The sequence below is a fragment of the Mirounga angustirostris genome, unplaced genomic scaffold, assembly GCF_029215605.1.
Source record: "Mirounga angustirostris isolate CCGP_5_RB_7025 unplaced genomic scaffold, mMirAng1.0.hap1 SCAF_5, whole genome shotgun sequence".
Taxonomy (NCBI): domain Eukaryota; kingdom Metazoa; phylum Chordata; class Mammalia; order Carnivora; family Phocidae; genus Mirounga; species Mirounga angustirostris.
This window is the reverse complement of record NW_026991713.1, coordinates 56730407-56839105: the sequence shown is the minus strand read 5'-3', so window position 1 is coordinate 56839105 and position 108699 is coordinate 56730407. Positions and strand designations below refer to the sequence as shown.

Below are 108699 nucleotides of genomic sequence, written 5' to 3'. Positions count from 1 at the left end.
CTTCAAGAACAAACCAGCAGCTCACCCCCTAGACAAAATCACTTCCTCTTTAATTGCTGTTGAAGAAGATTCACACCATCTGCCTCAGAGGAGATGGGGGCATTTCCCTCTGCCCCAGTCCCTCTCCCCTCCCCAATTACCTGGTCCTTTGCAAAATATTTTAGCTGAGAAAAAAAAAAAAAAAAAGAAAAAAAAAAAGACCGGAAACCACTGACACAGACGGTCCAAGGGCTGGATTGAATAAAGGAGGCAGGGCTGGGCCAGGTAAATCCACCCCACCACCCCCTTCCTGGGGATGGGGAAGGAGGCCTGGAAACCCTCCCAGCCACCTCTCATCCTCTTAGCCCTGGCTGGGAGGGATCATGGGGTTGAAGGACGGGTCTGGAGCTGCTCCAGTGGGAGGGAGGGGCTTGACAGGAAGAATAGTGGGGGAGGGGTCCCATTGCAGGGGTGCCCCCTACCCCAGATCACCATGGGCGCTGCACAGTCACAGGTACGCAGTCACGGTCACAGACACTCACAACCCGAGAGCACCCCCACCCCACCCCACCCTCTGCCCACCCCTGGCTTCCCCTACCCTGAAACGCCCTCCCCAAGTCCCTGCCCGCCCCCGCCCCCTTGTTGGAGAAAAAGCAATAAATTACAAGGTCCCTCTCCAGTCCCCTTAGCCCGCTCTGCTCCATCTCTTCTCCCTCCCAAGATAGTAGTGAGGAGGGACCCAGGCTCTTGGTTCCCCCGGCCCTTTAGCTTCCATCCATGGGTGGGTGTGGGGGGACGTCCTGATTTCCACTCCTCATGGTCCCTTTCACGGAAAGGGTTGGGGACCCCCCTACCCCCTTGGGCAGCAGGGGTCCTGCCCCTCGCTGCCCTTCCCCCTTCACTGGGCAGTGAGATTAGCATGGAAGGGGTGGGGGTCCCGGTATTGGCCCCAAGTCCCAGGGCTAGCTCTCCCACGTACTAACCCCTCCCTCTGGCGTGGCGTCGCCCCAGGAGCCAGCCTGGGTATGTGCTCCCGCCTGGGGATTGTCGAGCACAAGCAGGACTGGGTCTCCCCCCGGCCCCTCCTAGGGGGCGCGAGCGGGCAAATCCAAGCTCCCAGGAGCAGGTCCCGCGACAGGGGGTCCGCTTCCGCAGACCCCCAGCGGGTAGACCCAGAGCAATCCGAGCGTGGAAACGGTGGAGAGGGGGCGTGTTGAGCTGGGGTCTCCATGCCTCGTTGGGGAGAGGGAGGTGAGTTTGTGTCTTCTGGGAGGCGTGGGGGCGGTGCCCTCGTGGGGGAAAGAAGTGCTCCCGTGGGGCGGGGTGCGGATTGGAGAGGTGAGTGGGTGCATCTGTCCAGCGGTCCACCCGATGTGGTCGTGCCCGGCCCGTGTGGGAGTGGGGGTGTCTCTCCCGCTGGGCAACTATACCAGCGCGACGGGGGCGTCGGCGCGGCCCATGCTGGCGGCGCTGCTCCGGCGGCGGGGGCTGGGCGTGGCGGTGATGCTGGGGGTGGTGGCTGCGCTGGGGGTGGTGGCGGTGCTGCCGCCCTCACCCGGGCAGCCGTGCTGGAGAAGGATGTCGGCGCACAGCTGGCTTCCAGCCTGGCGGGCGTAGAACAGCGCCGTGTGGCCCTGTGCGTCGCGGGCGGCCACGTCGGCGCCGTACTAGAAGGACAGAGACGGCCCGCGTCACCAAGCGGCCCCGTAGGGCCGACACCCGCACGCCGCCTCCCCAGAATTTCCAGGCCCGCTTCCAGGGTCCTTTCGGGGATAGCAGGCTCCCCCGTGCCTGGCGGGAGCCCTCCAAGGCCCCCCTTTCCCCACGCCCCACGCACGTACCCACAACAGCAGCTGCGTGATGACAACGTGGGCGAGCTCGGCTGCCAGGTGAAGGGGGGAGCGAAGCTGCGGGTCCTCTACGCTGGTGTCGAGCGGCCCGTGTCGCGCATGGGCCAGAAGCAGGAGAACGGCGGCCACGTCCTGGGCCTGCACCGCGGCCCACAGCTGGCGGCCCAGCGGTTCCTCGGGAGTGCCCAGCGGCGCCAGGAACAGCAGCTGCTCGTACTTGGCGCGAATCCATGATTCACGCTCCTCCCTACAAGACCAGGGATGAACAGGAAGGGCTCGAGGGACCCTCGCCCAGGACCTCTGCCCCTCACTCAGGGAAACCTCTCGGGAGCCGCACGTCCTAAGCGCCCCGCTTCCCTCACACGTACCGCGAAGAGTCCCGCGTGGGTTTGGTGCGGCCCCGCGTGTCGCTCTCCCACACGCGGTTGGCCATGTCGTTGCCAATGGCCGTCAGCACCAGGGTCAGCTCCCGAGGCCAGTCGTCCAAGTCCAGCGAGCGAACGCGGGACAGGTGTGTGCCCAGGTTCCGGTGAATGCCAGAACACTCGATGCAGATGAGTGCGCCCAGGTTCAAACTGGCCCACGTGGGGTCTGGGGAGGGAGTGCAGAGGTCGGCGCCCCGCGGGCAGGCAGCATGGGCACCCCAGCGTTCGCCCAACCCCAGCGAACCACCCTCCCTCCCAGACCCCTCCGCTTCCCCCTTGCGCTCACTGGGGGCCCCGCAGTCCACGCAGGTAGAGTTCCCCTTGGCGTTCCGGATCGCCTGGATGGCCACGGCTTCACTTTGGCTGTCTGTGCGCAGCTGCAGAAAGGGTTGGGGTTTGTATTGACTCTGCCTTGTATTGAGCCCTTCTCCAGACTCTTAAGACACTCACCTCTGCTCACCCCCAACCCTCACCCCCGACCCATTACCTTGACCTTGCTGCTCTCACAGCACTGCAGACTGGCTAGGATCTGACTTTCGATGGCCTGGACCCAGGCATCCCGCTCCTCAAAACTGGCTGCTTCAAAGTGCCACGTCTGACCAGTGCTGGACACGATCAGGAATTCGAAGTTTTCCTCTGAGTGGGGGGATGGGATGGGGTCATGAGGGATGGAGTTCAAACAGGGCTGCCTTGCCCAAACCCTTCCCCCCCTGATGTCCATTCCAAGCCCCTGGGAGTGGGGCAGAAGGGTTGGGGAAGCAGAAGGTGGGGGAGAGCAGGAAGCCCGAGCACATGCAGGGGAAGGCAGGGGCACCCCCACCCCTCTGCACCCCAGCTGAGCGCCCCTCCCAGCTCCCCACTTGTTACCTGCTTTATAAATATTTCTTAAACTACCAAAGGATTTTAGTTTCCACATTTTGCGCTTGGCTGGTTTCCCGAAGCGAAGGAGATAGAGATAGAATGGAGAGCAGAACAGAGAAAGAGACCAAGAAAGGAGAAAGAGAGAGGCAGATGGAGAGATGGAGAGAAATAGTGACAGAGTGCCAGAGACAAAGCAGGACAGACAGATGGGGAGAGAAAGCAGAACTAAAGTCAGTGGCCCCGGAGCAGAGTAGAGCAGAAGCCAAGAGCCATGAGAGTAGGCAGATCTGGAACCTGGGTCTGAGCACCCAGCAGAGAGCAGGGCGTGGGAACCAGTTATCATGACCAATGAGGAGCCAGGTCTCTGGGAAGGGAAGGGATGGTCAGGATCCGAGTGAACACAGGGAAAGGGGACAGAAGCTGAGTCACGGGCCTGGGACAAGGCGGTTGTGGGGTTCCAGAGGAGTTTCAGTGGCCTGGGGAGGTCACTGAGGGCAGGAATGGGGATCACTGTGGTCAAGGGCTGTTGGGGGAGCTTGGTGATCACAAGAAGCTATTGGGAACAGGGGCTGGGTGGTCACAGAGTCCGGGAGCTGAGGACTCAATGGGTGACACTGAAGTCAGGTGCTGAGTCACTGGGGGCCACAGGGGGTTCTGGGTGCAGGGTCTGGGATGATAAATGGGGTTGAGGGCAGGAACAGAAACTAGAGGGTCATTAAGAGAGGAAGCAGGAGCTACAGGCAATGGGAGTCACTGGGTATGGGAGCGGCAGGACTGGGAACTACTGGGGTACAAGGCATTGTCTGGGGAATGGGAGGAAGGACGGGGCTGAGGGGTCTTCGTCCATTTTTCACTAGGTCACGTGCACAGTGATAATGATAGTCAGGCACTCAGCTCAGGCACTTTTCCTCCTCCTGCAGGAGCTGGGCCAGGGATCTGGAGTTGGGGGTGAGGGTCCAGGGTGGGATGGAACTGCCCACCAGGGCCTCACCTTCAGCCTGCCCAGCCGAGCCTTCGGTCTTGGATGGTGTTGTCAATTTTTTCCTCCTCTGCTTCTTCACCATGGGAGAAGGAGGGGGTTCCCGACTCAGGGGGCTCAGGTCTCCAGATGGGGTACAGTCTTAGGGAGGGGGACACAGCTGCCTCAGTTGCCCCCTCCACAGATTTCCTGATTTCTCCATAGCCTGTCTCCTCCCCTGAACTAGCTTTGGTGCCCCTTCTCTCCAGGAGGTCCCCCTTGATCATGCCTGGGAATGTGGGCAGATGAGTGGTCAGATGAGTCAGACCTGCACTCAGCTCCTGGCTCTGCCACTTACTGGCCTTGAGACCTTGAAGCAAGTCACTTAATCTTCTGAGCCTCAGCTTCTTCATCCCTAGAATGGGGATAATAATCTCGACCTGACAAGTTTGCTGTGAGGATTGCCATTACAATTTATTTGTGTGTGGGCGCCTGGGTGGCTCAGTCGTTAAGTGTCTGCCTTCAGCTCAGGTCATGATCCCAGGGTTGTGGGATCGAGCCCCACATCGGGCTCCCTACCCGGCTGGAAGCCTGCTTCTCCCTCTCCCACTCTCTCCTGCTTGTGCTCCTGCTCTCGCTCTCTCTCTCTCTGTCAAATAAATAAAATCTTAAAACAACAACAACAACAACAAAAACCACAATTTACTTGTGTGTGTGTGTATATATACAGTAAGTAAATTGTAAATTGTAAATGTGTATATATGTTGTACATACACAGTAAGTTATAAATTGTAATTGCATATATGTAGATTGTGTGTGTATATATATATATACTCAAACACTCCAAATACTGATGGCTGACTATGTGCTAGACAGTGTTCTCAGTTTGTTTAAGCCTCAAAGCAACCTCTGAGGTAGAATCTATTACCTCCACTTTACAGATGAGGAAACTGAGGCACAGAGAGGTCAAGTGACTTGCCCAGTGGCAAGCCAGGGTTTAAGTTCAGGGGACTTAGCTCTAGAACCCACTCGTGTTAACCATTACGATAATCACAGTATGACTGAGCTTGGTGCCTGGCGCCCAGTAGATGCTCAGTGTGTCCACTCACACACCGATTCCAGCCTCCAAGCTTCTACCCCAAGTTCCTTTCCCACCCACATCCCATTCACAACTGGAAGAGAGTGGATGGAGGGTGGGTCCTCACTGACCAGTGCTGAGGGCTCGGGCCAGATTCCGGTCTGGCTTTAGCAGGTGCTTGGATGTCTGGTCTGGTGGTGGCTGCAGGGAACTGGGGCTGGGGCTGGGGCTGGGGGTGGGAGTGGTGGCCTCTGTTGGAAGGGAAAGAAGATAAAGCTTCAGTGAGCCCCTTGGTCTTTGGGACCCACTCCTGGTGTAGTTCCTCGTTATCACCCACCTTCCCACTTATCCAGTCCCAGCCTCCACTTCCTTACTATCCCTCCCCATCCCCCAGCTCTGGTCCCTTTTCTGCCTCTCTGTCAAGAGCCCCACTCACCAGGACCTTCACCCATCTGCACAGTGCTCATGTCCTTGACCAACCCATTGATACTGGCTGAGGGGCCAAAAGCAGAGATGGCTCTCGGAGGCCTCTTGCCAGGGACTTTGACTGTTGTTCGTAGCAAGTCCATCTCCTTGCCGTGGGTACTGTGGATGTAATCCTGGAGGGGCACAGGGGTTGCGAGTGTGGGAAGCCTGAGGTCCCTGGTGGTGCTGAGAAGCAGCCAATAGTGTGGGCTAGAGAGGATCTGGAGAGGGAGCCCTGGGGGCTGACTGCGTTGGGATGAGCTTCTAGGGGATGGGCTCCCCAGATTTGGCCCAATACTATCTCCTCCAGAAAGCATTCCCTGAATGGCAGACCAGGTGGAGGTCCTTCCTCCATCCTCTCCCACTAGACTGCAAGTTCCCCAGGGGGATGTCTTTACTTTCCCCTCTCCAGCATGGGTACGTGGTGGGTGCCTAACATGTGTTTGCTGAACCTAAGAGAACGGGACTAGGGCTTCCCGGAAACGATGTTGATGTTTGTCAGAGGCTCAGACTGGTAGGGCGGAGGGGTGTTCAAAGCCAGCCAGGGTGGCCCAGCCAAGCTCTGCCACTCACATTAATGCTGGGGTGGTAGAGTAGGAAGCCATTACTGGACAGGGTCACATATTTCTTCTTCCATTCTTTGTTCAAGGAGTTGCCACTTCGCTTCAGTAGGAAGCTCTGGAGGATGGAAAGAGACATGTGGGAGAAGAGCCAGTCAAGACCAGCTACCCCCAGCCTGCCCCCAGCCCCTGGACCACTCACCTGTTTGATGGGGATGGCTCGCCCACTCCCTGTTGTCTCTCCCCGACTGTCCAAACTCCGCTTCTCAGAATCACTGCCCCGACGATTCTGGAATGGTTATTGGCATCAGTTAGAGAACTAATAGAGGGATCCACTGATGGAAGGACAGGGAAGGCAATGGAAAGGGGCCCAACAGTGGGGTCTAGGGACCAGGGAAGATGGACAGGTAACAGAGAACCGGAGGATGGGGGAGTCATCATGTCCAATACCGCGAAGAGGCTGGTCCTGCGCTTGGCGGCCCGGTGCAGGGACCCTGGGGTGCTCAATCCAGCCACGGCAGCTGCCTCAGCTCGGAGCTCCCGGTGACCAACATTGGGTGAGGATGGTAGGGAAGAAGAGTAGTCGCTAGTGTGGCCCCCATTGCTAGCCTGGGGATGGATGAAGGAGTCAGCAGAAGAGTTAAGATTGCCCCCACCCCACCAAGCTATAGTTACATTTAGTTATGAGGAATTCCAGACATTCCTTGATCTCATCACCCTTTGTTTGCATTATTGTTCATAATAAAACTCCTCACTGGTCATATGCTTTCCATTTTGCAAGTATTAGGTCATACAATTTTCCTGAAACCTTGGGAGGTTTAGGTGACTTGCTCGAGGACATTCCAAACAGCGTTTCAAACAAGCTTGATGTCCAGTCCAATGAGCTTTCTACAAATGGTGTCACTGCCATTTCCATTTGCCCCCCACCCCCAACCGCCTTGGTATGCGGTACCTGTTCTTGGATCACTAGTCCCTCCTCTGCATCCTACCAGCCCCTCTGTGGACCCTGAAACCCCAACTCACCTGCCCAGCTACAGGAGTGGAAGCAGCCGAGTGGCTCGGGGAGCTGGGCAGGGACTTACAGGCAGCCAGAAGCTGTTGCTGTTTCCGTAAGGTCACCACCTTCTGGGCCACTGAAGGAAAGGAGAGAGGAAGGGCACATGAACAGGGCAGATAGCCAAGACCACCCTTTGTCGCCCAATTTTGAGAAATCCCCCAGAGATAACATAGGCCCAACTTCCTTGTCACCGTAGGCTTCGTGCCACCTGGAATCTTGGCAGCTCATCCGGGCCAGAAAGACCACGTGGTCATTAAGCAAACCTTCTCCAAACCTCCCTGATGCCGCCTCTCTCCCATGCAGGCTAGGCTGCTGTCACTCCCAGAGAGAGGCCTGGATGCCCTAAGAACTTCGCAGGCCCCTCGCTCCCTGCTTCCCACATGTGCGGTGAGTCACGGTACTCACCCTCCTGGAAGACGCGGTCCACATTGAGCCCGTAGGTTGCACATGTCTCGTAGTAGCTGCAGCGCTTCATGTCTGCGCACAGAGCCCTGGCACGAGCATCGCCCACCACTCGAGGGGAGGAGGCACTAATCCTGTCTGAGGGGACAGGAAAGGGGCAGGATTGGATGAGGGCGCCGCTTCCCCACTCTTCCTACTTTCTTTTTCCTTTGGCTCCAGTCCCAGGCTGGGCACACTAAGGACAGGCAGTGAGAGAATATCCCCTTCTTGTTTGAAGGCTGGGCCCAAGCTCACAAGCCCCGAGGCAGGAGGAGCAGGTGGGTGAGCTCTGTGTATGTGTCTTCAGGGAATACTCGAGAGCTGAGCAGAACTTCTTAACAAGGTCTCAAATGGCTGAGACTCCCAGGTGTCCCGTCACCCTGCCCTGCAAATCCAAAGAACCCTGAGCAGAGTGGGAGTTCACCTCGGAAAAGGTTGAAAGTCCACAGGGAACAGGTGGACTGTTCACTCGGCAGCAAGGAGCCAGGAGGCGAGTGGCGAGGGGAAGCAGGCTCCTGCAGGATAGGCATCCAGACAGAAAGCTGAGCCAGCTCAATACAAGGTGGGTACTGGGAAAGCTTTTCCTGGGCCTGCTGGCATCTGAGAGCCTCTGAATCACTTCTTTGAGAACTCAGACTTTTCTGCCCTCTGTATTTTCTCTATCATTTCGTTTGTGTTTTCTCTTTTTTAGATACGTCCCTTTGAAACATGTTAGCCTGACCCAGCTGTAGCGAGGGAAAGATAGAAGGCTTTCTATCCACACTAGAGCCTGAGATTTTCTGTGTTTGCCATGGTGGTGACAGGAAATGGCAGGGTGAGAACACAAAGTAGGTGACATCTCAGAGGAGTGGAGACTGCTCCTATAGCTGTCCCTTCCTTCCTGGAGGGTCCTCTTTTCTCCGCTCAGACCCTGGGACGTTTTTTCTGGTTTAATGACTCCTTTATTTGGAGACAAGGCTCCTTCCAGAGGGTTCCTGCAATCCAAGTGGCCATTGCCACACCTCACCAAGCTCTCACCTGTGTTGGGCAATACTTCAGCGGCCATCTCAAGGACTCCCTTGAAAGCAGTGCTTGCCCAGGCCCTCCTTACCTTGTGTCCCCACCAGTGCCAGTGCCAGGCCTCCTCGTCCTTCCCCCCGAAGGGAGCTCAGCTGCCCATGGAGACGGCTCACGGCCTGGAAACTGTTTTCATCCTCCAGGCTGAAGACCAAGATGACAGCATCTGCCCAGCCTGAGAACTTGCGGGGGGTGAGGAAGCAAAAGGGGGGTCAGACAAATCTACTCCTCTGGACACTATGTCCAGGGAGGTCTGGGGAACTAGAGCTTTCTCCCTTGGCCAGTGCTGACCCCAGCCAGCCTGCCTATCCCAACATCTCACCCCTCACCTTGGCATCAGGTGCCCCAGCTTCCTCTCGGATCAACACCAGATGAGTCTGTCCATCCACCAACATCTCTTTCTTGTGCTGCTCACCTGCCCGGAAGGGTGGAAGTGGTAGTAGGTCAGAGGTCACAGGTCACCAAGTTTCCCCACGCTCCCTGTACTTCAGCTGTTGTGGCCTCATCCTTTCCTCTGGTCTCCACAGCTGCCTAGTCATTGATCCTGGATTCCTGACCCAAAACCTTAGCTTACTATGGCTCCTGAGAACTCACTTTCTGTCTTCTCCAGCACTTGGTAGGAACCGGTCAAGAATCGGTGGATGAGCGATGACTTCCCACTCCTGGTGTCACCCAGCACACCCTGAGAACACGGTTGTGGAGCAGAGATGGTGAGAATTAAGAGGAGGTCAAATGTTTGGGTCTGAACACTCCCGAGAACTCAAAGAGATTGGCAGTGTTAAATCATCCAAGCAGGATCCTGCAGGGACTGGGGATGATGACTGGTCAGGAGAGAGCATTCGGGAAGATCAGCTGAGTGGGATAAGAAATGATCCCAAGCTCAACGTGGACCGCAGGCTGAAGATTCTCAGCAACCCAGTACCGTGTGTGTGTGTGTGTGTGTGTGTGTTTGGGGGGGGGTGATGTCACAGCGCTAGACCCTGGTTGGAAAGTTTTACCCAATTCGAAGCAATAGAGCATGAAGGGCTAAAGGGGAGATGCCAGAAACGAGGAGAAGCTTGGACAAAGACCATGAACAAACAGGAAAAAAGAAGCTAGAGGAGAAAAAATTGTAAGGATATATCAAGCCCCAGGAAGGTGGTAGACTCTCAGGAGTACTAGGAAACTATCCCCCATTCCCACAGAGAGAGGGAAGGGAGGAGGTGAAGGGGAGAGAGTTGGGAGTGCGGTGGGTGGGAAGTCAGCCTTCATACAGACTAGGGGACTGGGTTACCTACCAGGCGCAGTTCAGGAATGGAGCGGCTCAAAGTCCATTCCTGGCTATTGACCACAGCCTCTGTAATAAGAAAGGAGCCATTAAGAGAGGATGCTCCAGGCCCAGGAGCACCCCCGCCCCTCAGCCACCCCTCCTCATTTTGCAGCTTCCCTTAACCCCCAGGACTCTGCCTGGGCTGGAGAACTGTGTGGAAGGGCTAAGTTCGAGAGTGGTCCCCAGTCCTCCCATCCTAGCCGCTCTCCCCACAGCTGTTGCTGCCACTCAGTGGTTGCTTAGCAACGGAACCAGCCAGACAAAAATACTTCAGCTGGCATCTCCTTTAAAGCACATCCCCAAACGTAAGTCTGCCCCAGACCAGGGACCAGAGTTCTGACAGTAGCCGGTTTTTCCCTCTGGAAAAATGGGAGAGGGTCTCCTTCCTACCGGCCTGACTGGGATTCCAGGGCAGATCCCGGGAGGAGGGGCTGGGACATGGGAGGCAATGGGTCTTCCTCAATCTCCATTTCACAAGAGAGAAACTGAGGTGAGGGTTATCCCTCCCCCTTTTCAAGGTCAACAGCATGGTGGCCCTGACCCCTTCCCACAGTCCAGGCAACGGAGCTTGGACTTGCCTAAGCTTCCCTCTCCCATAGCTTCCTCACAAGCACCCTCTGAAACAAGTGTGGGGAAGGGCTCCATTCCTTGGCCGAGAGAAGCCTCAGGCCTGGGGGCGGGGGGTAGGATGCTCCATCCGCCCGCCCGTGTCCAGCCCCCGCGCCTGACACTGGCCGGACATTCCCGGGGCGCCGCAGCTGAGGCGGGAACTCTGGGATCCGGAGCCATCTGCTCCCACCCGCTCCAGAGCCAAACCCCCGGGGCCGCCCCCGCTCCCGAACCCGCCTCCCCTCCGGGGAGTGTGAACCGCACCAAGAGTCCCTAGTCTCTTTCTTCCAGAAAAAAAGAAAGACCCCCCCCCCCGAAAAAACCAGTACCTTCTCAGCACCCCCTCCCAAGTCTCCGGGGGTAAGAATTGCCTTTGCAGCAGTTCGTCCCCCTGAGTCACTCCTGGGCAGCCCCCTGGGGGTTTCAACGCCGCTGTGGGGCCGGGGTGGGCAGTGGGGGAAGTGAAGCCTCCTATCCGCCCCCTCTCACTTCACATTCAAGTATTCATCACGTTCCAGCCCCCACGCACTCCCGTACAGCCCACTCCACCTTCACTGCATGGAAAGAAACAAGAGTCCCTCCCTGCTGCCTCACCAGCCGGGGCTCAGCCCAGGGAAGCCCTATCCCTGGCGAGGAGCTGCCTGCAAGGTCACTCTCATGCCACCTGCCCCAAGTGCTCAGGAGACACTGAGGCTTCCTCATCTCCTTCACCTTCAATATTCGTTTAGGCAAGGCAAAGCTATGTTCCCCTGCTCCCAGAGTCCAGCTGAGGCTAGAAGTGGGGTCCGGGGCTTCTCTGGGAGCAATTTCCGACAGTCACTCTGACCAAGGGCATTATTTTCCCAGAAAGCTCTGAGGCTTTCTGGGTCCCTCTGAAATCAAGTCATCTCTCGTGTGGCACAATGTAGCTACCCACCCCCTTTCAGGACCTCTTAGGCTTTGCCCCAGTCCTTGGCAGAGGAGTGAATTTGGTTCATCCACCCACCCAAGAGAGAAGCTTCCCTAGTTCAATCCTGCACACCTCTCCTCCACCCCAAACTGAGCATTCCACGTGCCCTCCCCTCCCTGTTCTCAGGCCCTGGTCCTACTCACTAGGGGAGGCGCGAAGCTCTGCGCCCAGCAGCTCCCTGGACCCGCTGCCAGAAGATAGGCCCGGGGGTCCGGGAGGGGGCCCGGAGCCAGGAGGCCCCCCTGTGCTCTTGGTGAAGATGCCGCTGATAAACTTGAGCATCTTGCGATCTCGAGTGGATGCTCGGCCCCCCTCCCGGCCCCGTTTCAGCCCTGGAGCTGGAGGCTCCAGAGTGATTGGAGGTGCAGGCCCAGTGGGCTGCGCGGAGGCGGCGGTGACAGCAGCGGCTGGAGCCGGGGTTGCTGGGAGGGTTAGCGGAGGAGGAGAGCCAGCAGGCGGTCCCGGGTGCAAGTCACTGTTGTCCAAGGTCTTACTCTTGCCTTTCCGAGGGGACAGCTTCCCTCGGGCTCCCGACCCAGCCCCGACCCCACCAGAGGTCGTGGCTGCCGCTCCTCCTCCCCCGGCGGCGGCGGCGGCGGCGGCAGAAGCTCCAGTCCCGGCGCTGCTCTTTGACCCCTTGACCCTGGGCTTGCCTTCGCTCTCGGGCCAGGACAGGCGGCTACCCGCGCCCTTGCCCCCGCCGGCTTTGGAGCCACTCGTGGTTACGGTCTTGCAAGGCTTGGGGGCCGGCGGAGGAGGCGCCACCTTGAGCCTCCGACTGCCGGTGCCGGGGTGCGGGGAGGACGAGCCTGGGACGCCGCCGCCCGGCCGGCCTTCAGGTTCCGGGCCCCCCCAGCTCGGGCTGCTGAGCAAGGGGCGCCGGGAGGTGGGGGCGCCCCCGGGCTTGGGGTCAGGGCTCAGCCCCCCGGAGAGTGGGGGCCCCGGAGGGGCGGCCCAAAGGGAGAGGCGGCGGCCGGGAGCAGGGGAGACGGGGCGGGCCGGACTGGCCGGAGCCGGGGACAGGGCGGGGGGCTCGGCGCCCCCGGCGCCCGCGCTGCTCGTGCTGATCCACAGCGCATCCTGCCGGTGGAAGAGACGCTCGTGCCGCTTCTTGCCGGGCTCCTCCGCGCCTCGGGGGCTGCCAGGATCCCCGGTCTCGGCACCTCTGGTCCCGGGGGCGCCGGCTGCGGCCGCAGACGGAGAAGGCGGCGGCGGAGGCACCGACTCGAGCTTGACCAGGGTCAGCGAGATGAGGTAGGTCGTTGTCCGGCGCTGAAGCGCGCCCGCGCCCCGGCTCATGGGGCCCCGAGACCCCCGAGCTGGGGAGGGGAGGGGACTCCCCCGGACTGCCTCAGGGGGGCCCGGCCATGGGGCCGCCCTGCTCGCTGCCCCCAGCCCCCGGACCCCGCTGAGCCCCCAGCCCGGCTCCGCTGTCGCCGCCGCCTCCGCCGCCTCCGCTTGCGCCCCCCTCCCATCACACGGGGCGCCCCCTCCCCATGCTCCCCGCCCTGCGCCCCCACCCCGTTGGAGCCCCGGGACCTTGGTGCTGCTCCAGGGAGGCGCGCCGGACCTTGCGCCCCTGCCTGGGTGGGGGCGCCGAGATGGGCGGAGGAGGGCGGGGAGGACAGTAGTGGGGGCAAATAGGGGAGAGGGAGAAAAAGGGGGCAGAAAAGAGGGACCCGAGGCTGGGGGAGAGGAAGAACCGGTGCGGGGGAGGCAGGGGCGGGGAATGGGGACTCAGGGGACAGGGGCCGTGGATGGGGGTCGGAGAGGGGATCTGTAGGAAGGTGGGAAGCTAATGGGCTGGTCGTGCGGGGGATTCGCAGGGGCGCGGGGGGGATGCTGGGGATGGAGATACAGGCGCCGGCGGGGGAGGAAGGAGGGAAGCCTTAGGGGGTGGGAACCCACGGGTCTGGGGTCTGGGAAGGAAGGGGCGTGAGATCCGGGCGAAGCGTCCGGGGGGCTCGCCGGGGCTCGGCTCGGTCCGGATGCGCTCTGTGTCCGGGCGCTCCCCTCACATTGAGGAGGAGGCGGCCCCCCGCCCCCCCTACCCCATCTCCCCCCCCACCTTCTCTCCACCAGCTCGGCTGTCTGAGAAGGCGGTGCAAAATCCAGGACTGGATTTCCCTCCCAAATCCTGGGCTGGATTTCCTAGAACTTGGACTCACCTACTCCAACAATCTAGCCCCCTCCCCTAGCACACCACGGTTAGGGAGCGCGACTGTTGGGTGTGGCATTTAGGGACAGGGGTAAAAATCAGTACACGGGTGGACAGTCCGCAGGGAAAACGGAGCGAATTTAGGGGTCACTGCCAATTCTGGAGAAGTTGAAGTGGGGAAATGGGAAGTCCTGAAATCCCTTTCCCAAGACCCCTTGTCTCCCCCAGGTAATTGCACGCATTCTTTTTCCCATCACCCAGCCGCCTGGCCCACCCCACCCCACCCCCACACGCAATAAATTGATGGGGCCACGACTTAAGCCCAACTGTCCCAAAGTGAACTTGGAAAGTGTTCCCTGGGGATGGGGACAAACATGGAACTTAGCAGGGTAGGAAGGAGGGGGGTGCCTTAGGAGGGGAGAGATCCGAGGGCTCCAGGAGCCCAGGCCAAAAAGTGAGTCAAAGGCTCCAGCTTGAGGTGGAAGGAGAAGGAATATGTCTACAGATTGACACCCCCCATACCAAAATGCCTCCAGTCTCCATAGCAACCGTAGCTCCAAGAGTGCCTCAGAATCAGCAGGGATAAGCAGAGAAGAATCGGTGTGTATGGTGGGTGGGGGACCTGCCAGGGGACTGGGGGTTAAGGAAGACACCATCCTCGAATCCGGTTACCCACATGTGGGGTATTTAGTATCTCTGAATATAAGGACCCCTTCGGTTGAGGCGGGAGCCGGCCTCTTTTCGGTTCCCATTCAGTCTCCTGAGGTTTTCAGGGTGGAGGCCTTTTAGAAGGTTAAAGAGGAGATAGAGAGAATGGAAAACGTCTGTCTGCTCTATGTCCACCACCCTTCTAGGGACCCTGGAGTTCAAGACTCACTGTCCTCTACCCTGGGGAGAAGGTTGAAGGGGGTAGGCCATTGGGGAATGGAGGCTGAGACCTGTCAGGGATAGGCCAGAGTGACAGCAGGCCTTCATGCAGGCTTGGAGACCCCTCCCTGGACTCAGGGAGTCTCAGCATTCCCCTAATTTGGTGTCCCACCCTCCTGACGCAGCTGAGACTATAATAAGTGCTGTCGTGGGCGGCTCTTGGAGGCAGGAGCCAGCCAGGAGCAGGCAGCGTGCTTGGCCTGGTAGGGGGTGAAGGGGGGGGGTGGTACCAGGATGCTGGATGCCCTTTGTTTTCCCTGAGACCTGTACCCAATCCCTCTTGAGTTCTGTCCTGAGGTCAGCAGCCCCCTCTCCACCCCACCCCAGGAGGACACCATTCCCAGGACAGGGGACCCTTCAGTAGCCTTTTCTGAATGTTCTGAAAGAGAGGGTAAAGGAGATTTGCTATTTCTGCCTTGATTTTCCTTCCTTCCTTTGGTGGCCTCAGTCTTCCTTTATCCTCAGTGGGAAGAGAATCCTGACTCTCAGGGAAGGAGTGGGACAAGTCACTTGTGAAGAGTGGAGTCTTCTGGGCGATTTCAGCTTCCACCCCTCCTCACTCCCTCCTCCAGAGCTAAGGGGAGCTCCTCCACCCTGACTAAACCCTTTTCCTCCCCCTCTTTTTTTTTTTTTCTACAGGGGTGGGGCTTGGAGTTCCTTCCTAGGAGGCCCCATGGGGCCACTCCCCCTGGGTCTGCCTTTCCACCCACTGAGGCTGTAGGAAAGGTGTCAGCCATCGTTCTTGGCAAAGGGTGGGGACAGGAGGTGAGAGGGGCACTAGCCTCAGAAAGGCAATGGGAAGGGGACCAGACTGTCCCCTTAGGAACCCGAACCAAATGTTCCCTCCCCAAGTTACGGTCTGGTGGCCTCTACCACCGGAGAGGTCTGGCAGCAGGTGTCCCTGATGGAAAGAATGGTCTCTTGAGCCCCCCCCCCCCACCCCAGGTAGGCAGCTGAGGCTGGAGCGGCTGGGAGACCAGGCTATGATGAAGGATGTACTTCTCCCAGACACCTTTCAGGAACAACATGGCTGGCTTTTGTCAGCTCTTTGCCACCTCAGAGGTAAATGAGAGGAGGCTAGGCTGGAGACGACTTTCAGTTCCACCAGCTCCTTAGCGGTGGGGCCCTGTGGATAGAGAGAAGCTGTTCCTGCCAGCCCCCCCCCCAACCAGACTGAAGGCTGGGGTGGGCAGGAGGATGTGGCGGATGGTGTTGCCATGGCAGCACTTCCTCCCTGTGTTGTCATCACTTGCTCTAATGGCACTAAGGAGGTAGAGCGGAAGGTGTGTGTTGGGGGTGGGGGGAAGGACAGGAACAGGGGCATGGGGAAGAGAGGGGACCGAAAAGAGTCCTGGGGACTTTGTTACACTTTGGTTACAGTATGAGTAGTAGTGTGTGCCTGGGAGGCTGAGATTCTCTGCGTGGTGTATTTCAACGTGTGTGTGTTTCTCTCTACAGCTGGAGAACAAGAGGTCACTGATCCTTTGTGGGTCCTGGGAATGAGCACATTATCCAGTCCCAGAACCTCCTGCCCCACACTGCTTCCTGCCCTGGACTCCCCAGGCAGGGTCCAAGGCTACCCTGGGTCTGTCACGGCCTCCCTTCCCCATGCTCACCCACTTCTCCATTGCCAAGAAGGTCAGCTCAGCAGTGACTTGTATTTTGATCCCCTGGGAGAAGGATCAGAGTTGGGGAAAGAGGAAGAACGACACCTCCCATATCCTTTTTCCATCCTGTCCAAATATTCTTCCCCCGAGTCCCAGCTCCATCTAGAGGACTAGGAAGTGGCTGATTGGGAAGTGATGTATGGCACAGCAAGCCCTTCTATGCCTCCGCTGGTCCCCGATACACCCAAGTTGGGAGCTAACCCTTCTCTTACCTCGCACACTGTCCAGTGAGGCCTGGATGCTGTTCCGAAGTTCAGGATCGCCCACCCTCTCTGCCAGCTTCCTTAGGCGGCTTAGAGACTGCTTGGCCACCTCGTGTCGCCTGACTTCTGCTCTCACTGCAGCGACAGCCAACTGCCTCTGGGCATGCATGTTGCCCAGACCTGTCTTGCCAGGCTAACAGCAACCTCTGGCCTTGAAGCCCATGGCCCCGCAGTCCTCAAAAAACAGAAGGTCCCTTCTGCTGTGCCCCAGAACTCTGCGCTCCTGCCCGCCCTTCCGTCTGTCGGCCTCACTTCCTGACTGGTGAGTTTCAAACCCACAGCCTGGGACAGCACTACCTGCTGAACCTCCCACCCCCTCTAGCGTTGGCCCATGAGCTCTGCCAGCCAGCCCCTGCTGTACGTCCTCAGCCAGGTGGATGGAGAGACCTCAACGAACGTCCTAGGGCCTCCTGTGGGAGGTGGCTAATTAAGATGGGTGTTGGTGCTAGGAAAATGTGCCAAGCCAGGCCCCAGGTGCAATCCCAAACTCTTGGTGACCTACAGATTCATGCTCAGTCTCAAACTCTGACAGGAATGTATACACACTTGGTCTCTCACCCTAACAGCCCTGCATTCCAGCTCGCAATAGTACTCACCACCCACTCTGTACCCACCACATCCAAAGAGCTCGTATACCTACATCTTGCTCCAGAACCCTTCTTCAGTCAGCTGCCCCACTGTAACCACCTCCTGCTTATAAAGTTCAGGTAGTTATGGGGAGAACAGGTTATGGAGGAGAACAGCAACTATAACCAGACAAAACCACCATGCTCTCTCAATTACTTTCATAATAATTGTCTGTAACAACAGTTTACGACACACTTTCAAATGTATGGTCTTTATGACAGGCCCAAGGGGTGCAAGAAAGGAAGCCAAAGTTCAGAGAGGCCAGTAAGAGGTGAAAAAAAAAAAATCTATGGAAATCTATGGGTCTAGGTCTTTTTTTTTTTTAGATTTTATTTTTAAGTAATCTCTACACCCATCGTGGGGCTGCAACTCACCACCCTGAGATCAAGTGTTGCACGCTCCCCTGACTGAGCCAGCCAGGCACCCCTGTGAGCCTAGGTCTTCTGATTTCAACTCTGATACTCTTTTTCACTATACCACCCAAACAAGATGCCTGCCAACCAGTTCCCCTTATCTCTAATACCATTGTCTTGCCCTTGATTTCGGACCTGAAAGAGAAGAGGGTAGACGAGGAATTAAAGGACAGAATGAAGATGCAGGGGGTATGCGGGGGTGGGGGTGGGGTGGGGTGGGGGGGTGGTGGTGGCTAATTTGATCTAATTACTTTGTTTCAGGACTCAAACCCTTCTGGCCCTGCCAAATGTCTTTTCTCCTGCATATGTTCTTGATACTAATTTATGAAGGATAGGGGATTATAACTATGTGACTATTTGTATAGTTGGAGATAAGGGAATTGGGGGCTGGGATTACCCACTGGAACTTATAGCCTGACGAAAATAACTAACACTGAGCGTTGACTGTGTGCCGGGTACTGTCCTAAGCATTCTGCATATATTAACTCATTCGATTCTCACAACAACCCAAGAGGCAGGTGTATTGTTATTTATCTCTATTTACAGATGAGGAAACAGCCACAGAGAGCCAAAGGTTACACAGCCAGTAAGTGGCAAAGTTGGAACCCATGCAGTCTGGCAGTTAGACTACTGCTTCGGCAGTCATAGAATCTAAGTACATACAAACTGAAGTCATCCTGTGGGGTTGAAGGGAGGTTTTTTGTTTGTGTTCCCATTACCACTGTTTCTCTTGGGGGAAAGAGGAATTATGCCTTTTCCCATATCCATGAAAAACATGTATTCAATACTAAGCATATTGATCAACCTCTATGCCCACCCCCGTGAAAATGTGGAGACTCCTCCTTCCCCTAATATTTTTTCATATTCCTTCACATTCCAGACCTCTCCCTTGGACTTTTTTTTTGTAAGCCCTGGATCAGGCACGTGCTCTGAAGATACCGAGCACACGCATGTCTGCGCTTGTGGCTTTGTCATGCACAGGAATGCCCTGGCTCGAAGAAGCTGTTCTTCACACTGAATTTCTAGCATATTCACACCCAGTTAGGAGGGGATATGGAAGAAGAAATGTGTACTAGCGGACACACCTGCAAATGTGTGACGGCTTGTTGGATGTTACTGTGCCCAACCCGGGCGAAATAGCTCGATGTTGTGCTCCTCTGGGTGTTCCCGAGTGTGATGCAATAACAACAAACAACGGCGTCATCATGAGATCACTGCGGGACAAGGGGAAAGGGGCGGGGAAGAGCGCTCCCTCGAGGGGAGGAGCCCTTTCACCCTGCCCTCGAAGCCGCACCTCTCCCTCTTCCCCTGGGTTTCTCCTGAGCCTCCTCCCTCGGATTAGCTCTCTTCCAGCGGCGGCCACAGAAAGCTCCGCTTTCAATCCGGGGAAGTTTAGGCTTTGCTCCTTATGAGAATCTATGGAAGCCCTACCCCCAGTTTAAGTTTCAGCCAATAAAGAACCTAAAGGAGGGGCCGGCAGGCGGGTCAGTGACGCAATGCAGACTGATTGGCATTCAGGCCACCGACGTCCTGGATTAGCCCCGAGTTTCGCCAATCCAGAGGCAGGGGTGGGACGGTGCAGGCGCAGAGGACTGGGTTTGGCTGGACTCGATTTAAAGAGACAGAAGCTGTCGGGGTCCAAGAAGACGGTCCCCAAGAACCTCCCCCCAAGTCCTTGGGACCACTTGGGTCCCCAAAGCTGGGGAGATGGTTTGCGGTGGCTTTGCCTGCTCCAAGAATGCGCTGTGCGCTCTCAACGTGGTCTACATGGTGAGGTTTTGGAGGTGGTTCGGGAAGCTTCAGGGCGGAGAGAGGAGTGGGGAGAATCTCTAGGGGACTTCCGGTGGGAAGAGGGGTGTACTGGGGGTTCCGGGAAGATTCCCGAGAACTTCCGGCGAAGAGGGAATTCCAGGGGACTTCCGTGGGAAGAGGGGAGACTTCCGGTGACCAGAGGGTTTGTCTGGGGGTGGGGGCGGATGAACCGAGGGCTGTGGGCATAAAGGCCCATTCCGCCCTCCTGGGAATTTGTTTCTCCCAAAATAGAAGTAATGGATGAAGCTAAAGTTTCCTTTTTTATATTCATAGACTACTATCCCTGCTGCTCCCACTCCCATCCCAGCCATCCTGACCTCTGGTGGGTGCATACACCTGCTGTCCTTAGTTCACACAAACTCAGATCTCCTTTTTTGTCCCAAGACTCCCTGTAGGGTTTTTGGCTGTGCTAGAGTTCTTTTGAGATATAACCTGCTCTATTTCCTGTAGCTGGTAGGCTTGTTGCTCATTGGAGTGGCTGCTTGGGGTAAGGGTCTGGGTCTGGTGTCCAGCATCCACATCATCGGAGGAGTCATTGCTGTGGGAGTCTTCCTTCTTCTCATCGCGGTGGCTGGACTGGTGGGTGCTGTCAACCACCACCAAGTACTGCTATTCTTCGTATCCTGACCTTAAGTGGGGTTCTTGGGAGGGCTGAATTGGCTAAGAATGTTTGAGAGGGGTAGACTTGAGGGATCTTGGGGACAGGTCTCCTGGCCCTGCCCTATACCATACTTCATGAAACGAGCTGATGACTTTGTTTTCAACACAGCTATGTAAGTTCTATGAACAGATGACAACAGATGGTTATTATAGGTGCAACATAAAGGAATCTAGGACTTTTTTTTTTCCCCATAACTCTTCCTCTCAGTACATGATCATCCTTGGGTTGGTCTTCATCTTCCAGTTTGGAATCTCTTGCTCATGTCTGGCTATTAACCGGAGCAAACAGGTAAGTGCATGTCCTCTCAGCTATTTGCTTTTTTCCCCTCTACCCTCTAACTCCCTCCCCTCAGTCTGGACCTCTTAGTAACCCCACTACCAGACTCTTCAGCTATTTGCTTCCTCTGGGAAGTCTGGGTAATTTTCCATGAGTATTTTCCAGAAGAACCCAGAGGTGGATTTTTATCATTTTCTGTATAATCCACCTTTGTTTCTGAGGGATGTTGACTGACTTTGCTGGAATAGGGAAATTGAGGCACTTGAACTAAGATCATGATATAAGAGCATTCTTAAGGTTAGCAGCATCCAATAATTTTCCTCTTGCCTATATTCTCCAGACAGATGTCATTAATGCTTCTTGGTGGGTCATGAGCAACAAGACCCGGGATGAACTGGAAAGAAGTTTTGATTGTTGTGGCTTGTTCAACCTCACAACCCTGTATCAACAGGATTACGCTTTCTGCACTGCAGTGAGTTGGTGCAGAGGTGGGGCCGGGGGCCGGAGGGTAGGAAAGCTGGTTAAGGACACTGCCCAGACTGGCAGATTTAAGAGTTTGAATGACTGTCTCTCTTTAGCAGCTCTCTTGCACTGGGGCCATGTGCTGAGAGGGCGGGAGGTATGGATACAAAGGTTAGAGAATTAGTCAAATGAGATTTCATTCTGTAGGATACGGATTAGAAACTAGTAAATAATTTCTGGGGCCCTTCACCACAGGTGTCAGGATAGGGCAGCCTAGCAACTCTGCATCCTCTAAACACACACATACGTGTTTTATTCTCAGATCTGTAAGAGCCGGAGCTCCACGTGCCAGATGTGTGGAGAAAAGTTTCTTAAGCATTCAGACAAAGCCCTGAAAATCCTGGGGGGTGTTGGACTCTTCTTTAGCTTTACAGAGGTAACATTCTTCAGTTCTCTCATACATACACCCTTTCTGTCTTAGCTCCAGAGATTCAGAATTGCTGATAATCTCTTTCCCTTTGCTTTTTACAGATTCTTGGTGTTTGGCTAGCAATGAGATTTCGGAATCAGAAGGATCCTCGAGCTAACCCCAGTGCCTTTCTATAAGACTCTAGATCCTTCTGACTTCTCTCCTGCTCTCTATCCTCCCTAAGCTTTTTTTCCTCCCTTAGGGAAAACCTAGGGTCTGTAGCCCTTTTTGTTTGAGAAAAAGGAAAGGCCCTTTGCCACATCCCCCAAAGATGACTGAACAGCCAGGCTGTATGCCTTGACATGTTTAGTGGGAGCAAGATCATAAGGAATAAAGAACAACTTCCTCCCTCTCTCCCTAAGTGGATATGGGAAGCTCCTGGGAGTGCACGAGATGGGATGGGGGTTGGAGTCATTCCTGGCTCTGTTTCCCCGCTTTTCCCTTCCACATGCCAGACCACCTCAACACATCCTGGCCTGGCTCCAAGGGTGAATCAGGGATGGAACCAGGGAAAAAACCACCAAGAACTCTTTCTTACACTAAGCAGGACCCGGTGTGGGGAAGTTCAGTGAATATAAAAATAAAAGCCACTTAAACTCCACATTCAAAGAAACAATGTAAGTGCCTTTTCTTTTGCCAGTTGAGGGGCTCCGCTTGCCTACATAGACCCTGTGACCTAGGGAGAATCTTTTAAGATTCTATAGGAAAGTGCCATCTTCCAAATGGCTTTTCCCAATCCCCAAATGGCAAAGCCCATGAAAGGAAGAAACATTTAAAAAAAAAAAAAAAAAAAAAAAAAAAGACCGTATTTCTTTGTTTTCTTTTGTTTTTCCTGTATAAAAAAGATCCCAATATCAAGATAGGAAAGGGGAGAACAAGGGACATACCCCTTGGTGTACGAAAATAAGGGGGCAGGAGAAGGATAAGCCTCAAAAGGGGGTGGGGGGATGTCATTAAGGCAGCAAAATATTCTCATAAAAAGTGGGAGGAAGAGTTTCCATAGCCTCAGAGATGAAGGCTGAGATGGCCTTACTCAACTGGGGGGCTCTCCACTCAAGTGTTCAAAGGAAGGGAAATGACAGCTTCTCTTCTCTCAGTATTGCTGCGGCCACTCCACTGCTCACTCTGGGTTACCTTCTGCCTTTTGTAGATAAGAGTGCTGCAGGGCTCGGAAGGCAGAGATTCGCTTGTGTGGGTTAAAAGTCAGCATCTCCTAAGATGGGGAGGCAAAGATCAAAAGACCATGAAGACAAAAAAAAAAGAAAAAGACTTGCTCACCCCCAACAATACCCAGGATGGGCTCTTTTTCTACATCCCTCTTTGTGGATGGCCTATTCACAGCAACAGTAAAAACTAGTCCATCCACCATCCAACTCTTAGTAACCGTGACGATTTGGGTCCTTTTTATACTGCTTTTATTCCCACCCCAACCTCACCCTGTGCCCATGCCCAAGCCCAGTACCAGCAGCAGCTGTGCTCCAGATTCCTCCATCTCAGGTACCACTGACTGCACTGGACGGGGCCCTCGGGGGGAAAAGGCTCCTCGGGGGAGAGACACATCTCGGGGCCAGTCATCCTCTGGGGGCAGCCCGATCAGGCTATGGGGAACAGGAGAGCTCTGGTCAAGAGGGTCCTTCTCCAGTCTCCACCTCCAGAGGCAGAGCCAATTGCCATCCGGGGCTCAGCAGAAAGAAGATTCAGAATGGAAAGTTCTTTTCCCCATGCTGGTCACTTACTCAAAGATTTTGCCTAACTGGTCAGCTTCAGAGTTTCCACAGAAGAGAGGCCTAAAGTGAGAAAAACACAGGTAGCAGTCATTCTCAAAGATATGGTAGTGGAATAATTATTGTTACTGGCTCCAAACAGAGGGTGCGGAGAATATAGGGATGTGAAGTTCCTAATTTCAGGACATTTCAGAGTTTCTGGTTAGGAACAAAATGGTCAGTAATATTTAAGTGAAAGAATACGCAGGGAATGGATGTGGCTTATGACTAAGAGATTTGAGAAACTCAAGAGTTCAGGAGATTTGGGTCCCATACTTGCGACGAAACATCTCTGCGAAGATACAGCCAACGCTCCACATGTCCACGGGTGTTGCGTATGTAGACTGCAGAAGAACTTCTGGAGCACGGTACCAGAGTGTAACAACCTGACCGGAATAAGAAAAGTAGATGAGAACCCTACGGGTTATCATGAACTACGACTGCTTGACTAAAGTCACGAAGCCCATGACTTCTCAACTGCTATGGTCAACCACTCTCCTACCCTCATCTTTCTACTGACCACAGGTGTAAGTGCCATCTGGTAGCTGTAGATTCTGGCCAGGCCAAAGTCAGCCAGCTTGACTGTCCCACCACTAGTCACCAGAATGTTCTCTGGCTTCAGGTCTCGGTGAACGATGCAGTTGGCATGAAGGAAATCTAGGCCTCTTAGAAACTGGCGCATCAGATCCTGGTTTGGAAGGGGGAGGAACAGAGGAACTGGAAACTAGGTACCATACCTGAAATCACAACAGGTTCTACTACAAAGGTCTCAATGTACCTTCTCAAGTGTCTACCCACCCTACTCACCTTGATGGTCTCCACTGGCAAACCTGGTGGGGGTGCCTTGTCCAGATAGGTCCTCAGGTCTTGGTCCACGTGCTCAAACACCAGGGTCACTTTGGTCTCCCGGTCAGTTCGGGCGGTGGCACAGACGTCCATCAGCCTGGCCAGAGCAAATGGTCACTCACTGATCAATCCCTTTGTTCCCAACATGGCCTCCCCTATTTCCTCAGGATCCCCACTTCTCTCCTGACCACCACTCCCCACCTGTAAGTTGTCTTTTCCCCTTTACTGCCCACTCCTAACCCTCCACCGTCTCACCGGACAACGTTGGGATGCTCAAAAGCCTCCAGCCGCCTCAGTAAGGCCACCTCACGAACTGTGCTGATGGGAAGGCCCCCTCCAGCACCTCCTCCATTAGGGACTCTCACACTCTTGAGGGCCACGAAGTGGCCACTGTGGGGATCACGGGCCTTGTATACTGTTCCATAGGCACCAACACCAATCTCAGCCACTGGCTCATATCGAGGAGTAGCCATTCTCAGATCAGAGGTGACCCTACAATCACAAAGACTCCTGCCACCGAAAATCCCTTCCAGAGTTCAGATGGTATGAGCCTGCAGCAATAAAGTGACTCCCACAGAAGACATCACAAAGACACCACCACCACCATCCCGTCCCTTCCCCAATCTTCCTTGAGGCTGGCCCCTCAGGTAACACAATGACTCTAACCCCAACCCCTCCAGCCACGTGAAGCCCTAAAATAAAAAATTCCTTTTCCTTTGGGCCCGACCATCGCGCCCCGCACAAAGTTCTATCTCACACGACACACCCCTTGCATCGAAGACCCGACATCCAGGCCCTAAAATTACACCTCCCTATGGCCACAAAGGAACAAATTACACCCTGCCCCACTTCCCGCCCTCGAGCAACCCTTCCATAACTTGTCCGCGTAGGCAGCCGTGGAGAGCGAAAACGGTCCCCATTCCTGGGAAGGGGCTATGCTTACCTCACTCCGTGCCGGGAGCTGCGGGGGCGGCCCGTTATCGGGGCCCCGGAGCCAGATCCTGCGGCGCCATACACTCGAGCTCTGTCCCGGGAAGCTGGACGTTACGGGCCCGACTATAGACACAGGCCGCAAGCTAGAGCGGCCCCCTTACCCCCACCCTCACCATGTGACCAGCTGCCAAAGAGGCGCGCGGAAACTGGCGGGGCGGGGCGAAAGCCGGACGTTCGGAGCACGTGACGAGCCACTCATGCGCAGAGGGGTACCCAGGAGAGGCTTTGACTGGGAAGGGGGTGGGTAGGGGAAAGGGGCGGGGGGGGGAAAGATGGCAGCCACGTGATCTGTTGCTATCACACGTGACCGCTCGACTGCGCTCTGAGGAGCAGAGGTGTGGTTACGCGGCGGGGCACGTGACTGACTGCCAGACCCTGGCGGCGTTGAGGGGGCGGGGGAGACGAGAGAGGGTGGAGTCCAATGCGGTGCCATGGCAACCTGGGCCACCCAGATCCCAACTCAGGGCTGCAGGCCGAGCCTGAACGCTTCTCCAGTCTCACTACACACTGCACGTCTCTCGCTCTCCATATGGTGGTCAGGGATCGGGAGGATGGGACGGGGGTCGAGAGGTGGTGCTGTAGCCTTTCCGCTTCCCTGCCATGGGAAAACATATTCTCATTTGTGTCTTTGTTTCATTCATTCACTCATTCAACAAATTTTTACTGAGTGCTTGCTTCCTGTGTGTATGAGGAGTTTTTTGGGTGTCTCCGTCACTAGCCCTTTAAAGTTTTGATGAGGCTGTCTGTAAAGATGTAGCCAACAGTGTGGTCGTATAAAATAGTAGACCATACCCATTTGAGGGCAAAACTAGGATTAAAGGATTGATGGAGGGTAGATTAATGCAGTAATCCGACAGGAAGAGTGTCAAGGTAATGCCCTCCCCTCTTCTAAATTCCACCCCTTCCTGGTAGTGTTAAAATAACGCTTTCTGGCAGAGAAGTTATCAATGAGCAAGAGACAGGAATACTTAACCTTTAAGCTTCTTTCCAACACTTAGATGCTATGATATATATGTGTGTCTGTATATGTGTATATAAGTGTGTATATTTTACACGTTATATATAGATGGATAGATACAAGAGTGAGCATGTGCAGGGAAGTTACCTCCACCACCACCTCGGACCATGGCATTGCATGAGAATGATTTGTGCTCTTCTACAAATCCTGTGACTCCTTGTTTGGGGTCATTCTGCTTCCCTCTTTTCCCCAGTGCAAGCTTTCTTAGCCCTTGCTCCTGGCCAGAACACAGACTTTTCAAAATAGCCTCTGCTCACAGACACTTAGGTAGACAACAGACAGGTTTCTCTGACTTTCCTTGTCTTTTTTTTTTTTTTTTTTTTTACTTTCCTTGTCTTACTGGTTACTGGCTCCAACTTCTTTTTTAATCTCCTAAGCCTGTAGGGGAATGGGACTAAGGAGGGAAGGGATCAGTATCTCATTTGCAAGAAATTGTCTAAAATCTGAAACCATTTTATAACTCTATCTGCCACTCCTTCCACTTTTTTTAAAAAAGATTTTATTTATTTGAGAGAGAAAAAGAGAGAGAGAACAAGGGGGGAGGGGCAGAGGGAGAAGCAGACTCCCTGCAGAGCAGGGAGCCTGTCACAGGACTCTATCCCAGGACCCTGGGATCATGACCTGACCTGAAGGCAGATGCTTAACCGACTGTGCTACCCAGGCACTGCCCGCCACTCCTTCCACCTTAACTTCTATTCTCCTTAACCATCTAGTGGAGGATGTAAGAGCTCAGGCTTGAGATGACTATAAACCACACTCCAGGGCAAAATGGAATACAGGTAGGTACAGATTCCCCCTCTTGCATTCTGATAGTTGTAGCTCTGGGCCCTTGCTGGCAAGGGCAGCTGGGACACTGGAAAGAAAAACCTCAAGATCTAAACTGGCTCAGGGGCTTCTGAGGTGAATGTTTTATTGGCTCTCTTGCTGGGACTGGTTGGTTTATAAACCTTCTGGCAGGCAAAGTGAGTTTGTCAAATTTCTTTCCTACACCAACAAGGTCCACTTCAGCTTCACCTTCCACAGCTTACTGTCTTTAGAATAAAAGTCATCCTCTATGTTGCCTTGGGTTCCAGCCCCCTTTGTGATTCATCCATCCATCCATCCAAAACATTTGAATACTTTATAAAAGCATTACTCTCCTTAATCTCTTTTCTTGAGGAGACTTCGTTTGGCAGTCTGTCCCTGGTTCCATACCCTCCCTTCTCCTGTTAATTACTCTTTTACTAATTAATTTTTTTCCAGTGTGTTTGACCCAGAGGGCTCCTCTGCAATCCCTTTTCCCTCAGCGTTGGAGAGGGAGGACATAAGTGTAAGGCAGAGATATGTGATGAGGGGGAAGAGCTGGTTCTTAGGTCAAGGCCTCTGTAAAAGCAAAACCAAAGAGCTGCGTATGTGTAGGTGTGTGTGTGGTATTCACTTCACTGTAGTGTGGTGGGGCAGGAGAGTACCAGGAAAGACGCTCTCATCCCTTTAGCACTCTTGTCTCCCTTGCTCACTCACCTTCCTCACGCATTACAATTACACACTCTGTTTTTCATACAATCCGATTGCATCCCTTACACACTCATCTGTTTTCCACTGTCCCACACCGTGCACACTTTTCGGTCTTTTGTGTAAAAGTGTTTATTGCTTGAGTCCATCTCTTGCTCACCTTCCTCACACCTCAGACCCTTGCATAGCTCTTTCTTTGCACACTCCCATCTTGCACAAGCTTCTCCCTCCCTGGTGCACCTGTGTCTTTGACCACTCACCTTCCATCCTCACTCGCTCACCACCCCTCCCCCAGACCCCCATTAACACACCTATTCTCCTACCCGTGTGTACACCCCCCTTCCTTGGCCACTCCCCTCCCTCCACCCTCCCCCGGGCTCGCACACTCGCCCCCGCCTCTGGGGACACCTGCTCGTGCGGGGCAGGGCGGGGATGCGCAGCCGCGGCCACTTCTCTTCTCCCGCTCCCCGCCCCGCCCCGCCCCTCCCTCCATCCCTCACCGGCTCCCCGGCTCCCGCCCCGCCCGCCCCGCCCGCCCGCCGCTCCGGGGGGGTCTCCGCCGCCGCCGCCGCCGGAAGGAGCCGCCATTTGCCACCGCCGAGCGCACGGGCCGAGCCGAGCCGGAGCCGGGAACCTGAGCGGGACTGGGGCCAGCAGGACGGCGATGGGGGGCGGCCCCGCCGCAGGAGGACTGGGGCGCGTAACCCCGGGGGCCCGGCCCGCTCCAGACCCGGACCCGTGGGGCGCGGCACCTTGAGGTCCCCCTCCCCGCCCCCTGCCCCGGCCATGGCTGCCCGCCCCGCCGCCCCCGGGCCACCAGCCCTCTCGGCCCCGCAAGCCCCGGAACCCCGGCTGTGGCAGCAGTAAACGGCGCTCTCAGGCCCCGAAGACCCCGGCCGGGCTCGGCTCTCCAGCGCGCGCCCCCTTCCCGGCCTTGTCCTCTCCCTTCCCCCCCGCCGCCCTAGAGCCCCCCTTGCACGCCGCCTCCCGCCCCCCCGGCGCCCGGACGATGCTCAAGTCTCGGCTCCGCATGTTTCTGAACGAGCTGAAGCTGCTGGTGCTGACGGGCGGGGGGCGGCCCCGGGCCGAGCCGCAGCCCCGGGGGGGCGGGGGAGGCGGCTGCGGCTGGGCGCCCTTCGCCGGCTGCTCGACCCGGGACGGCGACGGCGACGAAGAGGAGTACTACGGGTCGGAGCCGCGGGCCCGGGGCCTGGCCGGCGACAAGGAGCCGCGGGCCGGACCCCCGCCGCCGCCCGCGCCGCCGCCGCCGCCTCCGGGCGCGCTGGACGCCCTGTCGCTCAGCAGCAGCCTGGACAGCGGGCTCCGAACCCCCCAGTGCCGAATCTGCTTCCAGGGTCCGGAGCAGGTCAGGCCTGGGCACCGGGCGGGGCGGGAGGGGTGGGGGCGCGCGCACCTGGGGCGCCCTTGCCCACCACGAACAGGGGGCGGGGCCTGAGGAGGCAGGGCGGGACCCAGGACCCAGGACCCAGAGTGGGTACCGGGTGCGGCTGGGGGGGCTTGGCTGGAGAGTCCGGGAGCGCACGTTTGGGGTGGAGGAGGTCAGGAGTTTCCAGGGAAAGGGTGGGGCTTTCTCCTGGGAGGGCTCCAAATCCCTCTCGTCCACTAACGGGGACAGCCTTTCTGCCCCACTTCTCTCACCCCGGGGTCTCTGTAGGCTCAGGGGCCTATTCACTCGGAGGTGGGCAGAGTGCTTCTGTTCCCCCTTTGAAGGGAGGGGCCCTGCTGGCGCCCTTGCCTCACTCAGTATTTCTCTCCATGGGGCACTTTTCTTCACTTCCCATTCCGTAACTTTCCATCTCATTCCAAAGAGTACTCTTTGTTTAAATGTTATGGACAAAGTTGTCCCGGGATAGTGCTGGGGGGTGGGGGATGTCATGAGAAATTATTCCTTGATTAAAGGGGGACACCCTCCGTTCCCACACCCAGGATCTCTCCCCGCTTTTTGATACTTGGAACTGAGGACAATAACCCATCCCAGTTTGCACCACACGTGTGAAATACTTTACAGCGATGGGAAGGAGGAGGAAGGCATGGCTCAGAAGCTCTGACCCTCCCGTCCCTCCAGATCCTAAGGGGTAGCTTTCCATTTGGGAAGCCTTAAAGAGCACCCTCCCCAATTTTTAGGAAAGGAGGAGACCCAGTCATTCTTCCCCACCCCCACCCCATTTCTTTTTATCCTTCGTCTATTTGGTCAGGGAAGTTTACCTTCAGCTCTTTTTTCTTTTTTGCTGTGGCTTTAGCCTCTTGCCCTATTTTGGGTGAAAGGCTTGAGGTGTTTTGTTTTGTTTTTTTTTAACGTTGGGGAATGACTGATATGGAGGGGTTTCCCTCTCGGGTTGGAGAGGAGTGGGGTCGGGTGGTGACAGCTGACGGGGACCCTCCTCACTCTTCCTCCAGGGGGAGCTCCTGAGCCCCTGCCGCTGCGACGGCTCAGTGCGCTGCACACACCAGCCCTGCCTCATCCGCTGGATTAGTGAGAGGGGCTCCTGGAGCTGTGAGCTCTGCTACTTCAAATACCAGGTCCTGGCGATCAGCACCAAGAACCCGCTGCAGGTGAGGTGCAAGGAGAGAACTTCCAGACGGGGGCAAAGGCCTTTCAGCAGTCAGAATCAGGGACTCTCCAGGGAGCCTATTTATCTGTTTCATCTTTCCTCAAAGTTACCCCTACCCACTGTTATCACAATCTCCTGTCTGCCTGTAAATCCTCCCTTCATTTATTCACATTTATTGGGTGCCACCTGTATTCCAGGCACTGTTCTAGGCACTGAGACAGAAAAAAAAAAAAGCAGCAGCAGAAGATGATGATGATAGCAAACATGGTGTGTTTTCTGTGTGTTACACTCTTGGTGTATAGTAACTCATTTATTTTTTATTTTTTATTTTTTTTAAAGATTTTATTTATTTATTTGAGACAGAGAGAATGAGAGAGAGAGGGCACATGAGAGGGGGGAGGGTCAGAGGCAGAAGCAGGCTCCCTGCTGAGCAGGGAGCCCGATGCGGGACTCGATCCCGGGACTCCAGGATCATGACCTGAGCCGAAGGCAGTCGCTTAACCAACTGAGCCACCCAGGCGCCCTATAGTAACTCATTTAATCTTCATAATAATCCTATTAGTTATGTGCCATTATTATCTCCATTTTAAAGATGAGGATATTGATGCTCAAAGAGATATAAAAACCTTCCCAAAGTTACTCAGCAAGTAAGTGATGGAGTTAGGATTTGGAATTCAAACCTAGATGGTCTGGTCAGAGCACTTGCCTGATCCTGCCTTCCTAAAATAAGACAAATGGTCTCAAACAATGTGAAAAGGGCTCCATACTATGTTTGATCAGGGCACAGAGGAGACAGATTGCTAATCCTGCCTGAAGGGTTTCAGGAAGGCTCTGGAGCATCTTCCTCTTCAGGGCCACTCATCACCTGACCCTCCTTCTCTTTCTGTAACTTTTTGGAGCCCTTTCTCCCACACAGTGGCAGGCCATCTCCCTGACGGTCATCGAGAAGGTCCAGATCGCAGCCATAGTCCTGGGCTCGCTCTTCCTCGTCGCCAGCATCTCCTGGCTCGTCTGGTCCTCACTCAGCCCTTCAGCCAAGTGGCAACGGCAGGATCTGCTCTTTCAGATCTGCTACGGCATGTACGGCTTCATGGATGTCGTCTGCATAGGTGAGGGCCCCTCTCTCCCCCTTACCTGCTCAGTGTCTTCCTGCAGCTCACACACTTAACTTTCCTTGCCCGTCCCCTCAGCTCCACAGCCACATCTTCTACTATTGGGAGCCTCTAAGGCTATCTTGGTGCCTCTCCCTTCCCTGCTTCCTCAGGCCTTTTACAGACTCCATCTCCTCACTCTGGAGAAATACTTGCTTAAGTACCTTTGGCCTAGGTCTGGGCAGCAGGTGACCCTGGATTTCTTCTCCCTTTTGCTCAGGCCTCATCGTCCACGAAGGCTCCTCCGTCTACCGCATCTTCAAGCGCTGGCAGGCAGTGAACCAGCAGTGGAAGGTCCTGAATTATGACAAGACCAAGGACATAGGAGGAGATGCAGGGGGAGGGACGGCAGGGAAGCCGGGCCCCAGGACCTCACGGACGGGCCCCCTCTCTGGGGCTACCAGCCGCCCCCCGGCTGCCCAGCGCATGCGGACGCTCTTGCCTCAGCGCTGTGGTTACACAATCCTGCACCTCCTTGGACAGCTGCGGCCACCAGATGCCCGTTCCAGTTCCCATTCTGGCCGAGAGGTTGTCATGAGGGTCACCACGGTGTGAAACTGAACTCCAGGAGCAGGGATCTTGAGTCGATGCATCGGCCAGAGATAACCTTTCATGGCTGCTGGAGGTACCACCTGGACAAGGTGTTTGGGGCACCCTGCCCCCACCACTGAGGATCTCTGTGGGCAACCTCAAGCTGGAGACATTGTCTGGCCTCTACTACCCACTGGGTAGAGACACCTGGATGACATTCCAGTCCCCACCGATAGCTCCTCACACTCATCCTGGGGCAGCCAGTGGGCAGGTGGGGAGAGCACCTTTTCTTCCCTAGAGAACCGTCCTTACCTCAGCTCCTAGGGCCTCCAGCCCCCCAGCTCCACCATGGTGACTTGGTGAAGGGGGACCAATGCCAGAAGAAAGGGGTTGTAGACCCCCCATTCCCCACCCCATGGCCACAGGGCAGCTGGCAATAAGACTAGTATACATTGACCTCCCGTTCCCTGCATGAGGGCGGGGGGACCTCCCCCTGCTCCACCCCCCATTGCATGGGGGGAGGGCATAAAGAATCATTTATATGCACGTGGAGACTCCTTTCTCATCTGGGGCTTTTCTGGAGGGTTGGGAGGTGTGGGGAGGTTTCTCTGCAGGGGTTGCAAATCCCAAATGCAGCAGTGGGTTCTGAGCTGGAGGTGTGACTCCCACTTGCTGGCGAATAATTCACAGTGGCTGCTAGGTGGCAGTGCTCAGAGGTATCTAAGGGGTGGACCTGCCACCTGCAAGTTGTATGATTTAGAAGAAAAAAAAAAATCTCTCCGCCGTGGTTTTCCTGTCTACCTCATAGGGTTGGAATGAGGATAAATGAGGGACAGGTTGAATGCCATTGCAAAGAAAATTAGTGATGGCGTAAAAAGATTTCTAGACTAGTTGATGGTCCATTTATTTCAAATAGTAGCTGGTTAACAAATTCCAGAATGTGTTTTTTCATCTGGAGTTGCACAGAGCCTTAGAAATTTGTGTTGAGTATCATAATAGAAATGGAAATATGAGGGGAAATGGATATTGCAAATGTGAAGGATGGTGGTTATTTGCAAAAGTGAGAGCTCCTCCAACCCCCTAAACACGGGGCTGGGGAAGGATGGAGCTATCCTTCTTGCTCTGGGGATCTTGTGGGTTCTATTAGTCCTTCCCAGGTAATGTGCGCACCCAGGGAAGTGGTGTGAAATGAATTTGGACTCATTTGGAGTGAGACAGACAGAATGTCCCCATGTTATGAATCTCCAACCCCGGCTTAAGCTACTCCTATGGCAGTTCAGGGTCACAGGTCTGATCCTGTGCCCCAGCTAGTGGTATTAACTAGGAAGTATTGTGCCTGGAGGCAGCTGTGTAGAGGGCTGTTGTTTATAGGAAAGGGTTTGGGAAGGACTGGTTAAAATGTGGGTCAACCTGAGGCCTTCACCCTTTCTCCTGAGGCCTTGGGGCTGTGTATTATATGAATGATGGTGTCTTTTAAGTGAACTATTCATCAGCAATTAAAATAATTACTTCATACATTGTTAAGTCAGATCCAGACGCCTTTCCTATTATTGGTCCTTTTCTCAGGAAGGTTCTGCTCTGCCTCCTCCCTGGGGATGTTTTGGGGGAAATGCTTCTCTACTAAAGGTCACACATACTTGCCCTGGAAATGGTCTTCCTTTGTCCTTCTCTGAAAGGGGGAGTCTTGGCTGCTGTCCATGGTGCTGGCACTCAGACTTGCCTGGGAATGTTCACATTGAAGCCAGACTCAGGTTTGAGTCCCTGGAAGTATTGAGGTGTATCACTTCTAACCTCTGAGGAGATCAAAAAGAGGGGACAGAGGCCAAGTGCTCCATTTTTTTTTCCAGTGGGATATCGTTTCCCTAGAGAGACAACCCTCTATATTCTCCACCTGGGAAGACAGAAGGGCCAGACTTTCCTGATTTGCTATTCACAAAATAGCTGGTGGGGGCCAGAAGGGAGATAGCAAATCAGAGTGACTACTATTACCTATCCTGGCAAATATGACCGGTGGGTATGCCACAGGTGGGGTTTCTTGTGCCAAGCCCAGATTGTCCCTCATGATGGCCCTCCATGGAAGCTTAGACATGCCAAAGGACATACACACACAAACACACCCTCTCTGATTCCACTCTGGGTCCTAAAACTGGGCCAGGCGAGACAGTATGTTTCCCTCCCTTTCAGTACCATGGGAGGTCTTGCTTGATATAGGGGTTAGGACCAGCAATCAGTATGGTCCCTTCTCCTTCCCTTTTTCCAACTTAAAAAGATTCTTGTCACAAAAGGGTGATGAGAACTGCTGCCCTCCTCAAGTAGATCAGTCGTACTTGCCCAGTGAGGAATGTGGGTGTACAGAATTTTCATCACTGATTCCAGGGGAAAGAATGTGAGAGGAAGCTGGGCTTTATTCTCCTTCAAAGTTCGGATCTGCTAAAAATCAGGTCAGTTTGGTTCAGGTTAAGCTTAGTGATAGGGGAGTGGGGGTGGACACAGAATACGGTAGAGGAGTTGAGAGGTGGGGCAGTAAGGGCACACAAACCTTGGTCTCTGCACAAGGCCTCAGGCATACTGTGCCCCTCTGTACATCTTACAAAGATAGATGCCCTCGGAAGGCCCAGAGGCAGACAGCCTCTGTGGTCAGGGAGCCCTGCCTAGGGTAGGGGGCCAGGCTTGTGGAAGAGGAGGAGGCAGGGGGCAAGTCCTGACATGGGGAGGGCAATCTAGGCTAGGGAGGGGCTGCGGGAAGTGTGCTGAGAGATTGATTTGTATGGAAGATGAGTTAATCCGTATACATCACAAGGGGAGAACTGTGCCCAGACTCTGGGGGGCCAGAGAATGCTGACTCAGGGAAACAGGCTTCTTCTGCCCTCCCCACTTCTGCCTCAGTGCCCCAGGGCTTCCGGCCACCCCCACACTCGGCTTTCATCCCGTCTGTCTGACTTCACTTCTGTGCATGTATCTGTCTTTCTCTCAAGGAAATTACCTCGGAGCAACTTTTCCAGAGAGGGCAGATATCCTTTGGTCCTGGCAGTCCAGGTTCCAAAAGCACTTCCACCAAAGAGTCTGTTGCCTCGGCCATCTCTGCAAATCCCTAGCTCCCCAACCCATTTTTAAAGGCTAACCCTTGGTGTTACTTCTCACTGGCTCTTCCCAGTACAGACGGAACAGTGTTGGGTTTGTGATGCAAACCACTCTCCCAGGTGTCTAGACCTCCCATTGTTATGGAGGTCACTCCCAGGATCAGATAAATCAAAGTAGGGGATTTGGTGAGGGTCTTGCCTCCAGGACTTGTGGAAGAGAAGTAAGTCAAAAACCAAGGATGGAACATTTCATTCTTTTATTTCAAAACTATGAATATTAAAAAATTCCAATATATAAAAGGAAGGCTTAAGCAGGTATAAGGCCAAAAGATGTCTGCCCAGGAACTAAATGGTGGGACAAACGAACCTCTAATAGTGACCAGAGAGTCAAGGAGAGTTTTAAAACATCATAAACCAGGTGAGGGCAGACTCACCTTGCCAGGGGCAAGATGAGGAAGAAGAAGAGTAGACAGAGTCTGGTAAGCTGCTTATCCCTTCTGCCACATGGTCCAGATTCAATCTGAGAACCCGTATGGCATCACCCAATTAGGGGATATAAAGACTGAATAAGGTCTCATTCTTCCTCTCAAAGAGCTCACATGCAAGAAGGGAAGACCAAGCAGGTGCAGACCAGATGCATAATTACTGAGCTCACGTGGTGCTAAGTGCTTACCCAGCAGCTCCTGAACACTGTGGAAGCCCCCAAAGGGCAGTGGTTGAACCCTTCCTCAGGCCACCCAACATTATTAAGATCTAAGCTGGCCCTTGAAGGATGCATATGATAAGGCCAGGAGAAAAGCTGAGTAGGCAGAGGGACTATGGTTTTCACAGGGCCTGATGGGTCGGGCCAAGGCACATTTCACACCTTGGTCAGGGCTGCTTCAAGCAGTTTGCTAGCGTCCTTCTAACCCGTCTGGTCAAATAGGCAGGTCTCAGGGGGAATACGTATCTCTTGCTCTTGTGCCTAATAAATCCCTACAATGAGAGAAAGGGTGATGATGACAGCCTCCTCCCATGGGACTATCTGTCCACAAACTGTAGGTTGATGCTCCTCTCGGGTACCAGGACAGTCCGGGTCATGGGTCGGATTGGGGCAGCACCTGGCTCAGGCTTCACCTCAAAGTGGGTCAAGATCTGGAAAGGCAGGAAGAAGGCTATCACTTTGGGAGGGGTCTACGATGGTGGGTTTGATTGGTAAAGGGTATTATTATGTTAGGTCGATACTGAAATGATACCTGTGGTCAGTAGGGAATTTCTTAAGGGATGATGGCAGGGGGAAAACAATAGTCCAAATACCCTTGCTCACTCTGTAGCTTAAAACAGGATTGCTGTATTCAGAGGATTAGGTTTACCAAGTCATATATTTTGCTATGCTTGTCAGAAGAGCTCATGGCTTTAGAGGGTTAGGGTCTCTCATGTCTGGGGAAGGTATGTCGAGATCACTCACCTGAGCCAAAGCCATCTGCAGCTCAAGCTCTGCCAGGCGTCTCCCCATGCAGCTGCGCTTGCCGAAGCCAAAGGGAAGAGATGCAAATGGGTGGGGGGCTGGGCCTTCCCCCAGCCATCGAGCTGGACGAAAAGAATTTGGCTCTGGGAACTGGGCAGGGTCCCTTGAAGTGGCATAATGACACAGTGTGACCAGCGTCTGATGGGGAAAGAACATAAACTTGTCAGTTTGGGCCCATGAATGCAGGGAGGGACATGGAAAAGAGGATATATGGATTGGAGCAAAGGCGGGCTCTGGTTGGTGAGGGGGTAAGTTTTCTGGGGCTACTTTTGGAATGATTTCTCCACTGCCCCGTTACATCCCGGAGAGAGGCATTCAGGCCAAAGGGAAGGTGAAGGGCTTATATGGAGTGTTTGAGAACAGGATGGGGCCCAAGATGGTGAGGGATGGCTTAACAAAAGGGGCCCATAGGCTCTACTCACATTTTTGGGGATAACATAGTCACCCACACGAACGTCTTTGTCTGGCACACGGGAATTTCCAGGTACCACAGGGTACAGTCTGGATTGCAGAACAAGAGGGAAACAGCAAGGTGAGGCTGGGGGCTGTAGCCTCCCTCTTGTCCGCAAGCCTCCTACGTCCAAACCCAATCTTGGCCAGGAGTAGGTACCATTTTCCTCTGCTGGCTCTCCCCGCTCCCATTTACCATCTGCTTCCCCAGCCCTTCCCAACATTTTCTTTAGCTTCTCCTCTCCCATCCCCTCACCTTAGCACTTCCTTGACCACTGCCTTCAGCAGGGGCAGCTGGGATAGAGCAGCAGCTGAGGGGTGGGCATTGGAGCCAGGGCCCAGGGCAGCTGTGATCTCAGAGTGGAGTGCCTTCTGGACTTCGGGGTGCCGAGAGAGTTCATACAGAGCCCAGGAGAGTGTGTTGGATACCTGAGAGGACAGTTGAGAGCCTCAGAGGTGTTGAGAGTGGACACCCAGTAGAGGGGGGCAGAATATGAGGCAGTCTGGAGCTCAGGAGGTGTTAAGTCAAGCTGGCCGAAAGGGTCATAGTGGATCCCCTGCAGCAGCAAAGTGGCCCCTGAAACTGGAGAGGCTAAGCTCTGGAAGTGGGGCTCCCAACATGGAGAAGAACCTCACTGTGTCCACTCCAGCCAGTAGCAGCTCCGTCACATTGCCCAGGATGGACGGAGCAGGCAACTCTTCCCGGAACAGGAAGTAGGTCAGGTGTGCCCCAGATCCCATGTCCTCCTCAGGCTTTCCCTTGCTCCTCAAGGCTACCTCAGCCTCTCGCCTCTCCACGTGCTGCTGGGCTGTGTGGGGGAGAAGGTACAGGGGTGCCTCACCATCCCTGAACAGCTTTATGTTCCCCTATCCCGACTTCATTTCCGTGCCTTACCAAAGGCAAACATTTGGTCCCAGTCTCGGCAGAGGCGGCCCCAGGGTCCGGGCACCAGGCGGTGAAGCCAAGCGGGCATCGCCATGGTCAACAGCGTGGACACAAACACCGATCCCACCGCGCGGATGAAGGTCTCTGTGTCTGGGGGCATTTCGGCCTCCAGGCAGCCCAGGCGGGAACCCAGGAGCACCGCGGCTATGCCTGGGCGGGAGGGGGCGCTGTCAGGGCACCGGGAGACCAGGCGGGGGCCTCCCACGCTTGCCCCTGTCTTGGGACTCACCTTCTAGTCCAAACTTGTAAAACTCTCCTGCCACGTCCCGAACCAGGGCGGGCGGCCCAGCCCCACGTCCCCGTTGGTGCCGCAGTCGCCGCACAAGGTCATGGACCACGTCGTCCAGGGTCCCGGCATAGCGGGCGGCCGCTTGAGGCGGGAGGAGCAGCGGGGCCAGGAGGCTGCGGAGCCTCTGCCATTCTTCTCCTTCCCTGCGGGTGTGCAGAGAGGGGGCGCGTCAGGGCGGATGAGGGTGTGTGGAGGCGGCCCGACGGGGCTGGCGGCAGTGAAGATGAGGCGAGTTCGCCTGGGGTGGCCAGGAAAAGGATTGCGGCTGCTCCCTTGGGGTACAAAAACCTGCTCCTGCCTGCGCCGGCTTTCCGTCCCCCTTCCTCGTTGCTCATTTCCTGGCCCCGGGGCGGGGGGGAGGGGGGGGCTGGGTTCCTGGGTAACTTGAGTCACGGAATCTCACATTCCATCTAGGTCCTGGTACCTTCGCCCCTTCCGCGGATTTCCAGGATTGCGGACTCCAAAGACAGGGAGATGGGTGGGGGACAAAGGCGGGGTTCTACCTGAGCCTAAACGAAACAGGCTGGGGTGGGAAGCCCAATTTATCAGACGGTTGGCGGAAAAGGCCAACCCCCCTCCACACCCTGAGACAGACTGTTTCCAGACCAGCCACAGGAGAGGGACGCAGCTGGGCGTTTGGGTGTTGGGGCCAGAGAGGACTCACGCGGTGAGCAGCCCGCAAGCCTGCTGGCGGTGGCGACGGTGCTCTGCCCAGGGTGAGAAGCTGCAGCGCTCGGGCCGGGGCCCCTCCTGTCGCAAGAGCTGCTCGACGAGTGTAGGGGCCGCCAGGTACACAGTGCGCACCCTCCCGAAGCTGGCCAACCACACAGGTCCGAAGCGCGAAACGCCCTGCACCTGGGAGAATGGGCACAGTGGACACTGGAGACCCCGGGCCCAGGACTTCCAGCTTGGTCCGTCAAGGGTGTTGGCTGGGCTTTGCAAGAGGGAGCTTGTTTCTTCACTGGCTCCCAGCTAGTTTATAGCCCTGATGCTGCAAACCCTTCCTCCTTTTCTTTCCCCCACTTCCCATCCCTAGGAAGTTTGAGTGATGGGCAAAGTGGAGGAACTCCGCACAAAGCAGACATTCAGGACCGCTCTTGGGTCACCTGGGCTGAGCCGACGCGAAGAAATCCCTGAAGGCTCCTCACGTGGACTATCTCAGAACGAACCCCCAGTTAACTGAAGAGGAGCGCCTGTAGCTTTAAGTCGGACGCGAGGGGAAGGTACTGTGCGTTTCTGCCTCCCGCGCACTTCTTCTGGACCTACCTGGCCCCGACTTCCGCACAGCGAGAAGGCGCTTTTTGAGGGCACTCTTCTGCTGGGTGTGGGGATGGACTCCCGCGCAGGTCGAACCACCGCCCGCAGTCCCAACTTTTCTAATTCATGGGCATCTGTTCTCACTGGCCCTCCTCCTACTTTCTGCACTAGTCTGTCCTTTCTGGTGTTGTCAAAGCCACCTTCCCCAGCATTCCATTCCCAGGAACGTCCCCCTCTACCTGCAGCTCGTGTAGCCGTGACAGACCCCCCTTGCAGAAAAGTTCAGCAAGGAAGCCTGGCGTGGAGGGGCCTGGGATGTCCGCCAAGCTCCGGGGCGCTGAGTCGGAGCCTCTGGAGCCCAGTGAGGCACCTAGCTTGGGAGCACAGTGGATGCGATGGAACACTCTGGAGGCGAGCTTGAGGGTCTGGGTCATGGTCTGGGTCAGGGAACCGGCAAAGGAGAGCACTTCTCTCAGGCATCTCGCTTGCTTGCCTGAACCCCTATTTAACCTTTGGGTGAGATAGTGGCAACGCCCCCTCTGCAAGCTCCTCAGCCAATCCCCTCTCCTGAGTGGTCCAGCTGGGGATTAGCACCCAGGCACAGTAGGCGGGGCTGGGGTTCCCTGGCAGCTCTCTTGGGTCTCATGTTGCAATGACCCTCTTGGGACGGGAGGTCTGCCTTGGTTTCCCCCTTCTGGGCTGGTGCCCTAGTCCAGCCGCCTAAAGATCTCTTCCTGGAAAGTCTCTCTGGTGAGGTTTAGGATACGGAGGTACAGTCAGTCCCTAGTATTCCCACTTCCTCAGGGAGCCAGGCCCTCTTGGGACCATCCTCAGGAATTCCCCATCCTCAGCTCCTTCAGGAAGGGAAGAGGCACAGCTGTAGCTGTATATTCTTGGCTTATGGGGCTGCGCCTTTGCCGTAGGTAAGCAGAACTTTCTGGCACTACCACAGCTTCCCCCCCTTCCTGTACCTGACACTGGGCAGATGGTGGGTGAGTTAATGGGTTAAAATGGCTCCAGGAGCCTTCATCTTTGTTCCTTGGGAAGAAGAGAGTGGTCTCTTAGGTCAACACACCCTGTCCTTCCAGCCATGGGAACCTAGGGCTTCAGGAGCAGAAACAAAGGAACCTTTTGCAAATCAGAAAAGTTCAGAGATTTCTCTGGGCTCTTGGATGGTTGTAAGGGCTACGTGAGTACTCTGAATCTCCAGCTGACTCAGTCCTCTTTGGGGGGGGGGGGATTTCTAGTCAGCAGCCCATTTTTGCTTTTAGCCTCAGAATCTTGCACAGTTTAGTTCTCTGCTCCTCACTCCCCCACCCTGCCCCCACTGGGCTCTGTGCCAGTCAGTTAGCTCTGAAGTTCTGGAATCGAAGGTCAACATGAAAAAGGAGAGGGTCTCCACCACCCCGACCCAGGACTCTCCAGAGACAGTAACAATAAAGACAGCAGATTCCTCAGGTCAAGTCTCAGGCAGGGAGAGGATGGGGGATGGGAGAAGGCACGTGATACATGCTCTAGCCGTTCCTGAGAAAGAGCAGCACAGGCATGTGCACACGTATACATGTTATCCCCAGGACTGCAAAGTAAACACAAGTGGACAGGCGATTTGAGTCTAGCAAGCAGTTTAGATGGAGAGTGGAGAATTGTATTCCTCACTCCAGCTGAGAAGGAGATCCCAGAAGGAGAAGGAAGTGCTAAGGAAGAGCAAGACCCCACACCCTTCCAAACATCCCTTCTGGTCCAAGATCTTTTGACCTTCCCAGTTAGCTTCTTTTGCTTTCTGCTGGTGGTAGACGGGCAAGAAGATGAGAGGTCAGTTGTGAATCCCAGGCTTCTGGCCTGGGCAGTTCCCCAACTTCTTTGAAAGACTGTCGCCTCTCGGCCCTAGCAGTCTCAGCTGGGAAGGTCCTGGGGTCAAGCTAAGGCAAGGCAGGCCGTCAGTGGCCCAGGGGGGTGGGATTGGGGGCCACTGCCTGGAGGGTGGGATCCTGTATTCTTCGGAAGATGGCTGGGAAATTCTTGCCTCCGTTGCGTAAGACTTTCTTGCCCTCCTCGGTTGAGGTGCCCAGATGTCCCACAATGGGGTCTTCACTCTGAGAAAAGGAAGGGTCTGATAAGTCCTTGCCCACCTTTCAGATGGCCCCTGGCCCTGAGACTCCCATCCCATCCTCCTGGCACTGAGCTGGGTTCAAAGAATACAGAACCACTCTGGAAAAGGCCTCCATCTTCACAACTCCCCTCAGGCCCCCTACTTACCAGTTCCTCCAGGGGCACACGCTCAAACAGGGGGTGCCTTTCAAAATGGGTGCACATCCAGTCATGTAGCTCCAGCACATCAGTTATGGTGTATACCAGCCCCTGCAGAGGCAAAATCACCCGAGACGGGGGGCTGCATGCAGTTGAGCAGGGGGATGATGGGAGTGGTGGTGTGAGTCCTAAATGCACCCCCACTGAATTCTTAGTGGAAGGCCTCCGAATGGGCCACTCACCTCTCCCTCTCACTCCCGACTCACCCCAACTCTAAGCACGTAGGCATATTCTGCCAGCAGCGTGGGACTGATGATTCGCCACTTGTGCTTCGTCCGCTTGAAATGTGGGTCAGGGAAGAGGAAGAACATCTTTGTCAGCTGTGAGACAGACATGCATCGACAGGGTTGAGAGCCCGGCTTCAGTGCCCCACGTGCCTACCAGCCTAACCCACCGGGGCCCCTCCCCACCTGGCCCTTGCGGAAGAAGTTAGGAAGGTGTTTCATGGCATTGCTACGGAGACAGGCGATGTTCTGGAAGCCACCTCCAGGAGCTGCTCGAAGGGCCCGAATCCGGTCTTGTACATAGTCTGAGACTTTCACCCGGATCTCCAGACCCAGAATCAGTGTGTCTGGGAACAACGGTGACAGTTCCACTGGACACAGAAACAGGAATGGAATCGTCAACCTCATACTTGCAGGAAGTGCAAAGGGGTCAAGAAAGGAAAGGAAGTGTCACTGTGCAACTCCCAAAATCAGGAATGGCAAATGTGGACGGAGAGATACCTAGATGGCTGGTTCTATGCTGGAGAAGGGGGTTAAGCTTAGGGTTAGGCTTAGATCCAAAGACTGTCACCTGGACTGGAAGTGGGAGGGCCTGCAGATACACGTATATTTGTAAGTGCTTCCGAGTTTTCAGTGTTTTCACACATCGTCTCAGTTAATCCTCCTAACGCTCTGTGGTAAATCGAGAAGATGAGGATACTGAGGTCAGAAACGGCCAAGGTCACAGAGCTAAGAAGAGGCAGAACTGGAACTTGAACCAAGCTTTTCTACCCCCAACTACCATGTTTTTCCTCTCTCTGTCATGCTGTTACCTCTAAGGGAAGATCTAAAAATAGAGAAGTGGCCTGGCACGCAGGATTGGGACAATACAGACAATACAAGAGGAATTTGAAAACATGAGAGTAGAGCAGAAACAATGAGTTTTGGTGAAGGAGGGGGGAGGAGAGGGAGAGTGGTGGAATCCCTCAGAAAGACAGTTCAGGATCACTGGCTACAGTGACTAATCTCTGACGCTCGTGCTGACCAGCTCACTGACCCGGTACCTTGCAGGTGAAATGCCTCAAGTAGAGACTGAGGCCAGGCGTGGGGCCAGACAAGACAACCCAAGTTCTAAGAGGCATTTGAGACAACACCCTCCCTTCTCCAGGACAAAGGCCACAGACTCAGAGTACAGAGAAAGTGGAGGCTCTCCACACTGATGTCACAGCACTGGTGTCTGGTCCGAAGGGGAAAGGCCAACAATGGCCCCCAGCAAACCTGCTGAGGTAGCAGAACCTAGGCATTGCCTCTCTGTGCCCTAGAGGAAAGGCCAGAGTGTTACCTAACAGGCCACCATAGCCACAGCCTATGTCTGCAAACTCCACTTGGGCCTGAGCTCTCTTTTCTTTCTTATCCTTTGGGTCATCGTGGCTCTTATTTTGAGTCAGTGGAGCGAAGAACTCTGGGTATAGCTCAGACCAGTCCATCTCTTCAGGCTTCACAGGGCTATTGGAGAGAAGACATGAGGGACATGAGAAGGTTGGTCAAGCCATTGTGGAAGTGGTACTGCGTGTGAGTGGGCGGATGGGTAAGGGTGGGAGGTAAATGGGAAGAGCGATTCTCAAAAATTCTGTAACAGTGGGCCCTGTGGTCTCTAGGAGACACAGTGGAAACCACCCTTAACCGCAAGTGTGAATCACAGGCCCATCATGAGGCTCATGATTGCTGACCTGCCCATCTCCACTTCTAGGAGTCGATGTGACTCTGGTCAGGCAGCTCTCCTTTCTGGGTCACAAGTTCCCTTCCCCCAGAGATTGGCTGCCTCTGTTTATGTGCTCTGTGCGAAGAGGATGGACTAAGGCGTGGGCGGGATTTGTGTGTATGTTTGTCTTTTTATTAAACCCGATCAACGAAACCGAAAGGTGGAAAGGACATACTGCCCGCAACACCAGTCTAAGTTACTCTCCCTTCCCGGACTTGCGCCGCTACCGAGACTTCGGGCAGAACGCCACGCCCCCTCCCAACCCTCCAACTGCGCCCTCCCCTAAATCTCCCCGACCCACCTCTAAAGCTGACGTCACCCAGCCGATCCTCCCCGGTCCGTCTGAGACCCTGCAGACCGTCCAGAACAACAGCCCTTTCGGACTGCTGCGAACGTTCTGCCCTCCTTTGCCTCCCCCTGCTCCCGTCCCCCCCTGCCCTGCTCACTCACTAGCGCAGCGTGTGGTCAGCCATGGGGTTGGAGTGAGCACGTTGCCGATAGTAGCGCTTCTGGGGCTGCGGGGCCTCAGCTCCTGCCGCGTCCCCAGTCTCGGCTCCCGCCATGATCCCCAGTCCCCGGTTTCTCTACTGAACCCACGTGGAGACCAAGGCCCAGGCGCACGATAATGACGCAATCAGGAGCGTTGAGAGCAGATCCCGCCTCTTAAAGACCCAAGAGTGTACTCCGCGGATCTGGGCGGGGAGGGTGGGCGGCAGCCGGAGCGGTAGGGGGCCTTCGCGACGCGGGTCTCCAGCTGGACTGGCAAGGCCAGACCCGGCACCCTGCCTCTTTCGTTAGCCCGCTTCTCCTTGGTCTGGGATACTACCCTAGTTGCAGGTACCTCTGCATCCCGCAGGTGAGAGGAGTCCCAGGACCGCGCTTCCTACAGAAAAATCCTCACTCCTCTCCCCTCTCCCCCGGTCTCAGACCTGTCGGCCCTGTCTGCCCCGCGTGGTCCGACGTGAGCGCCGTCGGTGTGCGCTGGGGACCGGAGCGGGAGGGGCGGCTCCTCATCCCACCTCCAGGAAGTCAAACTGAAGGGAGGAGGGCAAACTCGGAGAGGCGGGGCTCGCTGCCACGGAGAAGCCGGGACGACCCGCGGCCCCCCACCCCCACCGGTCCCAGATCCGGGATACCAGCGCTAGCCGCGGGGTCCGCGCGCGCTCTCAGCCAGATGGCGGACCCCTGCCCAGATCGTGAATCAGAGCTCGAATCCGTGTTCCCGCGGGAAGTCGGGCTCTTCGCGGACTCTTACTCGGAGAAGAGCCGGTTCTGTTTCTGTGGGCACGTGCTGAGCATCACACAGAACTTCGGGTCCCGCCTTGGGGTGGCGGCGCGCGTGTGGGACGCGGTGAGGAGTGGGCGGCTCTGGGCGAGCGTCCCCGGGAGGTCCGGACCCCGGACTCTCCCTCTTCCATATGGAAACATCCCCGCGACAGTCTTTTTCTCTCTCTTCTCTCTTTTTCCCCCGTAGGCTCTGAGCCTGTGCAACTATTTTGAAAGTCAAAATGTGGATTTCCGAGACAAGAAAGTGATCGAACTAGGCGCAGGGACGGGCATCGTGGGGATCTTGGCCGCGCTGCAGGGTGCGTGAGCTTTGTGGCGGGAGTGGGGGGGGGGTGGCGCTGGGTGGTGGAGAAATTGTCACTCCCTGGATTCTTGGGAGAGGGGAGTGATTTGCGACCAGACCAGTCTCTTTTTAACAAAGTGTGTGTGTGTGCGCGCGCCTCTTTCTGTGTGCCAGAGAAAACACCCAGGGTGGTTGATTTGGGGGCAGGAAATAAAAACCGGGCAGGCCTTAGTAGGAGTTTTTTTCTACCCTTTTGCTCTTTGTGATTTCATGAATAATGCTGTCACTTAAAACCACCTTTGCTTTCGACATGGTATTTTGTCAAAATGCATCCCCTTTGGGGGCATTCTGTAGGGGGAGCAATCTGCATGTGTTAAACCTGAGGAATGCTTTATAACTTTATTATGAATAGATATTAGATTTTTAAGGTTTTGACTGCTTGGGAGAAATAAGGGTGAATTCTTGAGGGTTGTTTTTTGTGGGGCAAGTGGGGTAGGAATTAGGCACCACAGACTTGGGAAAGGAAAAAGTAAGGAAAATTTTGCTTCACTTTTGTCAAGGATCCAAAACTACAAAGGAAACAGTTCCTCAATTTATAATCTAATGGGCAGGCACAACCTCACATCCAAAACATTCATTTAAAACACTTATGATGTCATCTCCCTAGTAATGCCAATGTCTTTGTTCTTGGGAACACAACTAGGTCACATTCAGGGAAGTCTTCCCAGAGGCAGGCATTCATTCTTGTATTCATTCAGTCAATATCTATTTGGAGTCGTCTGTCATGCCAGGTATTGGGATACAACAGTGAGTGAGACAGCTCTCCTGTTCCCGAGGAGCTTATGGTCTAGTGGGGAAGGTGGGGGAATTATGCCTGTGTATGCACAGGGCAAGTGGACATGCTCTGGCTATGTCTCCCTTGACTCCCTGGGACTTCAAAGAGAAGCACTGTCAGATGAGAAGGTGAACAGTGCAAACATAGCAGGCTCACAAAGAACCAAGGGAGTGTTAAAAGAAATTTTCCACGAAGGAAGAGCAGAGGAGAGGTGGGCAGTTATGCTAAAATGGGAGAAAAGTGTGTAATATGGATGGGAACACGTATGTCCATTTGCTCAAAGACTGGCTTCTCCTCCTTTGCCCCCTATCCAGCTGCCAAGTAAGAAATCTGGCTGTCATCTTGTCCCTTGCCCTCTCCCGCTCACATCCCGGCAGTCAGTCAGATCTGTGGGTCATAGGTCCTTAATATTTTCCCAATTGTCTGCTCCTCTTCCTACCATCTCCAGTTCAGGCCACTGTTGTTTCTTCCTTGGGTTTTCACAAGTCTTCAAGCTTTCCCATGGGAAGGTGAGCATGCTAGAACTAGATCTTGTGTTCTTCCTGCATGCAGGCTGTTTCTCCTTCAGGCTTCCCCATCTCAGTGAATCAAACCATCATCCATCCAGTGGGAAACCTAGATATCACCTTTGACATGCCGCTTTTTCTCACCCCCATAGCCATTACTTGAGTCCTACTGATTTTATCTTCTAAAAATCTCTCGACTCTCACGTTTCTCCATCAACACTGATGGCTCCCCAGTCCATGCCACCACAGTCACTTGCCTGCACTGCTGCATTTAGGCCAACTTGTCTTCTGCTTTACTCCTTGCCCCCACCTAGACCTCTGTCCACTCTACCCAGCAGAGTGATCTTTTCAAGATGCAGCTATAATCACCTCTCACTCCCATCTTTCAATGACTTCTTGTTCTTTCAAGACCAAACCAATACCTTTAGCATGGCCTCCAAGGTCCTACCTCTCTCTCTGGCTTCTTTCTGTGCCTCTCCCTCCTTTCTTGTGCTCCTCATGCTGTCTGTTACCCGTCTCTCAGGGCCTCAAGTCTGTCTTGATGTTCCCATCCATGGAGCCTTCATACAGACTGTACTCTATGCCTGGAATCCTTGGACCACCTGGTTAATTCATATGCATCCTTCAGTGCTCAGCTCAAGCATCACTTCCAAGGGAAGGCCTCTTTGATATCCCCACCTCCAGATTAGTTTAGGCCCTCCTAGTATATATACAACCGTGCTGACTGGTTTCATTTTGAATTTGTCTTTACTAACCTTAGGCAAGTCCTTAACTGCTGCCCAGCTAGTCTATTACACTTCCCTTGTCCACGTATTCTTCCGCTCTCCCAAACATCTGTTTCTTATCTTCTTGCCCTTCGAACCTCTACATGCCTCCTCCCCTGTCTTCACCCTCAGCTGATGACTTTGTTGCCCATCTCTTCTGATTGCTTCTGTTTTCTTATAGAACATGTTCACATGTTCCTATCACAATGTCTACTCACCTAACTGCCTGTGTCTATTTTAAGTGTTGCCTTCTCTCCTGTTACCATGGATAAACACTCTGTGCTCATAGCTAAGGTCAAGCCCTCCATTTGTCACAAGACCCTGAACCTTCTCATCTACTCAAAGACATTGTTCCAGCAAACCTCCCCCCCATCCCCAGTCCCTCCTGCGTTAACAGTTTTTTCTTTTCTCTGGAACATTCTGAATAGATACACATACCCCTATATACATCTATAAATATGCTATATTTTCTCTTAGAAAAAACTATTGTCCTACATATTCTTTCAGTTACCACCCCATTTCTCTGTTCTGCTTTACACCAAAACTCAAAAGAGTTAATCCTCTTCGTCTGTAGTACCTGTCTTACTCTTCTTTCCTCAGTCCATTCCACATTCCCGCCCCCAGTCGCAGCAGTCAAGGTGGTGAGCTTCATTTCCAACTCCATGTTGGTAAGTACAGGAGTTGGTGATGAGCCCACTTGACTTGACTTTGCAGCATTTGACTCTCCCTCCTCCTTGACGTGCTTCCTTTCATTTCCAGGGTACCACACTTCTGCTTTCTGCCCACCTCACTGGCACTCTTTTCCAGTCTCCTTTGTTGGTTCCTTTTCCTCTTGACAACTGTAAGTTTGAGTGCCCCAGAGCTCAGGAGTAGTCCTTTGACCCTTCCCTTTTCTGTCTACACTCCCCAGCAATTCCATCACCTCATGGCTTTAAATGCCCTTTCTGTGCTCATGACCCTATAACTCCCATTTCCATCTCCAGATTTATTTGTGGAACGTCCTACCTACCTGATATCTTCATGTGATTATCTGGTGGGCATTTCACTTAGACAGAAACTCATGATCTTCCTGTCCAGTCCTGCTCCTCCTACAGCCTTCTCCGCCGAGTAAATAGCATTTCGGTCTTCTAGTTAGTCGGGTCAAACATCCTCTCTCTCTTGTATTGTGTGTCCAATCTCTCAGCAAATCCTGTTGACTGTACCTTCAGAATCATTAAGGATCTGAGCACTTCTTAGATGTGGCTAATGCCCTGGTTCAAATGAGCATCACGTCTCACCTGGATTACTGTAGCTGCCTCCTAACTGATCTCTTTGCTTTTGACCTTGCCCCTCTGCTGTCCTTTCTCATCACAGCAGTCAGAGTGATCCTTTTATTCATTTGTTTATTTCAAAGATTTTTATTTGTTTATTTATTTTAGAGAGTGGGGGGAGGGGCAGAGGGAGAGGGAGAGAGAGCATCTCCAGCAGCCTCTGCTCCAGCCACTGGTCTTCCTGCTTTTTCTCAGACCTGCTGACACTCTCCTGCCTCAAGGTCTTTGCCCTTGTTAGTCCCTTATTTGGTACATTTAGCCTGAGAGGTCCACATGGTTTGCTCCATCATTTCCTTCAGGTCTTTGCCCAAACATAATCTGTTGAGTGAGGCTTTTCCTAACCACTCAGTTTAAAATTACATTCCCTGCCCCATCTCTGAAGCAAAATTCTTACCCCCTTCTCTGCTTAATGCTTCACCGTAGCATCTGATGTACAGTGTATTTTCTTTGATTTGTTTTGTTTGTTGCCCATTTTTTGCCACTAGACTGTAATCCCTATGAGGGGAGGAATTCTTATCTGAGTGGTTCACTGCTATATTCTCAGCACCTGGCATAGAGACACATAATAAATATTAATGAATGAATGAATTCTTAATACTTCCTGTGTCTGTAACAGTCGTCATGAACATGATTAGTTTTGCAGTACCTAGTGTGTCTCTACCTTTCTAATAAAACTCAAGGAAGGCTGAGGTTTTATCTTGCTCACCACTGTGCTGCCCGAATTTAGTAGGGGCTCAATACATATATTTCTTGCATGAATGGAGCTTTCTGAGGTGCTAATCTGATTATCTTCACTCTCTGCTTCTACCTATAAAACATACCACCCTCGGGATCAATCCTGAGTCTCTTCAGCATGTCATCATTATCCTCAGGTCTTGATACTTTTCTCCTTCCTTCCACATCCCCTAAGGTTCAGCCTTCCTTGAATATGCATTGCTCTCGCCCCCAGGCCTTTGTACTTTTTGTTATCTGCTTGGAAAGCTCCACCTAACTAACTCCTACTTGTCCTTTAAGGCTCGCTGAGGCCATATCTTCTGGGAAGCTTTCCAGACCCATGAAGTTGGGTTTGGGTAAGTAGGGGCTGGATACATACATTGCCTCCAGCTTAGTCCTGCCCAGGCTTCTGCTGACATCTGACAGTTGTGTGTTGGGCAGAGAGGTTGAAGATTAGCTCCGAGACAACGTTGATGGTGTAGAACGTAGAGTAACGAGTAATGAGCATGGCAGGGGGTGAGATGGAGGTTAGGGTAACTAAAAGCCAAAGTGCACACTCCCGCGCTGTCAAAACACCGTCCTCTAGGCCCTGTGGTCTCTGGACCTTCTGGGTAGGAGCCGAGACTCCTTGGTTGGTCGGTCTGACTTGCATTTCTCCTCCTTCCTCTCTCTCAGGGGGGGATGTTACCATCACTGACCTGCCCCTGGCCCTAGAGCAGATCCAGGGCAACGTCCAGGCCAATGTGCCAGCTGGAGGCCAGGCCCAGGTCCGCGCCTTGTCCTGGGGGATTGACCAGCATGTCTTCCCTGGAGACTATGACCTGGTGCTGGGGGCTGATATCGTGTACCTGGAGCCCACCTTCCCACTGCTGCTGGGCACTCTCCAACACCTATGCGGGCCCCATGGCACCATCTATCTGGCCTCCAAGATGAGAGAGGAGCACGGGACAGAGAGCTTCTTTCAGCACCTCCTGCCCCAGCATTTCCAACTGGAGCTGGCCCAGCGGGATGAGGATGAGAATGTCAACATCTATAGGGCCAGGCACAGGGAACCAAGACCTGCTTGACATCACCCTTCTGCTCCTCTGAACCCCTTGTCCTAAGAAAGGAACTGCTGTATCTCCAAAGCCATAAACAAGGGGAAGAAAAGTCTGGGTTTCCCTTGCTTCTCTCTTTCCTCCTTCCCTCTTTGTTGCCCCAGATACTCTTAGGCTGATGCAGGGAGGTGCCTGCTTGCTAGGAATCTTAGAGCCCTAAATAGCACTGGGTTAGAGCACAAAGGAAGTTCCCAGTTCCCATTCTCAGAGGACGAAACGAGGAAGGTGTCCAGGATTTTTAGGGGTGGGGGAGGCAAATGGGAGGTGAGATCAGTGGCTGCAGAGAGACTGTTCCTGAACCCTTCCAGTCCTGCTGTTGTTTTTTTTTATACAGAATGGACTTTTTTTTTTCCTGCCAGATTCGAATGGAATTTTTTTTTAAAGGGAAAGAAGATCATCTCTGCATCCAATGAACTCATGCTTTTGCTGGGGGGCTAGGAAGGAAGAAACCTCAGACTACACACTTCTTGCTTCTGAAGACAGTCTGGTGGGACCATGGCTCTAACTGGGTCAAGTCCTGCCTGCCCTGATGCTGGGGATGGGCAGCAGAGCTGTCCTTTGGACTACAGCTTCTTCATCCTTTTTGGAGCTGGAACCGTGATCACTAAGTACTAGGTTCTTCTCATCTTTGAGTTTTCCTTAGGTTTCCAAGCTCTGTCCTTCCTTGCTAATGTGTTTTGTCTTCACCTCTTTTCTCTTCCCACTGCGCTACCTCTGCTTGGGGCTCTCTTTTACTCCTTGGGCCACATATCACCTCCTCTGGACTCCTGGCCTCCATTCTCTCCCTTTCAAGCCACTTATCAAACTCTTTTTGATCTTCCCAAATCAGCTCTGATGAGCTTCTGATGCCTACAGCAAGAGTAAGCTCCTTGGCTTGGTACTCAGTCTATCCTGTGTGATCCCAAATTACCCTTCTATTTCATTTTCAACTGGTTTCCTACATGTATTGCAACCTCTGGACAAATTCCAAATGTCTACTCTTTGTTCCCTATTTCCACACCCAAATTCCTTGTTTTCTTCATTCTTTTTGGTGATTCCCTGCCTGGAAGGGCTCTTTCTACCTGTCAAAATCTTTATTACTTTTCGCCTCTTTCCTGAAAAAAGCTTTTACGGAGCCTCCTGTTTGGTTGTGATTTCTTTCTCCCTGGAGACCCTTTCACTATTTGTTCATCTTATGGGACTTACCTTGTCTTGCGTGGTCACTTGTCTGTTCCCTATTTTCTCACCATTAGATTACCTTGGACGGTAGGCTGTGGTTTACTCTTCTCTAATTCCCTGGAGCCTAGCAGTTCTGGCATACAGTAGATGTTCAGTAAATACTTTGCTCATTCAACAAATATTTACAGGGTTTGTTGAAAGGACTCCACCCCTACTTCCTCAGGTGCCCTTGGCCAATTTTCTGAACCGCCCCCCACCTCACAAGTTTGTCATGAGTCCTAAATGGATGACTATGAAAGATGAACGGAAATAAAGAAACATAAAATGTTTGCACATGTCTCGAACTGTTATTTTGCGACAACTCTGTCTCATGGTTTCTGTTATTTTACCTACGGCGGGGGGTGGGGTGGGGTGGGGTGGGGTGTGGGGGGGTAATTCCCTTGTGAAATAGTCTCCGAAAGCGAAGTAGAAGCGGCGAGTGTGCCCACCCCGGCCAGCAGGTGGCGCCGTCCTCTCTTGGCGCGTTGCGGTGGAGAGGTTTGGCCCTGCCGCCGCGCCGTAGGCCTGTGGCCTCACTGGTGCGCCGGTCGGCTGCGGTGTACTCTGGGGCCAGAGAGATGTCGCTGCTGCGGTCGTTTCGCTTCTCCCTGGCCGCGCGGGCCGGGAGCTGCCCGGTGGGGGTTCTGGGTCTTCCCCCCGCCGTCCCGCCTTCCTTGCAGTTCTGTGCACTCGGAACGCAGCCTTCCCTTCCTCCGTCCCCCGTTCGACGCCATCCCACCCTTCCCCCCATTTTCTCTGCGCGGTCCACCCCCCCCCCCCCCCCCGCCGTTGGCTGCCTTCTCCCACCCCCGGAGCCCCAGTGTCTCCTAGTGGCCTCCCTGCCGGCGTGCTCTCCACCCGCCGGAGCTCCTGGCTGCTTCCTGCTTCTCATCCCTTTCTTCTTACCTCTGCAGGCGGGACCCCTTCTGCTTCAGGCGCCTCAGCCGTGGCACACGTTGCGCCCTGGGCCCCGGCTCTCTTCCTCGGCCTGCAGCAAGGAGCTTCTCATGAAGCTACGGCGAAAAACAGGCTATTCCTTTGTAAACTGCAAGAAAGCCCTGGAGACTTGTGGCGGGGATCTCAAACAGGTGTGGGGGAGGAGGACGAGGGGAGCAGGGCGGGGTACTAGGGCTCGACCTCCGTCTCTCAGGGAGGTGCTGCCGGGGCGCAGTAAATTAGACGTGCTGCGCAGAACTGCAGATAGGATTCTGACAGGTGACAACCTCACCTTTTGACTGTGTTTTGACTCCGGAAGCCGTTAACTCAGGATACCATGGTTAACAAACTTTATTCCAAGCACGACTGCTATGCTGTTTCCTGCTGCTTGGAGCCCAAAGGGCTTGTGTGGGCTTTGGGAGTCAGACGGACCAGGACTCAGACTGTGGTGTCCTCACTCTAACCCTGCGATCTTGGATACCTTAATTTTTCAGAGTTGCATTGTTCTGGTCCGTATAATAAAAATGCTACTGTCTCCTCCATAGGGTGGTTGTGAAGATTACATTTATCCAAAGCACCAGGCACAATGCCTGATATTTGGCATTCAGTGGTAGGCTGCCAGTAAACGATAGATTGCTTTAGTTTCCATTATAGGACTGAAGAGCAGAAAGAATTAGGGAACCTGAACATATTTTAGAGCTCCGTTCAGTTCTAAATTCTATGACTTTGTCATCTGCCCTATTTTTAATTTATAGGCAGAGAGCTGGCTCCACAAACAGGCCCAGAAGGAAGGCTGGAGCAGAGCTGCCAAACTCCATGGCAGGAAGACTAAAGAAGGTCTGATTGGGCTGCTTCAGGATGGAAACACAACTGTGTTAGTAGAGGTGAGTTGTCGGAATTCTAGATAACCGGGAACAGCAGCCCCTTGGGCCGAAAGCTTTGTGGTAGACCCTTTGCATCCTTCAAGAAGAGGTGTTTGAGAACCACAAAAGGTTGTTAGAATTGAACCGGTGAGACCACAGTTATTGTAAATTCACTTATGTATAGAAATGCACAGGTGTGTTGACGATTAAATGTCTAGAAGTCAAAAAGATTACAGATATCCCCCACTTTTTGAAAGTTTGAGTTACACACTTTGCTTTTACAAAAGACCTACGTTTGTACCTGTTTTTGTTTTTTGTTAACCGAAAGAAATTCAGAGAGTACTTTCACTTTTATGAAAAAAGGCAAAAAGTGAAAATAGCATTCAGTGTTGGTTTTGCACTGAGTTGTTACAGAGGCAGGGGGCACCCCAGCAGCAAGAGTTGCCCTGCCAAACTACCCCCCCCCCCAAACTACACTCAGCATCAAGCCGCCATAGCTTTGAATTTTGTGAGCATCTGTGCTCTAGGTCGATTTATTTTGTGCATCCATGTCTATATGAATTAATGGTAATTGATTTTTCGCTTTATGCCATTTTGGCTTACAAAAGGTTTCATAGGAACACTCTACGTGGGGATAGTGGGGCAAACCTGTACTTCTAAATGTGAGTCCTATAGCCTTATACCTTGCCACTGATTGTTTCCTGGAACAGTTAGATTTAAAAGCTAGGAGTTACATTAATTAGTTGATGGATAGCATGTAGCTGTTTTAGAGGAGGTTTAGGGGCCTCAACTGGTGAAGAATCAGGTGTGGATTAGTTTAGAGTGAGAAAAGGAGATAAGCATACTGACAGCAAAAGTGGTTTGGTGTTGGAGGAGGCTGGAGAATGAGGTGTTGATGGCCTGCAGCCACCTGCAAGTGGTGAACGTGTAGTGAGTCCTTTGGGGACATTATGGAACCATCTTTTGAACATGCGGGTCATTGCTAACTCATTGGCAGAGCAGGAATCACGGCATTCAGTTTCTGGCCTCAAGCTAGGAGAGGGACTGAAGCCTTAAAATTCTAGGGTCCTTTATTTCTGTTTTGTTGAGTCTGCAGCTTGTTCTGCAGTACCTTGGTTTACTCTCCAATTTTAAGGCACTTTTGCAAACTGTCCGTAAACAGCTTATACAACAACATCAATTTGTTCCCACCAGGTAAACTGTGAGACAGATTTTGTTTCCAGAAATTTAAAATTTCAACAGTTGGTCCAGCAAGTCGCCCTGGGGACCCTGTTGCATTGTCAGAACCTAAAGGATCAACTCTCCACATACAGTAAAGTGAGTTTTGGGATTGTCTGTCAATATGCTGGATTTACACACACACCCCTTTCTTAGGGTCTTTGCTGTTCCCTTTTTTTCAGACATTCTCATGTCTCACTCCTTTACTTCATGTCCCTGCGTAAATGTTATCTCTTTGTAGAGGAGTATCCTTCCTGTTGCTCTATCCCCTTATTTTGCTTCATTGAAAAATTTTTGTTATAATACTATATACTTATGTTTTTACTTATTTATATGTTGTTTGTCTTCCCCAATAGAATGTGAGTTTCATGAGGCAGAGAATTTGTCTTTTCACTACTGTGTCTCTGGTGAAAGAGGAGTGGGCCCAGCATTTGGTTGGGGCTCATAAAATCTGTTGAATGAATGAATGAATGAATGCCAGTGGGGTAGAGTCTATCAAATCAGGTAAAGCTTTTCTTTCTTTTTTTTTTAAGTTTTTTTTTTTTTTTAATTTATTCATTTGATACAGAGGATACAGAGAGCATGAGCAGGGAGAGAGGCAGAGGGAGAGGGAGAAGCAGACTCCCTGCTGAGCTGGGAGCCTGATGGGGGACTCGATTCCAGGACCCTGGGATCATGACCTGAGTTGAAGGCAGACGCTTAGCTATCTGAGCCACCCAGGTGCCCCGTTTTTTTTTTTTTTTAAAGACCTGTCCATTCTAGAAAGAGCGAGAGTGTGCGCCTGAGTTGGGGGGAGGGGCGAGGGCGAGGGAGAGAATCCCAAGCAGACTCCCTGCCAAGGGCGGAGCCCCATGCAGGGCTCCAGACTCCCCGGGGTGGGGGCCTCAATCCCTTGAAAAGACCTGAGCTGAAATCAAGAGCTGGAAACTTAACCGACTGGGCCACCTGGGCACCCCAATCAGGTGAAGCTTTGTATTCAGAAATCTAGAATGGCCTGAGGGAAGGATTTCTTTCTTTTCTTTTTTTTTTTTTTTAAGAAAAGGATTTGTAAATACAGATATTGGAGAAGGCACAGTTGAGGAGAATAAGCATATTCTTGTCCATAGGAGGACCAGGATGGAATTAATATCAGTGTGCCTTTGATTCATCCTTATTATCAAGGCAAAAACGAAACAACTACTCACAGTAGTTTTGTGTGTGTGTGTGTGTGTGTGTTTAGTACTACTTTTTTCTCCTATTTATCCTTCTTTGAGATCTTGTGGTAAATGTTAATTATTACTGGCGTTAAATAGTCATTATATGGAAAACCATGTGGAGACTATTTTTTAGAACTGTATTGAGTAGATGAACAACTTGAACTAGAAGTTCTAATCTTTTTCCTTCCTTCCTTGCTTCCTTTTTCTTTCCTCCCAACATGGGGCTCAAACTCACAACCCCAAGATTAAGAGTCGCATGCTCTACCAACTGAGCCTGCCAGGCACACCGAGAAGTTCTTTTTTTTTTTTTTAATTTTAAATTTTAATTTAATTTAATTTTTTTTATTATGTTCAATTAGGCAACATATAGACACCTAGAAGTTCTAATCTTGACTTTGCCAGTAACTCTATTTGTAACCCTGAGCCATTCACATACTTTACTCTGTCTATCTTTCATTATCTGTAACAAGAAATTTTGGTTCATTTTAGCTTCGTTTATTTTTTTTCCTCTTTTGGTCTTTAATTTTTTTTAACTTTTATTTTGAAAAATATTCAAACTTAAAGAAAAGTTGCCAGTGTTCTGCAGTAAGCTACATTGTACTTTCATCTAGATTCACCATTTGTTAACATTTTGACACACTTGCTTTATTACTTTTTATACATGTATTGTTATCATCACTATTTTATTTTATTTTACTTTATTTTTAAGTAATCTCTACACCCAACGTGGGGCTGGAACTCACAACCCCAAGATCAAGAGTTGCATGCTCAACCAACTGAGCCAGCTAGGTGTCCCATCACTATTTAAAAAAAATTTTTGCAAGTATGTTGCAGACATCAGGACCCTTATTCCCTTGAATAGGTTATCTCCTAAAAATTACATTCTTCTATGTAACCAAAGTATAGTAATCACAATCAAGAATTTTAACACTGATACAATATTTTTATTTTTATAATATATGATATATATTCATATTTTACCAGCTAGTACTTTTTCTTCTGATCTAGGATCCAGTCCAGTATCACGTGTTGCAATTAGTTGTCATGTTTGTTTAGTGTCCTTTCTTTCTCAGCCTTTCTATCTTTCATTACATTGACCTTTTTTTTTAAAGATTTTATTTTTATTTATTTATTTATTTTTAAAAGATTTTATTTATTTATTTGACAGAGAGAGGGAGAGAGCAAGAGAGCACAAGCAGGGGGAGCTGCACAGGGAGAGGGAGAAGCAGACTCCCCGCTGAGCAGGAAGTCTGATGTGGGGCTCGATCCCAGGACCCCGAGATCATGACCTGAGCCGAAGGCAGACGTTCAACCGACTGAGCCACCCAGGCGCCCCAAGATTTTATTTTTAAATAATCTCCATACCCAAGGTGGGGCTTGAAACTACAGCCCGAGATCAAGAGTTACATGCTCTTCTGACATCATAAAATGTTAAGGCTAAAAAACTGGTTGAATAAACCAACTTTGAAGAGTAGAGGACAGTATTGTAGAATGTCCTTTAATTCGGGTTTGTCTGATGTTTCTTCATATCTAGAGTATGGGTTTTTAGCATGAATATTAAATTATCTTGTATTTTTCTCAGGATATCACATCAGGAGGCATGTAATGACCGTTGGTCCCATTATTGATGATGTTAATTTTTATTTTTTTATTATTAAGATTTTATTTATTTGAGAGAGGAAGCATGAGAGAGAGCACACAAGCAGGGAGAGGGGCAGAGGAAGAGGGAGAAGCAGACTCCCCACTGAGCAGGGAGCCCAACTTGGGGCTCAATCCCAGGACCCCGGGATCATGACCTGAGCCATGGGCAGACACTTAACCGACTGAGCCACCCATGCGCCCCGATGATGTTAATTTTTGAAGACTTTATTTTTTTTAATTTTTATTTATTTATTTATTTGAGAGAGAGAGAACACATGAGAGGGGATAGGGTCAGAGGGAGAAGCAGACTCCCTGCCGAGCAGGGAGCCCGATGCAGGACTCGATCCTGGGACTCCAGGATCATGACCCGAGCCGAAGGCAGTCGCTTAACCAACTGAGCCACCCAGGCGCCCCTGAAGACTTTATTTTTTTATTTTAGAGAGAGGGAGAGTGAGAATGAGCTTGTGCCTGAGGGGAGGGGCAGAGGGAGAAGGAGAGAGAGAATCTCAAGCAGACTCTGCACTGAGCGTGGAGCCCAACCTGGGGCTCGATCCCACAACCCTGAGATCATGACCTGAGCTGGAATCGAGTCGGATGCTCAACCAACGAGTCACCCCCTCATCCCTGATGATGTTAATTTTGGTCTCTTCTTGGTCAGGGTAGTATCTTTCAGGTTTCTCCACTGTAAAGTTATTCTGTTCCTCTTTGTAATTAACACGTAATCTGTATGGGAGATTCTTTGAGACTGTGTAAGTGTCCAGTTCCCCAACAGACTTTTACCTGAAAGCATTAGCATCCATTGATGGCTCTTGTCAGGATCACTTATTACTATGAGAGTTGCATAATGGTTACTTTTCTAACTCTTATGATTTCTTTTACATGTGTTTTATTAGTTGGCATTCTACTGTAAGAGACTTCTCTTTTCCCTGTGTTTACTACTTTACTTAGTACTGACATTGACTCATGGATTCTTATTTTATACAGTAAGTTATAACTCATTTTATAATCCATTATTCAGTTTGATGTTCAAATTATTCCTGGATTTGACCAGAGTAAGCTGGCTTTGTTGACCTTTTGCAGTGTATTGATTATTTTTGAGTATTTCCTTACTTTTTGGCATAACAAGATATTCTGGGCCTATGTCATACTTTCCTTGCCCCACCATGGAATCAGCCACTTCTCCAAGGAGTCCTGATCATTTTTAATGGGGGAATAGTTTTTAGAAACCAAGATGTGGACATTAGGTATGCTTTTTTCTACTAAGATGTCATTGGTGCTCTGCTCTTTCAGCAGACAGATGCAGCAAGTGTGTGTGTGTGTTTCAGTTCTAATCCTGCATCCCAGGGTTCTTCCTTTCCTCTCCCAGTTCTATATTTGTATCTTCCTTCTCCCATGGTTAGTACACTGGCTCTTAGCAACTTCAGTGTTTACTTATTTTGTCATTGTTCTAATACACACTAAATTGTTTTAATGACTATACCTGGCAACTGCAAATAACAAACCTATTAAGGAGTTCAAGATTTCTTTGACGTTCTTTTGTCTTTATATTGAAGTTATATGGCCAAAGGACTATTGAAAGTTACTGGATTAGTTTTTTCCCACCTTCTGTGAAGTTACATTATTCATTTGAAATACAGTTAGTGTCTTATGTTTCTGTGTAATTTTGGTTTTACCCCCAAATTCTTGTTCATCTAATTTTGTTTTTGAATATGTAAAACATTAATAAGATTCTGAAAGTTAAAGCTGTAATACACACACACACACACAGAAATCTCACTCCTTCTCTCCCTTCTACCTTATTCTTGTCTACTCCTGTAGATAACCAGTTTCATTGGTTTTGGGTATCCTTTAAGTCTTTTTTGCAAAAATAGCATACTTATATAAATGCTTCTTTCTTACACAAATGATAGTATAATATACATGTACTCTTTTTTTTTTTTTAAAGATTTATTATTTGAGAAAGAGTGTGCGTGTACGGGGGAAGGGGCAAAGGGAGAAGGAGAGAGAGAATCCCCAGCAGACTCCCCTCTGAGTGTGGAGCCCAGTGCAGTCGCTCCTATATATGTACTCTTTTAATTTGTTTTTTTTTTTCCACTTAATAATATAACCTGGAAATACTCTGTAGCAGCTCATACAGATCTTTCTTTTGTGTTCTTTCTTTTTCCCAGCAGCATAGTTTTCCGTTATGTGGCTATGCTATGGTTTATTCAACCAGTTTTTTAGCCTTAACATTTTATGATTGTTTGAAAATACCGCTCCTGATTTCTTGGAAACTACAGTTTAAGAAGTTAGGCCATACAGGAGTGGAGGGGGATGAGAGGGATGGGGTGGCTGGGTGATGGACATTGGTGTGTATTTTGTAAGACTGCTGAATCACAGACCTGTACCCCTGAAACCAATAATACATTATATGTTAATAATTAAAAAAAAAAAAGGCCAGAGGATGGGATTGAGATGGAATTGGGTGTGGTGCAGTGATAGAATAAAATACTTATAAAAATGGAACTGTTATCAATTTATAATATCTTTGGCTTAATGAAAATACTCATTTAAGGGAGCCTTGGTGGCTCAGTGGGTTAAGTGTCTGACTCTTGGTTTCAGCTCAGGTCATGGTGTCAGGGTCCTGGGATCGAGCCCCGCATTGGGTTCTGCGTTCAGCGGGGAGTCTGCTTGAAAGTCTCTTCCTCTCCCTTTGCCCCTCCCTTGTGCAGGCGCACTCGCTCTTGCGCTCTGTCTCTCAAATAAATAAATAAATCTTTTAAAAAACCCAAAAACATTCATTTATACTTGGTTGTCTTAAATCATTTTTTGAGAAACAACTGTTTTTGCCTAGTCTCTTGGTAATTTAAGTAGGACAGAACTGATTTGTTCGTTTTTTTGTGCACTTAGGGCTTCTTGAATTCCTCTGAGCTCTCTGAACTTCCGGTTGGGCCCGAGAGAGAGGGCTGTCTCAAGGATCAGCTAGCCTTAGCAATTGGTGAGTATTTGTAAGGATTGTGGGAACTGGAAATTATGAACTGGACCTCCTGGTATCTTTGATATTCTTCCACACCTAGATCAGGAATCGGAAGCTCATGTGCCCACAAGGGTCAGATAATATGAATGTGAGAAGTGGGTTATGTTGTGTGTTAGACATTAGTGAGCTGTAGGCTCCCTGAGAAGCCCACACTCTGCTGAAGGAAACTGTTACCAAGCTCTAGCCAGTTGTTACCTTGGGGTCCCAGCGTTGTCAGAATTTTTAAATTCCTTCAAAAGTATTTAGCTTTGTGTGTAAAAATTTCAGTTTTTAGATGTTTGCAGCTAATTAAAATCATTTTCTGCACTCTGCAGGCTGACCAAACAAAGCATGTCTTTAGGCAGGGATGGCCTTTGACTTCTTCCGGTTGACTACCTCTCTATACACTGTGGGAGACATACTACATCCAGAGTCATCTCATCGCATTTATAAAGGGATCCAGGAATAATTGGGGGCATCATGTGTAGGAATTTGATCTCTTTTTTAGAAAAATCTGATCCTGAATTTGTGAAGGTTTATTCTTGCAGAACCACTGGCCGCAGGAACCACATCTGGATCATTGTGCCAGAACTAGTGGGGGTTTTGCTTTCTTCCTACATGTCTTTGATGGAAGGAGGGGAGTAGGGCTGGGTTGGAGCTTGCTGGGAATTTACTGCTCATCTGACGTTTCCAGTCAAGGCATCAATTCTGCTTTTAACAGGTTATCTTGAAATATGTATGATGTTTTAGTGAGTCATGGCTGAGAAACCAGGCAGACAGCTGTAAATGGGACTTATTAAGAAATTCTGGAAGAACTGGGTGTTTCAGCCTTGTCAATTTCTGAGAATCAACTATTGTTCAGATGCTTTGAGTTGTTTTAAGATTTCTTTTGATTTCTCCCCCATTAAGACTTTTAGATATAACTATGGCTAATGCAGGGATATTTACCTAGATAGATCCCTTTTGGGGTCTCCTAACCCCTTTCCAACCTTTTGGCTTATTTGGACTTATGTTAGAGAGGATAGCATCCTGAGGAGACAGGGAAACCTGGAATTATTTTTGATTATTAAAAACAACTCTGGGGGCAACTGGGTGGCTCAGTGGGTTAAGTGTCTGCCTTCGGCTCAGGTCATGATCCTGGGGTGCTGGGATCGAGCCCTGGGTCAGGCTCCCTGCTCAGTGGGGAGCCTGCTTCTCCCTCTACCCCTCCCCCTCCTCTTGCTCCCACTCCCTCTCACTCTTCAATAAGTAAATCTTCAAAAAAAAAAAAAACTGAAAATTTTTATTTTTGGTGAGAGGAAGTTGAAACTATCCGATGGTCTGGGGTTTTGGGTTTTCTGGGGCTTTTAGTTGTGGACTTTTCCCTGCTACAATGGATGAGGAAGAGTTGTCTTTGTCAGTTATGGTGATTTTCGGGAGGGATGGTAATTTCAGGGGAAGAAAACACTTAATTGCTTTGGAGATGTGGGTTTTACTTCCAGCTCTGGCATGTATTAGCTGTGTGAGCTTGGGGGAGGGTAGCTTGAGCTTTCTAAGCCTAAATTTAACACAGTAACGATAGCCAGCATTTGAGTGCTGCTTTGTGCTAGATAATGTAATTAAGTGCATTTACATGTTATTTTATTTACATCTCCTTAGAACCCTGCTTTCAGGTTATTGTAAGTGGCATCATCTCCATGTTGAGGAGGAAACTAAGGCTTGATAAATTCGTAAATGGGCTTATGTCACTTGCCTAAGGTCATATAGCCGGTAAAGGGCAGGACTGAGACCTGACTCCAGGGTCTTTGTGACACACCATGGCCTGTGTTTTTAAATACCAGTGTGGCACATTGTTGGTGTTCCATAAAGGTATTCTTTATTTCTCCCACCCCTACCCTCTCCTCCCACATACGTTTTCCTCTTTAAACGGCAAATGGTATCTCTCCATCTTATAGCATATTCACAGTGTAAATGCAGAGGACTGTCTTCGACTCAGCCACTTCTATGTGTATCTTGGTACTGCCACAGGCATCATATTCTGGAAGCATGTTACTTGTTTTTGCTTTTTTATAGGGAAACTGGGAGAAAACATGACTCTTAAACGAGCTGCATGGGTAAAGGTGCCGGCTGGGTTCTACGTTGGCTCTTACGTCCATGGAGCGATGCACAGCCCATCGCTCCACAACCTGGTGCTGGGGAAGTACGGGGCCCTGGTCATCTGCGAGACATCTGAGCGCAAAGCAGGCCTGGAGGACCTGGGTCGCCGCCTTGGGCAGCATGTGGTGGGCATGGCCCCTCTCTCTGTTGGCTCTTTGGATGATGAGCCTGGTGGGGAGGCGGAAACCAAGATGCTGTCCCAGCCATACTTGCTGGACCCCTCCATCACGTTGGGACAGTACGTGCAGCCTCAAGGAGTGTCTGTCGTAGACTTTGTGCGGTTTGAATGTGGGGAGGGCGAAGAGGCAGCAGAAGCTGAATAGGTGCCAGAGACTTGGCCCCGGAGGAAATGTTTCTTCTCAGCTCTGGACATCATTACGAAAAGAAGTTATTTCCTGAGCCTCTTCAAACCCAGAAGTTGTTTTTCGTTGGCGTTTATAAAGAAATGATAGACTTGGTGGGTAAAGTTATGAAATACAATTGCTGTATAATAAAGAAGAGTAGAATCTTTTCCTTGTTTGCGTAATGCTGGGTTTAGCTTTTTTGTGCCTGACTTGTGCCAAGTTGTCGAAAACAGCAGGCGGGCCTTCTTGAAGGGGCCGAGGATTCGGGAGGACAGGCGTAAGCAGTTGGGCTGCTACTTCCTTCAACCGAGATCTATCCTGGTAACCCTAAAATGCCGAACTCCGTTGATCTTAGTGCTTCTGTGACCCTGCACCCTTGTTCTGCTTTCACTTTGTGATGCCTTGGATGGTGCTCCTATCCTGGACCATCCCCCCTTACATTACTTCTGCCACATGGATTCCTTGGGAGTTGTTGACTCCAGCTTCGAGCTGTCTGGAAAATGTGGTTCATTTGTTGCTGTCTGTGGCCTGCACACTGGTTCTGGCCTCGTTACTGAAATTAATAACACATGGCCCTATTTCTCTTTTGGATAATGGGGTAGAGATGGGTGGAGACTGAGGTTTCTTGGATAGCTGTAAGGCAGATTTTGGCATTCTTGTGCCAGCAACAGGACTTAGAGTGGTCCAGTTATCCAGAGAAATCACTCACCCATACTTGCTGGATCCTTCCATCATGTTGGGACAGTATGTGCAGCCTCAAGCGGTGTCTGTCATAGACTTTACTACCCCAGTAAGGAGACTTTTCTCCCAGCATCACAAAATAATTACCGTAACAGGCAAGCCCCAAATGGTGAAAAGAACTCTCATTTGCTCACACAGATATTTTTATTTGAAAAGTTAAAAATCTCTGGCACATACAGATCTGGGCATTTGGATTTTGCCCTTGGGGTATATATGGAAATAACTTCAGTGATTTCGTGGGTTAAGTAGATTTTGCAAATACCGAGCTTACAATTTAAAACAACCTTACATCCTTGCCCCATTATTTTTTTTTTTTTTTTTTAAAGATTTTATTTATTTATTTGAGAGAGAGAGAATGAGAGACAGAGAGCACGAGAGGGAAGAGGGTCAGAGGGAGAAGCAGACCCCCTGCTGAGCAGGGAGCCCGATGCGGGACTCGATCCCGGGACTCCAGGATCACGACCTGAGCCGAAGGCAGTCGCTTAACCAACTGAGCCACCCAGGCACCCACATCCTTGCCCCATTATTAAACACTTTAAACTTCGTTGGTTTTTTTTCCTCTCACTTCTCTGGATTCATGCAGTTGTGGTGCTTTCTGCTGAGACTTTAGCCGGAAGGCCACACAAATCGAAAAGTAGGTAATTAACATTTTAGGTATATAATAACAACTGTGGAATGCAGGGGTGAGAAAGATGGAGAACATGCTGTGATTTGCAGACCATACTGTATCTAAATTAAGTAGCTAGCTATTGGGCAAAAATTGGTAGATAAATTCTTTCCTGTTCTTGGCACTATCTGCTCACTTCTGTGGTCTTGCAATAGGCATATAGCTTCTTGCCTTAGAAAAGCCCCTTTTCTTTCTTCATTTGGAGCTGCTTCCAGCAAGGCAGAACAGCAAATTGCCCTCTTGTGATGCCAAACACAGAAATAAAATCCTGTTCAGAGAGGTAATTCTAAGAGAGAAAACAAAGTCTGTAGTTAGGAGGAGGACATGACACCCATCAATGCCAACAGAGGAGGGGAGGGTAAAGCCAAGAGAGTGTCTTTGAAGGGGGAGGAGAAGGAATTTTTCAGAAAGGCTGTAATGGACTTAAATTATTCACTGGAGGGTTCTTGGTTTGTAGAATCCCATTTTGGCCTGAGCAGAAGCTGACTGGATTTGCTGCTCTCATGGTCCCACCTGGCACCAGTTTTTGGCCGGAAGAACAAGAATTGGGTTATATATGATGAATTCTAGACATGAGTTTTGGCTGAATGGAGAACTAAATCGAGTGCTGGTGTTCCTCACTTCAGGCCCTCATCTGCCATTTTTTTATCCAGACATTTCGAATGCAAGATCGCGTGGATCTTGTTCAGAGCATAAATTGATGCTTACTGAATATTTGCTCTCTGAAAGATACGGCTTCTGTTTTCAAGCAAGTTGTGGTCCAGATCCTTAAGAGTTGGTTAGCTAAGACATTGTGGAAAACCCAGAGACCCATCCCAAATCAACTCCTTCAAGGGGAAAATAAGTGAATTCAACCAAAACTTCAAGAGGGCATACCATCTGCCAGGCCCTGTTGTAGGTGCCGAAAAGCGGAGAATGTGGTGGTGAACAAGACAGAGAAGGTCCTTGCTCTTAAGCAGTGTTAGGGCAGTCAGGGAGGGCCAGCCAGCACCTGAACCATGAGGAGGAGCTAGCTCTGTGATGGTCGGAGAGAAGAAAGGTTTCTCAGGCGGCATAAAGGCTCAAAGGCCGGGCCGAGCGCGTTTGAGACAGGGAGCCCCTGGCTAGAGGGTGGTAAGTGAAGAGGGCGGTAGTATATGAGATCGGACATCAGAGAGGCAGATGTAGGCCAGGTTGTGTAGAGCTGCGGAGGCCACAGAAAGGATTCTGCATTCTTTTTCATTTGCAGCGGGAAGCCAGCTGGGGGACTCTTGGCAGTAGTCCGTGATGGCTGGACAGCAGAGAGACGGGGAGGAGTGGACAGAGGCCAGCTGATGGACTGATGTGGGGGGTGGGAAAAAAGGAGCCCTGGGTTTTTGTCTTGAGCTACCGGGTAGCTCAGATGTCTGTTGAGGGGCCTACAATGTGCCAGAGCTGTCCTAGGCCATGTACTGAGACAGGTGCTTCCCTCATGGAGAGCTCCACTCACAGTAGACATAGTTCCTTTAGCCACTCACCTCCTTTTTGGCAGGGTTCACATCCTCAGGCAGCTCCTGATTTTGATTTTTCAGGACTTCTATAGGGTAATATTTTGGCTCAGAATTCAGGGAGAGGGTTGCATTCCTCATGTCCTAGGTAAGATAAGAATGTGGACAGGATAAAAGACTGTTCAGGGTCTGTGCAGTTGAAGTTCTGTGTGTATAGTATTTAATATTTTGGCTGGTACTACTGCACCCTTTGTGATCACCTTTTCGAACGATGATCCCTAAAGCTGGCTGCCTGTCAGAATCATCTGGGAAACTAAAATATTCAGATTTTGGGGTGCTTCTTGGGAAAGCTGCTTCAGTTGAGTCTAGGGTAAATCCTGTATAGGCAGTTTGGCTTAACGCTGTGCTTAAATCTCATTTCAATACTGTGATCACAGACCTTCTTTTGGCGCTTGTATTTAGGCTCTACATTTCCAGCCTTTAAATGACTTCAAATTGAAGTCATACTGTTGTTAAATACATTTTAAAGATACTATGTAGCCATTAGCTTTGGAATCTTGAGTTTGTAGAGCACAAAGGATGGAGCTGCAGATGGCATGGACACCTGCTATCATGTGCTCATCCTGATGCTAAAGAGCTGTTGCATTCCTGGCCAGAGGCTCCACTTCTTTTCGCCATTAGAGTAGGGGTAACGAGTTTTTTGTGGTCTGCATGGTCAGAAACTGGTAAGCATCTCATTTCAGTTAGAAGCTTATTATTTATGAAAAATACTGCCAGTCAATTTAGTCTGTCCTGAATGATAGAATTGAATAATAAACCTAGTTTTTGTAGTTTTTGTTTGTTTTTTAGCTTAAACAACAAACATTCATTTCTCAAGAGTTCTGGAGGCTAGGAACCTAGTCCAAGATCAAGGTGTCTGAATCCTGGGTCTGGGGAGAGCTCGCTTCCCAGCTTGTGGATGGCATCTTCCCAGTGTATCCTCATCTGGTAGAGAGCCAGCCCTCCTAGCTCTTCCTTCAAGGGCACTAATTACCCCCTAAAGGCCCCACCTCTTTATACCACCACATTAGGGGCTAGGGGTTCAACATACGAATTTTGGAAGACAAACACATTCAGTCCATAATTGTAGGTGATTCCTAGGTCATAATTCCTTATATTTATATTTAAAAATATGTTTTTTTTTTTTTAAAGCAGCAAGTCTATTCTAAATTCAGGAAGACAGTAAAACGAGGAACTTGGCTTTGAGACCTGCTTTGCTATTGATTAGAACAATCTGAAATCAAAAGAGCCCACTAGAGTGATACTAAGAAGGACACGATGGGGTTTCGCCCATGTGGTGTCTGTAGCGTTTACGGTTTCTCTCTGGCTCCGAATGCCCGTGTGACTTGCTTCTGCAGGAGCAAACCCAACTCACAGCAGTGATTCTCGTGATAGCAGTGGCATCTCCCAGCTCTTCTTTTAACTGCTCATAGGATTTCCCTGCCTGGAACAAAGAGACGGAAGACAGGACAAGGTGCTGCTTACAGGGGGAGGGACATCTTAGGCCTCGTCTACCCTCGAGGAAAGCAACAAAGCCGGGGAATCAGAAGACATTGCAGGGCTACGCAGGAATGAAAATCCCCCCTTCTGGGTCCACGCCAGGTTGGAAGGTCCTTCAACATGATCTGCATTCTTTGCTGGTGTTCCTTAACCCTCCACACAAGACCGAAGAAGACAGAGCCATTGACTAGGGGTCAGAAAACCTGGCTTCTTCGGTTAACTGTGACTTTTGACAAATCCCCTCCTCTAAGCTTCCTCCTCTTTAACATGGAAACGTTTGCCCCAGCTGTCAGGGTGGTTGTAAAGCTCAAAAAAGGAGATGTGTGTGGATAAACTTTATCAACCATCACTTACTTCCACACACGGCTTCTTCCTGAGACAAGCTGTGAATTCTCTAACCAGACTGAGTGCCGTGGTGGGCAGAAAAGAGAAGGAAAGGAAAAAGCAGGGGAGTGGAGAGGGGGTGGGGGAAATGTGGTCCTGGATTTACTCAGCCCTTAAGTCAGTACCCTGCCTTCCCACTAAGCTATTTGCGCTGAGCTCCCGGGCAGTAGGGAGGTCTCCCCCATTCTCTCTGTTCTTACGCTCCAAACATGAGGGTCCCAAGCCAAGAACCAGCCCGTGAAGATGGGAGGCTCAAAGCCCTGTTTGATGATCAGGATCGGTGTGTCTGCATCCCGGCCGCTGGGGTGAGTGTGCAGGTACTCCTGGGCCGTCGCAAGGGCGCGCTCCTTCTCTGTGGCATTGGCCTCAGCCCCAATCCACAAGAACACCTGTGTGGTAAGAGGTGGCATCTTAACGCGCTTCTATCAAGGACTAAGGACTAGACCAGACCCACTGCCTTTCCTTTCCCCCTCAGCGAACCACAGCCTCCGAGAACTTTCCTGGCCTCATTTGCTCAGCAGAGAGAAAGGCTTCCCCCCAGAATCAGCTTGGTGTTCTGATTTTAATTACACATGTATCTCCTAAATCTACATGTCCAGTCCCAAGCTGTCGCTGAACTTCGGCTTCCTGAACTTAACTTTTTGCAGGACACTCCCCCTCCCTCTGACCGTGGCTGTCTCTAGGAACCTCAAACAGAACCCCCCAAATGTAGCTCTTCTTTTCTAGACTTGCGTCCGTGTCTCCATTCTTGGTCAATGGCATCCATCCAGTCACCTAGGGCAGTAACCTGGGAGCCATCCTCGATGCCCCTGTACCCAGCGAGTCACCAAGGCCAGCCCGTTTCCCTCCTATGTATTTGTCATAGGTGTCACCATTCCTCTATCTGACCCCATTGCCCCTGTGCAGCCCGAGGTGGCCCTTAGTCCTCTTACTCAACTGTTAACAGTGCTCTCCTGACTGGCCTCCCAGCACACCTTCTGTCGTTTCCCCCATCCCTCCTCTCCCACACTTTGCAGGGTGATCAGTCGAAAGCACAGCGACTGTGTCATTCACCTGCTTAAATTTCCGTAGCTTTCCAGGATAAAATTAAAACTTGACATGGTAGGTAAGGCCCATACCTACTTCTTAGCTTCATCTCGAACTCCTCTACCCTATCTTAAGGTCTGATGATATTGTCGGGAGTTCTTTGTATACTAGACTACATGCCTTGCTTTTTAACTTGTGCTATTTCCTTTGCCCAGGATGCTCTCTCTACCTGATTAATGCCCACTCATCCTTCGCGATTCAGCCTGGGAGCCATCTCCTCTAGGAAGTCTTCTCTGAACCCCTAAACTATGTTGAGTGCCCCTAATTTGTGCTCCCATGGCACCATACCTCTATTACAGCAAAATGATGTTTCTCTGTCCAGCCCCTCCATCAGCCTATAAACTCTGAGAGCAGAGGCCCTTCACCTTGGTGACCCTACCCCTATCACAGTGACTGGGGCACGAAGGAAGTGCTGAGTACGTCTGCTGAGCTGAGCTGAGGAAAATAGGATGTCAGGGAGGGTTTGCCTTGGAGATCTCCCCTTTACAGCCCAATATTCCCTAAGAGGCCCATCGTTCTGAGTGTGGAGCCTGTTGCTGTCTCTCCTAAGAAAAAGAAGTGCATGATGATAAGATGGACTGATTTTCCCAAGGCAAGGTGGGAAACTTCCCAAGGTGGTCAGTTTTAAACAACACTGTTCTCTCCATCCCTGGCAAAAAGTGGGCTCTTCCTTTGGCTACCACTGACAGATGTTTGGTGGACTTGGGGAAGGGCCAGGGCTACCCCAGGTTTATCCTGGTAGGGGAGGTGCGACATGAAAAGTAGCCTAAAGTCGGCGGGGGGGGGGGGGGGGGGGTGTCTTTGTCACTTGTTCCAAGTTCTCTGGCTGTGTCTTACCTGGTCCCAGGTATCTAGGAGCATCACATCACCTGGGTTCAGGTCATCCTGGGTGAAGTCTGTGATCTCCATGACAACGAACCGCCCAATCTTACTGGAACATTCAAAGAGACGAGGCTGCACATCTAGGATTTCCTGCTGTAGTCTGCAATGCAGTCCATTTAGAGGAACTGAGCTACTAAGAAATAATGTTTTTTTTTTTAATTTAAATTCTAGTTAGTTGACATACAGTTCAGTATTGGTGTCAGGGGTAGCGTTCAGTGGTTCATCAAGAAATAGGTTTTTAGAACTGAAAGGCATCCTAGAGTTTGTGCAGTTCACAAGCCTGGGCGGCAGGGGGAGCCCTGAGGAGGGGACAGCGCGATCCCATACCTTTTGTCGTTGGCATAGGCAGTTTTTCCTCCCAGCAGGTCCCAGAACTCAGCTGGCTCCTGGCCCTCAGCCACAGTGTCCTCGGTGCCCTTGCAGAGAAGGCTGGCCAGCTCCTTAGCCATCGCCCGCTCATCCCCACTAGACCCCTGAGAGTGGGGTGAGGAGAACACAAGTGTTAGTCGCACATAGACACGTCGATGGGCAGGGGGAGGGAGTCACACTAAGACTGTACTTGGATCAGCTACCAGGCAACAGTGCCCCAGGATGGGGAGCTAGGTTTGTTCTAGTCTTGGGAAAGGAGGGGTGGGGAAAGGAAAACAGCGTGGTGGCAAAGAGCAGGACTGGACTCTGAGCCCACCATGGATGTTGGTCAGAGACACCTTTGTTTCAGCTTCGGTTGGAATGTTAGCACCTCCTCTTGATTTTTTTTTTTTTTAAGAGAAAACATTTAAATTTATTCTTTAAATTACATTCAAGAAAATTCACTTTTTGGTGTACAGTTCTATGAGTCTTGACCAACAGAGAATCATGTTACCACCATCAAAATGAAGATACAGAACATTGCCTCAGCCCTGCAAAAAATTCCCTCAGGCTACTCCCCCTTTGTCATCAGACCCTCCCCAAATCCTTAACCTCTGGCAACCGCCAATCTGTTCTCCATCACTACAGTTTGCCTTTTCCAGAATGTTATAAATGGAATCATACACTAGATAGCCTTTGAATTTGGCTTCCTTCACTTAGCATAGGACATTTGAGATTCACCATTGTTGGGAGGATCAACAGCTTTTTTCTTTGTGCTGCTGAGTAGTATCCTACTGTATAAATATACCACTGTCTTTTCATTCCTCAGTTGAATTGCTTCCAATTTTGGGTGATTATGAATAAAGGTGCCAGATATATTTGTGTGAAGGTAGTTTTTTCTTTCTTGTGGGTAAATAAATACCCAGGCACGGGATTGCTGGATCATAGGTGTGTATTTTATAAGAAACTGTCAAATCATTTTCCAAAGGCTGGTGCATTCCCACCAGCAATACAGGTGAGTTCCTGCATCCTCATCTACACTTGATATTGTCTTTTTTTTTTTTTTTTTAGCCCTTATGCTAGGCATACAGTGGTATCTCTGTGGTTTTCACTAGCATTGCCCTGATACCTGTGATGTGGAGCATCTTTTCCTGTTCAATTCTCTTTTGTAAAACAATTTTAGTGCTTTTTAATGTAGATGCACTCCGAATTGACAAAAATCACAGTTTTAGTGTTTGTGTTCAATGTTAATGCCTGTCCTACTACGATCCACCAAACTGGTGTGGAAAGATTGACTTATCCAGCCTCCCTCTGTGTAGAAGTTTATGGAGCATCTCCTGGGTGTGAGCAAGGCTGTCAGTGAGTTTCTAATCGTGGGGAACTTTGGCAGTTCCTTTGAAAATCCTTTAGGAAAAGGCTCATCTTCTTGAGGACTGCTTCGGCCTACTTTTTAGTTCCTTTGTCCTTGCTGACAGGAAGGTGGGCATAGGGCTGGGCTCCAAGGGGCTGGTGTGAGCCCTGGGCCCAGCTCTCTCACCTTGCCATACCACAGGTAGTGCTCTGCCTGGCTCCGTAGCAGAAAGGCATCACTGGAGTTCAGGGAGGAGGCCAAGGCTGGAACCTCCACCGCTTTGGTGTTAGATTTGTTATTTCCTTGAATCTGGAAGAGCCTTACTGGGGGATTGGGCTCAGCATTTCCCTTTCTGGAAGTCCCACCCTAGAGAGAAGGAGAAAAGCAGAATCTGGTTCTAAGAGGCACCATGTGAACAGAGCACTAGGCTAGCCATTGTGGAGATTACGGATGAATTTACCACTGCTTTTGCTCTCAGGGAGCTTCCATGCCAACTGGGAGAGGTCAGGTGAGCTGGAACTGCGGTACCAATAATATTAGCTCTCATTCAGAGACTCTTATTATATGCTAAGCTCTATGGCTGGTGCTTTACCTATATCATTTCATGGATCCTCGTAATAACTGTGAAGTAGGTATTTATTAGTTAAAAATTTTTTTTTCTTTTTTGTTTAGATTTCATTTATTTGAGAGAGAGAGCGAGAGCACAAGCAGGGGGAGCAGCAGAGGGAGAGGGAGAAGCAGGCTTCCTGCTGAGCAGGGAGCCCGATGTGGGGCTTGATCCCAGGACCCCGGGATCATGACCCAAGCCAAAGGCAGCCGCCAACCAACTGAGCCACCCAGGCACCCCAGTAGGTATTTATTTTTAAAGATTTATTTATTTATTTGAGAGAGAGAAAGAGAGAGAGAGCACACATGCTCGTGAGCAGAAGGAGGGGCAGCAGGAGAGGGAGAGAGAGAATCCCAAGCAGACTCCCTGCTGAGTATGGAGCCTGATGCGGGGCTCGATCTCACAGCCCTGAGATCATGACCTGAGCTGAAATCAAGAGTCGGACGCTTAACTGACAGCCACCCAGGTGCCCCCAAAGTAGGTATTTATTACAGTACAGATGGGAAAATTGAGGCTTAGCAACCTGGTTAATAAATGACAAGGGTAGGACTTGCCCGCAGGCTTGGGTGATATCAAGCATATGACATTATAGTGCTGGTAGTGCTTCAGCCAGGGCTTCATGGAAGAAGTGGGCACGCCCAGGGGCGGGACTGGACAGGGCATCATGTGGCACATGTGAGGTCTAATGGGGAGACCTACCTCACCGGAGTGGAGAGTGTGGGTTAACGGGCGCTGAGAGTAACACACCCGCATGGGTAAAACCGGTCAGATCATGAAACACCTTGGATGTTAACGAGGCAGTGGTTTGGACTTGAAGCCCTGGGCAGCTGGGATTCCCTTGAGTGTCTCAGAGAGATTAACCCTCTTCTTGTCTGTGTCTACCCCCAGCCCTGGTTTCCATCCCTCCTCTCCTATACTGCAGCCTCCTGCTGACTTATTTGAGTATTCCTGCTCCTGGTGTCACTTTTTCTGAGGGGTCTCACCTCAAAGATAACCAGCTTCCCTTTGAAGATGGCCATGAAGTGGCGGGGCTCCTTCCCCATGGTAACTCGGACCTGCACAGGCGCCCCGTCAAACTGCTGATCCACCTCCGTGGCCTGGTATGCTGAGGCCACCAGCTCATCCTTGGAGGCGTGGCGGCCCTGCAGGGGTGAGAGGGCGAGCAATGGGTCCTTGCTACCCCTTGCCCCCGCCCAGTGGCCAGAGGTAGCGTCAGGATCCCAAGGAGGAGCCTGCGTCAGGCCTACCTGCCAGATATACAAGATGTAGCGTGGCTTCCCATTCACCTCGTATGTGTAGAGAACCAGATAGCAGTCTCCCCCATAGAAGAAGCCGTACCACTGATGCTCCACGGGGACCAGCTCCAGGTTTTCAATCCTCCAGATCTGGACACAGAAGGAGACACAAGTTCCCAGAGATGGGGCTCCTATTTGGAAAGATGGCTGCCTGAAGGGAACTGGGCCATGCTTCGCGGAGAATCCAGGCGGGTGAGGCATGAACATCCACCCAAAGGACACCTTCCCTCTCTGGTTCTTCTTTCCCAGTTGTGAGGGCTTGTCACATTTGCGTGATTTGAATCCCGAGAAGAACCAGATCATTCCTGTTCCGGTGCATCCCCATCATGGCTCTGAGATGATTTGACTATTTCCGCCCCCTGAGTTATTGATAGCACATGGGGGTAGTGGCTTTTCACTTCCCTGAGGGGATGTGGGACAGCGTTGCAGACTCCGGTCACCTCTGAGAGCCGACTCCTGAGGTCCCAGAGATGAAAACGAAAGCAAAGCAGACCAGAGTCACCCTCTCCCTCCTCTCCAGCAAAACAGCTAGGAGGGCCGGTGCTGCCTGCCCTGAGATGCCAATCACTGACTTACCTCAACTTCCCCATTGCCATCATCGACCATTCTTTCCTGGGCAGCGACCTCCGGCTTGGTGTGCAGTAAAGTCACATCAAATTTATCCTGGAGAACTTTAGCTGCAGAGAAGGGGTTGGGAGAAGCCAAGTGAGTGAAGAGCATCTGTTCCTGCCTTTCTAGAGAGTCCCAGCAGTGGGAAGGGGAGCTGGGGAGCAGCCTTACCAATTTTGCCGACACCAAACGTTTTCCCCAGGCCCACGGTCTGGTCCTTCACTGCCCACTTCTGGAACAGCTGCTTGAACATGGCCGACTCAGCACCGTCGTTGATGGTCTCCACGTTGGTGCTGCGGGGGTAGCCCTTCATCTGGATGAAGTTCTGCGGACAGCCCCCCCCGCCCCCGAAAGTCACGTCAGTCAGGGAATGCACTGGGTTCTTTGCTTGTCTGGTGACTTGCCCTTTGAAGCCAGTCAGCAGGATTGCTCCCTTGTGGGAGTCGGAGTCAAATGCTAACTCACTTATGTCTAGGGACCAAGTTACCTGCCTCAGGGAAAGGACTGTGGGAACATTTTCATATCTCTGGATTGGCCTGTCATGATCATTAATTTTTTTTTGCAAGATCCTCTATACTGTGTTCCTGCCGCACTCATGTACTCCACTGAGTTTGTGTCACAAGCATTTGCTCATTTACTGCTGCGTAAGCGCATCTTGCTGGGTTCATCTGCATGGGTCCGGACCACGTCACAGGCCCCTTGAGGACAGGGCCGTTGACCGTGATGTGATGTCCCCTTCGATAACAGCAGCCATGTTTACTGAGCAAGTGTAGGCACCAGGTACTGTCCTAAGTGCCTTACAAATGTTACTGACGCCTCAGAACAACCCTAGGAGTTGTCTCTTAAACCTGGATTTATCCCCAGGTTGTCTGTCTGACTGAAGTCCGTGCATGTAACAGTGCTGTCGTAAGCCCAAGTGCCTCGTCTGGTTCTCTGAACACATCTGACGTGGTCCTGACAGAATTTTGTGGACAATACTGTACATCTGTAGTTCCTACCAGGGCTTTAGACATGGCCGTCTGTTTCTCAGTCTTTGTGGCTCTTCTTCCTTTCCACACGTAGATCTTGGTTCCACTTTGGTCTAAGATGTAGCAGTCCTGAAGCGGGCAGGGATAAAGGTGGTTACTGCCAATCGGGACCATAAGGAAGATCTATGAAGCCAGGTCTGGCCACAGAAGCCGCGCCTACCCAAGCTCTACTCACATCATGGTTCAGTAAGTCCTGGACCAGGGGCCTTGTCGCTACCTCTGTGACCACCAGCTGCCCAGCTGAGTCCGAGACACTGGAAAAGGGGAGAAGTTAGCTTGTGCCTTCTCTTCTACAAAGCATCTTGTAGTCAGTTTGATATTTTGCTGGTTTTGTTTCAGTGTAGAGTTTCTGGGTCAAGTTTGACCTCTTATGACAGGCGTGGCTTGAATGCAGACAGGAATGTGATGGACTCTGTTCTCGAGAGGAGACTTTGGTGCATCTCTCTCCGGAACATGATCTCCTCCACATCCCTGGGCATAGATAGAGCCAAGTAAAGGAAGAGTCTCCTCAAGAGACCAGGAAGAGTTGCTGACAAGAGCAGATGGTAGCTGCCTCCTTGACTGGGGAACACTGAGTTCCTTCTGAAAGCTGCATTTGAAAAGGGTTAAAAGAAAGCCAGATGCTTGGGGGCACCTGGGTGGCTCAGTCGGTTATGCTCAGTCTGCTTTCAGCTCCCTGGGTCAGGTTCTGGGTGTGTGGGGGGGGTGTCCTGGCATCCAGCCACCTCCCTCTCTCTCTGTGTGCATGCGCTCTCTCTGTCTCTCTCTCTCTCAAATAAATAAATAAAATCTTAAAAAAAAAAAAGCCAGATGCCTATACCCAAAATGAGGAGCCAAGCACCCACTACCCCAGCTTCCAACCAGCAGCCAGGTTTAGTTACTCACTGATACAACATGATGTTTGATTTCTGCTGCTGGTCCATGATCTCATCGGGCACGGCAGGCTTGATAATAGAGCGCCGGCCAAGGGTGTCCTGAAGGACCTTCATCAGCTCTGGACTTGCTGCCTCCTTGTCTCCCTCGATCACGCCTATTTCAGCACGGCCCCCTCGTTCCCTGTCCCGAATATCCTTTGCCAGAAGCATAGCCTGTCAAAGAAGCCCCAAGAAGCACTCAGTCCCGCTGGGCCCCCTTGGCGCTTGCTGGCTTCGGGGGCAGTGACCTGGGTCCCAGACACAGGAGTTATTCTGCGGCTTAAGACCCTGGGGGTGAGTCACAGACTCAGGCACTTGGCCTGTCTCTGAAACAGATTCTGCTCCAGCACGGGGGTCTGTCTGTCTCCGCATCTCACAGAAGAGCCAGTGAGGAAGGAAGATGGAAAAGGCAACCTAGAGAGTGACAGCCCCATGACCGGGCCTGAGGGAGAGGAGAAGGGGCTCAGACTGGGAAGAACCACACCTTCAGGCGTTCTCCGCTGTTGCTCTCTGGGGCATTCCATTGGATGATGACCTTCCCAAGGTCCAGCAAGAAGACATCGCCTTGGTTAAAACTGTCCCAGATCATCTCCACCTGCAGATGAGAAGTAGACGTCGTTCAGGAGGAATTCTTAGGTACTAGCGGGGGAGGCTCTGGGCGCAGGACAGAGAGTGGGCAGGACTTACCTCGGTGGCCCTGATGTTTCTTTTCCCCTTCACGTGTAACAGCCGCTTCACGTCATAGGTGTTGGTCTCCACATGCTTCATCCCGGAGGCCACGCCCCCCTTCTTGTAGCTGAGGGGATATCCAGATAACCCCCCGTTATTTATGTGCTAGGGACTGGGGAGGCCTCTGCCCTCAGGGGCGGTGGCGACAGAACAAGACTCCGTGAGGCCTTTTTGACAGAGTGGTCCAGGCAGTCTTCTCCGGAGGAGTGACATTCAAGCTGACATACGAGGAGGACTAGGAGCCAACCAGCATACGACTAGTGTTCCAGCGGGTGGCTCCGTGGTGAGGACCCCGTAGCACGAGCTTGGCTGGTTCTAGCCGCTGTGTGAATTGCAGCATGTGACAAGGAGAGGGGCACAGGCTGGGTGGCCACAGCCGAAGAATTCATGGCACCATGGCCTTAAGACCAACCGGCTCGGGGAGTCCGCTCTCCTGGCCCTGGAGTTCCCCCCAACCCCGCATCCACCCCAGGCGTCCTGACCCTGCAGGCTGGGCAGAGAGCCACCCTGGAGTAGGACGTTTGTCTGTGGGCTCCCTGGTGACTCATGGGGTGCGCTGTGCCCAACAGGTCCTCAGTCAGTGCGACTGCCAACCGGCAAGAAGCTAGCCTTGGACCAGCCTCAGGTCTCTCGAGCTCCTCAGAATCCCTCTTTTTGTTTTCAATCTCGAGGGCAAAGTTTGGAGTTAAACTCCTCAGTCCGTGGAACATTATCATCCCTGTCCTTTCCAAGACCCCTCTCCTGTTTTCAGTATTTATGCATTCCCTTTTCCCTGCATATGTCCCCCCACTCCTCTCCCCACCACAGGCATCCCTTCCGACCGTTGAATGGCTGCCTTTTTATTTTCATTCGGGTAAATGTGTCCTGTTGTTTGGTGGGCATGTATTTTTTTTAAAACAGAAATTGGCACCGTTATATATTTCAGGTCCGTCTCTTACTCTGGTCACTAGGACCATGTTTTAATTTCAGGGCTGTCCACAGCTCAGCCGGTATCTGCTCCACGGCCTCCGCTGTGTACTCCTTCTTGTCCTGTCTCCCTGTGACGGGCACTTACGGGGGGGCCACGGCTTCACACCGTCACTCCTGACACTGCTGTGAACCTTCTGGCTCATGAGCCCTTGCGGAGCTGGGTGTGGGGGAGGTCCCCTGACTTATACACCCGGGAGTGGGATTGGCCTCAGTGACAGCACACTGTCCTCCAGCCGCCACGGACCACCGCCCCCCGCCCCCGACGAGCCACACGGCCTCCCCTTTCCCCCCCAGTCTTGCCACCGCTCGCCTCCGCCCGGCCCTCTGGTCTGCCCTGCTCTGGTGGGTGGAAGCCATAGCTTTGATTTGATCTGCATTTCTCTGATTCTTCATACACCGACTGGCCCTTTTGGTTTCCTCTTTTGTAAACTGCCATTTCTGTCCTCGCGCTGGTGAACTACTCACATGATGCCCTGCTTGAAGTAGCCGTGGAAGGTGTCAGACTCGTGGTACTGCACCTCTCGGTGCTGCACGGGGCTGCCCCCCAGGTAGTCATCCAGCTGTGTGGTGTAGATGGCCGCGCAGGTCTGCTCGTCCTGGGAGGAGTCCTTCCCAATCCAGAAGTGGATGTCCTGGGAGAGGAGGCTGCCCACTCTCCGTGTCTGGGATGTCCGGAGAGATCAGGTCAGGGGCCAGCTCACCTCCATCCCGCTCTGCTGCTGGCCCCCCGGGCGTATGGTGGCTCGTGGCCGCCCTAGGCAGGCTGCGGGCCTCTCCCCCTCCCTCCGGGGCCCCTGGCACACCTGCTATGTGGCTCAAGCTCTGGCAGCCCAGAATCCTCCCGCATTTGGGGAGAGTTGACAGCTTACTGTTCTCCAACTACATGGAGACCCGTGAGGATCTTTTCCAAGTTGAGATACAGACTGACCTTGTGCCCCTTCGCTCCCTGCTCTCCTGCGGCTGACACGGTGCCAATCTGTCCATCTGCCTGGCTCGGTCGGCATCGTTCATGTGCGATATTGTTCCCTCAACCAGAATGGGCACTTTGAGGCATGGCCTTGTATCTACCTGGCCTGCCTCCATACCACTCTAATGTGGGGGCTGGGCCCCAGGAGGGAGAGGTGCTGCTTGCGGGGTCCTTGCTGAGGTTCAGACTGAGGGCCCCATCCCCTAAGAATGGCCTTTCTAGTCAAACTGGAGGCCTGTTCTGTACAACACTGAAGAAGAATCAAGACAGATACCAGGAACCTGATTAGCATCAGCAGCAGATCTCGGTGGAACCCAAGAACGGCTCTCAAGGGAGAAGCTCATGGGAACCGGCAGGGGTGGGGGGGTTTGGGGGTGATGGTGCTCACCGAGAGGATGACGTAGCAGTCCCCCTCATAGAAGTTGCCATGGGCACTCAGGGGAACCAGTGCCAGCTCCAGTTTCTGGAAGGACAAGGGCTGTGTATAGTCTGCATCCCAGCCCCCACTCCCCAGCCTCCCTGTCCTCCATCATTTGGCACAGGTGGCCGGGGAGAGGTAGGGAAGACGTCCCTGCTGATTCTATAGGGCATGGTGGCTAGCCACAGGATTAGTGGGCCCACCCCTCTAGCTTCTGCCGAGCTCTGCCTGCATGGCCCCAGGGCTGAATCTGGGTCCCTGTCTTTACCCCACCCCCCTCCCTACCACCTGCTTGGTCTCACTATACGGGAGGAGCCTTGTGAGCTCCTCTAGCCCTTTGCAGGGAAAAGAGCTGGATATCAGCGGTCGGGTCAAATCCTACCTCTGAGCAGCTGCACCTGTGCCTCTGACAACGTCCTCCAACCCTGACCGCCCAGTGCTGGGCAAGGGCTGCAAACAGAGCGTGGGGGTGCCGTGGGGCTGTGAGAGGCGAGTGCCGGCGGTGCGTGGGCGGGGCTCCACGGCCAGCGCTCCGTATTGGATGGGGGGGGGGGGCTTGATGTGTCCCCTGTGCATATGGCTTGTCCCAGGAGAGCCATTCACATGGCCTCAGATAGGGATTTTTCCTCACTCTCTCTAAGTGACAGGCACCTGCAGTCATACTTGTGTATATTCTATGTAAGATGTGTGTGTTAAATGTAAAGATGTTAAATATACCATACTTTTGGTAACTTTTAGTACCTACTTTGAAATAATCAGGAAGATTTAAGGGCTCTGGGTTTTAGGCAGCCGCCCCTCCCTGGGCTCAGAGCAGGGAGGAGAGGTGCGGGGAGCGGGGTTCTTACATCTGGCAGGTGGAGCTGCCCAGGCCAGGGCTGTTCCCAGCTAGACTGCTGGAGCTCGAGGTCAGCTGGAGGGGCTCAAGCCCAGGTGGGAGAAGGGATGAGCGGCCCCCTGATCTACGCAGTAACCCCACCTCCCCTACCACTTGGCAGGAGCCAGCGTGCCCTGTGAAAGACAGGTTCCAGTTTTTCTGACAGGAGCCTTCGGTCTTTCTCTAGGGCATTTACTGCAAGTGCAAACTCACTGAGCAGATGGCAGGATAAAGGGCAAGCTTAGTTTTGCTTGGAGCCCGGCTCTCCAGAGCTAAAAGCATTTCCTCCACCCGCGAGCACCCAGGAGGGGTCAAGGATAGGAAAAGGTGACTCCGATGCTGTCTCTCGCTATTTCCCAAGGCAGGAGACTGCAGGAACCCGGGATGACCAGAGACCGCCCCCAGATGCCGTGTGAGGAGGAAGGTGCGCCTCCAGCCCAGCTCACCTCTATTCTCCAGGTGATGATCCCAGGGTCGTTGCCCACAGCCCTGAAGGCGCTGCTCAGAGACATGGCGCTTGTCTTCCCAGGACTGCAACATCACAGAGTGAGCGGGGCGGATGATGCCTCTCGCGGCAGGCAGTCCTCCAGCTTTTCCCCTAAGTCATTTCCTAGCATCTTGTCAGCCACCCTGCCATGTGTCTGTGAGGCACCCTGCACTGTTTCATGGCGATGTGGGAAATGGCTTCTCCAAGTTCCCACTGTAAGCCTGGCTGGCCTGGGGGAGGGGGGCTCACCCAGAAAGAAGGTCGCCTTCCCCCTTGCCACTCCCCTGGTAATAGCCACGGTTATCTACTGAAGGCCTGATAAATATGGTAAGCCCTGAGCGGGTTCACTTTATGTTGTCATTTAATTCTTACAAACTGAGTCTATTTTCATCTTACATCGTAGGTGAGTTGAGGTTTGGAGAGGTTAAATAATTTGCCTGATGTCACACGCTAGAGTGAAATTCATATCTGGCCCTAAAACCTGTGCTTTTAGTCACTCTGATGTCGTGTAACCCTTCCTAAACTTATCTGCCTTCAGTGGCACACGGGAAGAAAGGCTTGTATCAGTATTTCCAGGTTCGGCTGCCTTCTCTCATTCACCCCGTCCAGCTCTTCCCAGGGTCCTCGCTTGCCAGGTCCGCTGTGCGGTCAACTCTTTGGCTTCCTCTTTGGGCTTTACTTTCCAGACTTTTCCCTTTTAAGTAAACTGTCCTAAAACTCAAACACCCCATCTTGTTTTTGTCCTCTGACTAATAATATTCCCTGTGCCTCGCGGAAGAGGGAAAGCAACATGGCCGAGCAGGGTGTGGGACCGAGTTGGGGTGCTGGCAGCAACAGGCTGGGTGGCCGGGCCCGCCTGGGGGCAGAGGCCACCCGTGTCCCCTCCCACACAGACCTGCCGGAGTCGGTGGTGGCCGCCCACAAGGCAGGGTGGGGAGGAGGAGGAAGCGGGGAAGACAAGTGCGGGTGGATCGGGCACCATCTGTGCTCAAGGCGTGTCTAGGAGCATCAAGCACTCATCCCTGCTCCCCTAGCGGCTTTGTAGCATCAAAGTGCCTGCCTGGTTCTTGCTCTCAAGGAGCTTGCGTTCCCGTAATACCTATAACTGATGCATGCTCTCAAGAGGCGAAGGAAAAAAGATGTGCTTGATGGATTTACATAAAGTAAAAAACCAAAACAAAAAACAAAAACACGACCCACCCAGAAAGGGCCGCGTGGAGTTGTGCTATCCGGAGGCGTACTGCACGTGTTTGGCCATTCCATCCTTGAGCCTCGGTGGATGAAGCCAGGTTTGAAGAGTTTGTGCCATTATCTAGCATGGGCTTTGGCAAAACACAGAATACCAGACTCCCTTTGTGTTCTGCTACAGCAAGACTAAGGCGGAGCAGCCAATGTTTGAGGATTTAATTTGCTAACTCGTGCTGCCCCACCCTCCCCTCCCCGGTGCTGCTCAGAACTGCCAGGAAGTATTTGTTCAGGATTTTCTCAGACCCTCGATTTCATTCATTAAAGGCAACTGCCGTGACCCAACTAGGGGAAGGGGACAAGGGCCAACGAATTCATTTCTTGAAAACCGAGAGGTTTCAACCTGGGAAAAACCAAACCAGCTGGCATTAATGAGGGCTGTGACTCTCAGAGGCCAAAAGCAGTCCCATTTCCCAGCAGGGACTTAAGGATCAAAAGGGAAGGAGCTCACTGGGCCAAGGCTCCCCAACCAAGGAGAGGACATGCTCAAAGAAGGCACTTCCTGCCACACTGGAACAGCCGGAAAATGTGATTGCATTCGTGACATCGAAGTCCCCCGAAGCTGAGTTTCTTCCTCCCTCTTCCCCAAGTCCTTATTTATTAATTCGGCATTGCAGAAACCCTTGGGGTGGGGCGGGGTTTTGAAATCCCAGGCTAAAAGCCAGCGGCCCTCAATTCTTACAGAGCTCTGTGAATGGACCCCAGGTGGAGGAAGCCAGTTCTAACTTCTGCCTTGCCCCACACCACCTTTCTGAGCTAGGTGAATGGGGCAGTCTCCTTATTTCCCAGCGCTTGAGACCTTTGCTTTCCGTTCAGTGCTTTCTAAAAAGGGCCTTAACTGCTCAGCAAGAAGTTTGCAAAACTGGTACAAACTCCTGGTTTAATCCTTTAAAAGCCCCATCCAAGAAAACAAAGGCACAGAAACTTCAGTGTCCTCTTCCCCTCACTTCCTCCTTGTTCAGCAGGATTGCTCTACTGGCGTGCACCCATCCACCGAGCAGACCTTACCGTGCCTTCTCTCCCGCCGCGTCTTCCGAGTCCCGGGGCAAGGAGCAGCCGTGTCAGAAAACCACCCCAAGGAGGGAGGCGCCAGGTCCTGCTGCCTTAGCTTAGTAATGGCCGCAGACACTGCGTTATATTTGCTTGTGTTTGCGTCTTAACCTCATTTTCCCAGTCCCGGCCAATCACAGCCAACCTAGCCCTGGGCTTGACTTATTCAAACCAGAGGGGAAGCTTTATCTGCTCCTATTCAAAACAGCAGAAACAAGAAGAACGGACTTTTAAAGGCTTTTCTCTTTTGACTCCAGCTCCACACCCTGATCCAATTGATTTTTTTTAAAAGTGCACAGCCCATCAATAATGCAGCAAAGAGGGTGGGAGGATATGAAATTTGCCATATTGTAGATATGGATGCATTATGCTGATGATGACAAGAGGCAGGGGCCAGAGCTGCCCCAGAGTGCCTGGGATGTCTAAGCTGGCAATGCCTCCCTGAGAAGCTTCTGGGCATTTTTCAGAGGGAGGGAAGTCCAGGAGAGGGGCCAGGAGTGTGTTATCTTTGGTCATCCTGTTTTGCTGTTTTGCTCCGTAGGGTTTCCCTTGGGGTCCCTACAGCAGTCCAATCAAAATCTGAGTGCCTACTATGTGCCAAGAACCCTGCTGGGCTCTCCCGGGGATCCTGGTTTGGGAGAATCGGTAAGGGACACAGAAGAACGAAGACTCCCAGTCCCTCGGGGTTTCTGGTTTGTCCCCCAGAAGTCAATAGGACACAAGTGTATGCTTATTAAGCACCTGGATGGCAGTGGAGTTGGTTCCAAATGGGGGCCAGAAAAGAGGCCAACTTCTGTAACCTTGAGCAGAAGCCCAGTCGGTGCTGAGTGTGCAGCTGGTCTCCCGGCCGGAGGCAGCGGCTTGCCCAGCCTGGGTGCCCCGAGGGGTGGCAAGGGAGGCAGAGTGTGCCCGGTGACTGCCCACATGAATGACAGCAGGGTCAGGAAGCCGCTCCCATTTCTGGATGGGTTTTTTAAACCCGCTTTTATTAATTAATTGTAAGTAATACAAATATTCCAAAAATATAAACAGACACTTAATGGCGTCCTACATTTCAAGTTTTTGAATACAACAAATTTATCAAACCATGAATCTGGAAGCAAGGTCGTCAGAGTCCCATAGCCCAGTCACAGTGGGAAGCAGATCCCCTGCCCTCCAAATGGCATCTTGAGGGGTAAAGTGGCAGGACGTGGAATGTGTCAAACTTGGAATAACTATAAGCAAAGCTCATGGGGCCCAAAGAGGAGGGTCTGCTCCGAGGGCAAGCCCTACAGCAGGGCAAGGGACAGCGGGTCACACCCCTGCCTTCCCTCCTCTGCTTGAATGCAAATACTTATTGGCATTTAAAAAAGGAAAAAAAAAAAAAAGACAAAACCCCATTTTACAGAAAGTAACCGAGGAACAACAACGGTAACCAACTGAAGACCTGAAGGTGAAAGGGGGCTTACCTTCCAGACACTCGGCCTGACTGGGACATGGGGTTCAGGCCAGCCTTACGTGGGGGCTGCTGTCCTGAATGAGGCCTCAGGAATAGGGCAGGGGCAGCAGATCTGAATGGGACCCATCTCCCAGGGAATGACTGCCCTTATAGACTTCCCATGCTTTTAGCATAAAGATGCTTCTGGGCCACTGTTCACAGAGGTGAGTTTATATACTTACAAAATGGTCAAAATCTTTGGGAGGCAGGGGGGAACTAAACAGAAGGTCCCGGGTTAACTGAAGGCAAATTTACTCAACCTCTCTACAGTCAAGGACCCACGGGCCTAACAGAGCGTCCCCTCTACAATGTGCAGAGTGGAAACTCTCCCCTTGACCGTTTCCAGACTGGTCCTGTGTCCCAAGCTCCCCCTATGAGAGGGACACGAACATCAGGCTTTTGATTTAGAAGCCCAATCAGAGAGACACACTGTGTCCCCGAAGAGGCACCTTGAAGAACTGAAGCTGGCCGGCGGGCAGATTCTGGGCATGGCTTGAGTTGGGGCTGACCAGGCACAGTGGCCTACTGCCTCCTCAGGACAGCCTCCCACGGGAAGGGCTGATGGGAAGCCCCAGAACAGATCCTGGGCTAAACTGCTTCCCTCCCAAGCTTGCCCTCCTCCAAAACGGGAGTCTGGCCGGATTCCTCTGAGGAGCAAGTTTGGCAATCATCACTCGCCCCTAACACACTGTGAAACTGGAAACCAGACAGCAAATAATGACTTCAGGCTGGCTCTGGTCCACATGGATGGACCCTGTTTAGGTTTATTTGGCCGAGTTCCTTCTCCACCCAAGGCGGGAGAAGGGGGAAAGAGGGAATAGGATATTCCTGCTGAGGACCTGCGGGTTGGCAGGGCAGGGTTCTGCCGGGAACAAGGCCTAGAGAGCAGGGGTTTCACGCAGAAGCAGCAGGGACACCCCCCACCGAGATATCCCGGGCCCTGGTCACGAGTCACACTGGGAGCATTTGGAGGAGCCTGACAGGAAAGGGGGTGGCACAGGCTCTTCCTTCACCGGGAAAAACACGGGAGACCCAGAGGGCAGAAAGGGTCCTAGAACTGGATCAGCTTAGCGCCTCTTATTGCTTATTTAGTCAGAAAAGCTTGGCTGGGCCCAGGTGGCAGATTTGGCCCAGAGGCTAACCCTTAGGGTGGGGCTAGGGAGACAGGCCCCTTCCAAGGTTATCAGGCTAGAGGCCTAGACAGGGCCTTAGAATCAGAAGCTCCCATTTCCCCTCCGAGGTACGGAGGTACCATTCCTGGCTAGCACCGGAGCCCTCTTCCCTTACCTGTAGGACCCCAGGGGCACCAGGGAATGATACTGGGGGAAATGACCACACGTGCTTCGGGGACTCTGTTCCACTTCTGTGACACCAATGGGAAAGACAAGGCCATACAACCTTGGGACAAGGAGGGGAGGTGGTACCACAAGCTAGAGAAAGATGCCAGTCAGCCCACTACCTCTCAGAACACCACAATGCCGCTCCACCACCTGCCAATTCCTTGGGCTGGACCACTGTGTGGACATTGGAAAGGATAATAGGGATGAGTCCTGAGTGTGTGTGTGGGGGGGTGTCCTCACACCTGAAGAGACTCACAAATCCTTTGTGACCCCTGCCTCCAGGGAAAGCAGAGATGGGGAGAGGAACTGCCTCCCGCCCCAGAAGGAGAGAGGGAGGGAGGGAGAGAGGGAGAAGAGGAGAGAACCCCAGCCAGCCCCAGGGGAGGCCATGATTAAGGCAGTGATGCTGGGGCGGGGCTCCCTTTTGGGGGGCCCTCGTGCTCCCAATTACAGCAGCACTTCCCCTTTTCCATCCTCAGGAAACTTCCATCTTGTGGCAATTTTTGAAAGCATTCACTACGAAACTTTGAAAGTGAGAGACACGCAAAGCGCAGGTGTGGAAAGGGCTCGCTCACACCCGCTCCGGGAGGCAGGACGCATGTGCATTAGGGTGGCAAAGGAGAGGATGAGGACGCCCATTGCCCTGAGCCCAGGAAAAGCAGGAGCGCCTCTGAGGCCCTGGAGCAGAAAAGCAACATTGCGGGAGGACCAGACGCGAGCAGGGCGTGAGAGGCACAGGCCAGGCCCTGGGGGAGACAACAGGAATGAGCCCTGCCCAAGAAACAGGAGGGGCCGGGCTCGGAGCGCCCTTCCTGGACTTTGGAACAGAAGTGCTCGCACCAGCACCAGCAGAGAATCCCTGAAGAGCAGACTTAGGGACCCAGTCCCATGCTCAGCTCACCTACAAGCCCAGGGGACACACACACTCATGGTTTGGGGGTTTTCCTCCTCCCTGCACCACCAGGGCCTCCCACATTCATCCCAGGCCCGGGACTGCAGCTTTGTCAGAAACAGAACAGGCCCAACACTCCGTGTTTAGAAAGAGAATTTTAAAACAGAGTCCAAAGAACGGAAATGTTATGTGTCCTCTTCCAGGGCAGGGAGAAGACCTCCTTCCCCCCCAGGTTCAAGACTATGGCTAGGTGGTGAGGAAGGCAGGCCCGGCGCCCAGGCCGTGGGGAGACACAGACGGGGCCCACGCCAGGCACTGGAGGCAAGGGCAGCCCTCAGACCACAGGACGTGATGGCCGCTGGGGCTGCTGGTTCTGGAAACAAGCTCTCATCTTTCCAGAAATGTCGTTCGGTCTGCAGTAGCTGGCTGGAGAAAGGGTTCAGAAAGGGGTGTGCCTGGGACACCTGAAGGCAGCCTCTGATCGGCCCTTTCTCCTTGGCATGAGCCTCGTAACACCGAGGAAAGGCCACGGGTTTGGCAACAGAGCCTTCGACAGCTTCCATCCCTACCGGCTAGGGTGTTCTCAGGGTGACTGGTGAGGAGGCAGACTAACTTGGGGAGTCTCGATCTCTCAGTTTCTCCCTCCACCTGAACACTTACATCCCGGGGCCACAGTTCAGGGCGAGACACACAGACACAGACAGACACACACACACTCACATTTGGGAACCCAACTCAGGGAGCAGGCAGCTCTGGGTGTCGTTGGTCTGATATGTGCCCACTTCGCACCTATCCTGTCCTAAAGCCCTTTCCAAGCACTTCTCTTCCAGGCCCCATTTGGTGAGATGCTCCAGCTTCTGCTCCATCAGGCTGATCATAAAGGCACAGTGTAGAAAGTCCCCTAGTGGGAGGGCCATTGCTCGGAAGCAGGGAAGGCTAAGGGGCCCGCAGCTGCCCAAGGCTGGTGTAGACATCCTCTGCTCCGCTCAGCTCCTCAAAGATCGGGATCAGGTTCAGCAGCTCAGTGTCTGCCATGTCGTCAAACCAAGACTGCACGGGCACCTGGGACGGGGAAAAGGCAGCGTCAATCTCCTGCCAGTTCTTCCCTCCCTTGCGCCAGAGCCCCAGGAGGCTGGCGGGGGGCAGCTGGGTGGTACGCTCTTCCGGAGAAGCCCGCGCTTCCACGGCCCACTCCCCTCTGCCCCCCGTGGGGTAGGGGCTCCCCAGGCCCTGCAGGGTGGGTGTGTCTGGACCCCTCACCGCATTCTCCGGGTGGAAGATGTAAGAGGCGGGCGAGTTGTCCAGAATGAGGGTTTTCCTCAGGTCCCTTCCCAGGCGGCTGAGGTCCTTGACATAGCAGCCCTGGTGGAACACGCAGGACTCCCGGAACAGGCGGGCCCGGAACACGCCACACCTGTCCAGCAGATCCGTCACCGGGTCAGCGTACTAGGAGCAGAGAAGATGCTTTTGTCCCGAGGCAGTCCTGGCTCCCCCCCAGGCTGCCCGCAGACCAGCAAGGAGCTGCTGGGCCCCCCAGCCCCCGCCATCGCTCTTGCTTCCTTACCCCCCTCCCGCCCGCAGGTACCTTGGCCAGGCTGGCAGTGAAGAGCACACATTCAAAGAGTTCCCCCATTCGTCTCAGGAACTCATCCACGTAAGGCCTCTTGAGCACATACACCTGAGGCAAAGCAGAGAGTCCTGTTGGAGGCATCTCCGTGAGGGGGACGCACGCAGCAGGGGTCACTGTCCCCACCTCCACACAGCAGGGTCAGCGGGGTCGCGCCTTACTCTGCCGGGCCCCTACACCCTGGGGACCTTCTGCCCCCCACACCGGGACTCTGCTATCCCCTCCTCACGGGGCTTCTGCGGGCCTGGCGGCCCACCCGTGACCCGGCTAAGGAAGAAACGCATGCGCCGCGTCCCAGAAGCCATCTCGGTTTCAGGTGGCGAACCATCAGCTGCCTCCAGAAACAAGTAATCAAGAATAGGCCTCACAGACGGAAACAGCCTATCCTGGATTACTTGAATCCAGCCACAGCCTCTGTGGGAGCTTCCTGTCCTTGGCTCTGGCAGGGCCGTGTCCAGGTCACCATCAGGCAAGGTCGCAGACACTTGTGAAACCTCACGCCCTCACACGGCTTCTCTGAAATGCGCCGGGGAGAAGTGACTCGTGCCCTCGGTGGCGGGGGGTCAGACACCCTGCCCGTCCTGCTCCCGTGCCCCACCGCTGTGCCCGCTCCAGCCAGCCACCCCTACACTCAGTCTACCCCGCACGACCTTGCACATTTTGGCCTCAAAAGTTCGTCGGCTACACGCCGCTCCCCGCTCCGCATTCTACTGCCTCCCTTCCTCCGGGATCGCTCCCAGCCAGCCTCGAGGCTACGAGGCTACCAGAAGCATTCCTTCAAAGCTCCTTATCCACGTCACTCCCTGCTCAACGAGCACGTGCCTGCCATGCCTCTCCCTCCTTGGCGGCGGCCTCAATTGGCCACCAACTCGCCAGACCCCCGGTGGCTCTGCAGCAGGAATCCTCTGCTCCAAGGAGCCACAGCTTGGCTCTCTTGCTTGCTTGCATGTGCCACTTCTCAAGCTCCAACAGGTCCCTCCCTCTTCCTGGCTTTTCATCAAGCTTGGCATCCCCTCCCCTCTCTCTGCTGAAAACCCGCCTTCTGCAGGTAGCCGCCCCCCCAATCTTAATCTCAGCCCTTTTTCCCGAGGCACTCTTCTTTCTCCCTGTCAATCAGGAGTTCACTGTGTGTATCTGCCTGTTTGAAAACATGCCTTCCTCTTCCCTCTGCAGGTTTTGTATGTCTCCATAACCTCAGCCGGATGGAAAGGGCAGCTGGGCAGTCGCTGGGCAGTCCAGGGCCAAGCCTGGTTCTGAGGAGGAGCTGTGCTGGGCCTGATGTCGCCTCAGATGGGAGGGCCGGTGGTGTTGGGGACGAAAGCTTCGAAGGGACACAGGATAGTGGTGACTCCTCAGGGAAGCCTCAATCCCCACATTCCCTACAAGTAACTTGTCTATTCCACCGGGCCATGCGAACAGTTTCAGGGCTACCAGGGCCTTGTTCCCGATGGTCCCCGACTCTCAGGCCTGCTGGCAGGCAGCTTCTGGGCAAGCATTTGGAGTAAATACTTTTTTGCTATCAACACTGCATGATCCCGGACTGAGCAGGTTACGCAGGGCCAGAGGCTGAGCTGACTTGGATTCAAGTGCTCTCTGATAGCATTTCCTGGGGTGGAATCCAGGGCAGGGACCTAAGGGGAGGGGAAGGGGAGAAGTTTCACAGAGGACGGGATGCCGGGGCCGGGGAGGAAGAAATCCACTAGCTAGACGGAGTGGGTGGGCATGGGGAGGAGAGAAAACAGGCAGAGACACCAGGGCTTCAGGATTCGAGAAAACACAATCATTTAACAGTGCTGGCCACCTTGGCCAGGAGGTGGTGTTCAGTAAATGACAGCTATTACTCTTATTGAGTCATATTTAAACAGCTTGGCTGCAAAGCAAAAAGGGATGACAGCTAGAGGGGATGAGAGACTGAATTGTTCTTAAGATCAGAAAGCCCTGAGTGCAAGAGGTACCAATAAAGGAGAGGCTGAAGTTGCAGGAGAGGGCCCCACGGACGGAGCGCATCGGCGGGCGGAGGGGCCCGAGGCCTCGGGGCTGGCTGTGGCCTGGCAGGCAGCTCACCTGGTGCGTGGTCCCCTCAATCTCTACAGGCACTATGAAGTCGGCATTGTTGATTGGCTGGAAGGCAGAAAAGTTAACGAGGTCAGCATGGTGGGAAGCAGACAAGAAGCCCCTGCCACAGCCACGGCGCTGTCCCCTGGGACGGCTGGGGAGGAGCAGATCTCAAAGACTCCAGGAAGCTCATCCCACTACCCCACTAAGGAGCACAATATCCCCTCCTAGTTTTCCCTCCTTCCCACCACCCCCAATTCCGCCTGAGCTGTTTCAGGGCCTTCCTGAGTTAACAGACATCCTGACAGAATGGAGGCAGGCAAGGTGCAAGGCTGATGCAAACCCTCTCACAGGCCTGCCCTGCCCAGAGCCCTGGCAGCTCTCTGGGCTACGTGACTAGGGGCAGACGAAGAGTGTGGGCAGTGACTGGGGGGAGCAGGGATTCCTACTCCACAATCTTCAGTGTGGCCAAAATGCCAGAGGCGCCCCAGCCCGCCCTCAGCTTCAGGCTGCCCCCGAGCACCTCCAGTTAGGCACACAAGACAGCCGGAGATGCGGGTAGGAAGAACTCCCGATGCAGAACTACCTTAAAGGAGCTGTGCACGAGGGTTTCATCCAAGTCAATGACCACGCAGATCCTTCCTTGATCTTCCTCTGTCACCTCTGGGAGCAGGCAGGTCCCCGGGATCTGAAACCAGAGCCAGACTGCTGAGGCCTGCCACCAAGAAAGCCCAAGTGTTCTCCTCAGCAGAACTCTGGGAAGGACCGGGGTCACTGCAAGACACAGAAGACCCCCAACTTCAACCCAGAAGAGGCGCCCTTTGAAGGCCAAGAGGTAGAGAAAGAGAGTTGGCTCCTCAGCTCCAGCCTCCCACTGGACTATGAAGTGATCTGGACGTTGAGCTGCAGGCCAGGGCTGGTGTGGGATGGAGGTCAGCTATGCCCCCCAAAATCTAACGCCCTGCAGCGAGTGGGCCCTCAGCAAATATCTGGGACAAATGGCTTCCCAAGGCAGCACCCGCTAGGCACTGCGGAATGAGGGCGTCACCCGACATGACCACAGGTCTGGGGCTTCTGAACATGTACCCGGTCCAAGTCACATACCTGATAAAATTGGTACTGGAGACAGTGGAGCAGATCCGACTGTTGGAGAAAAGGAGGCAGTCAGTGCCCACCAGCCAAAGCCGTCCCAGCTCAAGCCCACTGCTTCTGCCTCAGGCCCAGAGGGTCATTTTCTCCGCAAAACCCCAGCCCCCTGGAAGGTTCTGACATAAAACAGTGACTTTTTTTTTTTTTTTAAGTAGGCTCTCTGCCCAACGTGGGGCTTGAACTCGTGACCCTGAGATTAAGAGTCTCATGCTCTACCGATTGAGCCAGCCAGGTGCCCCAAAAATGGCTTTTCCTAAGAGCTGGACAGGAAAGGGGAAAGGCCAGAGCTGCTTTCGACATCAGGTCTGATGAAGGATGGAGAAGGCGGTGTCTCTGTTCTTAGCTGTCATTGCCTCTCTATTGGACAAACTGAGGAACAGGGAACTCCAGTAGCTGATGCGGGGACACGGAATCAGAGGCAGAACCCAAACAAGAACTCCTCACTGTGGTGTGTTTTCTAGACACTCTTTTGGCGGGGGGGCACATAGTGAGGGGGTACACAGTGGGGGGAGGGTGCTGAGCCCCTATAAAACATCACACATGCCAATGTGAACCCACACTGTGAGCCCTAAAACGTGAGCGAGAGATCAGAAGGCTTTCCTGGCCTTTCGCTAGTAATAAAAATGTTAGGGTTGTAAAAAGTGATACGTGTTCTTAATGGAAACCCTGAAGAAAAACGAAAATCCTAGCATTTAGAAAAGCTTAATGTTGGCATTTTAGTGTATTTCCTTTAAGCCTGTTGTAGCAGCTTTTCCCCCCATAATATGTAATTTCATATTCTGCTTTTCAACTTAATGTTGCAACTCAATACTTTCCCGTGTTATCGTGAACTTTGTAAAAATCAATTGCTAAGTAATACTGTCATATTGCACTTTATTTACCGATTTCCCCCTACTGGATAATGCACTGATGGACATGTCTTCAGCCTGGTTTTGAGAGAGAAAAAGGAGAGCTCGACCTTGGTGTTTCCAAAAGAAGTAACCAACGGCTTTGGGGGCAGATGAGATTTTGGTCTGGGCTGTCCCCATCCTTGAAATGCCAGACATACCTTCTGCTCGTTGTAAGGCTCAAAGACACCCACACATTTCCCAATGTCCCCCCTGCCCAGGACAGGTGAGAGGGCTGGAGGAGGGTATCGAGAGTGTGGCAGAATTTTAACTCCTTGCTTCCTGGGAAGTCAAGTAACTCGGAAGACAGCTTTGCATAGGACAGGACCAACAACAAACACAGCAGGTAAGCCACAGAGCTTGGAGCTCAAACTCTATTAGCCATTAACTCTCCGGGGGCTACACAGACCCTCTGGATCTGTTTCCAGGCTTGTAAGTGGGAATATTCTGTGAACCTCCCTGCATGGCTGCTATATGGATCAGAGAGACAATATATGCAAAGCGCCTTGCACAGCTCCTGGAACCTGGAAGGGTCCGGACCGCAGGGGCCCTCAGAAACTACAGAGAGAGCCACATGGCCCATATCACAATGGAAGCCAGGAGAAAGGAGGTGGACAATGCGGGCAAGACAGAGGAGAGGCCTCTGAGCCAGAGAGCTTTGAGACTTCAGGGCCGACCACCCTGCCCACATGCCTTAGCTGCAGGGGCCCCCACCAGCAGCCCCCCCTTGCCGGCGCCACACCACCCTCTTCTAGCTACCTTAGCAATGGTGTTGGCCTCCTCCTTGTACGCGGAGAGCTCAGTGGAGGAGCTTGACTGGCCAACATGCTGGGTGCGAAAACAGCAGAAAAAGGCCTTGAAGATGTTCCGTCCACGGGGTTTCTTAGGAGAGGACTTGGAGACCAGGCCTAGAGCAGAGGGAATGATGACACATTAGCTACAGGGCCCGTCTGGCCACAGGTACTCTGGGCCCACCTCCCTCCAGTCTGTAAGCCCCACCAGGGCACACGGCAGGTGCTCGGCGGAGCACCAAATACAGTCCACAGTGAAGGGCGCAGCTTTATTCCAACACCTCTCACAGCTGAAGCAGCAGGAATCCCCACTCTCTGGTTTGGGAAATGAGGTGCAGAGAAGCTGATCTTACTTTCACGGCAGGGGAGAGGTACTCAAAGATGGGGCCGGGTATAGAATCCAGGGGTCCCGCCACTCCGGTAGCATGCTGAAGGTCCCCTCAACAAAGTTACCAAGGCCACCTCCCCGCCCCCCGACCAACCCTAGTTGGTTCTCTTCTTCGCAGAAGAACTAGTTGTTCTAGACAAGGGAGACACCTAGGCCCCTTCGAGTCAGTGGAGCTGCGGTTCTGTCCGGGGTCAGCGTCCCCAGATGCTGGGTCTGCGGCAGCAGAGCTGAGGCCAGGCCGGGGACAACAGACGAGAAAACAAACAGCTGCAGCCCCAAGGAAGAAGCTACACCCTCCCCCACTCCCCTGGCCGTGGTCCTTCCTCCTCTCTCCCCTCGCGGGCACGAGGCCGGACCCGCAGGCCACAGGCACACCAACCCCTTGGGTAACACACGGTGGGGGGTTCTAGGCCGATGGCCCGGCTTCTAGACTGCAGCCGCTCCTTCCTGCCTTGGTAGTTCAAGGTCATGTGAATCGGAGGCTTGGCAAGGCAGCCCCAGAGAAGCCAAGCTGGACAAATGGCTTCGGCCATTACAGGAGCAACCAGAAACGGACTTCAGAATATCTTTCCAGTGCCTTTTTTTTTTTTTTTTTTTAACAGAAACTGCTGGCAACTGTTGAGCAAGTGTCGGGAAAAGCGGTGGGGCCCTCGGCCAGGAGGTGGCGCCGCGTCACTGCGGCCGGACGGTCCCCAGCCACAGGTCTCCGCCCGGGCGGGAGGGGCCCGAGGCTTAAACCCAGCCCACTTCACCTTACAACACGGGCGGACCACTGTGCAGGAAATAGAAAATAAGTCTGGAAACACCTGTCCCTGTGGGGGTCAAAAAGGCAAAGAGAATGTGGCACCCAGCACGACTTTCCTTGAGTTGTTCCCTTTAGGAAGGGAAGGGGGAGGCAATGCAGTGGGACCCACCCAGGATGGGTCCTCAGGGCACAGAGGCCCTTGCAAAGAGTTGGGGGGAGGGTCATTTAATCCCTAGGTGCGGGCTGCCTGTACCCAAGTGGAGGAGAGAAAACCAGACTCCATGCGCCACGGCCAAGGGTGAGGAAATGGCCGCCGAGCAGCAGGCAGCAGCGCCCAGGCCAGCCCACGCAGCTCTCACTCAGCAGCAGCAGAGGGCTTCCTGCCGGTGCGGGCTGCCACCCCTGGGCTTCAGAGCTCGCTCCCTCCCTGGGTGAGGCCTGACCCCCTGACACTGGGATGACCATTAGAAACCTTTCAGTAAGGGACCAGGCCTCCCCAGCAATTAGCCTACAAACCCGGGTATCGCTCTTGAGCTCTTGGCCCCAGTGGAAGAACCAAGATTTCCAGGGACTGGGGCTTTTGTCACAAACCAAGAAGATGCATGGGGGAGGGGACTCCCCTCCCCCCCTGGCAAGGCCCCTGTATTAAAGAGACAAACCTTAGAGCGGAGCCCAGCACCTAAAGAGCGGGATGAGAGGCTCCTTGGACTTTTCCCGACTCTTAATAAATCTATGCAGCAATCAGAGGCAAAGGGCAGCTTTTCCACCTGCCTGTATGGCCCACATTCAATTCCGAGCCAGGGGACGCAAGCAGACGCTGACACAAAGCTCCAAGACCAAAGCTGAACCATCACTTTTCCTTTGGTTTATGGTTTCTTCACGCAGAACCACAATCAGAGGCTTAACCCAGGCATGGAGACTTTCTTAAAAGGCCACACAGCCCGGGCCCTTCCTGAAGAGAGGCCATCAAGAACGCACTCAGCATCTTAGTGACAGACGCTGTGAAGGCTAAGTAATCCTGAGAGGCAGGGGGGTGAAAGGGGCAGCTGGCTGGGGCCACAGAGAGGCCTCGCTGGTGCCCACGGCGGGAGGCCCAACAGGCAGATGCACTCCAGCCTTAGACACAGAACTTGGCCGGGTGGGGGTGGGGGCTCCTCAGCTTGGTTTGGACTCAGCAGGGGATGAAGGTCTTCTCAAAAACACAATGTAACCAGGCAGCCCCTGGGCCTCAGAGACCACAAATGCCTCGACCTTGGGGGCAGGCGCTCCGAGCAGAGCACAGCGCTGCGGCGCCTGGGGAGGGCCCCCCAGGCCCACGGCAGCAAGGTCAATACCCCACACATCCCTGTGCTGGGGCCCCACTTCCCTCAGTCCTTCTCCAGGCTGTCTGTCCTCCTTACCTTTATGAACACTGCCTCTGAGAATCTATCACAGCCTCTTTAGCCTCCCCTCAACATGGCTGCCTCCTGATGGGCAATGGCCTCGGCTGAGAACATTCACCAGCCTCTGGCCCTGTGTAGAGCAGGTGCTCCGTGGCTGACTGGCCGGGGGAGTGACTCTGGGAACTCCAGGGCCCTGTCACTCGCACGGAGCCAGGACCCGGGGAAGCCTCCACTGGTGTGCAACAGCCCAGAAGAGGGAGAAACAGGAAAGCCTCCTTTATGTGACGACGGGAGGGTGGGCACTGAAGGAGCTGAGCACCTGCGGCAAGGCACTCAGTCTTTCTGGGCCTCAGTCATGCTTACTGGGAACCGAGGCTGTGCCAGCCCTGTGTTACAACACCTGACATCATCACCTCACTTAATCCTCACCACAGACCCATCTGTAGGCACAAATTCCCCATTTTACAGAAGGGAGACCAAAGCTAGCTGCTCGAGGTCGCACCGGGATGACAGCAGAGGCAGGACTTGAGCCTAGATCGGATCCGCCTGAACCCAGAGCCAGAGCTCTTACCCACTACCCACCCCGACGGGCTCAGGGGCGTCAGGTACATTTATTCCCACAGCACCAGGGAGGTGGTGGGGCACCCTCAGTCTCTTAGAATGTCTGTTCCCCTCCTCTCTAGGCCAGGATGCTGAAGGACTAGTTTGGAGGCCAGCCCCCTTCTTAGGCAGACCATGAAAGGTGCAAGGGGTGAAATAGTACCAGGCTCTGCGACTCCACTCCAGGGCCTGCTTCACCCCCATTCCAGCCCCGCACCTGCTGTGGCTGACAGATACCTCTGGGAGATCACGAGGACGATGGCGGAGGGGGGAGGGAAGGGGCTGGAGACAGGAGCTTTGGCCCGAGACCGGCTTTGTTCAGTGGGTTTCAGGGTGAGGGGGAGCACTCATCAGAGTGGGATCTGAAACTTGTGTCAAAGAGCCTTTCAAAGGGCTCCTTTCAGCCAGAGCTCAGTACTGTGTCCCCGACAGCCAGATGGAGGCCACCCCTAACCCCTCCGTGTAGGATGGGGAGGGGCACTGGCCCCCCTCCCAGGACAGGAACACCAGACACAAGAGGATTTACAGGCCCGGGCGCCTGGGTGGCTCAGTTGGTTAAGTGACTGCCTTCGGCTCAGGTCATGATCCTGGAGTCCCAGGATTGAGTCCCACATCGGGCTCCCTGCTCAGCGGGGAGTCTGCTTCTCCCTCTCCCGCTCCCCCCTCTTATGCTCTCTCACTCTCTCTCTCTCAAATAAATAAATAAAATCTTTAAAAAAAAAAAAAAAAGTTACCAACCGGGTGCCTGGGTGGCTCAGTTGGTTAAGCGACTGCCTTCGGCTCAGGTCATGATCCTGGAGTCCCTGGATCGAGTCCCGCATCGGGCTCCCTGCTCGGCAGGGAGTCTGCTTCTCCCTCTGACCCTCCCCCCTCTCATGTGCTCTCTCTCATTCTCTCTCTCAAATAAATAAATAAAATCTTTAAAAAAAAAAAAAAGAGGATTTACAGGCCCTTGGGCACTTCGTTGCCCACAGTCTCCCAACCAGGGAGGGCCGGATTCCAATGGGTGCCATGTAGCCCCATAACCAGCTGCTCTCCCTCCCGCATCCCTCCTGCTGCCCGCGCTTTGTGGGCACCCCTCCTCTCCTGCCCAGCTGCTGATGTGCACCTGCTCCCTCGGTGCCAAACATCTGGTTTGGGGTCGAGTGTCAGAGAGGACCAGCACAGACCTAATGAGGGGAGCTCGGCTTCAGAAGCCAGTGCGCAGGTGGCTGAGAACGAGGCAGGCAGGCCACTCCTCCAGTTCACCGCTGCAAGGCTTCCCGCCAAGGCAGGGCGTGAAGAGGGGGCGGAACACGGGAGGTGCGCCCTGCTCCGAGGGTCCCCCGGGCTGGGGGCCGGCCTCTGCCAGTTACTGACTCCGACACACAGCCTCCCGGAGCCTTGGTTTCCTCGTCCACTAGCTGGGCCAACACCAAGACCTCACTCCGGAATGGAGGGCTAAACAAGGCTTGCTGTTGGCACAGTAAGGTGCTGTGGCAACTCCAGCCAAGTGCCGCGCTCGCGTGAGTTATCTAAGGGGAGATGACCCCTCGTTAGCAACACTGGACCTCGCTGTAGGAGACCAGCAACAGGAGGTCGGGGGCCCTCCCACCCCCAGCCCGTGGTTGAAGCTCAAGAAGAGGAGCCATGAGAAAGGTGCCAAAGGAACGCTGATCACGAGCAGGTTTTAGAAAAGTCAAAACCACCCCTATATACCTACTTCCAAACCCACTAGGGAAGTGGTTCTCCAGCTTGCGAGCACCCTGGCTAATATTCTGCAAATAACAGGAAAGCAGGTGAGGCTGTTCCACTTGAGACGAACAGTGCCCTCTCCCCTTCTGTCCACTGCTGCCTGCCCCCAAGAAGCACCAGATGGGGACGCTATTTGCTCAGAAGCTCCTGCGTGTACAGGTCTGCGTGTGCGCACGTACATGTATACACACGCCCCCCCCCCCCCGCCCCCGACGGGGACTGGCTTTGCCAGGACAACGCTATTTTTAACCTTCTTCTGAAGGTCAGGTTCAGATATCACTGTTGCCAACAACACAGCTTCGTGTCCCAGCAAAGGAACTCCTCACACATCCGCCTGGGAGGCGGCAGAAGGCAAGCGCTCAGGCAATCGGATTTTAACAAGCCCATTCACGTAGAAGGATGCTTTCTTGGTTCCCTCAGAAGTACTTCTTTCCCCACCATTTCCCATCCCCCCATAGCAAAGGATTTAGTCTGGCTATCACTATAAAATGGCCTCTCTGAGGGGCCTCCCTCCCCCGAGCTATTGGAGGAAGGAGAGTATTCGGAGCATTTCCGGCCCTTCTTGGCCAGCTGCCTGGGCCCTGCAGCCAAGGCACGTCTGACTGGGGCTCCCCACAGAGAGGAGTCCTCCCAGGCCCACAGCAAGGGGCATCTGGGCCTTGGCTAAGGGTAGGCCCTGAAGTGCCAGGTGGACGGAAGGGCTCCTTGGACCAGCAGGTGAGTCGGCAGGGGAACAAGAGGCTGAGAGATGCCTAGACATCCCCCACACAGAAAAGACTAGAAACAATGGGGAGGGCACACCAGTTCCCACAATGCCCAACTGCTGACACTGTTCTCTTCAGGTGATGAGGCAGACAGGGCCTCACTCAGCTCAGCACCAGCTCCCAAAATTCCAAAAAGCAGCTGTGAATCTGACGGTGCGGACTTTTAAAAGTGGTTTTAGCCATGCTCTTTAGCTCACACCGGCCCCTTCTATACTGGGGCCCTCCCTGCGGCCAGCATCCAAGCTGTTTTACTTGTGCGGTGTCTCCTGATAGTCCCCCTTCCCGGGGCAGGAGGGCTCCTTGCATCTCCCTTTCTTCTAAGACAGGAGGGCTTTTCTCAGCCCTGGGTCCTAAATGCAGCCTGTAGGGCGGCGGAGGGGGTTACAGGTCACTAACTACCTGCCTCCTGCCCTCTCCCTGCCCCCTCAGCAATCTGGTCACTGATCTCAACACAGGGCCTCAATTTTAGGGATGTTCCCTCAAGAAGGACTGCTTTGGGAGCAGGGGATTCCTGGCAACTTCTAAAACATGATCAAGATGCCAAAACACCCGCCTAGGTCGCTCTAACATACTTTAAAATCCTACTTCAAGGCACCTGGGTGGCGCAGTCGGTTAAGTGACAGACTCTTGGTTTCAGCTCAGGTCGTGATCTGGTCCTGAGATCAAGCCCCATGTCCGGCTCCGTGCTCAGCATGGAGTCAGCTTGAGATTCTCTTCCTCTGCCCCTCCTGCTCGTGCTCTCTCTCTCTCTCTAATAAATAAATAAATCTTTAAAAAAAAAACCCCAAATCATACTTCAGAAACATGCTGGGGTGGGGGCAGGGCTCCCAGAAGCAGCAACAGGTCCTGGACTAGGGACGGAGGGGCCGTTTCCTCACACAAGTGTCACCAGTGGGCTCAGCCCCCAACCCCATGCCAGAGGGCTCTCAGTGGATGTCAGGAAGTGATCGATGGCCCATGGTGGCAGCTGAGACAGACAAGAGATACCATCTAGGAGAACCCGAAGGGCTGGATCCTGTTCTTGCCTCTGCCGGAGGCCTCGCCCCGTGCACGCCAGCGAGGGCAGAGATGTCATTGTGGGAGACTAGAAACCACACCTGCCCACCTCGAGCCTCCCTCTCCCCAGGAGGAGGTGCTGAGCAGGCCCCTGCTGGAGGCTTGGAGGCTAAGAGAAACCTGCCAGGCAGGACACAAACACTTTCTTGGTGGCTGTTTCGGCCCTTGCTTTGGCTCTCTGGTTGACTTCTGGAATGCTTGATTTGGTGAAAAGCCATGAAGAATCCAGTGCCTCTTTCCCCTCCAGCTACATAAGCCCGCTTTTGGGGACATGTGCATGAGTGAGATGCAGCAAGAGCAGTGAAGGCACAGGACAAAGGGACCCTCAACCACCTCTCCTCCAACCAGTGAACGATAGAGTGGTTACACAAAGCACCACAGACTTGGGTTTAAATCCTGGCTCTGCCACATATAAGGTGTGTGGCCTTGGGCCTCAGTCTCTTCACCTGTAAAATGGGAAGACTAACATTACCTATCCCACAGAGCTGTGAGAATTATAAGGAGCTTAGGGTATGTCCTGGCTCTAGTATCAGCTGCTAGTCATTAAGTACAAGGTACTTTCTTTTTTTTTTTTTGAAAGATTTTATTTATTTATTTGACAGAGAGATAGACAGAAGCAGAGGGAGTGGCAGAGGGAGAGGGAGAAGCAGGCTCTGCACTGAGCAGGGAACCCGATGCGGGACTTGATCCCAGGACCCTGAGATCATGACCTGAGCCGAAGGCAGACGCTTAACCATCTGAGCCACCCAGGCGCCCAAGTACAAGGTACTTTCATAACCTCATCTCCGTCTCAATCTCAAAATGTTCACACCGGAGGAGACCACAGAGATTTCTTCTCATTCCACAGGACGCAGAGGTAGTGGCAGGGCCAAGCCTGGGAACCGGCCTTTTCTGGGACTCCACAAAAACCAATCACAGTCTGTCTCTGTCACACACACACACACACACACACTCTCTCTCTCTCTGAGGTTGGCCAACCAGTTCCATCTTCCTCTAGTGGCTGGCCTCTGCAGAAGGACTGGAAGGAGTCTGTCCTACCTCCATGGAAACTCACCGGCTCCTGCCACACCCCTCAGCTTCCCCTGGGATCAGCCAACCAGTGCGTACGCTTGAGAAAGCACTGAGGTACAAGTCAAGCAACCCAGCTCTTGCCCCACTTCAGTCTCCAACAGCTTTGTGGTCTCACCTAAGGCACAACCTCTCTGAGGCTCAGTTTCCTCACAGGTTAATGGGAAAAGGTCTCAGTGTAGACTAAGTGTTGATTTGGTGAAAAGCCATGAAGACCACTACAGGGTCCCTTACACGATGGCTTCAGGTTACCTTAAAAAAGTGGGGATGCACAATGCAAATGAGAGGCCATGCAGGTCATGCTTAGGGCTTGACTCTGGAGTCTGAGTCCCGGCTGACACTAACTAGCCATGTAGCCTTGGACAAGGTGCTTCAGCTCTTAGCTGAGATTTTCCTTATCTGTGAAGCAGAGATTAATTCCTATCTCGCAGGTCAGTGTGAGGATTAAGTGAGATACTAGATATAAAAAGCTAGGAACACTATCTGGCCCATGGTCAGTGCTCTACAGTCTGTGATCGTTACTGGGTGAGAATCATTACTCTGTCCTTTCACACTCAGAAAACTTTAGGACTCCCCTTTAGGAGCCACAGGCTCTTTAACAAAACAGCAAAACTGGATCCCTCCAGGGGACTCTTCCTGCTCAGGGCTAAGCAGGCAGCTGGGGCCACTGCTGTGTTTACCTGGCTCTTCTCCAGGGACACTTGTCAGAATTACAGGGAGCATTTGGGACACACACATGCCCGGCCCACCTGCTCATGCTCTGATTCGGCAGGACCCAGGTGGGGTCTATATTTTTAGTAAGCGTCACAGGAGATCCTGATGTGTGTCCCTGGCTGAGGGCCAACGCCTAAGGGTTGCCAGTGGTCCTTGACTAACCCTCCCAGGACTGGATTCAGCCAATGTCCCCTTGGCCCCTTTCCCCACCATATCTCACTGGCTCAGTGTTTCTGCATGTCCCAGAGGACTTGTACCCTAGGGTCTGGTTTTCCTTTCTAGGATTACTTGCTCTCTCTATCAAAAGACCCAAGCCTGCTGTCTCTTCTTACAGGCCCCTATTCCTGTGAAGGAGGGGCCCCAGCCCCATTCTGCTATGGAAACAGAAGAGCTGGGATCTACCACACTGGGAAGTCATTTCCACAAGCCTGTGTTAGGCGATTTGAGCCTTCCCATGAATCTGCTTGGCTCTCACTGGGAATGGGGCCACACTTGTTCCTTGAGGACAGTGCGGGTGGGGAAGAGCAAATTCTACAGGATGAAAAAGCTATTCATATGTCAAGAGATTAAAAAAAAGTATAGAATAAAAAGAGAGTAAGAGCAAAGTCCGATTTTTAGGGGGCAGAGCGGAGGACTAGGTGCACCTAGAAAGGGAAAGGAAATGTCAGGAGGTCTACTCAGAGATCAGGTTCAAGGATAACCCCTAGAATAGCTGACCTATAAAACAGGACATACACAGCTCCTGCCTAGAGGGAGGCTGGGTGCTCCCTGGAGTACCCATTCGGTAACAACAGACCTGGTGCAGGCACACGGACCTCAAAGGGCTGGGCACTTTGCTGGACAAAGAAACCCTGTTCTACCTGGCCTCTGGTCCAGAGAGGCTTCCAGTTCTAAGTCAATTTCTCCACTTTGATTTCTACCAGTTCCTTCGTTAAGAGCTACATGTTAATGAGCTCATCTATATCCCAGTTGGCAACCATGCCTCCATTTCAGAAGCGGGAGGGGATCATGTCAGGGCCACACCCAGTCCCATGACCCCGAGACAAGTGAGTTAATTCTGTGCTTCACAAGCAAGCTGGCCCAGGACAGGATGAAAAGCAATTTAATGCTGCTTCTGTGCTTTCTCAGTGTTGTACCCCAAAACCACAGCAGCAAAGACACAGCTTAAGAACATCTATTTCCCTTCAAAACCCTAGTTTTTTATTTCTCTCCTTGTTACTAGAATTCCCTAAAAGAAATGTGACTCTCACTGGGTCCATTAACTTGACTCTCACTGGGTCCAAAGCAAACGTGGCCAGGGCGAGAAAGTGGCACGTAGCTGTCTCAAGCGTTCATTACATCCATTTCTGAGAGGCTGGGCAACTGCTCAGAAGGTTTAGACTTCAGAGACTCTTCCCAGGAGGTGCACGGCCCCCTGGCCTCCTCCCACCCCAGATGCCCAGACGCCAGCGGAGCAGCAAATGCCCCAAGGCGCACGCTGCTTGCAGGAGTGCAGATAAAACCCCATCCCAAGTCACACTGGCACAAAGAAGGGGTCTGTGCAGCAAGCCTGCTTGCGGGCCTCAGAGGCTGATCCTTCCAGAAGGCCCAAGCCCCCGCATCAGTGTCCCCTCTGACCCCCAGCCACCTGTCTTTAACAATAAAACCCACATGACCCCGCGCTGTTTGCACTGTGTCCTTGGGGGAAAGGAGGAGGAACTAAGGAGCGGTGGTCTAGCAGTGTAAAAAAAAGAAGGGCATTAACATTTCTCAATCACCTCCTAAGTATGAGGCATTATAGAAGCGGAAATATCCATATTCCTATTTTACAGAGAAGTCACTCCAAGCACTAACATGATTTGTAAAGTCTCCCTGCCAATAGGAAAAGTAGGGATGTGCACCCAGGCCTGAAGCAACTAACTTTGCTCCTGGAACAATTCTTTGAAGTAACAATGAGCACTTCAGCTGCTGCCCAGCCTAGCCCGGCCGGGCCCTCCACCCCTTCCCATTTCACCCAAACACCAAACTTCCCAAGATGGCACTAAAGTGGGCAGGAAGCCTCAATTACCCAAAAGTGGGCAGGAAGAAGAGGCAGGGAGACACATCTGCACGTACACGTGCAGACGTTTACACGCCGTCTCTCCTTTCTCTTCTCGTCCACTGCTCCAATTTCATTCTCCGTGGAAAGGCAGCAACGCACCCTGGCTAGAGGTGGGACTTCTACGGGGGCCGCGCCATTTCGACAAAGTCCACCATCGTGACGGATGTGGAGGGCCCCACGGAGGACGAAACGACCTCTCCACTGCCAGTTTCTGTAAGACCCCGATAGCTGAGGAGACAGGACCCCACCACCGGCGCCAGCTCTGCGGGGCTCCCCCCCCACTTCCAAAGCCCTGCTCCGCTGGAAGCCCCGCAAGTCAAAGGCACAGAAGCATCAGCTCCCCGCCTCCTCGGGATGGTAGAAAATCACCAACTTTGTCGCCGAGTTAGCAGCGCTCTCCTGGGGTTTCCTGAGGGAGCAAACCCAGCCTCTACGTCACCACACAGGCGCCTACCCCATTCCAAGATGGAGCGAAGACGCCAAAGGAGACTTGGCGGGGAGCCTCGGAGCCACAAAGAGGCCAAGACTGAGCTTGGGCAGGGAGAGGAGAGGAGCCAGCTCTGAACATGCACCCTGGGCCCACAAAGAGCCAACTAGCAAGAAAGCCCCAACAACACTTGTCCTACGCTAGGGCCTTCCTACAACTACAATGAAAGGTGTTTGAGCTTTTTCATGAGAGAATAAGGCAGACTGGCTCTGCGAGAAAGTGAGAGCTAGAAAAGCTCGCCATCGTCCTAATTCTGAGGGCTGGTCAGCCACCCAGACCTGTGCGATTTCACATGCGAGAAGCCCACTCACCGCATGGTCATCTCTCCCTGAGAGGAGGGGCCGTCAGGTCTCATGGAAGACAAAAAAGGTCCTGACTCCCCCACAGGACCGGCGGGTCACAGCGAGCTCTGAAAGAGGCTGCCTCCACCCCGGGAGGTTACAGGGTTGGTCCTGTTTCCTCGGCTTTCCCCCATCTAACTCCAAAGCCCGTGGCACGGCTCCCAGCAATGGGGCTACACCCTCCTATGGGGCTGTAATAAATGGCCATTCTCTGGCCAAACTGATACTAACTTTTCTTTTCTACTTTTGATGTTACACACAACCCTGTCCTCGCTGTACCAGGAAGCCATTTCACCCATCTGTCTGGGAAGATGATCCAATTTTGGTCCTTTTATCATCAATGCTTTCAGTAACTTTGTTCTATTTCCCTTACTGTAATTACTTTTGAATCATCAACACACCCAGCCAGCCTTAAAGCTCCAAGAACTGAATGCTAAAAAGAAAAAACAAAAACAAAAGCAAAAACAAAACCCCAAGAGCCCTGCAATGGCAAACGACTTCACCAAAAAGCCACCCAAGCTGGGAGCAGCAATTTGTTTGTTTTCTAAAAATTGACCTGTTAATAAACTGCATCACACCCCTTCCCCTTTTTCCAAAGGGAGGCAGGCAGGGTAGAGAGATGGGATGCTGGGGAGGTGGGGGGGCGGCAGCAAGGAACTCCTAAAGGAGATCATTAAAACATCTACTCCCCACCCCCGCTTAAAAGAAAAAGAAAAAAAAAAGGTTGCAGGATTTGTAAATAATGAGAGACTCAGAAAGTTGGCTTGCTGGTTGCCCAAGCAGCCCAGGAAAATAGTTATGTCTTCTCCAGAATGCAGTCAAATTACATGGTGAGAGAGAGACCCATGGCTGCTGGCTTGAAAATTCAGATTCCTCCAGGGAGAAGTCTGAAGGACAAACCACACACAAAAAAGAAAACAAAAAACGTAACTCCAAGAAAATCCAACCAACATCAGCAACAGAACACTGTCAAGAAGTCAGCTGCTCTGCTTCCTGCTGTCATCTCTTCTGTTCCCCGCCACTGGCCCTGGTGGCTGAAACTTCCAGCTCCGATATGTAAGCTGCCCCTTCAGCAGTCCTGCTCTCTCTCACTCCTGGTGTGATCTCACCAGGAAGGCACCCTCCAGAGCCTCTGCAAGAGGAGGACCAGAGCAGGGAAGCACAGGATGGTTCTTCCCACTTGTCATTACAGGGAGCCCTCTGGAATCCTTCCACACCAAAATCTCTTCACTTCTGGCTCCCTCCTGGAGTCCTTTCCTGGGATGAGATTGGGAATAGGCAGGAGTGAAGTTCTCAACACAGAAAGCCTCCCCTCTTCAGGCCTCAGCACAGCTGGGCGGCCAGCAGAGATAAAATTGCCCCCCGGGGTGGGGGGTGTCACACAGCCTTGTTAGTGATGCAGCCAGGAGCTCAGGGCACAGGGAGCAGGGGCTTTCTGGGGGCTGGGATCCAATCAGGCAAAGCTCTCCCCCTCCTCAGGGCAAGCTTATTTAAGGAAGGACCAACAATGCAGGAAGCATACAGTGCTCCTCCACCCCATTCCACTCCAGCAATTAGGGAAAGGCTGACACCAGCAGCTCAGCTTGCACCTAGGCAAGTTGAGGGAGCTACTTGGGACTGTGAACCCCAGGAATAAGTGACCTGCTGCCTACTGTTTCCAAACAGGGGGATGTGGGTGACCCTGAGGACCCGCAGCTGGCCTAGGTCTAGGCCTCAATACGTTCAACTGCAGTACTTGGCCCTGCACGTCCTATTCTGGGTGGTCGAGGGAAGGGCAGGAACGCTCCGGATTTGGTATGATGAGCGTGCGCTCCCCAGTCGCAGGGCCAAGTGGCCCCAGTCCGGGGAAGTTCTCCAGAAAAAAACCCCAAAAACAAAAACCAAAACCAACAGACAGACAAAAACACAACAAAAAAAACGACGCTAGTCCTTACTCCCCGAGGAAAATTCTGTCCGCTATTTTAGACACATTCCTCAAGGCTCGAGGAGGAACGTGGGGGAGGGGAAAAAAAGAGTTTCGGGGCTTCGAGTGACCGAACTAAGAGAGACTGCACCCTCGGGCAGCGACCTTTCCCCGCCCTCCGGAGAGGCCTCGGCCTCACCCTGCTCCTGTCCCCAAGACCACCCCAGAGAGGGCCCGCGACCCCCTAGCGTCTCCACCTGACCCTCAGGAAGGCGGGGGCCGCGAGCTGCTGCCCACGGAGAACTCGCACTTTTTCGCTGCGCGATTCAGAAACACGCCGGGTCTGATGCCATCCGGCGAATTATGTAACCAGGGACACCGCTCCCGGGCTAAACAAACGCGGCTCTGTGTCTGCAGCCGCTGCCCCGGGGAAGCGCACCGGGGCAGGGAGGGGCTCCGGCCAGGCCTCGGGGTCGGGCTCGTAGGCTCAGCGAACGCGGCAGCAGGCAGCCGGGCCGGAGCGCCGAGGCGCCGAGGTCCCGGGCCCAGCGCAGGGCCGCGGGCGGGCCAGTCGGGTCCCGCAGGCTCGGCCCCTCCCCCACCGCGGCCGCCCCCGCCTCCGGGCGGTGAACTTGGTCCCAAGTCCCGCAGGACGCCGTCACCGCCCGCGGCCAGAGCGACCTCGGGCTTGGGGGGGGAGGGCACTGAGAAGTGCTGGACTCTCCAGTTCCCGCTCCATTCCAGCTCGGGACCCTTCCGTCCTCCTCCCCACCCCTCTCCCCCACGGCCCTGGGGCGGCTGCGCGCCGTCGTGTGGGAAAGGGACGACCCCACCTCCCAACTCGGGAGGGGGACGGACGCGGGTGACTCGCGCTTCCAGCGCTACTCCTGTCTCTGCGTACGGGGGGAGGGGTGCAGGACGGGGTGACAGCTGCGCGATGACGCCCCTCCCCCTCGGGCGCCAGGAGCCCGGGCCCCGCGCAGCCCCATCAGGGGTCTGAGTGCGGACAGAGACGCGGGGGCGGATGGACTAGGGAGTCGAGTCGGAATCGCCGGCTCTGATCCCCAGGAGGTCAGGGACCCGGACTCGGGTTGCGGGCTGTGCTGGCCCCCCACCCAGCCGGGGGCGACTTAAAGTTTTGGGAAGTTGCTGCCCCTACCTTGCTTGGTGAGCACCAGGGCGTCTTCCCTCCGCGCCTGGGTGATGATGGAGCCGTGTTCCATCTAACAATCCCGCGGGCCCGGGCTGGCTGGGCGGGAGGACCGGCGGGCGCGCAGGCTGGGCTGGGCTGGGGGGCCTGGGCGGGGGCCCGCTCCGGCTCCGGCTCCCGAGACTCGGACTCCCACAGCTGCTCACATCCCTGCTCTCGTTTCCTCCCTGGGCCGGGAAGGGAGGCGGCCTGTACGGAGGGCAGGCGGCCCGGGCAGCGGATCCCCCGGGTGCCCCCGGCCCCGATCCCCCGGCAGCAGCTCCGGGCTCCTCAGTTTGGGTCCAACATGGAGAATCCGGAGCGAAAACAAGAGGAGGAAATGGGACACGGGGCGGTTTCCAGGCTCCCCCCTCCCCTCCGTACTCCGGATAAACAACCCGCGGCTGCAGCGCCCACCCCCGCGCGCCTCCCGGCTCCCGACCCGGCCTTTCCACGGCCCGCCAGCACCTCCCTCTCCAGAGCACGGTCCTAGGCCCCAGGACCCTCCACCCGTGAGCGGCCGGGGCTGCGGAACATCCGGAGCTTTGCTATTTTGTTAGGGAAAAAGCGAATCCCCGAGGGGGGTGGGGTGGCGGGCGGGCAGGCTGGCGGGGGAGACTTGAAACCGCTCCTGCGCTCCGATTGGCCCTCTCGGAGAAAAGGGGCGTGGTCCCTCCTTACTATGCGGTGCGAGGACCCAACAACATTCCAGTCGCTACGGCCACGCCCCCGGGCCCCTCCCCCCTAGCCCGGCTGAGGCCTCCCAGTCTCCTCGGCCACACCCCCTTCCCAACTACTTAAAAGGACACTCCAAAGCTCACGTTTCCCTACTCGGGCTGGTGTGTTCACGTCTTTGCGTCGCTTCTCGGGTAAGGTGGAATGGTTCCGCCCTTCGGGTAACCAGGGCAAGCCGCGAATCTTAACCCAGGTCCGGCCAGGATGGGAGGGTTCGGGGCAGTTTTCTTATTTCCTGCTTGGCCCTCGAATCGTGGACTCCCAGTTTCACATAAAAGTACAACCATTGAATGTCGAAAGGGATGTGGGTGGCAGGCGGACTTGGGACCCCAGAATATCAGAACTGGAACTGACCTCGGGACTGTCTGACCTATAGTTCAAATGAGACCTGAGTCGCAGGGCTTTGCTCAGAGCCACTCATTCATTCCCATTCAGGGCTTACCTCCTCCCCGCCCCCTTCCCCTATAGTCCCAGCTTCAGATTAGATGGATAGAGGTCTCTAAGGGAAGAGCTTTTGCTCGGCTGACTCAGTGCTGCCCTCCCTCTTTGCTCTTAGGCCTCAGGCACCCTCCCCTGGCTATGTATGGCTCCTGGACTTTTCAAGGCTTTAGGTGAGGGATATACACAAACACATTTGCTCCCAACAAGTGAGAACTCCAGAAAGGCAAGTTTCAGCTCAATATCAGGCCCTTTCCAGTGAGCTACATCTGTCCACAGGTGACATGGGCTGTTCAAGGCTGGCAGGAGTGATGTAGGGTGACTGCACCAGGTGACTTCTGAGCTACTTCCAACCCTAATAGTCAATGATTTAATGGAAC

At 53.0% G+C, this 108699-nt stretch overlaps 10 protein-coding genes across 23 annotated transcripts; 4 read left to right on the top strand and 6 right to left on the bottom strand.

Moving 5' to 3' along the window:
• Positions 1-619: 619 nt before the first annotated feature.
• AGAP2 (ArfGAP with GTPase domain, ankyrin repeat and PH domain 2) lies at positions 620-16768 on the bottom strand. 2 transcript variants are annotated; one of them, XM_045873086.3, is made up of 18 exons: positions 16562-16768; positions 10008-10066; positions 9325-9412; positions 9060-9145; positions 8765-8912; positions 7639-7773; positions 7200-7309; positions 6627-6785; positions 6379-6465; positions 6190-6294; positions 5588-5750; positions 5283-5402; positions 4107-4235; positions 2742-2890; positions 2541-2631; positions 2198-2420; positions 1821-2076; positions 620-1646 (listed from the first exon to the last, which is right to left on the bottom strand). In XM_045873086.3, exons 1-18 carry the CDS (start codon positions 16719-16721, stop codon positions 1404-1406), a joined length of 2511 nt encoding a protein of 836 aa, XP_045729042.1. In that variant the 5' UTR covers positions 16722-16768; the 3' UTR covers positions 620-1403. The 2 variants fall into 2 exon arrangements, with proteins under 2 accessions (XP_045729042.1, XP_045729041.1); XM_045873085.3 differs by lacking the exon at positions 16562-16768 and adding an exon at positions 11741-13351.
• Positions 16769-18738: 1970 nt separating this feature from the next.
• On the top strand, positions 18739-21933 carry TSPAN31 (tetraspanin 31). 4 transcript variants are annotated; one of them, XM_064590991.1, is made up of 6 exons: positions 18744-19422; positions 19915-20043; positions 20333-20413; positions 20742-20873; positions 21186-21299; positions 21395-21933. In XM_064590991.1, exons 1-6 carry the CDS (start codon positions 19360-19362, stop codon positions 21467-21469), a joined length of 594 nt encoding a protein of 197 aa, XP_064447061.1. In that variant the 5' UTR covers positions 18744-19359; the 3' UTR covers positions 21470-21933. The 4 variants fall into 4 exon arrangements, with proteins under 4 accessions (XP_064447062.1, XP_045729047.1, XP_064447061.1 ...); XM_045873089.3 differs by having other exon boundaries at positions 18775-19422; positions 19915-20082; XM_045873091.3 differs by lacking the exon at positions 19915-20043 and having other exon boundaries at positions 18740-19422.
• Positions 21934-22140: 207 nt separating this feature from the next.
• CDK4 (cyclin dependent kinase 4) lies at positions 22141-25117 on the bottom strand. 2 transcript variants are annotated; one of them, XM_045873087.2, is made up of 8 exons: positions 24885-25117; positions 24197-24433; positions 23903-24038; positions 23616-23783; positions 23372-23481; positions 23069-23119; positions 22795-22930; positions 22141-22545 (listed from the first exon to the last, which is right to left on the bottom strand). In XM_045873087.2, the coding sequence occupies exons 2-8, from the start codon at positions 24412-24414 to the stop codon at positions 22453-22455; spliced, it is 912 nt and encodes a 303-aa protein (XP_045729043.1). In that variant the 5' UTR covers positions 24415-24433; positions 24885-25117; the 3' UTR covers positions 22141-22452. The 2 variants fall into 2 exon arrangements, with proteins under 2 accessions (XP_045729043.1, XP_045729044.1); XM_045873088.3 differs by lacking the exon at positions 23616-23783 and having other exon boundaries at positions 24885-25091.
• Positions 25118-27919: 2802 nt separating this feature from the next.
• Positions 27920-33228, top strand: MARCHF9 (membrane associated ring-CH-type finger 9). Its single transcript, XM_045873084.3, has 4 exons — positions 27920-28809; positions 29862-30017; positions 30933-31125; positions 31388-33228. The coding sequence occupies exons 1-4, from the start codon at positions 28453-28455 to the stop codon at positions 31720-31722; spliced, it is 1041 nt and encodes a 346-aa protein (XP_045729040.1). The 5' UTR covers positions 27920-28452; the 3' UTR covers positions 31723-33228.
• Positions 33229-35026: 1798 nt separating this feature from the next.
• On the bottom strand, positions 35027-40695 carry LOC123843580 (25-hydroxyvitamin D-1 alpha hydroxylase, mitochondrial). Of its 2 annotated transcripts, XM_064590984.1 has the most exons (10): positions 39467-40695; positions 38635-38825; positions 38395-38493; positions 37911-38113; positions 37631-37831; positions 37372-37544; positions 36992-37164; positions 36708-36786; positions 36226-36423; positions 35027-35912 (listed from the first exon to the last, which is right to left on the bottom strand). In XM_064590984.1, exons 1-10 carry the CDS (start codon positions 39659-39661, stop codon positions 35799-35801), a joined length of 1626 nt encoding a protein of 541 aa, XP_064447054.1. In that variant the 5' UTR covers positions 39662-40695; the 3' UTR covers positions 35027-35798. The 2 variants fall into 2 exon arrangements, with proteins under 2 accessions (XP_064447054.1, XP_045729039.1); XM_045873083.2 differs by lacking the exon at positions 38395-38493.
• Positions 40696-40832: 137 nt separating this feature from the next.
• Positions 40833-44429, bottom strand: METTL1 (methyltransferase 1, tRNA methylguanosine). Its single transcript, XM_045873081.2, has 6 exons — positions 43950-44429; positions 43080-43243; positions 41945-42129; positions 41741-41854; positions 41484-41585; positions 40833-41320 (listed from the first exon to the last, which is right to left on the bottom strand). Exons 1-6 carry the CDS (start codon positions 44060-44062, stop codon positions 41165-41167), a joined length of 834 nt encoding a protein of 277 aa, XP_045729037.1. The 5' UTR covers positions 44063-44429; the 3' UTR covers positions 40833-41164.
• Positions 44430-44547: 118 nt separating this feature from the next.
• On the top strand, positions 44548-51801 carry EEF1AKMT3 (EEF1A lysine methyltransferase 3). Its single transcript, XM_045873082.3, has 3 exons — positions 44548-44850; positions 44974-45085; positions 49874-51801. The coding sequence occupies exons 1-3, from the start codon at positions 44674-44676 to the stop codon at positions 50263-50265; spliced, it is 681 nt and encodes a 226-aa protein (XP_045729038.1). The 5' UTR covers positions 44548-44673; the 3' UTR covers positions 50266-51801.
• Positions 51802-51993: 192 nt separating this feature from the next.
• On the top strand, positions 51994-62988 carry TSFM (Ts translation elongation factor, mitochondrial). Of its 2 annotated transcripts, none has more exons than XM_064590985.1 (6): positions 51994-52127; positions 52407-52580; positions 53184-53312; positions 54486-54608; positions 60236-60323; positions 62394-62988. In XM_064590985.1, the coding sequence occupies exons 1-6, from the start codon at positions 52071-52073 to the stop codon at positions 62798-62800; spliced, it is 978 nt and encodes a 325-aa protein (XP_064447055.1). In that variant the 5' UTR covers positions 51994-52070; the 3' UTR covers positions 62801-62988. The 2 variants fall into 2 exon arrangements, with proteins under 2 accessions (XP_064447055.1, XP_045729035.2); XM_045873079.2 differs by having other exon boundaries at positions 52010-52133.
• Positions 62989-63694: 706 nt separating this feature from the next.
• On the bottom strand, positions 63695-83291 carry AVIL (advillin). 7 transcript variants are annotated; one of them, XM_064590979.1, is made up of 20 exons: positions 82436-83291; positions 80142-80226; positions 78792-78866; positions 77902-78098; positions 76426-76534; positions 76223-76333; positions 75710-75912; positions 75000-75078; positions 74795-74893; positions 73968-74121; positions 73764-73864; positions 73140-73277; positions 72876-73034; positions 71472-71651; positions 69914-70059; positions 69542-69719; positions 67819-68007; positions 67110-67178; positions 65726-65839; positions 63695-64515 (listed from the first exon to the last, which is right to left on the bottom strand). In XM_064590979.1, exons 2-20 carry the CDS (start codon positions 80205-80207, stop codon positions 64402-64404), a joined length of 2481 nt encoding a protein of 826 aa, XP_064447049.1. In that variant the 5' UTR covers positions 80208-80226; positions 82436-83291; the 3' UTR covers positions 63695-64401. The 7 variants fall into 7 exon arrangements, with proteins under 7 accessions (XP_064447049.1, XP_064447048.1, XP_064447050.1 ...); XM_064590978.1 differs by having other exon boundaries at positions 80142-83291; XM_064590980.1 differs by having other exon boundaries at positions 69542-69716; positions 80142-83291.
• A 138-nt stretch (positions 83292-83429) lies between these two features.
• CTDSP2 (CTD small phosphatase 2) lies at positions 83430-107621 on the bottom strand. The gene is made up of 8 exons (XM_045873080.3): positions 107117-107621; positions 92664-92812; positions 90973-91011; positions 90455-90556; positions 89878-89934; positions 87772-87864; positions 87447-87632; positions 83430-87248 (listed from the first exon to the last, which is right to left on the bottom strand). The coding sequence occupies exons 1-8, from the start codon at positions 107178-107180 to the stop codon at positions 87123-87125; spliced, it is 816 nt and encodes a 271-aa protein (XP_045729036.1). The 5' UTR covers positions 107181-107621; the 3' UTR covers positions 83430-87122.
• Between the last annotated feature and the right edge of the window lie 1078 nt (positions 107622-108699).

Bases quoted from the DNA above. Each gene is read 5' to 3' on its own strand.
- AVIL (XM_064590978.1), bottom strand. From the start codon at position 80,207: ATGTCTCTGAGCAGCGCCTTCAGGGCTGTGGGCAACGACCCTGGGATC. The intron at 74,122-74,794 runs GTAGGAACTACA...GGCTGTCCGCAG, and splicing joins CGGCCATGTCTAAAGCCCTG to AACTTCATCCAGATGAAGGG. The intron at 73,035-73,139 runs GTAGGCCTGACG...TCACCCCTGCAG, and splicing joins ACATCTTGTATATCTGGCAG to GGCCGCCACGCCTCCAAGGA.
- EEF1AKMT3 (XM_045873082.3), top strand. From the start codon at position 44,674: ATGGCGGACCCCTGCCCAGATCGTGAATCAGAGCTCGAATCCGTGTTC. The intron at 44,851-44,973 runs GTGAGGAGTGGG...TTTCCCCCGTAG, and splicing joins CGGCGCGCGTGTGGGACGCG to GCTCTGAGCCTGTGCAACTA. The intron at 45,086-49,873 runs GTGCGTGAGCTT...CCTCTCTCTCAG, and splicing joins GATCTTGGCCGCGCTGCAGG to GGGGGGATGTTACCATCACT.
- CTDSP2 (XM_045873080.3), bottom strand. From the start codon at position 107,180: ATGGAACACGGCTCCATCATCACCCAGGCGCGGAGGGAAGACGCCCTG. The intron at 91,012-92,663 runs GTAGCTAGAAGA...TTTCTCCAACAG, and splicing joins AGGCCAACACCATTGCTAAG to TCGGATCTGCTCCACTGTCT. The intron at 87,865-89,877 runs GTGAGCTGCCTG...GCTTTGCCTCAG, and splicing joins TTGAGGGGACCACGCACCAG to GTGTATGTGCTCAAGAGGCC.
- METTL1 (XM_045873081.2), bottom strand. From the start codon at position 44,062: ATGGCGGGAGCCGAGACTGGGGACGCGGCAGGAGCTGAGGCCCCGCAG. The intron at 41,586-41,740 runs GTGAGTCGGGAG...TTGCCTCTGCAG, and splicing joins CCTACGTGCTTAGAGTTGGG to GGGCTGGTATACACCATAAC. The intron at 41,321-41,483 runs GTAAGTAGGGGG...TCCTTTTCTCAG, and splicing joins GTGTGCCCCTGGAGGAACTG to AGTGAAGACCCCATTGTGGG.
- TSPAN31 (XM_045873089.3), top strand. From the start codon at position 19,360: ATGGTTTGCGGTGGCTTTGCCTGCTCCAAGAATGCGCTGTGCGCTCTC. The intron at 19,423-19,914 runs GTGAGGTTTTGG...TATTTCCTGTAG, and splicing joins CTCTCAACGTGGTCTACATG to CTGGTAGGCTTGTTGCTCAT. The intron at 20,083-20,332 runs GTATCCTGACCT...TCTTCCTCTCAG, and splicing joins ACCAAGTACTGCTATTCTTC to TACATGATCATCCTTGGGTT.
- CDK4 (XM_045873087.2), bottom strand. From the start codon at position 24,414: ATGGCTACTCCTCGATATGAGCCAGTGGCTGAGATTGGTGTTGGTGCC. The intron at 23,784-23,902 runs GTGAGTAGGGTG...CTTCCAAACCAG, and splicing joins TGCCAGTGGAGACCATCAAG to GATCTGATGCGCCAGTTTCT. The intron at 23,482-23,615 runs GTCAGTAGAAAG...TATTCCGGTCAG, and splicing joins AGATGGCACTTACACCTGTG to GTTGTTACACTCTGGTACCG.
- LOC123843580 (XM_064590984.1), bottom strand. From the start codon at position 39,661: ATGACCCAGACCCTCAAGCTCGCCTCCAGAGTGTTCCATCGCATCCAC. The intron at 38,494-38,634 runs GTGAGTCCTCTC...TTCCCACCCCAG, and splicing joins GCTTGCGGGCTGCTCACCGC to CCTGTTTCGTTTAGGCTCAG. The intron at 37,545-37,630 runs GTAAGGCACGGA...TCCCCCACACAG, and splicing joins GGACCAAATGTTTGCCTTTG to CCCAGCAGCACGTGGAGAGG.
- MARCHF9 (XM_045873084.3), top strand. From the start codon at position 28,453: ATGCTCAAGTCTCGGCTCCGCATGTTTCTGAACGAGCTGAAGCTGCTG. The intron at 28,810-29,861 runs GTCAGGCCTGGG...CTCTTCCTCCAG, and splicing joins GCTTCCAGGGTCCGGAGCAG to GGGGAGCTCCTGAGCCCCTG. The intron at 30,018-30,932 runs GTGAGGTGCAAG...TCTCCCACACAG, and splicing joins GCACCAAGAACCCGCTGCAG to TGGCAGGCCATCTCCCTGAC.
- TSFM (XM_045873079.2), top strand. From the start codon at position 52,071: ATGTCGCTGCTGCGGTCGTTTCGCTTCTCCCTGGCCGCGCGGGCCGGG. The intron at 54,609-60,235 runs GTGAGTTTTGGG...TTGTGCACTTAG, and splicing joins AACTCTCCACATACAGTAAA to GGCTTCTTGAATTCCTCTGA. The intron at 60,324-62,393 runs GTGAGTATTTGT...GCTTTTTTATAG, and splicing joins TCAGCTAGCCTTAGCAATTG to GGAAACTGGGAGAAAACATG.
- AGAP2 (XM_045873085.3), bottom strand. From the start codon at position 12,896: ATGAGCCGGGGCGCGGGCGCGCTTCAGCGCCGGACAACGACCTACCTC. The intron at 9,146-9,324 runs GTGAGTTCTCAG...CCTTCCGGGCAG, and splicing joins AGTGCTGGAGAAGACAGAAA to GTGAGCAGCACAAGAAAGAG. The intron at 8,913-9,059 runs GTGAGGGGTGAG...ACCCCCCGCAAG, and splicing joins CTGGGGCACCTGATGCCAAG to TTCTCAGGCTGGGCAGATGC.